This window comes from Platalea leucorodia (assembly GCF_965183815.1).
Source record: "Platalea leucorodia genome assembly, chromosome: 3".
Classification (NCBI taxonomy): Eukaryota; Metazoa; Chordata; class Aves; order Pelecaniformes; family Threskiornithidae; genus Platalea; species Platalea leucorodia.
The window spans coordinates 64,624,340-64,747,177 of record NC_138825.1 but is presented as its reverse complement, the minus strand read 5'-3'; the positions used below and the strand labels follow the sequence as shown (position 1 = coordinate 64,747,177).

The 122,838-nt window shown below is 36.9% G+C and overlaps 1 protein-coding gene across 6 annotated transcripts; it reads right to left on the bottom strand.

The window, feature by feature from the left end:
- Positions 1–3,492: 3,492 nt before the first annotated feature.
- AHI1 (Abelson helper integration site 1) lies at positions 3,493–101,905 on the bottom strand. Of its 6 annotated transcripts, none has more exons than XM_082306415.1 (28): positions 101,641–101,905; positions 99,384–99,440; positions 96,830–96,901; positions 95,826–95,947; positions 88,257–88,867; positions 87,522–87,679; positions 86,882–87,095; positions 85,947–86,139; positions 85,361–85,456; positions 83,702–83,887; positions 81,464–81,616; positions 79,112–79,244; positions 77,966–78,089; positions 75,471–75,700; positions 73,959–74,062; positions 73,236–73,354; positions 70,028–70,158; positions 68,584–68,724; positions 66,350–66,552; positions 51,766–51,883; positions 28,674–28,732; positions 24,066–24,131; positions 23,751–23,810; positions 21,567–21,729; positions 19,998–20,098; positions 8,696–8,775; positions 4,447–4,618; positions 3,493–4,314 (listed from the first exon to the last, which is right to left on the bottom strand). In XM_082306415.1, the coding sequence occupies exons 3-28, from the start codon at positions 96,837–96,839 to the stop codon at positions 4,309–4,311; spliced, it is 3,753 nt and encodes a 1,250-aa protein (XP_082162541.1). In that variant the 5' UTR covers positions 96,840–96,901; positions 99,384–99,440; positions 101,641–101,905; the 3' UTR covers positions 3,493–4,308. The 6 variants fall into 6 exon arrangements, 5 of the variants coding, with proteins under 5 accessions (XP_082162541.1, XP_082162539.1, XP_082162542.1 ...); XR_014227618.1 differs by having other exon boundaries at positions 4,025–4,072; positions 4,165–4,618; XM_082306413.1 differs by having other exon boundaries at positions 3,493–4,618.
- Positions 101,906–122,838: the final 20,933 nt, after the last annotated feature.

Sequence of the window (122,838 nt, the reverse complement as noted above, 5' to 3'; positions counted from 1 at the left end):
AACTCTTGCCAAAACCACTGTGAGTAGAACGCATCTATGTGTAAGAAAAGGATCATGCGATATTTCATGTTCAAAACAGCAGCTCGACGCTTGGTGTGAAATTCTCATCTCTGCTCTAGCTGTTTTGCGCCGGATGAAGAGGCTGGAGCGGACTGAATCAAGGCAGAGGTGCGTATTGCAACAGACAACGACTATAAAGGTGCCCTCTGAAGACCTGTGCCAGAAATTAGGGAACCAAAGCTTCATCTCTCCCAACAGCACTGCAAGCCATAGATGATATGGACCTTTCCGGGCTGTAGCTCAGAGTTAGGACAGTACCGAGGTATGAGTTACTGGAGAGACACAGGAGAATATTCCTCAGGGGTTCTAAGGGTTCATCCAAAAAGCTCCTGTAAATGGCACAAAACTTAAATGTATTAAAAAGTGAAGTGGTTAAATATCTTAATTTCTAAAGTCTAAAAAACATGACCGAAGCCACCAAAGCTCTGCTATAACACGCCTTCTCACTATCTTCTGTTCCTTCTTCTTAAGTTCCAATTTCTAATTGCCACATTCTTGCAAGTCTCCCCCAGACAGCAGTTTTCTTCTCAAGTTTCTTATTTCCCTCTCTCAGACCTCCTCTCGTTTCTATTCCTTACGTGCCTCAGTTTTGTTCCTAATGCACATATTTTGTACTCCAAGCAATAAAACTTCTTGAACTAACACAGTATGTTTTCACAAGTGCAGGCGTGATCCATAAATTAATTTGTCCAAAACATTCTGGATAGTCATCGGACAGAATGCGAAGGGAAAAACCCCACAGTACAAACCTGTAGGTGACTCTTTCTAGCCTCCCTCCACTATTGAGAAAATACTTCTGTCCCCTCCCAGTTTCCACATCCATAAAATAGGTTGCACTGCATACATACTAACTTCATACGTGTTAGTAAAGGATCATTAAAAAACCCCACCACCCTTTGTGTTTACCAAACAAGTGTTTTTGCTTTAGTCTGTTCCCGCCTTAAATGAAGTATTTCCTATTCACCTTAGTAATTAGAGCAGAAGGATGTAGTGAATGAAGTGCCTCATTACCAAGTTTGTATCCACGGTCTCCGCAGAATGGCTACCATGCCGGCTATTTTTCATAGCTGTCTGCTTTTGCTTGCCATGGGCCATTGTTAACCCTAAATGATCCTGACATTCAATTCTCCATCAGACAATCGGGTCCAGCCGGCAGATTTAGTTCACTAGTCAACAGAGACTTTCAGTTGTCATGTTCCTCTGTGTTCTCATTAGCCCTTGTTTGACTGTGATCCATCCCCTACTGCCTTCTGAATTAAGTGATGCTACAAATACACTTATTGTGTTTTACGATGTCTGTTCCTCAAATTATTTTAAGGAAGAAACTAAATGCAATCTGATGGCTATTGGGAAACACAGGAACAATGTGCCATCCATTCTTTTCTATTTCATCAATTTATGCATTGTTCTCGATGTCTCTGCCATATCATAAAAATGTCATAGGAACTGTATGTTGTAACCACACACACAAAATCTAAAAACACCAGAACAATGAAAGACCTACTATGCTGTTATCACCAGGCGGTTATAATATCTAATATTTACCCTTTTTTTAAACAAGGTTTTATCTGCTTTGTTCCAGCAATGAACTTGTATCACCCTCTAAAAACTCTCCAAATAGACTTTTATAACTCTTGTATTTTAATTCATGCCTCGGGGAGCAATTTTGCAGGGCACTCATGTTTTAGGATACTTAATGTAGTTGTTCAACTAAAAAAAAAGACAGAAAATTTTCAGTAGGCAATCAGAATCCTTCTGGAATTCTTTTCTTCCAGTGAAATTTAAGTTCTTTAAATATTTGGACAATTTTCAGCAAATGTACACAATATTAATTTTAAAGTGATTTTAAAAATATGTAGGTTGCATTAACACAGAAACAAGCAGCGTTATATGAAGTTTAATGTAAAAACTTATTCTTTTAAACCATTACCCTAATCCAAACTGTTTAAAAGTTTTATCCTTTCTTGTAAGTTTAAAATCCCAACAGCAATGTCTGAAGAAGAAAGAATCTACTAACAATGAAGAGCAAAGCAGTTTTTCTTGAAATGAATGTATCATCAGCCATGTTTCTGAACAAAAGATAAAAACTGTCTTTGCCATTACGCCATGTTAATAATTTGTTAAGAGATTTTAGTCTGAAGGTTCTAATTTTAATACTGAAGGATCACTTAGACTTTTTTTGTTTTTAATTTCAGATCTTTTTGTTCATTTTCTGTTAAATGAATGCAGAAAACTCTAGTACCACAGTGACACGGTATAAAGCAACAGAAGTCTCTAACCAACCATGTGGTAGGGAGGAAAAAAAATATAAAAACAAAACAAAAGCTATTGCAATTACAAGAAAACATTATGAAAAGTTTATTTTCAACTCCCTGCATTTTCATGTTTGGCTCTTATCTGATTCCTTCTGCTTAATTGTTATTTGGAACCGTGCCTTGGAAGACACTACGGCTGCCTCTCCTCTCAATTTGGAAAGTGTGGCAAAGCAGCTCTATTCAGCTTCAGAGCAGTGAACATAATTGGAGCCCTAGTTCGCAAGCATGAAAGGAGGTGCTGTGCCTTTGATTAGAACTACCATCTCTCTGTGGTGTTTATCTGAAGTGTTATTTCTGTCTTCAGTGTCCACAATGCCAAATTAACATTTTACAATGCTTTCCAATGAGCTCCCAGATCTTGGCTACTGCTCAGCTCTCCCTGACGTGGACCCTGATGTCATGCTCTGCCCTTATTTTAAAGGTGATACAGGACATTTTAAGAAACCTAAGATGTTGAGATTTTTCTCTTTTATAAAATCTTTACATCCCATGTCACACAGAATGATGGGCTGGAGTATCTTACAAAAGCAGAGAGATAAAAGGCTAGGAGCCTTGCTAGAATCCGGCAGTCCCAGGACTAAGATAATTTTACACCACCTCTGACTGGGGAAAGAGACATTAATAAACTTCCAGTACACATACGCAAGTCCCACTTAGGGGAGAACTCCATACACATGCTCTAGGCAAACCAAAGCTAGGACTGTTAGCAAGGAACAATTACCAGTGTGGCCAAAAAAGAGTCTTTGTCACCATGCTTTACTCAGAAGAAACAAGTTTACAGATTTTTCTGGCTTTAAAATATGTGCAGGGAAGATATTACAATATATAGCAACTAGTCCTCTGCATCTGGGTGCATTTCACACATCAGTGCCCAACATTGTTATTCTCACTTCTTTTTTTAATGGAATCAAGTGCCCTGTCTACTAAATAAGGGCTTTCTAATTTTATGTTATTTATTGCTTCAGAGGGGGAGGAGGAAGAATTTCCTAGCAGAGTAAAAATAAACTGGACATCATCAGCCAGAAAAAATACCAACGCTAACTGATAGAAAGTGTTTCCTTTAATATAAAATATAAATTATTTAGCACTGTAGATAATTAGTGAAATCATTAGTAAAAGTTCACAACATAATACTCAAGTAAAACAAATAGATTAATGACACTTACAAGTGAATAAGGACTACAAGTAAAACAAACAGCACAGTTGGATATGAAATATTTCATTGAGACAAAAGAAAGTATATTTGGCAAGACTGCTGCCGAAGCAGCCAGGAACTCTGACAAAACTGCAATGCACCTTTATTATGTGCAGAAAACCTCATTTGAAAAATATAACTGCCTGGAATTTGCAACACTTGTTTACACTGGTAAGCATGAGTAGTCCTGCTGAAGACAGTGTAGTTGCATAGGTAGTTACTCAACAATTCGCTTCAGAGCTGTGAAATGCAGTCTAAGTGAATATTTCATGTCAGGAAAATATTTTTAAAAAGCTTATGTTTTCAGGTACACTGTAATGTCAGCTTTCCTTTGGAATTTTACTGTTCTGAACACTCCTCTATTTTACTTACAACACATTTTAAAATGCTAATTTAATAACTTATGTAGTGGTTGGGCTTGTTTTGCTCTAGATCACACTTCTTCATTTGATTCTCTGTTCCCAATGGATTGATCTACTGTGTATAGAAATGCCTGTTCAGCCTAAATTAAGGTGTAATAAGATATTAAATTGGTTAACATTGTATTTGTCAGTGGGGTTCTCATGAAATATGAAAGTCGGTTTCAGATTTTACCAGTCCAGTGAGGAGCTGAACATTCAAGTTCTGTTGATTTCATGGAACTCAGGGCAAAAGTCTTCCACAACAGGTTTACACCACTGGTAAGTCACAACTAGCGCCATTTTGCATATTTGGATATTTTAACTTCTTTGTTTCTTGTTAATCCTGGAAGTGAGATCGTAGTTGCAGCCTTCAACGTATATACCGAATATCACACCAGTATTTAGAATTAAACTATGACTATACGTCATAGGATTCAGGCTCAAAGGCAATATTTGTCTTTCCATTCGTGCTTACGTTTGAGCCTCTTGCTGCCTTTTTCTTCTTCTTCAATTCCACCCCATGGGCTGTAGGTTCATTTTCAACACCATTAGCTGTAACTGATGATACAGGAGTATCGAGACCCATTAAGTTGTGCTGATTTTCTATCTCGTTCTTCTGTATCCTTTTCTTCTTTTTCTTTGCACCTCTAGAGGAAAGTGGATATAAAAAGAGTAAAAGAAACACAAAGTTAGCCCAAATTTAGAGCTTTTTCCATCCACAGCTGAAGTGTTAGAGCAATTGTGTGCCTGTCCCCCTTGAGTACAATGCTGAAACAGCTATAAAAACTACCATTCCACAGCAGAACAAAGACAGAAAAAACATGAAGACAAAATGAGACCACTCCACTAGCCTATTTTTCAACATATCATAGCATTGCTTTGAAAAGAACTGCTCATGATCTTAAAAATCAGCTAGTCTTGATCAATAGTCAACAGATGTGATTAGAAAATACAAATTACCAGTCGTCTCCTCTCATAAAAGCCATTGCACTTTTTTTTTTGTTTCCTAAGCTCAAACACCAAAATACTCGCAATTAAAGAGAGATTCCTGGTTTATTTCTTCAACAAGAATAAGACAGGCAGGCAAAGTGCATAAGATTAGTTTTTCTATTTTAGTTTACCTGAACTATGACAGATTTATAGAATCAGAAATCACTTTAATGTCTATTTATGCCTATCAGACTTCATACAATGCCAAAAGCATCAGTCAAACTTCTGCATCTTTCCCAGGTAGTGCCTTTAACAAGGGAATTACACTGGTCTTGCAGATGATGCCAGGAATTATGCAGATGTTGCACCACTTCTACCATGAACTCCCACTCCTGACAGAAGTCGTAACTTTATTTAACTATAAATATGTAGTAACACTTTGACTGTAACCTTTCGAGGGCAGGTATTGTCTTTGTTCAAAATTTGTATTGTGCCTAGCACAAAGAGGTCTTGGTTTGTGACCGGAACCGTTAGGTTGAATGCTGCTGAAACACATAAGCGAGTGGATGAATCAAGACTAAAGAATGGAATGAGATGTGTGCAGTTTCCCCAAAAAGGGTGCTGCAAGAGCATTACTGTTGGTGATGCTGTCCTAAGGTAATCATATTTTATAGAGGAAAATGTTAACACATCAGCCTTGTTAATGGACTGATGACTATCTGCCTATAGTTTAAATTTTTTCTAAGTTAAATTATGTATTCATGAATACATGAATTGCTGCAGCTCTTATAGTAGAACAGCCTGAAGGAAAACATTCTGGAGTTTAAGACCCTCTCTGTTAGGATTCCCGGAACAATTTGAGAAGTACTGCTCCACGAGGAAACCAGGGTACCAAGTCATAATTAATCAGGAATATAAGTACCAGTCTGCCAAACTGTTTTCTGCTGGGTCTGATGTGTAATCACTTGTAAATTTATGCAGAGAGCACTACCTAGTGTAGCTCAACAAAACTGTACGATGGGAACGTATCTTAGGAGACAATGTCTGTACTGACAAATAGTTAATTAATCATTAATATTTGAAGGGTGAGGCTACTATGCAGATTTTCAGTATAAAGCTACTCAAATTTTGAGACGTAGTTTTCATCCTTTTATTTGAACATCAAAAGTGATGATGTATCAAATCTTTGAGATACTTAGATAAAAACTTTACTTCACTTAGCATCTATTACGTTGACATTTCTCTGTTTCTTCTAGAGTCTGCAGAAGATAGGTTAACTGCTTGGCTAAGATAAAAATCTACTACCACCTTGAATAAAATTTGTTTTCCTATTGCAAAACCATATTTTCCATCCAGAAATTCTGAAAGACAGACATGTCATAAGGGCTTGCCATTCACTTTCTTTTAGAGCAGGCATTGTGGCCATAATGAATACTGCTCTAACAGGCAAACCAGCAAACATTCATTTGGAGGCTCAAAGAAAGGTATAGCAAGTTGTGCAGGTGCTAACAGTTTCACTTCTCCATAGTGAAAGTGCATACTTGGCAATCACATCTCACTTGATTCTTACAAAGTTTATTTACTGCATAATTCCTATTATATACTAGCATGTGACATGGATATTAAGTGTATTTTCACAGAAAACAGGAAGATAACAATGTTTTAGGTGGAGCAACTATTTAAGTACAGATCGGACTGGACCTCAGGTCATGTTGATACTGCTTTTAGATGCTAAAATAGAAAACTTTTCCAGTTAAGATAGCAACACTTGCATGCGTGTCATTTTTTAAGGTTATTTCAAGACACATCAACTGCAGTGAACAAGAAAACTACAGTTCTGTCACAGCCCCTGCAGGTCATGGTTTCAGGTACAAAGAAGTGAGAGTTTTCATGAAAAATATGCAGCCATGTTTCTGAGATGTTTTATTATCTAATCTGTACTATATAGATAGCCTATAAAGAGAAATATGGAACAGTCTTTCAAACTGCTGGCATCAGAGATGCCAGAAGATCCTTCTTTCTTCTAGCTCTCAAAGTAAGGCAAAAACTTGTAGTCTTTTCTGAAAAAAACGTGATATGTGCAGTCGCTGCTATAACTACAAAGACAAGTGAATCGCATTTCATTATGTTCTAGTTCATGGAAGAGCCTGCAAAGTACATACTTTCAGATTCAAGCTTTACATCAGGAATAGATATTGCTCAGATTTGCATTCTGATCTTAGAACATGCAGTGCAAACTGCCCTCTCCACATCAGGCAAAACACAAGCACTGGGGACAAATGCAGCAAAAACATAATAAACCCTAGAATGTCCTGTACCTGGAAGGAAAATACAGCACTGTGTAGTACTGACATGTCTACCTTCCTCCCTTTCAAATTAGTTCTCCCCTGACAAGGTATAGCACCAAATGCTACTTCATGGCATCTTTCACTAATGATCAGGTATAAATGGCTCAGTACCCTGAAAGCTTGTGAATGAGGATCTGCAACAGTGCTCCTTGCCCAGATGGGACAGCAACGGCATGAAGCATGACTTCAGACTGGCATCTCCATGATGTGCCTGCTCTCTATAGTTCAGGAGGATGGAGTTCCAGTGACTCAGGCACGTAGGTGTCTTCTCTCACCTTTCTAAAATATAACTGAAGCAGTTTTGGGGCTCTGTTTCTTCAGCATGACACTTCAGTGTGATCTCTTCTCAGGACAGCCTTAGTTTCCATTAAAATGAGTATTTCACATTTCATATGACTCAAAATTCTTGAATTTGATTAAATCATTTGTGATTCCACATTTTAATTCCGTGGTCCCACATTCTTCAGTGGATGTCAGTTTCCTGAAGTTCTACTAATGGAGTTGAGTCATACCAAATTTTTGATACTGGCTTCTAACAGACTGTACCAACCGTTAGAGTAACTGTGCTTTTAAGGCATTTCCTTCCTTAATGTACGTCCTATCAGAATAGTTATGCCCAAAATTCAATACCAAATTCTGTCAAGGTGTAGTTATACAGCTCTTTCCTCATCATACATGAGGGCTAAACTTTCCACTCACAATTTATTTTCAAATCTAGATACAGCTGGAGATAGAAAACTAAGATTTAAAGGTAAGTTAAAATTAGATATGTATCTGCATCTACACCATATATGCAGAGATTATTTATATGGGGAGGGGACCAGGCTGGAAAACGATTAGTGAAATAACTCTGTTAGATGACAGATACCTGTAATGGCATACACAGGAAGTATTTTCAGATGTATTTTTTGAAGTATAAATGGTTGCAATACCTAAAGATATGGTGAAAGCTCTTGTTCAAAATTTTGAGATCTTATCTACTTACAGCTTTCACACAACAAATACATACAATTTTTAAAAAACGCAATTGTCACTATCAAAGATGCTAGCTTGCATCTTCTCAGTATGTGACAACCTTATGCAACTTATATAAATTAATTTTTAGAAGGTGCAAAAATAGTTTGCAGTTTGTAGTAATAAAGCCTAATACATAACTAAGGGATGCCACAGGGCAATCCCATACCCCTGAGTTTTGATTCTCATGTACGTTATAGTCCTTGCTCTTTTCAGGGAAGAGAGCGTGTGCATGCATATGTGTGTGTGTACATACATAAACTGTTATTTCCTTCACACTTCAGGTACGAACCACTTTTTGAATGATTATCCTAAAGCTAACTTCTTGTTTTGCTTGCTAAAACAAAATATCCTGGTCGAACATTTCTCACAGTTTTCTAACAGCACTTGTAGAAATAACATTGCAAATTGTTTTAAGTATTTCTTGCTTACTGTGTTGCAGGTGAGCCTCTATCTGTGTCACGCTCCAAGCTAAATTTTAGGTCTCCTGACTTACTGATGACTGGTGACATCTGTAAAAGAAAATAAAAAAAAAAAAGCAGGAAGGTAAAAAGAAGACAGACAATGGGGCCAACACATGTACATAGAAAACCCACCAGCTTCCTGAATAAGGAGAGAATATACCTCGTTTGAAAAAGAATGTCTGTCAGCCATAAAATGTTAACTCCTATGTGGTTACAAACAAGGAAACAGTACCCCGCTTTACAAAAAAAACAAAAAACAAAAAACAAACCCCCAAAAAACAAACCTCCTTGAAAATAAAAGACAGTTTTCAGGTATGTGTAGAAACAAGAGGTTATGAATCTCCTTGAAGTAAGCTTAAAATACACAGTCTGTAAAGAGTTATGTTGGCTACTGCATGAATAAAGAATGCTAAAAAGCCATCTTATTGAATACTTTTAACAAGACAAACCTGTCTATTTTTTAACCCTGCAAGTTTCAGTTCAAAAGCACTTCAAATCACTCCAGGTTACTTTATAATTCAGAGCTAAACCCAACCAACCAACCAAACCTGGAAGAGTTTAAGTAAATTCTCTAATTTCCAATGTAACTAGTGGGTCTCTATGCAACTCGCTCCCTGTATAAACAAACCTCTTCTAATTCTAACAAGTCTCATACTTACTGCAAGAATTCCTGTCAGGAAATGTGAGTGCCCTTCCTGAGTTTACTGTCTTCAGGGACAGATTATTTTCTGTACCTTCTTCCAGGCTGTTCACATGTATCTGGTAGATACCCAAGTAGTTTCATTTTCATGGAGGGCAGAAGCCAACTCAACTGACAGGACTTATGTCTCTCTCAAAATTTGCTCTTCTGGAACCAGGCATACACTAGACATCCAGCCAGGAACTTCAGGCCTCCAGAGCACTACAACCAAGGAGAAAAGCTGTGCAAAGCAGTGCAGCACACTGGAGGTTCAGACCTACTATCACAATGCTGTCAGTGAAAAACTGTTGTGGATCTCTAGTTCAGACTGACAGGACAGCTATGTTCTGTAAGTGTCCGTTTGGTATGGCATGCATGAAAGAAAAATAAAAGTTATATCCAGGCAGGCATTGCGAGAGTGGGGACCGGTTCCTATGAAGACCTTGGAAAACTGGAGAAAAAGTCTCTTTCAGGATACTGGAGGCCTAGGCCAGAGAAGGGAGGGAGAGATTAGATCTCGTACTTTCCAAAAAGTAAGATTCTTTTTCAGGGAGTAAAGGAGAAGAATGGACTTGAAACTAACTCAACCCTCAAAACTTGGTCCACATTTATGATTTTTTTAAGACTGTTAGTTGAATTTCGGATTCATAGCCAGCCTAAAGCAAAACCTACTACATTGTTTCTGAATTTCTCAAATACCTTTAGTGTTAAAAAGATCAGCCCATCCAGTTCTGCCAAGCACAGAGGTACTCATCTGCTTGTAAATAAGATGTTTAATATTCTGCTATCAGCCTGAATTGCTCCAGGAAACAGCCAGTTACTGACATTACTGTCTCTAAAACCCCAGTTAAAATTGAGCAGTATTAGGAAGGGAGTATCATTCAGCAGCTCTGGAGTGCCTAACAACAATATAGTATCTAAAAAAGTAACCACAAAGCCAACAAGAGCTTTCTGGAAGCAACAGAGAAGAAAAAAATTACAGTTCTTGACCCTCTAGCCTGCCAATTATTCATTTCATTTTGTGTGACCTCACAGGCAAGGTGTGCCATGGTTCCTTCATATTTAGCTTAAACAGAGAGAAAATACAGGGTTGCTTCACAGCATTTTTTTTATCACTTAAGCATCAGTTTCAGTATTTTAAAATGGAACAGACATACATACTTTGTTTTCAGACACTAAACTTACCCATCACAGACTTCAAAGCCCTAATGAATAAAACTTAACATTCCCCTGTCAAGTACAATTGTCCAATTTTAATTCGAGGTAAAGTGAGGCACAGATGAAAACTGTCTTGGCACACACAAATGAAGACCGATTTGGAACCAAAACCCGTATCCCCCAAACCTCAGTTTTAGGCCTTGAACAGTTTAACGACATTCTTAAACTCTAAATGGAATTAATTAAAAAAACATCTAGTCAACGTTAGCAGCTGAATGAAATTTGAACTTTTTTGTCTTGGTCCTGCTCCCTAGTATTATTTTATTAGTTTAATATTATTTTTCTGCTGACTTAGAAGAAACAGGATCAAGCTTCCATTGACTTACTGAATTCATATAAACACGCTGCCCACAACAACCATGTTCAAACATTAGTCATTAGAATTAGTCTGCTGAAATAACACAGATTGCTGCATTAGTTTAGACAAAAGCCAGCCTATTAGAATATAATAACGTAGCATTGGTGGGGCTAGGAAGAAAAATCTTCTGCTTCATACCCAAAATCCTTGTTAATACAGTAATAAACTTGAGACTAAGTCAACGGTAAAAGTAAACACAAAAGAAGGAAATATAATGCCACTGATATGAAAATACAAGGAATGCTGTAAAGGGAATGACTCTAAGTAATTAATACTTCCTTCAGCATTCATAACTTTGCGGTTCCTTGCCATACACAATCATGAATTCACTTCACTTGCAGTCAAAACAAAATTTTTTTCTGAAAATCCTATGCGATTGATGTTGAACTAGGTGTTTTATCCTCCTTTTTGAGTAAATATAACAGAATCTTGACACTGTACTAATACTATAATAAAATATGGACCTTTCCAAAGCACAGTTTTGTAGAAATCCTTTAAGTGCCACTACAGAAGACTGACTTCTCTTATAAAAAATAGACTAAGTTTTTTCAAACTTACAGATACCAAAACACAGAAAATTATCTTTGTTTTACAGTTAGAAGATTAAAGTATCCACTAAATTAAGCTGCCTAACTGAAGGTTCTTATGATCTGTTTTAAAGAAACTACCCATTACACAGGCTTTCATATATTCAAGCACAGCATTTCAGTATGGGTACCAAGCACACAATTAGAGTCTTGGAATAGCTGTGTTCACCTGACATGGCGACTAATGAGAATTCCTAGGGTCTGTAGAGACAGACTCCCAATTCTCCAGAGTACAGTTCAAGTATGATACCTTTCTTACCTACAAACTTTCAAGTATGTAATGAGGCAGGAACTAGATACTAGATCTTTTTGAAGTAGAACTCTCTGCCACTACCTTCTCTTCCCTATCCCACATACCTTTGTGTCCCTCAGCCCACACCTTGAACTACTTTTCCCGTCCCAGTGATGTGAGTAAGCAGTAGCAGTACTGAAGGAACAAGTGGGGTCAGCAGCAGATGCAAGAAGGCAGTGCAGGAGCTGGTGCAACAAGGGGATGAAGCCGCAGGAGGAGCACAGTGAATGAGTGAGTGGAGGCTGGGAAAACAGGCAGGAGGTATGTGGCTAGGAAGGTACTGGTAACACTTAGACACTGAGAATGCATCAAGGACACGCTAGTGTAAGGAGCAAGCCATAGAATTCTTGAGTATGGAGGGGCTGAAGAGGCTGTTGATCTGTTCTTTCCCCTTTTCTACACCTCTCGACCTCTTGTTATGCATGGGCAGATCTCACAGGAAGCTCCAAACAGCTCTGCGCTACTGTCACTGCGTCTGTACTAAGATTCAGCAAACCTAGCATTGTAACAGTTAGTTAGCTGTTAAATTGATCCAGATTGAAGAGCTTAAATATTAATACAGAATTATTATGGCTCTGTCTGCTTTAAAGAAAAAAAATTCATGTGTCAGATAATTACTATGAATATCTCGAACTTTTCTGTTCACAAGAACAAATACTGAACACAGTACCAAATATGAGCTCCTTTGTCTAATGCCACTAATGGTGTTCAATTTTGTTGCCATATTCTAATTCTACACCCTTTGAAACATACAGCCCACCAGAAGGAGAGAACATCAGTTCATATCAACTGTAGAAGCTTAGATTTTCTGAAGTTTCTTTTGCTTTGTTTGCTATCATAAAAATTGTAATAAAATATATAATTTCCTCTTCTAGAAGCCTTGCTTGCTTTACAGCTCATTTGGCCTCAATTTTTTGATACTTTATATTATCTCAGTGTTGCCACATAAGAAGCAACCAAGGTGAACAATTAAAGGCTGAATACGCAAAAGCATTTCAGTTCCTGACCCCTGCTGTAGAATCCACAGCAGTAAGTCAAGCACTAAACCATCCCTGTGCAACTTGTGGAAACAATCATAGGTATCAGAATGCACTTCATAGCAAAACCTGAAGCAGAGGGCATCTAAAAGAAATGCCAGGGACAAAGTCTCATCCCAAGTCTACACCTTTGGTAGTGCTTTCCTCTAGGCTGTAGAGAGTTGTCTCTAAGACTGATGGTCTGCAGAGGTACTAGACTACGAGGTAGATGGACAGAATGGAGTGGTGCCGGCAATCTATTTAGGTGATTCAAGCCATGAAAGTAAATGTGCTTGTTCTATAGCCTACTCTGCACAGGAGAACTCTCCCATAGAAGCTGTTTCTACAGAACTTGATCTAAAGTTTTGTCAGATCACACACAGCAATAACAAACGTCTTTTCAGACGAGTCTTTAGGACATTAAACTCAGTATTAAGTTTGGATATTGTTTTCTATTACACAGTCTGTGGATAAAAGATTTATAGCAATGTACTTAACTGCCCACAACCACGTTGATGCCTCCTGTCAAAACTGTTCTAACGAGTCAAGTTTGGGAGAAATGCTGATACCACACCACACTCAATTTTTTTTTTCCTGCTATTCTGTACCCCTCCACACATTTCCCCATTAAATGAACAACTGGCAGGGAGCTTTGCTAGTGGAATTATATATATTTCTTTTGCCATGACCTTCCTATTTAAAATGCAATTAACTTATAATTGCTTTTTTTCCCTCTCTAGTGTTTTTAAAGAACAAGCCTATCTAAATCAGATTCACCATATTGTAAGCCCTATGTCGAACAGTGTTAACTTAGCTGTGAGCTTATCTAGCGGAACTGTGGCTCTGTATACAACAGAGACATTGGCATGAATTTCTATCTTTCTCATAAAAAACAGCTAAACCACTGTTGTGTTTAGGACTAAGCCAATACTCACTAGCTTCTCCATCCATGAATGCTAGAACCACAGGCAGAGAGGACTTTGCCTTGTCTGGTCTTTGAAATTGCAAAATCCTGGGCCTGTTAAGGGCTAGGAGAGACCAGGAGGAAATCTGGTGGGTGAAAACTGTAGTCATGGCTCAACATTGACAAATACTGCATCTCAGAAATAAAATCAACTAGTCGACTATTTGAGGGACAGCAAAAGAAAGAGGAGGAAGAGTAGAGACAAGATACTTCAGACTGAAGTGTTATGGTTTAGAACAGCTGTTTTCAGTCTTGAAGTCTTGGCCTCTGGGAATTTATCTGTGGTTACAGCTTTGCATTAAAATTTGCATGAAAATAGTTCAATCCTCAGAAAGAGGCTATGAGGACCCAAGGAGAAAACAATGGGGACAGAGAAGTTAGCTTGCTCCTGAGAACTCTCTTAATCATATAGATGTCCCTCAATAGTATTTTTGGTTCTGCTTGACCAAGTTCAGGGGCTCAGCCCGATTCTTCCTATCTTTAAACATACCAGTCACTTACAGCAAATGACTATGATTGTCACTTCGTCTTTTCTTTTTTCCCCAATAGATATTAATTTGCTTATAAACCAGATGCCTTTTCTTTCAATGACTCAAACAATACTATAGACACAGGCGCAAACATTTGTTGAGACAGAACACATTAGGACCCACAGAAGTGGTTTTGGAGTTGAAAAAGAAAGAGCTACCAGCTTACAAATAAAGTAGCACCACACATGCTTAAAAGAGTAATCCAACGTGAGCAGTGCAAACTGCATTTTAAAGGGAAAACAGAATATCTAAAAACAGGACACTACAGAACTAAAAAGGTGAAAAATGTTAACATCGGGTAACGTTTAAGGAAAATGGTCTGTTCCTCGTATATGGTACCATAGTAACATTTCTTTCAGAAGGAGGATTTCTTCATGAACAATCAAAGTAATTACTATTTCAAAAGTAGGATTTGCAAAGATGTCTCTATTTTATAATGCCTATTCAACAGTTTATGTGGAAGACCACACAGCAGCTTTGCTGACTGATTCTAGAAAAGCATAGTTTCTTTCAGCCCAGATGTCAATGATTTTAGAGAGATCTGTAATCATATTAGGCATGAATGAAGCCCAGAATGATAAACTTCACTATAATACATTCTAATTCAATTGAATATCACATTTTTGTGTGTCTGCAACCTCTCTGAACCTTAAAAATGAACACACTCATGATGTGTTGAAAGTCTTCAGCTCTACTCGCTGCAAGAGTTCCATCGTATTAATTCTTTAATGTTTCCCTCATTAACATTATCACATCTTCCTAGTCCCTCCGCTTCCTAAAAGATAATCGGTTACTGAAGTGTTCCCCAGTAACCCGAAGAAAGGCACCATTAAAGGAGAAAAGAGAAACAGTACAAACTATAAAATGAAAGTTTTTTATGAAACTAATAGAGAAATTTCTAGCTAGTATTTTTGGAAATATTTTTGAGCAAGTTTTCTGTGCTTTCTAAATTTTTAGATCTAATAAATAAATTTTGAGCCCACAAAAAAACCCACATCAAAAGAGCTCAAGCCCAGGGGAAAAGCATCAATTGCTTGGCAGGTTAGTTTCAGACACGCTAGGCTAACTATTCAGAAAGTCTGACAACAACCTACTCTAGGGGAAAAAGAGTGAGAACATGAATTATTTATGTGAACAGTGATAATCCCAAACTTTGTTTAAATATACATGGAATCAAGTTTTGATGATCCTGGGTAGATTATCCAAATTATAAAATGATAATGTAGTTCTTGAAGGTAACCCTTTTCTTTTCATGCTTATGTTCATTATTTTACACCTTAACATCATTTTTCAAAGATAAATATACTAGAAAGAATATTTTCTTACACTTTTAATGGACATTTTAAATTACTGCTTTGTTTTTGTCTATTACTACTTCCCACTATTCTCACATAATGTAGAACTGAGTAATTAACATTCAGAATCCAATTAGATGCAATTATATAGTGAGTGGTAGGCCATCTTAAATTATAAAACATATTCACAAGATTTTATAGACAGCAGAACATTTCTGGTCAAAAAAAAGAGAGACACTATTGACTTTGAAATGTCTCTGATTTGCCAAAATTTTGCAAAACCCAAATTATGGTTTCTAGTAGAACCCTATCTGAACTCCTATCTTAAGGAACCTGAAAACAGCACATTTACTGGAGCAGCCAGATGACAAGTCCATCTCTATTTCTTGGGATTCTTCATCAGTGCACTGAGAACTTCACTCCATGAAATTTCTATTGGCAGTTTAGATGTATGTTGTAATTAAAGATGATTATGACCTAATTTTGTGGCTCAGGAGTTAAGTAACTCATAAGGCAGGAAAACAAGGTTTGCATAAAATTATTATGTTATGAATGCAAAGCTGATGGTAGAAAGCATTTTGAAAGCAGGTTCTTTGAACTGCAACTTTTTCTTATTATTTGCAAAGATTAATATAGGATCTTGAGTATTACATGCTCTTCTAATGTTAATGATTCCATTTTATTCACTCATCATAAAATTCTGAAGATGAGCTAGATATGCATTTATAATACCTGCAGTTGGAAAACTATTTTTAATTAGACTATCTGGTATTCTCAGTAATTAAATCCATACTATTCTTCTACACTTTAAGTGCCCTATTTAGTCTCATATGGTAGCAAAATCTCACAAGTAACTGCTATGATGATTTTCACAGTGTTTTTGCAGTCTTAACAGAGCTAAATATTTAAGTATTCCTCAAAAAACCCAGAAAGAACAACAGATATAGCAGACCTGGATATAACTAAGTATTTGGAAAGACATGCTTGTGAACAAAAACCAAACACAACCAAAAAATTCAGTTATATTTTCCTGCTTGTGGTAACAACTTAAGCAACAACTTAATTAATTATTTGATAATTATTTTTTGATTAAAAAAAAAAACCCACAACACATGCTTCATTTTCTGTCAAAGAAAAAAAAATCATAGGGTATTATACAGTAAGGATTTTTCCTATTTCCCATGTAAAAGAAATTGGCATTTGCTTTCATCAGCTCTAATACTGAAAAAAAATGAAAGGAATAGGAAGAAAAGTTGCTGTGTCACTGCTGCAACACAGGAACTGCCATAACCGATCAGCCCCCTCAGTGGTCGTCGTAGCAGTTTTGTCTCAGAAGGATCTGGTATTGCCTAAAGCCAAAGTGCTGTACAACTTTCCTTCATTATGACAAACAGCTGAATGACAATTTGTTTCTTCTATGCAGCACTCTGCAGCTTTTGTAAAACCATTACACTTCAAGGCATCGCAAGTCTTACACAGAGATTTGATTCATCATTTGATTCAATTCACTATCTTGGTGATTTATACAGTGCTTATGTAACTTGAAATTAAAAAAAATCAGCCAGATTTGTGTTTCCCAGTCATTTAGACGCTTTTGGAATCTCAGCCATTACCTCAGCCTAAAACATGTTACTAAAAAAACTAATCCCTGAGTGCCTAAGTTTAATAGTGTCTTGTAGTAGCTACATTCACCAGGTTAACTACGCACGTCATAAACATAAATTTCCTTCTACCACTATTGGATGTATTCCATTCCAGCTTAATGTTCGCTGATCTTGTTTAACAGCAGAAGGGGAAAAAAAAGCAGCAAGGGAAAAAGAGTGCATCCAGTTCACCTCTCTACATCATGTACTATTTCATACACACTCTTCACTGCTCATTCTTTGCTAGTTTAATCTTTTAAGTATATCCTCTTATACCATTTTTCCAGGACGTGTAAATGTTTCATTACTTTTCTGTGGACTCTTTATGATTTTGTAGTGCCTTTGGATGCCGTGCGAAACAAAAAGCAACATATTTGCTTGGTTTTGGACTGTTACTGTACACTTTATTCATTATGCCTTTTGAATATCTGTATGTATTACACAGATTACTACAAAATTCCAACTAATAATTAAATATGCAGGCAATTTAATTCAAAGTACCAATAGAATCAAAGTAAAGAATATTTTCATGAAATATTACTAAAACTGAGTGTTACTAAAAAAGTGCTACTAGTAATACAAAAACTATTGTTAGAAAAATATGTCAACCATAAACACTTGAAAAAATGTAAGCGATCAAAACTAACGAAATGTTACTTCTCAAAAAGTTGCATAATAAATACTGGTTGTTAATGTTAGTAACATTAGTTAGTGCACATAAAAGTGTTTTGATCCAGTAAATCAACTAGATTCCTACTACATTAAAACAGAAAAAAATATGTGGATAAAAATGATAAAGTCTTTAATGACAGTAAGTACCTCAGCACTTCTCCCTTTTCTGATCTGGGTATGAGTGAAACTGGGTGAGTATAGCCACATATTCCCTCTGGGATACCTTCCTTGCCTCTAGCAACATAGACAACAGATGAAAGAAATCTTCATGCTTTCCAGTAATGTAATTTTTCCTATATTTGTTCCAGTCTGCGTTTACAGAAGTATGTGGAAGTAATACACCCTTGTCTTTCTTGGACAAAGGTTTGGCTATGAGTTTCTCAGCTACAAAGAAGTAAAAGATACTTCAGATTAATTATTACTGCTTGGTGTAGTGATTAATTCTCTTTTTAAAGTATAGTTAGGAACAAAACACTTAGTAATTCGATTTATAGCAGCTGACTTCAACAGGACAGCTGGCTTCAACAAGACTGCCAAGTGAGTAATCTGTACTCAATAATTTATTAAATGCTACCTATCTCTATTCACCTATTAAAAACAAAAGCTATAGAAAAAAGGTGAATAGAAGTAGCTTTGAGTGTTTTAACCTTGAACATTGCAATATATATTATGCAGCAAAGATTACATAAATCATCTGAAAAAAAGAAAAAATTGTAACTAAGCAACACAGCATATGTTTTGAGCCTTGCAAATCAGACGCAAAATATTAGATTCAATTTTAGAAAAAGTACATGGAAAAGTCAAGTCATTTGAAAGAAATCTAGTTATGTTAGTACCATTTGACTAAAGGAATAGCTGTGGAAAGCACACTTAAGAAGGATATAAACACTTTGGAATAAAAAAATCTTAAATTCTAACAGTTTTGTTTTTTTATTTTTTTTGCTTACAAAGTATCCCATGTTTTAAGACAATCATCAGTCTTACTTCACAGGAAGGGAACATAAGCTCTGCAAATTTTCTACTATCTGTCTGGAGAAGTGAGAATCATTTGTCCTGCTTTGCACATAGCAGTATCTCTAGAGATCTGAAAAAAATAAAATAAAAATCAAACCCCTATTTTTTTTTTCCTTGACAAAAAAATGACTGTTGTTTCTTTGTTCTTCTGTACATACTGTATTCTGACTGCTAACTAAAATCACAAAAACAGGAGTGCTTCTGCATACAATATAGGATGTGATATGTAAACAACAACATAATGCTGTATGCAATTGCAACCTAATGTAAGTATACAGTGGGAGTGGAGAGATATCAGATATAGTCAAGACAAAAGCCTTTCTTTTCCTTTGCTCCTCCAAACTACGAAGTCTCTATAGAGTCGACCCTCTCGAGCAACCTACAGGATGGGTGCAGTCATTCACATCAGAGAACCATCAGCAGCTTTTAAACAGAAACATCCATTGACAAGAAAGCATGTTTAGATGCAGCAATGTCCTGGTCTGGTAATAAGGCTTTATGATCACATTGTATATCTTTAATTAGGATACTATTACATGGACTGAAAAACTCTCAAGAGAAAAACATCACAGCTTCTTCCTAAGCAACGTGATAAATAAGGAAATTTCATGGCAGAAAATGTGAAGAATCTGTGGACAGTGCATATTCCAAGAATGACAGTCAGGTGCCTGAAAGTATGTCAAGTTTTGACAAATCTATGTTGTTTTTTCAACCGTTATTTACATCAGGTAGCTGTGAGAGATAATTCTGTCAACCCTGGAGTCAATGGGAGATTTGCCACTCATTACAATGGGGCAAGAGTAGGCAGAATATTTAATTAACACGTGATGGAACAGCTGGTTCCACACGAGACAAACGTTAGACATCTGCTGAAAATCTACTGCTTGCCTGGAATGAGGTCTACACATAAGAAATTTTTCTAAAAAGGATCAAAAATTAATACGGCACACAAAGAACATAATCCACCACTACTTAGAGAATCCTTCCTTCTCAAATTATTACCTCATGTGGTGCTGGAGAATCTTCCTCTCCTTCTCTTGGTCCTTCAGGTAGGAGACGAGCAGAACCTGGTACTAATCCTGAAGGTTGTTCTTCATATTCTTCTGAAAACAGGATCACCATTATGAGAGCCATGAAAGAATTATGTAAGTATCTATTTTATGCGAACAACCATGACATTATGATCTAGCCAATAATGGGATGTGAACTGAAACAGGTGAAAAATGTTTGAAGCCAAACTTTGTATGAGAATTTATCAAAATTTGCCCATTAACTTTTATTCACATTAGTAAGCTTAGAATTAAATCTAATTTATACATAGGTAATTTATATAGGTAATTACATAAAATAAAAACCAACATTTACATGACTAAGAACAAAGTCCACACTGACAGCAATGCAGCTGATACTTAACGAATGTCTCACATGCATTTCTTTTGATTCAATAATAAGATGGTCACCAACTAAAAAAGCAAACTGTATACCAGCGGTTTTTTTGCATAGTTGGATAACTGCCTCAAATTTATTTTTTTATTTTTTTTAAGAACAACAGGCCATCACTGAAGACTTCCTACAGACTGCTCTCTGGCTTATTTTGCGAGGAAGAAAGGAAGGAGAAAATGCACAGGATGTGCAAAGGGAGGACAAAGAGGAAGGGCAGCAGTTAAGCTAACTTTAATTACCATAATCAAGTTAGCACAGTGTTATGTCTAAGTTTTTTTTTAGGGAAGAGGCATAAATACTAGACTTCACTTGAAAGACAGAGGGAGGAACTAGAAAATGGGGGGAAACATCTTGAGAAATATTGGGTTAAAAGATTTCTAAACACCAGTATAACTGATAGTTTGATAGTTTAGGAAGGCAAATGAATTCCGTGTAGCATGCGACCACACACTATGTCTGTAAGCTGAATACTAACAACTGTCAGGACACTGAGCATCTTTACATCAGTTGACTCAGTAGGGTGCTTCCTATATTATTTGTTCAGATTCATTTAGGTTTGTCTGTATTAGGCTAATCAAAACTGTTTTAATGACAAGGACCTGGTAGCAAGTTCAATGTTTAGATATGAGATTTAACCATTACTGTTCCTTTAAAACATCATAGTGAAATCCACTTATTTGGGAACTGAGCATTTTCTATTAGAGCAGGGGGAAATTAAAAAGTTTTTACAAAAGTAACTGGTTAGATCTCACAGAGACTGCCTAAGAAAAACCTAAGATGTCTGTGAAATGCTTTGATGTGTCCTAAAACATTGCCAAGGTAGGGCATGAACCAGGTGGCTATACGTAAGAAGAGACGAGGAATCAATCCAGTTGACTGATAAGTAAGCCAGTACTATATAAGCTGGAATGTTTAACTAAGTGCCAATACCCTCCGAAGTCAGGTATATCAACTTGCTAAGTGGTTAGCTAACTTTATACAACTTCTGCATCACAATAAGTCACCATTATGCTATTTGCATGCTACATCTATGCATATCTTCAGAACAATAAGCAGTACAGCATGGTAAAATCTTGGACCATCAGTTAGACCCACACCGGTATACCAGGAAGACAGCAGTAAACTTACTTTCACCAGCCACATAATTAGCTGGAAAATAGCCTTGCTGTCCATTTGCTAGGCTGCCAAACCACCAGTTATCATTATCTTTGTATAACACTTGGATAATGTCACTGCGATGGATGGTTAGCTCATCTGATCGATGCGCTGTGTAGTCATAAAGAGCCACTACCTAAAAGAGAGATAAGAGCACCACAGCTTTATCACAACCATGCCACAGAGAAAAAAGCGCAACATTCACTTCCTCTTGCAGAAAAGCAGCTGAAACCAAAGCTGCACTTTGGTAAAAGCTGAGGCTGTCTCAAGTTTTGCTAATGGGATCAGGGGTGGTGGGAAAGCAGCAGGAGAGGCAAGATAAAGGACTGTGGGATTGTAGAAATGGTTAAGAACATTCAATTCACTAAGATTAGCTTCAAAACAGCAGCTGTTAGTTTTATAAGCAATTTACTTGTGAAGCAAAAGGAAAAAAAAAAAAAAAACACTTCATATATTCACTTTCTCAGAATTGTTACACCACCTTCAGATCCCATTCTGTGTGTGCTCATGGAAGCATATGTGTTCAAATAAATACTTCAACAGTATGACAGTTTTACTGAAGGAAAAATTTAGTACAAAAATGTCATTGCAAAGTTTTGATCACTTTTTCTTTTTTTTTTTTTGTTTAGAAATAAGGATTTGCATATACAATTTCATAAATATCTGCCAAAAATATGATTATATTCCATTTCACATAATAAATCCATTTGCTAGTGAAATACAGTGCATCTATACTTTTCTGGAAAATAGTACTAATAGCGGTCAGCACCATACATAGAATACATTACCAGAAGCCTACTTTCTACCCTGAATATGAAAATATCAAGTATAATTTCTCATTTATTTCCTATGCCCTATGAACAAAAATCTGTCTTGATGAATTCAGAGCAGAAAAGACTGAAAACAAGTGAACTGAAAGAACAAGCGAATTGCTCACTTCCCTCATCATAAGTGAAGAACAAAATTATGATCTATTTTACACAAAGAACGCTGCTTCCCTACATATAATCTTGACCTCAGATCCCTCTACGAAATTGTAAATAAAGAGATCAGAAACAGGGATCGTTAGGAGTGATAGGAGGTTACAGGGGATTGAAGGAGACAGCAAAGTTACTATGAAGATAGGGATTTGGAGAAAACACTTCCTTTTTTTATTACTCATGCATGCATTTAAATCCTAAAGCTGCTGAACTGCACCGCACAGTGCTTTTTATATTTGTATTTCTATTTTGAGTAAGATAACCTGCAAGTTATGTGTATAAAAATATAGCCAAGGTCACTTGTATTTTCATACTTCCACGTCATCAATTAAACAGATTAGATCAGTTATGAATGGGAAAAGATGGTAATGATTCTACCATTGCAAATTCTATGTGGTAACTTGTGAGCTGGTCAGCATCAAAAAATTAGTATCAGCATAGTTCTCAGGAGACAGGAAATTTATCTAAATATGCATTCAGTAATCCTGAACTTTTATAAAGAAGCTAAACAATGATATATCATCCTTTATCATAACTCTCCTCCCTGCATTAGGAACGCTTATATAGTAATTGCAGGTGATGTTGACAGTATAGAAATATGAACTTTACAATAAAATAGAACCAAACTAAAACATACTAAAGAGCACCATACATAAACAGTACAGAACTGGAAGCCTGCATGATCATGTCCAGTAAGGGGTGCTCTAACAGTGCCCACTTCAGTTAAGGGGCAACGGTTTCCTTAGTGATAGCACTGTGAAAATCATTAGGTCACTTAAGGTCAAAAAAAAAAAAAAAAAAAGAGGAATGTAACACTAATTACTTGGCAGCATGAAAAACAATGAAAGGCAGAGCAACAAATACTTCTTTTTGCAGTGTCTTTTGTAAGATAGGTCTAGTGCGAATGTTTTGGGTTTTGGAAAATATTACAAAAATTTAGTAACGTGGAAACACTGCCAACAAACAGTTCAAACCAATCAAGCAAGTCCCACTGTCTGTGTCCTAGAAAGAAAAAATTAAAACACCAATGTGTCCTGTAATACAACTGATTGAGCAAGCCTGACAATTTAAAAGAAATGTGGAAATTGCCATTATATTCTCTGGGGAGATCAGAAAATGAGTATAAGGAGATACAGGAAATGCACCTCAGGACCAAAGAAGAATGTAAAACACTCACAATTATGCCCAAAGCAATGGAATTTCTTCTGGTGTGACATTCAGACATGTTAAATTTTGTCTGGGTCCAAGTTCAAGCCAAAAAAAAAAAAAAAATCTATATTCATCAGAATTTTACAAAATTATTTTTCAAGGGTGATATAAAATCAGCAGTAATGTAGTTATGGTGGTTATGAACATGTTTGTAAGAACTACAAAACCTAGGGTAGCAAAAAAAAATCCTTGGGATCATGCTAAAAAAAAGAATGTGCTTTCAAAAGCACAGATACAGTCTAACAGGTATACAAGATACTGCAAAAGATTACATAATACTTACCGTCTCTTGCCCGAGTGGACAACTGCTTCCTCCTCTCACCCCCAGTGCAGTCAGGCAGTCATCATTCTAGAAGAAGAAATTATTTTAAAACTTCAATATGAAGTATTTTGATAAACTATCATTTTGAGTATTTTCATGTCTACTGTAAAACAGTAAGAATTATCTGTAATACAATACTTTTTTAAAAAAAGAAAAAGCAGAAGTGACGTTAAGCAACACTGAGTAATATTGGCTATGTAGATACTTAGAAAAAGATACCAAGTTTTTCAAATATGTACACTCCACTAAAGACAACATAGGGGAAGACAGAGGATTGATGACTATGCGGTCTAAGCTTGTTTGCATTGCAAACACTACAGTACACGTCTAAGAAGCTGGTGCAGTGAACTTCAGCTCTGAACCAGTATGCAAAAGATGCCACTTTCATATAATGCAGAATTTCAGGTTGGTCTTAAGAACCAATACTTTCCATTTAATTCTAATTGTTCTATCTTTACCACTTATTCTTCAGACTTCCAAAAAACTCAAAGGAATAGCAGGTATATAACCCAATAATTAGGATGTGCCTGTACCTACAAAATTTGATTTCTGTCAAACAATAGAATTCTTCAGCTGAAAGAAGATTTAAAACAGAAAAATTATGAAAAGTAGCAGAGGAACAACAAATTAGAACAAAGGAAGAGATGGAAGTCCTTTGCTGGTGTTACTTAATTTTTTTCAATGTCCTATTTTCATAGAGGGAAAACCAGTTTCCCCTAGATTTTGTGTGTGTCAAAGGATACAAACTACAATGCAGAATAGAAATATTACACAGCAATTAAAATAGAAGAATCAAATGCAAGCTTTGTGAAGTAAACAACATTTCCACCCATAACAGATTGTACCACATTATAAACAACATTTAAATTTGATAATTTCTATCCCACGTACTTCACCTTTTTCATATTTTACAGCCCCTCCTTTAACTGTCTTTTGCATGAGCTTCTTTCTCTTCTCTTGCTTTTTTAGAATATATATCTAAAATGTATTGCTCCTTTTATTTTCTGGTTTTTTATTACGGTGATCCAAGGAACATCATTACTGCAATTCTCAGCAGAATAAATGGCATTCTCTAGAACAGAGATTCTTGCCCTCAACGTTGTTTTCCTAACTTAGCTAGGCTTATCCCATATGGGAAAGAAATCACTGATTACCCCCAACACAGAGGTTCCATCCAGTCTCCAGATTGCTTGGGTATTGCCACAGTAGTTACAGACACACACACAGAGTACACAGAGATGAACACAGTATAAAAGCTAACAGTTGCACTCAGTTCTTATCATCTACCAGAACATCTAAGCCTACCACCTAAAGAGTTCTGAATAATTATGTACATGCACAGAGGAGGGGGGGGGAAAAGTAACTGCCTGATTTGATAAACAAATTTTGAACAAAGACTGGTGGAGCTGCAGTTCAGAGTATGTGGCTTGTTCAGTGGTCTACTGGTAGTTAGCACTGCCTTACAGGTTTCAGCTAATTCTCATTTTCCATTCTCAAGGTTAAGAGAATTGTGCAGGCAATGTGCTTAGCCCGTGGGATGGGAGTGCCTCCTGTTGCTCAAAAATGATTCATCAGAATTATTAGCAGTATTATTTAGGTATCTAGTTCAGGTACTCATATTGCCCCATTATTGTGTCTCAATCTCTCTCTCTCTCTTTTTAATAAAGTATTTATGTGCTCTCAAACACTCACCATAAGAAGAGCTTGAAGAGAGCAAGCTGTTTGGAAATAACAAGCTAAAATCCATGAGTCATCCTGAGACTATGTTGAATGTTCTCAGACACTGGGTTAAACTTTTAAGGCAACAACAATCCAAAGAGTTCCCTCTTAAAGAGATACTCCGAGTATGTCATGGGCTGCACACACTCCCTGCCTCCAGCGGGACAGGGGAATCGCCATGGCTGCCTACCACAAACGTCGCTACTGCAAGGCAGCAGAGCTGCCTCCGGCGTGCCGTGCCATTTCTCAAATGGTGCCAGCTACCAGTTACACTGCAAGGAACACACAGTAAAAGCTACTGGCCTTTCAGTTTAGAAACATCATTTCTTCACCATTGTGTCACAAGATTAAGCCACATTTTCAGGATTCCAAAAAAAGCGGCAGACATACTGAAGTGTATGAATGCATCGTTCTTAACACAATATTAATGTCCCCTTTTTTAATGCAAGATGGAAACTAGTTAAGCCTTTTCTTGCATCACAGCAGACATGGGGCTACAGTTATGTTCGGAGGAGTTGGTCTTTTTGGGAGTCAGACCACCTGTGAGAAACAGGATCAAAATGTTTGCTGAAAAAGCCCGCCGTGTCACGCTGATTTGGGTTGAACAAAGCTGTTAGGGGCTTTCAGCATAAGGAACATCCTCAGAAGAAGATAAATAGATCCAGCAGTTGATGCAGAGTTCTAGACCATGGAATATCATGCTGGCTATCCACGACTAACCCACTTAGATAGCCTTGACATTTCTAACACAACAACAAACAAACAAAATGTTTTAAGACACTAATACAAAAGAGAGCATTGCAGGTAAGAGTAAGCTGATAAATAAGTTGCTGTATCAAGTGTCACTGATTCCTGATAACAGCACTAATTAAAATGTTTATGGCTTCTTTTTAATTGGGCAGTTTCAGTGATTGTGGTAATGGAAGTTTTGCTTTTAATTCATGCAGATGTATAGCAGCCAACGGGATTTGGGCATTAGACAGCATTCATTCCCTTAGGAGAAGCAGCACTGAGTAGGAACAAGTGATATGTTATTACTGCATTTTCTGTAAAAATTTCAGCATTTCATTTCTACTACTGAACAAATATATTTCGAATACCACAATATCAAATTTCAAAGAAAAAATATGGAAAAATGTAAAGTCTATCGGTGGTTTCATACGCTTCTTCCTTATATGTAAACACACTCTTCATTGTAACAGAACAAACATACAGATTAAGACTCACTTCTAATTAGTCATTAACTCTTAATAACTACACTTGGAAAATAAGCTTTTCTAAGATTAATCTCAGGCAGACACTACACATACCACAGTGAACCCCAATGTGTGTGCATACAGGGCCAAAGCCACCCTCCCTCCTTTTCCCATTAGAGTGACAGACTCAGTGACGTAAAGGACAAACATCTATTTCTTGGATGCTGCACAGTGCCACTGCTTCTCTCCATTCCACCTCCCTATACCTGCTATCTGCCAGAATGGAAGAGAAATGGGGAGTATTACTTGTGCAAACACTCCAGTAAAGACACAGGGAATGAGTGTTCAAGCTTCTCTTGTCTGTTCAGTAAATCTATGCCTCAGTGTGTAACAGCCTAGGTTCTGAGACTGTTACCTTTCGAGTTTTGTTGTTGTTGTTGTTGTTGTTGTTTTATGCTTTTTTTTTTTTAAAAAAAAAAAAGGAGATAAAATAAGAAATGAACTTATAGTGCTCAAAAAACCCATGACTGGCTTAAAAGTGAGATAATATTTAAAACGTTTAAAAATTTTACAGAATCAATCTGAGCTTTTACAGTTGCTCTATTGTTTTCATTTTTCCTTATGAACTCGAGGGTTAGAAATTTACTTAATCCTCTCCTTCCCTAAGAATGTCATGCAATCTCTTTACCCCAGTAATTGAAGTTTTAACTAAAATGCTAAATAAGCCGAGACATAGCATAAAATAATTGAATATTGTTAGCACTGTTGTATTTCTGTTCTTCTTCTCTGGTCCAATTAATTGTCAACACACTCCTAGCTCAGGACACCTAACTGTACAAATTTAGTCTATGGGAAACAGAAGTACAAGGACAGTATTAATAGCTAAATTAAAATGATTCTAAAAGTATTAATTGCTAAGAATAATGTACTCTTCTTTGGTCTTAATTAATCTGTCTGTAGACACTGTAAAGTTACTTCCTTAGGCTTCAGATGACTACAATCCTTATTTGATTACAGCCTTTCAATATTTAATGAGCATGGGAATCTATAATCTGCCTAGAGGAAAAAAACCAAAACTGTGCCAGGCTGCACTTTATTGAAACCTGCAATGTACAAACAGAAAACAGAAATGCAAACACAGCTGCTGCAGTAAAGCCTACAGGGATAAAAAAAAAGAAAGAAAAAAAGCAGAAAAAAGATCAATTCAGAAGCATGTGAAATACTCCAGCTCCTGAAATTATTCAAAACCTCTTCAACTATTTTGTCATTTGTAAATGTACTACTTTCTTGATATAAATTACTCAGTTTACCTGCACTTATAACATATATATTACTGCATTTATAACAGAAAAAGTAAAAAAAATGTTTAAAAACCTTAATTTAACCCTCTCAAAAAAAAAAAAAATTCAAATTAGCTGCTATTTAGTATTTTCCAAAACAGTTAATCCTGTAAAAATTTTATAGAGCTTGCTGTGATGGAGAACATTAAAATACTGATTGAACAATTTATACTTTTATTTGCTTGAAGATACCTCTTTTGTGAATAAAGACAGGATTTAAAAAAAAACCCTCTCTACAATGAGAACTTGTGAATAACGACATTTTATAGTTAAACATCAATTTAAAAAAAAAATGCAAAGATAGAATTCCTTACCGTCTGTAGTCTACCCAATAGTGTTCGGCTAAGAGGATTTCCTACTGGGCCGAAACACCCTGTGAAAAGAAAAGGCTATGAATTTTCTGCTTGTTATCCTTTTCCATCGAATAAACCATTTTATTTTAAAATCATTATGTTAGCAGGATATGTTTGACAAAATTCTAATGAAAAGCAGTAGCATCTTTCAGTCACAACTATGCATCCTTCAGTCAGGAACAGTTGGAGGGTTTATTTAACTAACAGACCTGACACAAGGTTAACTAATCCAATATTTCCATTCAAATGATTTGGAGAAATAGCTCAAGCTATGTCCACATGCCACCTCGTGCTCAAAGCTGACACTATTATCTAGGCTGTATTGCTTTTCTCTTCATTGAATTTCCGAGTAATGCATACAAAGTTTTCCAACAGAAATGATCACAAAAACTCTCAAAGGAATTACTTCCTTATTTTATCTGAAAGAATAACTATGCCTATTCAGTAGTTCCCTTTGATCATCTGAGTTCCTATCACAACACATCTTGCTGTTTATTTTATTCACTCTCTACATAGTGCATTTGAACAAGTACTTGTAAATTCTTTTCAAACTATTATGTTAACTACTAAGCTCAGGAAAATCCTTTCATCATCTATGGATTTATCTCTTTGTTATTGGTCTCCTCAGCTGTATACTTAAGAAAACATCTTAAAAAGAAAAGATACAAAAATCTGAAAGTTGTTGAACACGACAGTGAAAAATGCTACTGCTTCGTTGGAGAATGGTTTCTCAAGTATAAAGATACTAGACAACACAGAGTTAAGCTCACTGCATTTCCTCTGAGAGACACTAGATTTGAAACAAGTTTTGTTTTCAAAGAGGAGTAAGTTCTGAAAACTCATTTTCATTTGCCACGCCAAAAGCCTACTCTTGAGGAGTCCAGTATGTGAATAAAGAGGACTTTTCAGACTCAGATTCCCCTGTACTGGCACAGCTCCACAAGGAAGCTTGCACAACTCCACCTACAGTATACTTTCTAAAGCCTAGTGGTTTGGACTTTCACAGGAGATTTACTATAAATGTTTAATCATTAAGATATTTAGATATTTGTAAATATAAGAAAAGCTGCAAGCTCAAACAATCATAGTTAAACCATGCTCCTGCAGATCTGCATGTGAATAATTTTGTACTTGTGCGAAGTCCTCAATATGTGCAATAATTGATTTTTCAATTTTCTGTATGAATTAAAATTTTTGTGATGTTCATTATTTCAAAAAAGCTTGTATAAATTCTGAAATGCTTCATTTTGAAAGGCTTACTTTGATTTTTATTACTTTTTTCCATCTCTTTTGAGAAAAGAGATGAGAATAGAAACCATTTTCTGAATTCAAAGACAGTAGACCTGAAGCTTACCTTTTTTAAAAATAAGCTATTTGCTAAAACATTTGTTCAGCACTAACACCAAAAGTCAGTGGGGATATTAATCCTATTAATATTGTTATCTACGCGCTCATACAGTTATAAAACGAGCTGCTACAGATATGATACTACATATGGATATACTATTGCATAAAAGTGTCAGATCAACTCTTTGAATAAAAAAAAAGTCTGCATGATAAAAAAATATTTTTTCTTTAGACAGCTAAGTATTCTACCATAGGATTTTCAATTTGAGCATTGTAGTGTTGCGTCAGTTCACACAAACCCATTCTAAGATAAAAGCTGTATAAAATACATGATGAAAACAATTTCTTCTTTGGCAAAATCTTCAAACTTTAATTAAAAAAAAAAAAATCTGTATTTTTATCAGTAATATCATTGACTTTCTTGTTCTCCTAAGGAAAAGATGTATTACCTGCAAGTACTTATGGAGTGTATGTTTATGTATGTGGGTACTCCTGTGCAGTCTCTATATTTAGCTGCTTGTCAGGTGAAAACTTTATGGTTAGACTGATATCCCAATTAAGCCTGAATAAAGGGCAGTGCAGACCTGTTCTGCTGCAAGCACAGGAAAGAGACAGAGGTGTAACTCAAAGCTATAAGGAGCGCTGTGCTGAATTCTAGCAGCTGGCACCGGTTTTGACTTAGCGTTTTCCGTGACTAGAGCCTTCTTCCACAACAAGCAGGAAATTCTTATTACTTTGCTTGAGGTGTAAACACTAAATAGACCACAGCACACTTGGGTCCAAATATTCTACGCGCCAGAGAGCCAATGCTATTTGTTCATATTGATCATACCTATTGGTTACCCCAAACTAGTCTTTAGTCTTATCCATTAGCTTTTTTCGGTTATCAAGCATTCCTTTAGTAGTGCCTACATTCAGAGCAGTCATACTAAAAACCTAAACAAAACAAAAAAAACAAACCAAACCAAACTGTTCAAGTCTTCGTCACTCACAAAAAAAGGCCCATTCAGCAAGCAAGAGAATATCCATCCTTTCTTTCTCAAACGATGCAGTAGATTTTTAAAGCAATTCTACACAGCTATTGGCTTGACGTGGTTCCATGCTTGATGAAGCATGTAAACGACACCGCGCAGGTGTGACTAACAGCCTCGGCAGTGCTTGCTTTGCTTATCTCTGACCCAGGCTGTGCTAACTCTTCAACTGGTAGAGCGAGCTATTGAAATTGAGGTCAGGATTGCAGAAGGACATTTCCACTTCATCCAAAAATGAAGTTTACAGGACACCGTGACCTGTTGGGACTCTCACTTAGCCTGAGCTTATATAAAGGTCATTAAATCCCTTGTAAGGTCAAACCTGAAAAAAACCAACACCCAGATTACCTAGACTGTCTTATCTTAAGGATGCTTCAGAATCAGTAATGAAGAAACATTTTTATTGATTCAGAGAGTTTTCTTGAACTCTCCAATAATCTTTATTAACAGCATTTGCTGTCTTCACCTTCAAAACCCCGTGTGTCTTGAGAAGCTAATCTTCCCTACGAAAGTATTACCAGTTGAACTACTGTACTCCCTATTACTCTGCACTGATCTTCAGTGGTCTCCTGTACATGGAATTTTACATGAGAAGAAAAAATCAGTTCTAGAAGAACCTACTGCTAATGTCTAAATGTGATGTTAGATGTCTCAAAATGATAGATACTGTTCCTTTTTCTCAAATGATCAGAATTTTCACAGACAAAATTTAACAGCAGGATATATCTTCTTTATGGTCCACGTAATCCTCTCGCCATGATCATTTTATTAGTCTAAGCATGTGCTGATTTAGGTAAACGCCTGCCAAAGAATTGGTATCTTTTGAAAAACAATGTAGCTGTCTGCCTTGAGAGGGAGTCAGAAACTATCAGTTTCCCGTACAATTTGAACAGTGAACTGAAAGTCTATCCTTATTTCCCCTGAGTCGCTTCTGGCAATATATTATAGGCCAGTATAATTGTAACTAAAGAGAAAAGAAGATGACAGAAACCAAGTAGTTGTCCTCCTGTCCAAAACACATGTCCGTACTACCAGGTTCCCAGTTTTATTGCACGCTTTCACCAAAAAACTACCCTCTTCTCTAGACAAGCACATTATTGTAAATTGATCAAATTCTAAATGGGCTGAAATACACAGGAAATTGATGAGTTCACTTCCAAACATATTAGATTTATACAGAGATTTACATGATAACAGCAACAATGCCCCAAAATAGCACTTATAATAATTAAGAACATTCCCTATTAAATAACAGTATCTTTAGCTATTATATTTGTTTTAAATTAATAGCAAAAGAGCCAGAATAGGGAAAAAAGTCCTTCTAGGGAGTCACGTAATTCCACTATTATCCTACTGGAGTGCCTACAATCACCTAATATTAAACGTTTATCTGAAAAATTCCTCTTTTAATAGAGGCTGAGACCATTCATTACAGAATGTATATTTTAATTACCTTTTCAAAAGAAGGCTTTTTCTCCCTTCATGAAATGCTCTTGATAAATTAATTCTGTTTATTAATAAAGGTATTTGTGCATCATAAATCTCGAAGGATTCCAGTCTCATGGAATCTACAGTTAATGAAATAATCCAAAACTTTATCCTGGAAAAACCTCAGAAAATCACAGAACACCAACGAACAAATAAATAACTAAGACGACAGGAACAACGGTTAACATTCAGACATTTCTGTGTTGAACCCCTCTAAAGCATACAGAGAGAAAAAATTCTTACCTATTTCAGTTCCACATTATTGTATTTTTAATTGAGTTTTACTTTAAGTTTATACTAACTATTAATATCTAAAAAACCCACAAACAAATTCTGAAAGAGATGAAAATAAACTATGCCTCTAGGAAATGGTATTTCTCATTGCAGACATTCTTCTTATAATTTATATTGTGGCCTCTTGCAACATGGCATAGTTAAAATACACCCAAATAAACAAAAAACACTGGGGGAAAAAAGTCAACTCAGATGAGAGATGAATATGTGTATATCAGCTCAGTCCTTTTCCTGTTCATCTTCTGTGGCTTTAAAACTGTTCCCAGTAAACAGAACTATGTTTTCAGCACAGTCACCTATTCAAAAGTATGCACTTTGTGACCAAAGGATCTTTTAGTATGCAGTATAATCTCTACTTTAGGCTTCAAGGGAAAGTTTTGAGTTTTTTTTAAAGTATAAGCTTTCAGAGCAGTAATACTCAGTTCTTTCTGTAAATTTGTTTTTCAAGCTAGGTATAATATACGGGAAAGATCATTTTGTAATGATCTAAATATATATTAATCTTCCCCCAAAGGCTTTATCCTCACGACAATTATGCTTTAATAGATCAAACAGAATTCATTAAATAAAAAGATTGTTTATATATTGGATAAGAACCTGTTTTCCTTTACATAAACACAGGATCACAAATACTTTCAAAACCCACTGCAAACATTTTCAGATGCAGTTCACAAAAAAATTAAAGGAATGGATGCACCTACTTAACACATGCGTGCCTTTTTGTTTTACCAGCAAAACAGATGTTTTACTAATAGCCAGTGCTGTAGGTGAAAACCTACTTCAAATTCTGCTCTACATAACTTAGTCTAGCACCTATGATTTTGAACATATTCCAAACTGAACAGGAGAATGGATAGGACCAAAGTGTATTGAAAACTGTTTCAATGAATTTGAATCTGTATTACAGCTTTTAAAACTACTTTGGAACACATTTGGCTGAAGGTAAAGCAAGAAAACTACATTCAAAAGCAGTTCAAAGTGAGACAAGGAACAGAGTGGTTTTAGCATTCTTTCTAAAATAGTGTTCTCGTTGTAACTAATATGATGCCAAAGGAAATGGTTAATTCTCTTGAGAGCCCATATCTTGCAAGCCACTTAAAATGTATATTCTCAAAATAGATGGTTCTCACATGCTACATTTAGGTGTATGTAGAATAGTGCTGTGACGGCATCACTACTGAATGCAAAGGACTTCTACAAACACACATAAGATTCTTGCAATGTATTCTGCACTGGTAGAAGTCTACTCAAGGTTGGGTGAGACCATGCTGTTATTAGACCTCTCTTTGTCTTTTCCCCACTTTTTTCTTCTATCAGAGCATCTGGAAAGACTGAACAATCTCCTCAATGCTGTTCTCATTTTCTAAGTGGGGTTCCAATTTGTTAACCTAAATCTATCCACTTAAAACCAAAATGTAAAATCCCTCTGTTTACTCTCTTACTTTCTGTAAGTTATATAGAGAAACTTCTATTAATTTAGATATTTAGAATATCTCTCGGATAGGAGAGCTGTTTTTATGCTATATACACTTAAAAAATGAGAGAGGGAGAAGCCTTAGCTCTACTGCTGCCAGATGTCACCCTTCCAGTTAGCGGAGAGATTGATCTAGATGGCATTGACATAAACCAAAAACCAACCCCCTCCCCACCCCAATTAAACCAAGAGAGAGCTGTGCTGATAGGTGGAAAAGCATAACTTCTTTTTGTTTCCCTTCCCCATCCCCATTAATACAATGAAAACTTGTAAATTAACAAAATAAAAGAAACCTGGGAACTTATGTCAATAGATCAGGCTGTGGTTGCCATTCAAAACACTATAGAGAAAAGTCTGCACAGAGGGATAAGCTTGCAATAAAAAAGTATGCAATATTTACCAATTGTTTACTAAATGCCGGTAGTAAAAACAGTTACCTAGAAAAGTAACTCCAGGGAGTTATACAATTCAGTACCATGCAGTGCCACACATATTGCTGCAGCTTCTTTCAGACCAGCACGCGATTTTCTAGTAGATGCCCCAACTCCGGGTATTAGAGGAGCTCTGGCTTCTCAAACCACGAGCCAGTCACGGTCTTCCTAAACTGAGAAAGACAACTGGTCTAGTGTGCTTAAACAGAGTAACTTTCTTATCCAAGGACTGGTACAGTTCTCTCTAGCTACTGCATCTGGTTGTCTCTGACTCCCCAGCCCAAATGGCCAAGTACACTCTTGCAGCAGAGCTAAGTGAACACCGGAGCAGTGCATGGAGCAAGGCTTGAATTCACACCTGCAGATCCACAAAGAGATACCTTCACTGTAACATCAACTAATTCTAATCCTTGTATAAGAGACCTCAGAATCAGACAGCACTAACACAAAAAAACCACTGTGCTTCTGGCAGTGCCCTATCCCACAACATAATTATATCTACCATCAGCCGAAAGAATGCACAGAGATATTCATTCAGGGTTAGCCATCATTTTCATTCCTGGTTCAAGGTGTACAAGGGCACAAACATGTATTTGCTCTGAATCTTAGAACAGCCCTCCAGAAGGAACTATGGAGATAGTCTGTCACTGGCTTTGAGGAGAATACTATTTCACACCAACGCATTTATCCTGTACTTAGGCACAACGAACAGGCAGAATTTGGCCCCTATTTACAAAAGGTATAATGAAGTAAAAACTATTGCATCACAAAAACAATTAAAAAATCCAACTTTTTAATTAGAGATTAAAATCAAATACATTTAGCAGCCTACACACCTACCTAATTATTTCTGAGTAATCTTATCAAATCATCATCTTACATTTTTCTTGCAAATGTTAAGTTTCTACAGTACCATATATAAACAATGCAAGTAGTAGCACGTGTCCCAAGCATTCTTTTGAAGTAAAGAACATTTACTGAATTCATGCTAATCAGGAACGTGCTAATTTATGACAACGTCTAACGTTACATCACAATGGCATTAGATACAACTGAAAATGAGCAGGGGTTATAGTATCCAGTTGTTTCTTTCTACAGTGTAGAGAACAGAAAGTGACTCTACAGCAAATGTCAATAAACCTGCACAGATATCATCAGCGTTCTGAAATCAGATTGGCAATATCATTTACAAGTTCTAGATAGCAGATTAAAAAAGATGTAAGGAAAATGCAGACTATGACGCATACTTTGTATTAATATGAGTTATTTTTCTTCTAGTGCTGCAGATATCCTGAGAAAGTCATTATTAGTTTTGCTAAGCTCACCAGGACTATTTAAAAGCAAACAAACTAAACTAAATTTGAAAAGAAACTTATTTTGCATTATATTAAATAAAGCTTGTGGTGTTACCCTATTGACAAATACTTCATGAAATATAGAAACTGCAGTCCCCTCCACTTCTGGGTTTGGTAATATTTTTGCTTCTGCATTAACTTACCCTCCCTGAATCAGAGGAAATGAAGCTCAAGCAGGATTTATGCTTATCTGTTTCCTAAAAATATGTAGTACAGTTAAATTCGATTTATTAATACAGTTAATTTCTATGTAATATAGTTAAATAGAATTCAACTCTATCTGTAACTCTCAAAGTCAAGTATCTACTGACCTCAGGAGGTCTACACATGTCTTTAAAAAACATACTTGACTAGGGATAAAAGACAAAGAATGAAAAATATGCAAGGACGGAAAACAAAGTCATTTACTTTGCATGGTTCCTCCCACAACTGAAGTTCAGCAATGGCTGGTTACCCACAGTTACTTAAATCAAATTAGCCTGTTGCTCTACAAATGGAAAGCTGTAAGGTAATATGCTTAGAATACCACAAATACTTTTCAAAATCAGCCATTAACATTTTTGCAATGCAAAGTCTTCTCAGTTAAGAAAAAATAGCCAGTTACTGCACGAACTACTCAGTTTCTATATTACCCAGTAGCCTCACAATGTCAAATCAAGTCTTGACAAAACAAAACAAAAAAAATCTTGTAACTGCTTGAAGAACATATGTAGCATTTTTCTAACATTTGCATTCAAGGAAAAAGAGTATCAGCATCATATGCAATATGCTGGAAAAAATAAGTCAGCTTGATAGTTCAGGTTTTTATCATGACCAGAATAGCCACCAGTTTGTACCTAGCCTACTTTCTCCATTAAATTAGCACTTTCAGCCAGTACTGAATATTAATTTTGAGAAAATATTACCAGAAAATTCCATGACATTGACAAACAATTCATACATTATTAAACCTGAAAAATGCAGGACCATTGGCAGACACTAGATCAGGAAACCATTATATAAGAATTTTAATATGGTCTAAAAATCAAAAGAGTAAGAAAAAAAAGTTCATAGCAGATACACTTATTATTGTATTTTCAGAAACAGAACGCTATGTCTTTAAAATACATTCCCAAGTTTACTTTCCATTTTGTAGTTCAGAAACTAGATTGGGAAGATATTGTGTGACAACATGTGTGTGGCGAAATCAACCTACCACGTGAGTTTTTGTGCATGCACACTTTCGAGTTTTCAGACAATTTATGAGCAGAGTTTTTCTACCTATCAGTGATTACAACATGCATGAATAAGTCAGTCCTTTCTAATTCATTTCCAACTGTATATGGAAATAAAATAATGGCCTGTAGCAACTTTGGTAACAAAATCTTAATAAGATTCCTTGTAAATTATCTACGACAAAGCGCTTGACACTATCGGTATTATCCATTACAGAGGAAAATACACTGAAAAGTTAAGTCCAACATTAAAGCAACACATTGCAGATCCAGTTGGGCACAGATTTCAACAATGTTGATTTTTGCAGTTTCCTTCACCTACAAGGTCCACAAAGTTTTCTCGAATGCAATAGCAACCTGCTACTACTTTTACAGCAGTGGATTTTTAGAATGCTTTTTAGAAAGTATCACTATTGCTATACTCTCAACCGTCAGCCACCATGCAACTACTCTAGCAGAAGTTACACTGGCTATACAAATATGTGGATGCCAAATATTATGCTACTTTGGAGAAAGTAAAAAAGATGGTGGCCATTAAGGGCCACCTTCTAGTACAGGAGACCCTGGTAGAAAGCTTGAATTATCGCTTGACAAAGAGCTGAAAAGCAATCTGTTCTAGACAGGTTTTTCCTTGGGTCTTAGGTGGAGGATATGCAAAAAAAAAGCATGGAAAGGAAACTTCGCAAAAAAACATCATAAGGAGGCAACACTCCCTTTCATTTACAAAGTGGTACCTGATCTGAGGAGAGGTAAAAGACAGAAAACCAAGAAAGGCAGGTTCATAAAGAGGGACTGTGCCCAGCTTTGGGCTAAGACCACATTTCCAGAACTCTGGATATCCTGGAGAGAACAGACTTCTCTCCAAAGTTCAATCAGCAACCCAAATCGCTGCAACTGGTATTAGAAGATAGTAAGACTTTACACTACCTCAGCGTCAAGCCAGCAAGTAAAAGTTACAGTCCTACCCAGTGAATTTGTATCTTATTTGTATAGGAATTTTACACACAAGACTATTTGCACAGCGAGTCTAAAGATGTAATAAAAAATATTAATGAAAATTAAATTCAGAATGAATACAGAAATACCATTTGACTAAATATCTTCTATAGTATCATGGAATACAATTTGGTAAGTATTTAATACAATAACATGAGCGCTTTTTTTCACATCATCACACAGTAGTGCAAACTGATAAAAACTGCAGTATTTTAAACATATAAGCTTAGTTACATCACCCATCCTCTCTGGTTTGACTAACAGCAGCAACTAAAATCGCTAATGACTGTGCTCATACTGCATCGCCAATAACGCAAAATCCACAAGAAACCAGCAGCTGCAAAGTTTTCATACTCATGAGTAAGAGAAAGGGGATTATTGAGGTCTTAATATTCGAGGACAGGAAATTCTTCTCCATAGCTTATTATGAAAGTAACCCATTTTTATACATTATGCATTGTGAAAGATACCTAGGTTTCTTTAAAACTGACTTAATTGCTAACTGCTACACAAACATTTGTTTCTTCAAAAGGACCAAACAACTATACAAAACACAGAAAACTGTCTAGTAACACTCTAAGTTTGGAACTCTCAAAGCACGTGCCTTAATAGCCTTGTTCACATAAAAGCACACAGTTGTTAAATCTTCCTAGATGTTTTTTGCACATTCGCATGTGCCAAATTATTAACTCAAGAATTGGTGATACAGACAACCCTGGACACACGTTGTTCTCTGCGGGATTCCTGGAACTTACCCTGAAAATGATTTGTTTTGGTAAGAAAAGCTGATTTGCAGGAATATTTTGAGTTCAAACCACAATTTCAATTGCTGAAGATCCTTTACACGTATGAGTAGACAAAAAAAAAAAGATGGAAGAGTCCTATATGTTCTTTAGCACAAGGAAAACAACTTTCCAATAAAGTACTGTTATCAAGGTACACGTGATGTGATGTATTGTAGATGTGCATTAAGTGGGCACTGCACTCCAGATTTTCCAAATAACAGTAGCACAATTATCTGTCTTCTCCTGTTGGTTCTGCTTTTTATACAGAAGCAGCCAAATCTGAAGCAAATATAATTGGGCTGAACATATTGTTAGATTGAACTGCTGGACACAAAAGGTGAGAAGTTACCACTAATTAATCAATATATAGTTCAAAACACAAGTTCTGAATGTATTTTTAAAATGAAAAATTCCAAGAGTGTGACTTGGAGTCCTTAAAGGAGATAAATACCAACTCAGTTTTAGCTTGTACCTGGCTCACAAGAGAAGTTCTTCAACTAGCAACACGGACCATACAGAAGTTATCAAGACCTCTGTTACAACAGATTCATCTGAACAAGTAGAGGAGGTGACAGACTTCACCAATACCTCCTCTGAATTGAAAGAGTCTTAAAAAAAAAAAAAAACCCAACACTTCAAGGACAAGACCACCCTTTTTTGTTAGAGAGGTGAACTCTGCTTAAATGTAGTTACCCATAAATGAAAATTCAAAGATGCAAGGAGTAGGAAAACAGAGCCTATTTATGCTCTTCACCTGAAAATAGTAGAAAATACGACATCTTATAACGTGAATCTTGGCAGTTACGGTCTTTGCTAGGAAAAAAAAAAGCTAGGGGAATCACTTCTTATGCTTTACTGGTGGATAGTGACAACCAGAAGTTTGGTGAAAGAATTCTGAAGAAATTTTCTGCTACTAGGCAATTTATCATATCAAAAGATACACTACATATATTATTAAGTAAGCTTCAATTTTCTATATTTTATTTTTTGGCATATTAGCTGCAGCAGTCTGCTTCCTTTGACCAGTCAGGCTCTGAATGGATTCCAGGAAGACCTGTATCAACATATGTGACTGCAATACCCTTCAGCTAATCTGGCAAAACAACAATCAATGAAGCACCAGAAGCTAGCATAGACAGCTGAAGTAGAGAGAGTGGCCCTCTACTCAAAACAGAAGATATTGACAGGATAGGAAAAGGGGATGTGATATCTAGAAGCATATAGGGATGTGATATGCTGGAATCAATCTTCAGATGAGATACGCAGCTTCAAACACTATCTGTTATACAGTCTGAGTACGAGTCTTCTGCAGAAGGACTGCCCGGCACACCACAGCAAAGCCTGGGGTCAAGTGAGCAGGAAAGACTCCAAAGAGTTTTTTTGAATTTGCCTATGTGTCATTTGGATCTTTTTTCCTCTAGCCGAGGAAGTAAAAACTGAAGAAACTGAGCCCTAATTGTGAGGGCAAAAGATGAGGAAGGAACCTGTGCAATCTGTTCCTTCACTGGAGCGTGCCATAAGGTTGCAGAAAACACCTAAATACAAGTTTTCAGGAGTAGAGTTTTAAGGCAATTCTACCACCTCATTTGAAGCCAATGAGCAATGAGTCACTGTTTCTTACAACCTCCAGTGAGCAAGAAACCAAGCTAACAGCGAGGAGGCGGGCTCCAGTGAAGCTCTCATTTCATCTGGGTCAAAGCAGCACATTGAGGCCAGCTCTGTAAATAATACCGAGTCACTAGGTTGTGTGACAATAGCAACGTGTAATTTACATACCCATAGAGGCCTTCACTTCTCTGTCTGTGCCTTCTGCTTTCTTAATGCTTTCCCAAGCCACCACCCTCTATCATTAGTTTCTATAGGACCAACATGATCAGTATCAAGCTACATTGGTACCAGTCTATTGCATAGCATAATATGGACCACAGGTACCCAAAATTAATTTAAAAGGTGTTATATTAATAGAATGAATCATGTAATGGAAGCTTGCTCTCACTGAACTTTGTGCTTCAGCAATGAGGGTAACAACAGTTGCATATGAATCCATGAAAGTTTAGTTGTTTCACACTGATAAAAATCTATCTACAAAATTAGCAAAGGGTTTTTAAAATAGTTGAAAAAGTATGTATTTATACCAAAAAATGATGGACAATGTATGTTAAAAATATGGATTTTTTTTTTTTTTTAATGTACTTGGTTTTTGCTCACTTGTCAAAACCAGGAATGAAGTCAAAGGACCTAGGTCTCCTCTTGGGAGAGGGAGATGCCTCCACCTCCTGTGCACCATGGCTGCTGCTGGGTCTTTCGCATAGTCTTCCCAGCTCCTCTGGAAATGATAGGAACAGAAGTATTGGAGCAATACAAGGAGGGATCAATTTCCTCATCTTATTCACTCATGCTTATTGCTGTACAGACAGCATCCTTGCTGACCTGAACTTTCTGCTGGACAGGGAATTGATACTTTGCTGCACGGCCCTTGGGCAGAAGAACTGTTTCCAACTCTGAAACCAGGCAGAATTCCATTTAAGCATGCACTTTGTCAATACTTGCTGTCTTGTGGCTCAATAGCTCAAAAATTACAGTCAAGCTCTATTTGAAAGTACAGACAAGCTCAGACTGAAAACAGTTAACAGGACCTCTCTACTTAGGAATTAATTAGATTTGGTTGGTTTAGGATTCACATAATTGAGAAAGTAAGGGCACACTCAGGCCAAATCACTTTTGGCAGAGTCTTTCCACAGTACTACGTCATACCCTGATTTTGCAATCTATATCCACTGCTGCCAAACAGAGAGTAATGCTTCATTTAATCCACACCCTTGTATAATTTGGCTGAGAGTACTTCCTTTAGCCTGAAGGCACAGCAGTAATTACCCTGACATACACCAATTTCAAGTAAATATAAATGGTGTTCTTTTGATAAAGTTTTTGGAATCTTCAAAGATTGCTGTTATTGTGCTCTGTATTTAGTGTAATTTTTAGTGAAATATTTTAATTAACTTGCCTAGAAGAGACATGAAAAAGAACATATAATAAAGGAACATGTGTATCTTTGATCTCAGGATAAACAATTCTCGCAAGTTTAACTAGAAAATACAAACTCTTCTGACATTTATAACATCTTATCAATCAGATAGAGGAAACTGGATAACCAACCTTTTAAAACAGAAGAACTAGATTGTCATTAATGTTAATGGTTTTGTCTCTATGTCTTTACTACTCTGTTGGAACATTTTTCTGGTTAGATGAGTCTATTTAAACACTTTTTGTTTTCAAATTAAAAATCATTTTTACTATTCATTTCATAAATGTAAACACTCAGCTATTCTACCTTAAAACAAGGTCCTATATTTGTGCCTTGAGCCGAAACTCTGACATTGGCAACTGATGTTGGTGGCACAGTAAGGCCACAGAGCTCTGAGGAAGTGCCCTCCCCTGCAGAATCGCCTGAGCTGCCTGTAAGCCATGGTGAGGGCGCAGCTGTGCCCTGGTACTCTTAATTTTTATTTACTGCCAAAGTCAGCTGCAAGGTGGAGCATCCCAGAGATGGCTCTAGCGACTGAGCAGACGGAATAAGATCAGGGAAGTACATGCAAAGGTTTGCTGTGTGTGACAACCAAGCTTTTGTAATCTATTTGCACTGAAGAAACTGAGACACAGTTTCTTCAAAATGTAAACGGTACAGCAAAATAGCTTATAAAAGAACCAGAAAGGCATTAAAAAAAAAAAATCTTGCGATTCATGTTTCTATTGTTTTAAAAGAAAATTAACTTTGAAAAAAAATATTTTTAAGTTGAATTTTTCAGTTCTTTGATTCTGCTATGAGCAAATAATAGTAATAAAAGAGTTTTATTTTCTTTCTCCCTTCTTATACTTTTCCCCTAAGTAAAAGTGAGAGATACGAATATCTTAAAATGAATGATCATTTTCCCCAGGGGAGTTCCCATTCAAATTAGCACACAGACATATATAAAAAACATTTTAGATCTAATGTTCTGCTTTTGGTAAAAATATTTTTACCTAACTTCAGTGTAGTTAAGTCAGTTCACACTTGCTAAAGATCTGATCTGCAGTGTTTAGCTCATACTTTGTCTCTATGCAGTTCTCTTTCCCGCTTTTGAAAAATGAAAACAAAATCTGGTAATTGGATCTAAATCTTAATCTGTTATCATAATTGCTCTGTGACTATGCAGTGCTTTATAGTTAAAATAAAGCCTTCTAATGAATGTAAAAGGTATTATCTTTGGTTAACAGGAGAAAATAAAAAACCAGAACAATACACCCAAAAAACTGGGGACTAAAAATAAGCCAAGTTTATTCACTTAAAAAGTGCTAGTTTTCTGCACTTTCTCATAACAGTTTCCAAACGTTATTGTTATCCAGACTGGGAGGTGGTGAGGGTGTTTAAGTAATTCAGTTTCCAAAAGAAGGAAAAGACATATACTTGATCCAATCAAAGAGTTAGAAGCAACTGAGTTCTACAAATTACAGCAAAATGCAAGAATTCTGCAAAGTTGCAATTAGATACTTGTAATAACAAAAAAACCCCAACAATTCATATTTCTACATTTAGAAACGCAAAAGAAAATTATAGGCAAAATTTTCAATTTTTTAGAACCACTGCTCCATTAGAATAATTAAATGAAAAGGCCACATTTCAAAAAAATTCCATCCCCACAAAAATGTTAGAAGAATTCTCTTGAAAATTTTTAAAAGGTTAAATTTCTGAAAAATGTGTCGGGCAGGATCAGTTCTTCAAATATATCACAGAGCAGGAAAACAGCAAATTGCATAAAAACACTGAAACATAACTGAGAAGTGAGAGACAAGTATTGGGCACATATTTGTTTCATCTTAATGCACATTTACCCTTTTCAAACACATGACAATCTACTACAAGCAGATTGTAGCTTGCAGGAAGCTAACCATTCTGCAAGCATTTCTTCTCGTGTATTCTTAGACCACTTTCTATTTTGGCAGCACCTCTACAGGACATACTAATAGTGTTCTGTATTTCTATATAGTTTAAGATTTAAAGACAACTGGCAGCAGACTAGTAATCAAAGATATTTCCCCCACTGGACTGCCTGATCACATTGAGGCCATTACAACTATCCCATAGTGAAGAGGAAGCTTGCATTTCTCCCTCTGTAGTAGTAAGGATAAATAGGAAAAGATAAACATATCAGGCCACCAGGGAAAAAACTACTAAAACCCTTTTGCGCAGGCCTCAATGTCACTTCATTATTTTCTTAATCAACATCGCAAAAAAAAGCCCAGCAGACTCAGCAATACTAATGAAATTGAGGACTGCCTTTGTTAGATTATTAAACATTACCTACTTCCCTTTTGTAAGCATTTTCACATATAGAAGCAATGAAAATTAGTTTGCATCATCACCTATTCCTCCTAGCAGCTTGTATTACACTGAAACCAGTTTCATCTAATAGCGTGGGTACTGAACCACTTTTAGGTATGTATTTGGTACTCTTCACCAAAATATGCTCCTGCCCCAATTTTAGGAAGATGTGGGGCTAAAACGAAATATCTCAAAGTGACTTAGACATTATGGCAAATTGCTACACCATTTCCATAGCTCTGATCTGTGCAGCCCTGCAGGCTTAATTGCTTTCCCCATCACAGCAAATCTAAATGAAGCTGTTGGGTGAGCTAATGAGGCAACACACATTACAATTTAACAGGGAAACAGATATACCCAGATTCGTTCAAGACAAAATTGAGAGTTCTTTTCTGATGTTTATATTCTCCGCAAGTAGTCTTTTACACACACTCAAGCTATTTCTCTTTAAAAATTAATAGGAAGAGATTCCACTCCTACTTTAGAATTTGATAAAATACAGTATTTACAGTAATATGTTAGGATCAAAAAAAAAAAAAAAAGGTACATATTCAGTGATCTGCATGGCATTCAATTCGCCTGCATGGATTGGATCCCAGTAAACAGATTTCTCCAACTGGTGCTCCTACCGGCACTCCCACTAAACAGAAGTGGTTCCCCAAGGTCAGCATTATCTAACTTCAGCACAGTCGTGTGGGAAAGCCAGCAATGCTGCTGGCTGTACCGCGTGTTTTCTCTTAGTCATCTATCTGTCAATCAGTTCTTTCAGTCCTCTTCAAAAAATGCCACCAACCTGGATCCAAACATAGCCAGAGATATACTACAAATATTGTATTTCATGTTATACTTGGACTATATAGCACACATACAGGCAACCTTCAATTAATATATACTCTGTCATCTTTTTTTAACATCTCTTCAGGATATTTTATTACTGTTTATTCTCAAATTAGAAAACTAAACTATTCTAATAGTAAAACTGAATTCAATTGTTCATTTGATGCATTTTCAATTATAGTTTGCACGAGTCTTTTTTCCCCTAACAGTTTCCTAATAAGAGACGCAAAGAATAAAGCCACACTGAACTAGCTTTCTACACACATTCTTCCTTGAGTGGCACAAAATTATGTCAGAAGCAAGATAAATACCCCCAAAATAAACAAACAAAAACATTAAAGTCCTCCAGGACAGTGGTAGTACTGAAGATAGATGTTATAGAGTTGGGGAGAAAGTATGAAGTATTGAAAAAAAAGTAATCAATGATATCAACATACATATGAGGATGTAACTTTTGACAGTTTCTGTAGTATCCTTGCAAAAATGTGAATTTTGCTACTTGATGTACCTCCTTTTTCTGCTTCTAAAAGAACCAGAATCGGAAGTGTTTTAAGAGCATTTAGTTGATGCATAAATATTTTTGATATCTTTGATGTAGAAACTTATTTCACTGTTTGCTTGAGATTGAAAAAAGAAGTTTTAAATAGTCTATCAAATATAACAGAGGACTTAAACGCAAAGCCAGTTTTGTTAATATCTACAGAGAGCAAGACAGAGTGCTTTGAAGCTTTCACTTTATATAGGTGGAAAACACCTTTGACTGTCAGTTGTGTTAATGGAGAGAAAATTTCTAATTGTTCTCAACCCTGCCAAAGCGTTGTGTTTTTTGTTTTTGAGATTTTTTTAAAGATACAAGAACCATCACGTTTCTAGCACATACGTAATTAATTTTTAGGAGCAAGTTTAATTAACTGGTTTTATTGAAGTCAAAATTTTAGTGAAAAGATCTGTGCAGTATTTATAGTCAAGCTTCAATCTCCCACATAGTTTAACAATTAGGGTCGCTGCTAATTACAATTACTTGAAACCTAAAACTTATTTTAGAAAACATGCCCTGAACACAGTGGGAGTTACTGAAGAGTCACTGTTGAATAAAGCCTAAAATTGCAGGCCATTTCTTTCATGGCATGCCACGGATCTGCAAAACAGTGTCTGAGAGCATAGGAGTGATTTCACTGTCCAAAGATGCGCACAACCTTAAGGAGGGAAGGGAAACCAAACCAGCGGGGATTTTAATGTCTCTCAGAGAATGGGTAATTGAAAGCTCGAGCTTTTGCTACTTCCTTATTTGTTTAAAAAAATAACAACTAGGAAATGGGTTATCCTGGAAGAAGGTACAAAGATGAGAACATGACAAGGAAAAGATCAGAATGTCTAAGACAAAGTCCTGGATAATGCTACAGTGCAGTGCTGCAGAGTAGCAGCACAGGATGGGTATGATAAAATTAGCACTGAAGCATGAGCAGAGCTACACAGCACAAAGGTAAAGCCTCAATTCTGACTATCAAAGACAAGTCTTAGACAAATTTTCTCATTACTAAAAAAAGAAAGAAGAAAAGAAGTTCAGCAAGCTTAAACATTACATACTTTTAGGGACAGATTCCCTAAAGCATACTAAACAATAATCAAGTAAGAATAAAGTAATCTGCTATATATACAACATGGAAAAAATTGAGTAGAATGAAAAATAGAACCATCCATAAGACATTATGAATCCAAATTACAAAGGTAAAACTCAAAGGGGATAACTTTCTCCAAAGATGCACATCTAGCAAACTTTTCAAACGATTGAAATGGCTATCAGCACAGCTGCAGCTTTACTGAGGCAGACACACAAAAACCCTGATATGGCAAAATGAGTTACATTCTCGATGAAAAAGTCCAACTGACAGGCTATCAGGATGGACAGCAAAAAAACCTAAGTTCTGTGCCTTCCTCTCAAATTTAACATGATATTTGTGAGAGGAAGGCACACAACACATGTTTTCTAAATTTAAATTAATTCTCTTAAATTTTAAGAAATCTCTCTAATGAAGTGCTTTATACATAACACATAAGAAACAAGTTCATCCATGTCTTGGATCTGTTTTGTGGTACCTACTTTCTTAATTACTATTTGTCAAAATTCATTACTTTTTTCTAGTAATTCTAACCATACTCTTAACAAACCTTTAAATATATCTCTTGCACAGCGCTCTATAGCATTGATGGGAAAGCAGTAGACGATGTTAACCTTGTATTTAGCAAAACTTTCAACAGTCTCCCATACCATTCCCATAGACAAACTGATGAAGTATGGACTGTGCAAGCAGATAGCGCAGCAGACCGAAAATTGGCTGAGCTGCAGGGATCAGAGGTTTGTAACCACCTGCACAAAATCTAAATGGAGACCAGTCACTAGTTGTGCACTCCAGTGGTCGATACTGGGGCTCACACTGTTTAATATCTCCATTAATGGCCTAGATGGTGGGACTGAGTGTACCCTCAACAAGTTTGCAGATGATGAAAAACCTGGGAGGAGTGGCTGATACACCAGAGGGATGTGCTGCCGTTCAGAGGGACCTTGACAGGCTGCAGAAATGGACCAACAAGAACCTCACGAAGTTCAACAAAGGGAAATGCAAAGTCCTGTGTTCGGGGAGAAATAATCTCATGCACCAATGCAGACTGAAATACACAAAACACCATTTAAACCTAAGAAAAAAACCCTTTACTGTGAGAACAGTCAAACATTGTAATATGTTGTCCAGAGATGTTGTGGAGTCTTGATCCTAAGAGATATTCAAAACCCAACTGGACATGGTCCTGAGCACCCTGCTCTACGTGAACCTGCTTTGAGCAGGAGGGTTGGGCTACATGGTTTCCAGAAGTGCATTCCCACCTTGCTGATGCCGTGATCTTGTCTTTACTCATCTCACATAAAGAACATTCTGTGCTTGAGAAAAGTGCTGAAGCTCTCTATTTGATGATTACAAAATGAATTATTTAATTTATAACAAAGTAAATTAGGATATCTGAGCATCGCATGTAAAACTCAAGATCAGGGATAAAAAAAAACCCAAACCAAAACATAACTGAAGAAACTCTTTAAGGAGACGAGGAAGGATCCGATATGGAAATATATTAGTTTACAATTAGAAGTTACAGCAGCTGAGCATGCAGAAAACAAATCACTAGCAGATCGTTTCACTCTATATGGAGTCACTTCATAAAGATAACAGTTCACCTTTTTTTAAAATTAATTAATCAGAAAGGGGTGTTCAACCTAAGTCTCTAAAACATTACAGAACACAGGGAAGACTGAAATAAGAAGAGGCATCTTTGCTGTCGCACTATGAAATATTCAAGGACGCATGAACCCAAGTGGTTTCCAAGTAACTCAAGTTTGCTTTCACAAAACAGTGCTGCTGAGGGAAGGGGCTATATTAGAATGACAAACGGCATTGAATCATATTTTGAGTGTTTCATGAATTTTTCCTTCACATAAAATATTTATAAATTTATATTTATTAGTGTCTGACTGGAGTGTTGCAAGAGCCTGTGGACACAGGCTCTTTAGGAAGGACCAACAGGGAAGACAAGAATGGAGATTGCTGTAAGGAAGGGAGGAGAGGCTCAAATGCGCAGAGCTATGGAGCAGGTGACAGGTTTGTCAAGAGCGTATGGGTCAGAATTGGAAGAGAGGCCAAAAATATGGACATTGTGGGGGGCACCTGCTACAGACTGCCTGATCAAGAGGAAGTAGATAAAGCCTTCTTTAAACAGAGCAAGAAGTCTCAGAATCACAGGCCCTGACTCTCATGGAGGTTTTTAACCACCTCAATATCTGCTCGAGAGACAAAAACACAGGCTACAAGCAATTCAGACTTCTGGAATGCACTGGGGACAACTTTTTGATGCAGATGCTGGACAGGCTGACTAAGAGGGCTGCATCCCTGAGCATGCTAATAATGAATAAGGCAGAACTGGTTGGAGACAAAGGCAGTCCTGCCTCAGTGACCATGAGATAACTGATCTTGAGGGAAGTGAGGAAGGTAAATAGCAGAACATGGACTGGGGCTTCATGAAAGCCTATACACATGTGAAAGTATGCACTTGAAGAAAAGCCAAAACATAGTATGTATTTGAGAGTATGCAGAACCCATCTGTTAAAATGAACAGGCATGTTTAAAAGGCATAGTAGTGTATATTACTTTTATTTGAAGCATTACAAAATCACTTACAGCTATTTCTGCAAATATATCTGGATACAAAAAGATTTAAAAGTTAGGAAAGATCTGCAGTATTACTGCTACTGCCCATAAATCACAAAGGTGGTTACCCCATTTTTCACTGTTTCTACCTAACACAAGACCTAGATAATTAAATTGTCTTGTAAAAGGAACAAAGTGCTGCATGTATTCAGGCTGCTACATTGTCCATATCACAAGACATCATCTACAACCTCACCAAGTTAATATAGCACGCACATACACCAGTTACATGGTTAAAAAGATTGCGAACAGAGCTTTATTCGTGCTGCCTGTAGAGACTTCACTATTATGGGAATTCTGCATTTTCCTTTAAGAAGCACTAAATACACAGCAAAAGGTGACAGGAAAGTGTGAGAATGAGAAGACTGAATAACTGCCAACATAACCTTCAGGAATACGTAACCATCTGCTGGGCAAAAATGAAGGATCTCTGTATTATAGGCAGTTGTTAACAATGCAACGTCCCCATAACGTAAGTACAGAAAACCATATATATAGTGTATATGAAACCAACACAGAAAAAAAAAAGGTTTTGTGCTTCCAGCACAATCCACAAATGAATAGATCTTTTTAAGTACAGATTTTCTATTATTCAAATGTAAAATTAAGCTGTCAGTTAGGAGCTATGAACATGAGCACCTATCTTTTTCCTTTATAATCAACGGGGAAAGATGAAATAGATGAGTAAATCTTTCTCATATGTTTCACTGAAAACAACTGTATCTCAGTAGAAGAACTCGGAGGCCTCCAAAATGACAGAGAAGTAATTTAGGATTTTAGAAGATTTTTTTACAGGAAAATCTCTTTCAGTTGTGGTCCACTAGCATTCTTATGGTCTTTTTCCCCCTAAAAATCTTCATTTTGTCATTGCTTTCATTGACTGTTGAAAGACCATTAAAATGTACCTCTTTTTTACTGTACTTCCCCTGCATAAATAATATCCTTGAGGGTCGTCTTGAAGTATGAGTCAGTTTTGGAAACAATTACATTGGGAACACACATGAACAGCTATAACATATATCTATGTTTGTTCATGCTATTTAAGAAGTCTTCAGCAACACATTTATCTGTACTTCTGCATAAAGTAAAATTCAAGACCATAAAATGCACTGGTTTGAGCAATATTAGGTACAGTCACTTAAAACAATTTAAAGTATATCTTAATGTTCTTTAAAGGGTTAGTCCACTTATTTTAAATATTCACAATATGTAAGATAGCATATGCATTCTACTTTTTCTGTAACATTTACACACTCCGGAAACAATAAGCATCTGCTGTGCAATAGATGAATATAATTATGGCTCTAAGCTCTTTTGTTAAGGTAGAAAAATGGAAATACAGAAGTTAATTGGTGTATAGCCATTTGCATTGTGAGTTAGTGACTGAGAGCGATTCTGAGACTAGTGGTCAATCTTTTAGACCATGCTAAGGACTCTTTCCCTGCTGCTCAGAAAAAATAATCATAATTTGATTTGCAAAGAAAATTGCCTTTAGGAGATAATTCTATGTAATTATAGAGATTATTCCTACCTTTATTATCTACATTTTAAATCTCTACTACATGTTTTTAGTTCATTATATATTCCACCCTCCCTCTGGACTTCTTTTTACTCTTCTCAAGGATACAAACAAAAACACTTGGAAACTAGGGTTCCAATTTTCTGTCTTATTTTATAGGTGCCCAAAAAAGACAAAAAGGTATGAAATTATCAATTTTATTATTAAATATTATGATTAGTAATGCAACAGATATTATTAGCAAAGTATCATAAAAATGCATAATTTCATTCCTTACCTTTTTCTGCTTTTCTTATTACTGCTTTCTTATATGAATACATATGCATTTAAAAATATGATTTGATTGTTTTTCAGGGTCTGTGTTTAAGATACTAAAGTATTAGAATATTATTAAAATATTAAATTAAGAAAAGCTGGCAATCTCATTCTGTTCTAGGAACTTACAGTACCAATAAATAAGTGTACAGCTTAAAGAAAAAAAGCATTACAAAGGAATATATATCAGCATTGGACTGTATCACACTGCACTTTATAAACAATATCACACATAACAACCAGGACACTCCCTGAAAGAGCTGCATAGCAAAATCTATCAAGGCAGAAAAAAATCCTCATGGAAGTTATTACCCATTCCCTACAGAGAGTGAAGAAATAAAAAAAAGAAACTTACCACTTTTAGTAGTGAAAGAATACAGAGGATTCAGTGGAGTGCTCAGAGTGCTTGGCAGTCTTAGCTTGGAGTGTGGTGACAGCGATGATGGCGCAGGAAGCAAGAGATTTGAGCTCGCCTGTAATAGGAAAGACAAATCAGAAAGTGAAGTGTAATTTCCTGGGTTACTTACTGATGCAACAGCTAGAAGAGACATATTTGCTTAGTGTAAATAACTCCAGGAAAAAAATTAAGACTTAAGTCCATGATAAAAATTTCAATGGATGGGTTTCTTGTTGTTGTTGTTTTGTTTTTTTTTTTAAGAATATTTCGAGACATAGACTTGGAAAAATTGTGGACATAGCTATAAATTGAATTGCATGTTTAGATATGGACACAAACTTTCAAACAGTGCAAACAACGAACAGAACTGTTTGAACTGGCATCTCATTGCATCTTCGTGTATAAAAATAAAATGACATTCACATATGGTTATAAACTGATAAATGTAAAATAACTTCTCATTTTTGAGTACTCAACCTACACTACATCTGTGAAGAGATTACTCAATATTAGAATGAGAGGAAAAAAAAAAGCTTAAACCAGTCCTAACACAAAACTGATTTCTGCAAATCAATAAAGCATACTTAGACCAAATCACCATACTTAGACCAAATCACCTTTATGTAAGGTACACAAAAAATATCTGTAGTCCCAATTTCCATGGCAACCAAGATAATGTAGTTAAAATTTGGTTTGCTATGGAGTTTCTTGATATACATGCAGCTATCACAAAGCAAAAACCTTTCCCAAACTTTACTCTTGACATATTATCCCACAGAGCTTACATAAAAAAATCTAGTATGACAATCTTAGGTTTTTACATGATGCAATTGAGAATTTTACTGTTTGTTAAACATATTTTCACTGGCTGCCTTGATAATACAGCCAAGAGGGAGGGAAAATAGGCCTTAAATAAAATATTTGTAACTTTCTTCAAACAAAGTAGATTCATATGCTAAAATTTTTGAGACTTACTTACCTAAACCAACACTCTTTTGAAAATCAAGCCTATTCCACAATCTAGAATAGATGCATATGGTCACTTAATCCAACTAAAAGCCCACCATCAGTGAAGCACTTCCTTTGGCCTAAATAAACTCTAGATCAGACCCTTAAACTTCAGCTGAACAATGACATTTTGCAAATTTTCAACCTACTGGCTTCTAAACGCTGTTTAAAGAAAGGCGACAGCTAAAACAAAGTGAATCAGTGGCTTATTTCCAGAAGTGATATAATTTATATAACTACTATTTTTGTCATTTAATACATATTAAACAATTCACCAGGTTTCAATAATGCAGAATATTTGGGCATTAGCAGGTGTACTGGGATGCAGGTAACATAGCACTAAAAGCGTGTGCTGAGTGACTTGACTGGGCCATAGAGGATACCTGCTATCATCTCCTCTGACACTAAACCTTCATCTTAATGTATCTGGTTTTTGTGTAGCAATATGGATTTAATTCTACTGAAAGAAGTTTATTACAAAAAACTTTCTTTACGAGTCAAGTACTCTCTCAGCAACTGCACGCAATCATAATGATTGTAGTCCAAGACTGACCAGAAAGAAAAGCAAGACAGAAAAATCAGATCAACCATTGAACATGATAGAAAAAAACATTAAACCAGCTAAATTCTACTGCAGTGTACAAATTTAACAGAATGTTAGTAAATAGTGGTTGTGAAATGTAAGCAGAATGGAGAGACCTGTTTTTCTGAACAACAAAACCAATCTGCTTTTCTTACATTTACATATGCAAGTGACTAAGTTTCGCTAACACAAAGTTTTCTCTGATAGACACAAACATGGTGGAAAGCCAGTAGCTTATGTGTTTACTCAAGTACAGAAAAATAATCTGTTCTGCAAATGTGTCGAGCTCAGCTTCCCAGTGTTTCATCTTCTTTGACCCACTGTTAGCTCTAGTGAGAGCCTTTTTGCAGTAAGACAAATGAGAAGATCTCCTCCCTGCGTGAATTTCTTGCAGAGTGGCCACTACACCATCAGTGATACAAATGTATGTTTTCCAGTCAAGCATTCTCATGAAACCTTTTTGGAATTCTCTTTCAAATTTGCTATCAAAAAGTTGGTTTCAGACACTACCAAGGAATGAAGACAGGTTGAATATTGCAGCCTTTGGAAATCAAACTAAACACAGAAGAGCAAACTATTCAAAACCAGCACTTAACAGACACTTTCCTGGTTCATCCTGGAGGGGAAAAAATATCAGGAGAAACTTGCATCGATTGTGGTGCTTGAATGAATTATAGAAGAGATATGGAACTCTATGTAAATTATTCCTGTAGAGCATTTAATTCCCTTCTCTTTATTTTCCTGCTGTATTACCCAAATATTCTCATTATACATGCCAAATAGCATGCTTTGAAATCAAATGCAATCAACACATACAATAGAAGATTGAACATAAGCTCCTGAAGATTTAAGAAAATTGGGCTTTTAAAAATGCAAAATAAGTTCTATCTTACAACTCTTCCTTCCTCTCCAAGTCCTTAAAAACAAGATAAGACATTTTTACAAAAGACATATTCAAAAGAAAGTTTTAAATTTAAGCAGTCTTACAGGAGTGATTCATTCCTCCCCTTAATAGCAGTGAAGCTCAGCACAGGTGAGCTATAAAAGACTGCCCATCCAAAGTAAACACAAAATCAGAGTTTTTATGACCTTTCTGCCACTAGCTGTTAAATATTATTTAAATTTCTAAAAGGCCCAAAGAGGGAAAAAACCCACAACATTATAACAGAAGAAGGAACCACTCAGCTAATAAGTGAGGACTAATGATTCAGCAGAACTGTTTCCAGGTGAACTGTTTCCACTGTCCTATGAAGGATAATTAATTCTCCTACAGCAGACAGACATAGACTACCTACAGAACAGAGTGAAGCAATCATTTTTTTTGAAATGCATGCTGCGGGAAGGCATTGCTAAATACTTTTACAACAACGAGCAAAGTTGGCTAAGATAGCCAACCATCAATCTACTTATTTTTCACAACAGGCTCTGCTTGCTTCATGCACAAACCACAGCTTTATCAAAGACACAGTTTACTACTATCCTGAATTGAGTAAAACCAAGAGTTATAACATTCACATAGTTTTTGTAGTGAAAAAATGTACCTACATAATTTTTGCCAAGTTTAAACAAAGCTGATTTGCATTTTCTTTTTTGTGTTCGGGCAGCTCTATGCAAATTATGCAAATATACATTTTCAGTGGAACTAGTTTTCACATTAAAAGTAAATTATATGAGACAAAAAACAGAATAATGCAAGACTTGACAAGCTGACAATAACAATTTCTTTTTTTTTCCTGAGAACGCAATTTTATGACCTTTGCAATCAATATAATTGACATTTCCATATATGCTTGCAAGTCAAATCAAGTTGGCCAGCTCTATACTACCTCTTATTCTTTTACTTTTAAGCTTCCCTTTTGAAACTTTAGGCCTCTAGGACACTGTTTTTAAAGACAGTTTAAAAACATTATTAAACCATGACTCTGAAGAATTTAAAAGCTGACAATTGAATTTGAAATAAAAACAAAACACAAATTCTGCTATTTTTTTCTCAATGCTAGAAGAAAATACATAGGCAATAATGCTGAAAGTAGGAGTACAATACTACAGCTTTTAAATTTGCAATATAAGGTTGAATCAAGTTTACATCTATGTAAAAATGCAATCATTTCTATGACAGTAGTGTTAGGAGGACTCCAACGAAGGCTGGGATTCTATTGCAGTAGGTGTACTTCAATCACTTAGGGACTAATCTATTCTGCCCTTAAGTAACTTCTAGACTAAATGGGAAAGCCAAAGACAGCTAAAATAAGGTATCAGCCCAATACACGTAGACAAAAATGAAATAGATATACTTTGCTTGTCTGAAGCGAGCATGTTCCCCTGATGCTCCCTCCAGTCCTCTTACTCTGATTATCCAGATCAGGAACATGTCTAGATGGCAATATAGCTCCCTCGTAACTTGGATGCTCCATTGTTTTTCCCCATAGAAGCCCAGAAGTGACCAGGGCACGCATATGAAAATTGAAGCTAGAAGGTGCTTGATCCTACAGTTTAGATATAGCCATTGTCTACAGATGATATGTCTCATCACACACTAATTATATATATTCAATTGCTTAGTTCTGCCAGAGAGTTCCGGCATTTCAATTACAGGCTTACCACAAAACCTTTCTTCCCTTTTTTTTTTTTTTAAAGAAACATTGTTAAGAAGAAACTAAGATTACTAGCAACATTTGGAATAGTAAGCTTCTTTCTTTCAGTCACAAGGAAAACCAAATTCTTTGTACAAGACACAAAACAGTTAAATACAGGCTCAGCTATACATAGGCTATGTAGACTCATTCAGCCATAACGCTCAGAGAGTATCACCTTTCCTGAATTGGATGAAACTGGCATTTCAGCTTAAGAACATGCCTGGATATACACATTTTAGCAGAATGGGCCAATGTCATCATGAACAACAGTAAAAAGTAGATTTGTCTTGCTGAGTAAGAGCGAAGTAGATTACTCTGTGACCTATTCTGAGGCTGGTTACGATTCTTGCTATCAAAGAACATATGACCAGAAATAAAAAAAATAATAAATAAAAAAAAAAAAAATCCATGACTTGACTTTAGTAGTTAAATTTTAAAAATGTCTTTTTTTGTGCAAATGAAAAATGGATGTAACCTGTGTCACCTACAAAACACACCCAAAGATACTTGTTTTACAATTTTATTTCTCTTCCTACTACGGAAAATAGACACCAGAAATTCTTCTGACTCACAGCTTGTCAAATACATATAGAAACCTATTCCTCTGTTCCTGCTGGTGAAGGACATTAGGACATACCTCTAAATACAGTATACAGTTTCAGGTAATCATGTAACCACTCAGACATTTGTAACCTCTCTCCCTCCCCCCATCCCTCCCCCAGTATTTGTTTAGACTCTAGGTTTTTCCCATCATATATAAAATCCTTTTTTAGTAGATTTTTTAATTTCTTTTTTCCCCACAAAGATGTTAAAAAAGATATATTTCTGTAAAAACTTCATTATCATTCCTATTTTTCTTAAAAAAAAAAAAAAAAAAAAAAAAAAGTATAACCAGGCTTGCACTTCACTAAATTGTTTTTAAAATTATGCACTTAAACAAAAAGTGTAATCTAATTTCTTATGCCGACAAGACCTCATTTGGTTATTCCAGAGATTAACCATTATGTAACCATAAAGAGAGAAAGGTAAAGAAAAACCTGACCCGATTTCCCCAGAATAAGCACCACTTCTGGATGCAAAGATAAAAAGTTATTTTCTATATCTTTTATTTGAATGAAAAACAAATTGCCTTCCTCAGCTAACAAAAAATAAAATGAATCTGTGAAACTTTATTTAAAAATTCTTAGAGGTTTAATCTTGTATATCCTTCTTTAACTCTCAATTTACAGTATCTCAGTATTTGAGCCATAATCAATGTTCCTTTCTGCACTCAACGTTGCAAGAAACCCTATCACAGCCCCAAAAAACATTAATAAAAAAAGTTGTCAACAGTGTTAGTAAATTAATTGACTCAGTGCACATTTGCGGGATTTTCTTTCATAAAAGTTCTTAATCAAGTTGCTTTCTCCACACCTTGGTGACAATAAGCCAGCTAGCACAAGGAGATATAAGTTGCTGTCTTTTACCAGCACAACTGAATCTAGCTTTCTCTGCTCTAAAATATGATTTGAATAAACATAGTATTACTCAGATGTCCCTGTTTACTTTGTTGAGCAGGGAGAACACAAACAGTGAGTTAACTTTTCCTCAACACTGTACGAATGTTTATGGCAAGAAAACTAAGATGGCAAAACTAGAAATAAAATTAAAGGACCTATCAGTAAAATCCATGCACGTTAAAAATGCTTAACACCAACTTATTTTACCCTCTGATGAAATTATTATAATGGATATAGTTTTATGCTAAAAAATGAATGCAATTAATTCCTCATGTCTAACATACCTTTTACATAAAACATAAGCCATTGGGAGAAATATAATGCTGAAAAAGGTCAGTAGTGGAACAAAATCTTCTATCACAGCTGACTGCAGCTTATTATTGCTACTTTAGACCTCTATTCAAATAGTAACATCAGCAAATACTAAGCAAGAATTAAAGACAGATATCCTGTGCTTACAGCACAGATGAAAGACCATTGCTTTGTAAGTATTACTGCCCTGATACTCTCAACTAGATTCACACAGGTCACTTACTTCACTTGAGTAAAAGGCTGAGAGCATGCAGAGATTTAAATTCCATATTCACAGTAAAATTTGTAATGACTCCCTAAGATAATAGCAATCTGTGTATCCAAGACTCGCGTAATTCCTCGTTAACTTTCATAATTAAAAGTATAAAGAAATAGTAGAGAAATAGTTTGAAATAGAAATTCCTTACATCTATTGCTAACGCTAAATAGAAGCTTGGAGAGAGGAAAAAGTCCTTAATATAACTAAATCACATATTCAGGGAATTCAATAAGTATTTCCATGACCAGACATTTGAAAGTACAGCCTTACCATAAAGAGCCATTTCAGTCTCTTTGTGCTCCACGCTAGCTACCACTCTAGTGAAGAATTTCAGAGTTCTGGTACCAGATCTTACTCTGGAGGCAGCTCAGGCTGCACTGCTGCCAAGCTGGAAGGCGTATTTATAATGCTCTACGTATTTCTAAGGTAACTATCCAGACAATGACCTTTACTTAATAGTAAAAGCAAGATATTTTACCTATTTTCTTTTATTCACTGGGTAAGTGTGGGAAGATTAGCTATTACTGCAGAGTAACTAATTGCAGTAAATCCATACAGATCAGTATGAGAATAGAGTTTGTGAAACTACTCCCATCACATCTGTGCCAAAGTTCCTTCATCTACAAAATACAGACAATAGCTTCCTTTCTTTTACATCTATTTGGACTGCGTTGTTTTAAAATTAATCTGATTGCTAAAGATGAGGAATGCCTAGAAAAAAACTTCTTACTAAGCAAAGAATATTCTAATGTCGGAAAAATACTACAGATTTTAAGGATCTGACCTGCTTTGTAAGATTTTCACGGGGGTGGGGGGGGGGTGGGGGGGGGGGTGGGGCAGGGACAGACATGGACAACAAAACCAAAAAAAATAACAAACCAGGAAACCACAGAAAAAAATAGTTATTTGTTCAACTTGTAACACAGGCAACATAATTAAAATCAGCAAATTTAATGACTTGATAAGGAAAATTCATTACGATTTCCGAAACTTTACTTTATAACAAACTATACAAAGTAAAATTCTGGCAAAACCTTTATGTGCTATTAAGTATTTTAGCTATTGCCCTGGTTTCAGCTGTGACAGAGTTAATTTTTGTTCTTAGTAGCTGGTAGAGCGCTGTGCTTTGGATTTAGCATGAGAATAACGTTGATAACACACTGATGTTTTAGTTGTTGCTGAGTACAGTTTACACCAGTCAAGGACTTTTTCGGCTTCCCATGCTCTGCCCAGTGCACAAGAAGCTGGGAGGGGGCACAGCCGGGGGGGTGCTGACCCAGACTGGCCCAAGGGCTGTGCCATACCATATGGCGTCATGCTCAGTGTATAAGCTGGGGGAAGAAGGAGGAAAGGGGTACGATGGCGTTTGTCTTCCCAAGTAACCGTTATGCGTGATGGAGCCCTGCTTTCCTGGGGATGGCTGAACACCTGCCTGCCCATGGGAAGTAGTGAATGAATTCCTTGTTTTGCTTTGGTTGCATGTGCAGCTTTTGCTTTACCTATTAAACTGTCTTTGTATCAACCCATGAGTTTTCTCACTTTTACTCTTCCGATTCTCTCCCCCATCCCAGCAGGGTGGAATGAGCAAGTGGCTGTGTGGTGCTTAATTGCCAGCTGGGGTTAAACCACGACACCTATATAAAGCTTCTAGTAATACTTCAGCCATTTCATATCACCGATCACTTTATGCAATCACAATGATTCAACAGTATCTGCTTGGCAAATGGGAAAAAGGTTTATAAGAAAATTTTGTATCCAGTAAATGAAATGCACAGGGTTATAGGATATCAGATCCAAAAGTGGTTCCACCATGGCTTATAAAACACATCCTTGTAAGTCTGCAGCTGGGAGTAGCTATGTTTAAAGTAATATTGCAACAGGATTTCCTAGAGTAAGAAAAGTATTTCCTGGCATTCTGAAGAGGAATATTGGAAGAGGAATAGGAAAAAGCATAAAGCACTATTCAAAAGCACCTATTTAAAAGTTCTTACTCTAGTGGGATGTATTGCATAGGTTATCAGAAAAATAATTGTCTACATTACAGGATCATGTTCTCCACTAATATGATAATGAATAAACTAAAACCCAAACCTATTATGCAGTGGGCCATATGTATCTGACTTGAAATTGCTATAAAAGCAAAACTGGAAGAAAAGTAACCTTAATAAACATTTTAAAATTCAACTGAACTTTAATAGATTTTAAAAATTATTTACTAATTTGATGTAATGAAAAGAATATTAGTAACTCTTATGGAGCATTACCACACAACCCACTCACAAATAACGCGATAATGCCACACACTTGTCAGTATAACTTCTATATATGTATAGTATATATACTCCAGAACATAATTGCACTGTGTTAGAGCAAAGATCCATCTTCACATTTTTCAATGGTTACCTGTAGCAGATAAGGTGCATAAGTTCAGAGCAATCTTTTTCCTATGGGCCCTTCCACTTTCATCACCCAAGTGTTTATGAACTTCTTGAGCATCAGCTGGCAGTAACGCCAGTTCATTGGGCCAATAGCATTTGCTGAATCTCTCCTTTACGAATTTGCTCAAAATCTCTGTGAACCCATCTACACTTCTGGCCTTCACAGCACCCTGTGTATGTAACTTCAGTGCATGTCCCCTCTTCAGATGTGAGAAACAATTGTTTTTTCCAATACTGTTCATGATTTCATGTATTTCTGTCACAACTTCCCTCTTACTCATCTCCACCTGCACAACCTGCAAAGCTGAGGAGCTCTAGTCAATTTAATGGTGTTATATGCAAGCTCTTCAATAGCTCTTGGCATTTGTGTTACTCTTGTTTGAACTTCTTCTCATTTTACTATATTCTTTTTCAGAAGGGGTGTCCAGAACTAATTACAGTGTTGAATATATGGGCTCATCCTGGATTTGCTAAGTAGAAGAGCACACAAGCATCCTCCTCATATTCCATTTGGAATGGATCTTACTTATGGTTTCTTAAAAACTATTCAGCTACAGTGTTGTTTTTAATAAGAAATAAAATTAAGTGCTTTTTTTGCCTTTTTAATTTTTTTTCCCAACTATGGTATACACAGTACAAAAAAAATGGCTTCCTATTCATTTGCAAGTTTTCTTTGGGAAAAACTTAAGAGAAACTTAACACAATTCTAAGAACTTACTCAGCAAAAAAGAGGCTTTAAAAATACTGCAAATTTCTTATTCATATGATAGATAAGATTACAGAATATCAGTACCTCCTCTGACAGTTTGTAGATAAAAATTTTGTATTGCAGGCATGATCAAGTGAAAAAGCTATTTCAGCCTGCAGAGACATTGCTGCATCACCTTGTACTTGGCCAAAAACATCCCCAGAATTGGCAATGTTTTAACAAGAGTCCTCAGCACTTAATATATTACAACCCTCCGGTTTTCCATCTTCACATAGAAGTTGTCGTAAGTTACTACAGAACTCTTCTCTTCCCAATCTGCACTAAAATCCAGCCAAGCATGGTATTTCAGAATCTACCAAAACCAAGATGACTTGGAGGACAGATTCTTACAAGACTGACAATGGTAGCATACAAAATACACACCACTTTGGCACCCAGCTCTGCCTCTAGGTCTTTGTTGCAGACAGAAGGACAAGTTTCCAGCTTCTTCCACTTGATGGCTTAGAAAGCATCAGTATCATGTTTATGTGTTCACTAAAAAGGTTGCATGTTTTTTCTGAAAAGCAGTGGCTTTAAATTCTGTTCTGCTTTCATACAACAAGATATATTTTGCATCTCAACTAAATTCTAAAAGGAGACCATCTGGAAGGTCTACACAGTATAGTATTTGATGTATACTACACCAAAGCATCATATATGACCATACTTTATAGTCATACACATAGTCATTCATAATGATGAAAGTTCAGTACATTTGGTGCAATCCGAGGTATAAGCTCCCGGATTCTCTCACAGTACCTATTTCCTTAATGAATTCTGGCATAGTAATAAATACACTCAAAGGACAAAAAAAATTGAAACAGCTTTAAGTAGTTCTGTACATAGAGAAGAATACTTTTACATTGTACTTGTCTAATATTGCACTTAAAACCCTCCAAGTATCAGAATTTTGGTAACCACTTTGATAAACTTTTAATAACATTTTTCAAAAATACATTGTGAAATAAAGACTGGGAAAGCCAAACATAATTTTAATGACTTTAGAAGTATTCACATATTAAGAGATGAGGCAGCCAACACATAATTGATTCCAGTATGAGTACTACAGAGTATATATAGATGCTGTCCTTAAGCACTACAAAGGGTTTTTTCTCCTTCAAATTATAGCATGAAAGTTTTGACATCTAAAAACCACAATTTCAGAGCTAGGATATTATACCTTTAAAAGAAGCCCTTCTTCCCATATCGCCATAACATATATCACCCCCTTGTTATGCAAAATTATAAACAGGTAATTGAATTCCTAGATGGAAGTAAAATTTTAAATACATAAATAGTAACACTGAATGAAAAAGCACTTATGAGTTCTTTCAGTGACTAGACATGGATTAAGTGTTTTCCTATCAAAAACTTCTGTGAATAGAAATATACATTATCTTCAGTTCCTTGAGGCAGAGATAAATAATAATTACTGCCAACATTCACTATACTGTAATTTCTCTGTGTGGTAAAGAACCCAATTCTTCATTCTGGTTTCATAAAGAAATTCATATTTACCTTTTGTAACAAAATGCCCTAGCTTTTGTGAATTACTAAAGCTTTAGCCCAATATTCAACTCTTCATTCTAATTACACATTCTCTGGGCGAACAAGAATAGTAATGTTTCAGAGAAGAAGAACAGAAATTTCCTCTATCATCCAATAGGGTTCCTGTTTAGGTAGCAAATCAAAACAAAAAAAAAAAAAAAAAACATTGGTTCTAAAGGGACCTGGAAAGGAGGTACTGGTGACAACACAAAAAACCCAAGCTAATACAGGATCAGAATATTCTCTATTTATATCTAGCTTAAACCAAATTTTCATGTATTCACATTACATTTGCAAATCATATATCTAAGTTGCAAACCTCCAAACTTTGCAGTTACAAGTTAATTTTATATCCATTAGTTATTGCTGTTAAGTTCACACACATTGAACTCAGAGACCCCTGTGTTGGCAGATCCGCTGTTCGGAGGTTCCAGCTTTTTTGTGTCATAAAACACAACCCCAGGCATGACCTCAGGCCAGGTTTACTGTCTACAAGGTATGCTGCCAACATGCTTGGCCCAACATAGTAATCCTTACGTGTCTGTGAGAAGGCACTGGCATGCAAACATGGCCAAAAGACCAGTAAAAAGCCTACACAGTTTCCAATTCCCTTTTATTTTTCCCGTCAAATACATACAAGATAACACCTGCATTCTCATTTGGATTTTCATAATCCAACCCTATCACAGGGCAGCCTGCCACCCTACGTGTGGCTTAATAAAGACTCCTTTCTCTATTTTCACTTGTCTGTACCCAGACATATTAGCACATTCTCACATATGTGGCTGAGTGGCAACTTTTATGAGGCCTACTTTGACAAGCACTTTAGAAAAGCATTTATGTGAGTATGCATTCTAACAAGCCTTCCAGCAAAGCGCTGCACTTACGTACAAGCATCATTTTTCACATGAAAGAGGGAGTTGCAGACATGTAAATGCATATGCATCCAAAACTAATTCCCAATTACAAATTCATAGAAATTTTAAGTTTTAGTGTTGATATATTATATTCTGGGGCTGTCCAGAATCTGATAATGCAGGCAGGCAAAACTGCACCCACATGCAAGAAATGGTCCTATCCCTGCTTGGAACGGACGTGTCTCTGTCCCCTGAGTCTCCTGCTGGATCGTTAAAAAGATGAGTATCAAATGTCCTTTGAATGGAAAGATATCTCCTCCCAAGATCTCAGGGGTTCATAAAGCCCTGCAAGGAAGCGCTCTCAGCGTTTATAATCATCACTGCTCTGTGACAGACATTAGACTGGATGTGGGCTCTTTCAACAGCCATCCTGTACTGTTTGGAAACCCACACGGTGAGAAGTCTCAGATGACCCTTCTGACATCTCCCATATATATGGTCCACGGGTAGCGGGTTTGGAGGATGCTGCCCAAAACGTTGATCATGACTCTGCTTACAGTGGACTTACCCCAAACTAGTCATTGAGTAATGGGAGCCTAGGGTTACAAAACACCAGTAGCTGAAAGTTATTCTCTCAAGCACAGTTGTAGGCATATCTATTTCACGTAGCTACATGGTTCCATGGAACCACTACATGGTTCTGCTAAACCAGATTTGCCGGCCACAGCCCAGAATCCCTGGCTAATCAGGGACTAAACAGTTGCAATGATAAAGACTCCCAGAAATTCATTATCCCTGTCTTCTTTCTCAGATGACAAGACATCCAGAAGAGCAAAAATAATTTCTCCTGGAATGTCTTCCCAGACACAAGGTTACAGGCTCCGTTCTCTCCATATTGTGCCTCTCTCTGACTGATAAACAACTTGAAGGAACCAGGGCTCACTTGTAGATGAAAATAGAAAAGGCTTTCTTCCTTATGTGAGGCCACATGTAATTGCAGAGGCAGCAGCAACAAGCTACCATTATCCATGCGAGTTACAGTGTGGTATTTCATAAAGAGGTCCACTGGGAACTCACAGTCCAGAAAGCAAAGGACTGTGGGATAGCTTTCTTTTGGATAGTTTCAAAGCACAGGCCTAATGGGAATGTCCAGGCCAGGGAACCTGACTAGATCTAATCCAAAGCAAAACCCCTAAAGCATGATGAGAGTAGCTACAGCGTCCTCAGCAACAACTGCTTTCACCTACTCATCTGCTTCTTTTGTGCTTCACTACTTACTAATGCAGACAAAGCCTAAAACTACATTAAAAAAAAAAATCTATATACACCTAAAACTACTTAAAAATGAAAAATAATAAGCGCAACCCCAAATGCAGTTCATGTCATTACGAACAGTAATTATAACTGCACAGCGCTATTCAGAAATATTCTGCATTCTTGTTGCATGTCTCAAGTTGGGGAATTTCACCTAATTAAATTTATTGCCAATTATAAAAGCTTTAATTACTGATTCAGGTATTGAGAAACAAGACGAATAGTCAAACAAATTCCCAAAGAAAACACTTTTCCTCCCTCTTTGTTTGTCTCTGCTTCACTTCAGACACCCCTCTCTCCTCCTTCCTAGTCCCCAGTCTCCTCGCTTTTGCCATTATGTTACACTCAGTCCCTTTGGTAAGGCAATGGGTGGTACAAGAGAGCGGGGTTAGTGCATAGTGGCTTGCTCTTGTTGCCTTTCCTTGTTTCTTACTCTTTTCCACTGCTATAGCGTGTGTCCTCCACCAGCTGAAATCCCCTCGGGGATCGTACCTGTCCAGCGTGGACTCCTCTATGGGTTGCAGTCACTTCAGAGGTGTACCTCCTCCTGTGTTCTCTTTTGTGTGTCCTCATACATCTCCTCCTGCCTTTCCCTTCATGCCTACTCTGTTATCTCCCCCTGTATCTCCATTTGTGCATTGTTTTGTGTCTCCTGCATCACCTTTGTGCCTCTTTCTGTGTCTTCTTTTGTGCCTCCTCACGTTCCTCCTCCTGTATCTCCACATGTGCCTCCTGACATGTTTTCTTTTGTGTTTCCTCCTCTGCTCTGGTGTTTCCTGTCCCTAGTAGCTACTAACCTTCCTTAAATATGTTTTCAGAGGTGCCATATGCTCTTCTGCTTGGTTCCAATTTCAGTTTTGCAGTGGGTCTGTATTGTCCTTCACGGAGCTGGCTGGAAACGGCTGTGCCCAGCACAGGGCAGCCCATGATCTCCTCCCACACAGGTCAGCCCTGCAGCCCCCCCACTATGAAACCTCTTCCATTTATGCCACATACAATTCTAAAGGTGAATAGAAAGAAAGAAAAAAAAAAAAAAGAGAGAATTTTCTAAAGCTCAGTCATAATGATGTATGGAGTAAATCATATGAATGGCAATGGGCGTTGACAGAAAACATCCCTTGTCATTAATACTTGATAAACAAAAATAACTTAGTTTTATGCGATTAATCTCTTCTGAAGAGCTACTTACAGGTACATTAATATTAGCGAGAGATGTATTCATTTCTGAAGAACAGATCCCAAGACTACACATATATGTTTTGTTACATATACCAGTCCCAGAATATGAACTTTGGCTGAGAAGACTATATACTTCTGGAAATTAATTAAATTTGGCTTACCATAACAGAATCAAGTTTTTGTTTCACCTTCTGCATTCTCACTGATGCTCTTGCAACACTGACAAACTGATCTGCCGGAGACATCATTGAACTTTTTTGTATAGGAATTTCAGAAAAACTGCTAAAGAACTGTGGACCTCTTGGTGCAGTTGTGGTAACTGATGAACTGAGATCTTTTACAAGTTCAGCTTCCTGCTGTGCAACTGTAGAAATAACCAATATTAATGTGTCAGGTGAAGCCTTACATTGCCATGAGGAAAAAAAAATAATTGAATGATCACTGTCATTTTGCCAGCCATGTCTTCAGTGAAACACCATCAGAATCTGTACTCAGTGCCATAGGGAAAACCTGAAAATGACATGAAATTTTCCCCATACTACCCCATTTCCCCCAACTCTTCCTGATCACAATGTCTCCATTCTGTCATCTGTGTTCAATGACCTCTCACACAGAACTGATATTCTTGTATTGCTTATAAACAATAGTGTTCTTCATGCAGAAATATCGGGGGAGGGGAGAAAGGAATGTTTTCAAAGGCAAGAAAGTTATATAGCTTGCACTGAGTTCCAGTCAGCTATTTTACTAGGTACATTTCACACTTTTTCCAGCCTAGTTCAAGTGAGCTTATTATACTTGAGTAAAATTTCAGAAGTTGCTAGACATTACACAGGCACAGGAGGCATTCTTAGGAGGTAGCCTGCTCTAGAATAGGATACTTTTGATGAAAGTTGTGCTCACTGTCATTTAAACAAATTGTTTGACTTTTGCAATTTTTTGCACTGTGGTCTCAAGCCAACAAAGGTTAAAAGGATTCTTTGTGAAAGTTTTGTCCAGGATATTAATAAAACTGTTGGTGTATGTAAAACACATACTGTTGGAGTCTTAAAAACTGTGTCAGTGACTAAAATTAGTATTACTATATGATTAACTCTTTCAACACTAAGGCAGTAAGACTATCTTCTGAAAGCAAAGTGTGTGCTTTTAACCAAAAAAGGAACAACAAGTTAGTAACAGACAATGTAGAAAAGACCACAACTATGCAAAATCTTACTGTCACCAGCGACTTAGTTAAGCAGTCAGATGATACAAATAACTACCAGTGTGATATCTGTGTGATCTCTAAATATACACACACACATATATATCTTAACCTACCCTATTAGCTTTTTAAAGACTCTCTCTATCTGCTGAATAGTCAAAAAATTTTAAAGAAAACCTTCACCCAAAAAATTTTCCATTGCTCTCTAGAATGCAGGTATCTTACTGGGTTGAAGTTTAGCACTGCATATTGATTGTAAAGTCATTCCACTTTATTTTCCTGTAAAAGTCAACCAGTTCAACAGACAAATAACCTAAACTGCGAGATTTGATATGAGTAATCTTGTTAGTACATGTTATTTAAAAAGCAAATCTATAAAGACAGGATTAGCTTTATGAATCTAATGTTCACTGCAAATACAATTCAAACAAAAATCTTACAGATATGCAAAATTTATTGCATCATTCGTATTAACTTTATCTACTGTCTAGATGCAACATGACATCTGGAACTACGTCCTTAATTGAAACAATGCCACTGCTAAAGCTAACCACAAAACCAAAACATCAGAAAAGCCTGCAAAGGACAGTCTGAATTTTATTTTGTATATCAAAAATTCAAAGCTAGCATTTATCACTTTCTCTTTAATATAACATGGGGAATAAATGTCTCTCTCACATAATCACACCACAGACATAACACCTGTTTATTAAAACAATCTATACTCATATTAATTCATTTCTACACAGCTTTTAAACATTACTTTGTAACACAGCCAGCACAAAATAATGAGATTTCTACTAAGCTATTCATTAATTTTCAGAACGATAGTATTTTCTGGCTCTGTAATCCACCTTGATACTTGAAAAGAGGCTTTTAAATATTTATATGACACTGCCTATATATGATAAAGTGTAAGAATCACAGAGGATGACATACAATAACACATTTAAACTTGAGGTCGCAAGGGACCTCTGGTGACTGGCTAGGCCAAAGCCCCTGCTCAAAGCAGGATCACCTACAGCAGGTTGCTCAGGGTCATGTCCAGTTGGGTTTTGATATCTCCCAGGATAAAGATATGTATTAACATCAAATGACTGTTTTCTTTTTCCTTCAAAAGAAGTACAAATACTAGCAAAGCACTTCTAAAAATAAAATATTTACAGGTGCGTATCAAGAAAATTTGTACTGTACCTTTATAATCATAAATATATACAAGTATTGGCTGGTTTTGACCAAAGGCACAAAATGACACCATGTGTTCATGTGGATGAAAGGCAACATCACGAAGTGGAGATGTGAAGGAGAGTTCAGAATATATGGCCACCTGATCTCCTACAGAAATGAAATACGTTTATTAATACCATGGAAACATATTTGATACAGCAAAATATCACTTGGTTAAAGCTTGTGTGACTACAGTGCAGCGCATGCCACTGTAAATAAATACTTTTCAGTCCATTTCCTTATTGAAAAGTAATATTTGGCATAAGACAAAATATACTGCATGCTTTTAAGTTGCTGAATAAGTCAGAAAAGGCAGTGCTATTGCAACAGCTGCAGGAAACCCCAGAGGATGCATCAGGTTAGCTGAGTTCTCTTGTTCTGATACGCAAGTTCTGGAAAGGTGGCTTTCCACAGTGTTTGTGCTTGCATTTTGCCAGAGATAGCTATCTTAGTTGTGGATTTCAATTATATAATACTGACAAGAGGAGCGAAAGTTGAGTACAAAATTATTAAAAAAATAAAATTAGCTCTGCAGGTGATGGCATTATGAATGCAAGTACAGAGCGTAAGCGAGAGTCAAAGCCCAGTGAAAACATACTACTAACAAAATTTCTCCCTTCTTTTACTTTTATTCTTTTTTCAGTTTTCAGACAAATTATGTAGTAGCATAGCTGTAAGCTAATATAGTTGGAAATGTGGAAAGAAATTAAAAACAGAACTGTTGGTTAGCTGCCAGTTTTAAAATATTTACCTTTTCCTTTTTAAAAATTATTTAGATCATAATTGGAGCCAGAACATAATGTCATCAAAACCAAAAAGTGTATTCTGCTACCTTCTGCTGTTATTTTTGTCCCTTTTACCTCACTGTATAAGGAAGATGACAAACTCTATTTTACATTTGCTTAACACCTTTCCAGAAAGATTTTGGTAGCTATTTTCAAACTACTCAGTTTGGGAAATAATTCACAAAGAAACCTTACATTCCAAAGGCCAAAAATATTGAGTCTCCAATCACTCTTGGGAAACAGATGAAATGGTTCTCAATAAAAGCCTAATTCCAAAATCCAAAAAAATGCAATAGAAAGACAGATTTGACTTAATACATTTTTATGCATTCTGTTTTAAGACTCTCATCCACATATGAAAAATTGCAATACACAAAAAGCTGAGTTGAAGGTGGTCCATTCCTGCTGGATATTACAAATGCTACCTCTGCCTATTAATTTCCTCTATAGAGAATTAAATCTTAGAGATTAATAACAGCTATTTAAAAGGTGGAGTGAAGGCTTCAGGATTTAAGAACATCTTACTGAAGTTTTATTCCGTATCAAAAATGTCTCAATAAAGCTTACAAAATCCTTTCCCCCTCAGTCTTGACAACCTGGCTTAAGACCATAAAATAATTAGTTACCTGTTTCTGGATTCCAAACATAAGCTTTTCCATCTTCACTTCCAGAAAACAGGAATGTACCACATGGTGTTAAGGTGCTGTGAATCTTTTCTCTGTAATTTGTGGCACCTATGTATTTCTTTGTAGCCAAGCTAAAGATAAAGAATAGTTTGCAGATGTAGCAGATACTTTCAGAACAGACAATCTAACTTTTTATGTGTCAGTCCCCCTCTCTATTCCTCGGAAAAATCAATACACCTTGCATCCCAAATAGATATGCAAGCACCCTCCTTTTGCAAAGTGCAGTGTTTACCCTTTCTTTTCCTTGGCTTTCATAATGCACCTGAAATTATAGATGAAAGTGTACATCTTTGTCTTTTAGTAGAAAAAGGAAATACTCAGATCTAGAGAATTGATATAGATGTAGTAATTTGCATTTTCTTGATCCCGGGCTTTGCAGAAAATGGGGAAATTGGCACTATTACTCCAAGCTCTGCCAAAAAAGTTTTCATTACACTTCCTGAGCTTGATTACATCCCAGAAGTGCTTAAATTTATCCAGCAGCTCTCTTTAGCTCTTCAGACTAATGTCTCCTTGGTTGGAAAACCAGCAGTAGAATCAACAAATTTTAGATATCAATGTTGATTTACTATTAACATTAACATCTTTAATATTATTGTCCTACTTAGGTATCCTAATCTTTTTTCAGTGAAACACTACTGGTCAGCATAGTAATAATGACCTACTAATGAACTACTGTCAAACAGTTTGTAGGCATCAAGTAAGAGAGAATCTGCAAAAAGATTTAAAGAAGCATAAACCAGCTTGTAAGAGGCTATCTCAAACATGAGGTACAGCTTGGAAAGAGTCATAAAAGTTCAAAATGGAGACTAATACAGCAGTGATACTACGATGCAGAATTCGAGGCAAGAAGAATGGCAATAGGCCATGACAGCCCTCAAAGACAATAGACAGTAATTTTTAAAATCTGTTACTGCACAAACAATGGAGGTATGCTGGGAGAAGTGCAATGCAGTTAATATGACATGAAAATTATTTTTAACAATATCCTGAATAAACATACCTTAGATACAATTCTATTTGGCAAGCAAGAGAAAAGGATGCTTTAACTGTCACAGTGCAAGACCATATTAGCCCAAATAAGAGTTTTAGCTATGCGAATAAGAAAGATAGTATCTCTGAGACATCATGCAGAAGAGCTCTGCAAGATGTAAAACTAACCTGCATATGAAACCCTAAGGAGAGGTCTGAACCAAAAGCAAATCCCTGATCACATACCTGAGTGACAGGACAACAGCGTTATCCAAAAAGATCAAAAAAGCAAGTCGAAAGAGGAAAGTTAAGAACAACTAGCTGTCAATCAAAGTGAATTGTGTTGATCTGTGACCTCCACCCCCTCTTTTCTCATGCAGGGAATGAACAGTTAATGCTGACGTGTAAAATTATCGCTGCTGGGTATCTGACCCTGTGGTTTATTGATAGACTTAAGCCAATGTAACTGTGGGCTGCAGTCAAAGCAGCAGTCCTGCTGCTGTCCTCTCCACCCTTATTTTCCCAGGCTCTCCCTCATTTCTTCTCTAGTGTTTGGGCAGCTATCAGATGAGTTAGATCAGATGGTTGATTAAAATGAAAATTAATCATTTGTACTTGTAGGCTGATTTTTAGTCGGATCAGTGCACTGATCTGACTTACCTTGCATCAAAAGATCTCTACATCTGATAAAAAGGAAATGCTACGAATACATGGCCAAAGGTATGGGAGACAGGAGGAGATGGTGTGTCCTATGGATAAACTAGCTTAATAATTGTGAAATTGCATGCCATATTAACTCTTTCTTAGAGATTAATATGCATGCCCATTTTTCTCTCTCAAACTAAAACTCTGCACTTTTTAGGAATGGCAGTGATAGAAGAACACTATCTGCTTCAAAAACCACAGGTTCCCTCTGTTAATCCAGTGATTTCATGCTTTGATTGAGTGGATAGTTCAGCCTTCTACTATGGTCACTATAATTTATCATTTATAGTAAAAGATAAAGAGTGCACTATTAAACTAGAACGTCTTCAGCTATTTCAAACACCCGACCCAATATATTATTTAAGAGTGAGATTTCCTGAGAGAGTCAAAAGTATGCACAAAACAATGTTCTAAAAGAACATAGTTTCTCATGCTATGAAAGCATAAAGAGGTATTTCCCCCAGGTAATTTCATGTAGACCACCAGGGACCTTTGATTTTCTGCATGGTGAGGCGAGGAAGGGAACCCATGAAATTAAGGATGAAGCATTTGGAAAGAGCTTTCATAACTTTAACGTGACTTCCCAGAAGAGAATGTTCAGGTGCATCTTATCAATGTGTAACTGATAGGAGTAAGACTCTTCTCAGTTCCACCCAGTGAAAGGACAAGAGGGAATGGACACAAATTGAAATACAGGAAATTCCATTTAAAATTAAGAAAAAACTTCTTTTGCTTTGAGGGTGAATGAACACTAGAACATGTTGCTTACATGTAGACTCTCCATCCTTCGAGATACTCAAAACCCAACTGGACAAAGCCCTGAGCCCCAAAGCCCCCCAGATCTCGTGCTTTGATTATTGGGGTTGGACTGGACACTCTCCAACCTCAATAACTCAAGTGATTCTGTAATCCCCTCATTTTTTATTGTAGCTTATTATTAAAGAATCATGTTCACAAATATTAAAAATGAGAAAATCATCAAAAACTAAGTTAAAAATATCTCACTGCCTGCTTAATATACCATAACATGTACATCATTGTATATTTTAGTATTTATGATGACAATCCTTGTTCCAGTTTATCATCAAAATACTCTTCCCAGAGTCTTAGCAATGAGAAAATAACGCACAAATAAATGTTATAATTTCAAAGTTATTTTCACACACAGGTTGCATTTTTAAAAGTTAATTCAATCTTTAGACTAGTGTCTTCTTCATGCCACCTTAAGCTCCCACGTAATCTAGTAATTTTTGGATATTCTATTCTAAAAGACTTACCCAATATCACACAAAAGGTCTGTAATATAGCAGTGTTTTGAAACCGTTTCCTAACCCTAATATTGCTATCCTTGATTATTAGGACATCTTTCTTCTCCACAACTATACATTTAATAGTTTTATGGTGCTTTATTTCCCCAAGTAAATTTTAAAACAAAAAGGAAATACGCACTTGTCACCAAAAAACTACTTACATTCTGAGATCCATGATTCTCAGGGTACTGTCTTTGGCGTGGATTAATAAACGCCTTCCATTTGGATGCACCTCCAAATGATTTATTGGTGTTCCTTTAATATCATTTTCTTTTATTTCCTACAGAAAGAAGGAAAATAACATAAAATAATATAACTTTGTGTTTTAAAAATCATGTTTCTACACATTATTATTCATTTTTCTCTTGCATTACTCTTTTTCTGCCCACTTCATTCTATTTGGTTACAGAAAAAGTTTATTCCTGTATTAACGCATTACATCCTAGGCAATCAACTTTTTACATCCACAAGGCAGATTCTACTGTGACTCTGAACTTCTGAAACACAGTTGATGACAGAGATGCTGAACATTAGGCCTCTAAGCCATGAACAAAGGTGATTGGTAAAGCTTGTGGTCTATTTTATTGTTGTCTCTAGAAAACAAACCTAATGCATTAGCATTTATCTGTTAATGCAATGCTATTAAACCTCAAGCATTTTCACGTTTTATGTACAAAAAATTGAAGTTGCGAAACAACTCAAAAATTTTAAGTGAGTGAATCACAGCATGTTCTATCAGCTCTTTTGTACTGTTATTTAAAGAAAATACATCTTTTCAGGTAAACAAATGTTAATGTATAAAAAAATTTTGAATTCAAATCAAATGACTAGATTTGGAACAGTTCACATAAAAATTACAATGCTAGTTTAAGAAATCTGTATACCTTATTAATCCTCCAGTGTTGAAACAGGCGTTGAGAATTGCCTTTGACAGATGTATCCCAAACTATTATCAGTCCTGAACTATCTCCTGAGAACATGTGGAGCCCTGTGAAATAACGTCTTATAAGTAAAAGAATACCACACAAAAACAAATACAGAAAAGGATGTACGAACAAGAAACAATTTTTTTCTATTACTTTTGGGAATAGGTGAACACCAATTATTTCCTCTCTTCTGCTATGATATACTCGTTGCAAATTCATTGTGCTCATGCTGCATGACATAAGTTGATACCATAAATCTGGTTTCAGCACATAAGTCAGATACTGGGGTGCTGAATATTCTTTTAAGTTTTTTCATTTTTACTCATATTCTAGAACCAGCAAAAAAATGAACATTTATAGCTCAATAAGCTTCACACGATAGCCTAATGCTTACTTATACATTCACTGAGAACATCTTGAACAAGAACAAATACTGGTTTCCAACAGCTATGCTTAAATTAAGCACAAACACTTTTTCTTTCTAAAAATGCAACTCTCTCCTCTATGTAGTACCTATTCCAGCGAATACCTCTGGAAATAGACAACCTAATTACTAATGACGTCACTAATACCAGAAACAGTCAAACACTTCCAAGTGTCTTATTCATTCACCTATCTTCAACTCTTCCCGCCCTCCACTAGTACATGTCAGTACATCTCTCTCACTAGCTGTTAATCTACCAGTTGAAATTATTCACAATGGTCAAATCTCTGTCCTTTTCTCTCAGTTTTTCACATTCTCTGTCAACGTTGAAAAGTTCATCACCTCCCCACTTCTTCAGTCTAGCATCAAAATTCTCACAATCTAACTACTGCTACCTCATGTTCTTTATCTTTGTATTGAGTTGATAACTTTGAATGACAACATGGTGGAGCTGTCTTTGCTACTGTTCTGATCATGCAGTCTCCTGTTCTGAAGCTGGTTTCAGATTTCCTGCTTCTGCTTTTAAGTTAGTACATAATTCTTCCACCTGCTTCTTTAACGAAATCTGCTTTTTTTCCAACTTACCTCTCTACACTAACTGCTAGGCTTTTCACCTGCATCCTGATCCATTTGTCTCCTCTGAACAGTAGCATCTGTGCTTTATGTTCTGGTAATTTTTGCTGCAATATGTACAAAACATCAGCTAACTAACAACAGGTAGTTATAGGGACAATGAAAACTAAATTATGACCAAAATTTGTCCAGTCATCATTGCCTGATCACTACACATTTGTTTGCTTGTCCTTTCTACACCTACCTTTTCTGATTACTCTCTGATTACTCTCAGTTTATATCAGGGACTGTGTCCCTTTGTGTTTGTCCAAATAAGGCATCACACTAACATATTAATTGCAAACACAGCTAAAACTATTCTATTCTGTTATAGCATTTCACATTGCCTCTATGAAATAAAGCGAACTAGTAACACTCAAGTTGGTCTTCAACTGAAAAGATGATCATTTGAAAAAGTAATACTAAGTACATACCTTCTGCATCAAAACAAAGTGTGTTGATGAAACTTTTGTGACCATCAAGCTCCTGTAGCAGTTGCCCATGGATTTCTTTCACATTTGCATTCCAGATTCTAATTACTGAGTCGTAACATCCTGTCACGACCAATGAGTCAGCAATTGGGTGGTACTTTGCAGTGTAAACAAATGAAGGATGAGGGAAAACTCTCACTGCAGATGCTGCTTGCATTTCTATTTTCCACATTCTAAAAGGAAAGGATGTTAGGTTATCTACTGTATAAAGCAATGCCATACACAGGTATAACTGATGCCATATTTTGTGCTAGTGGTTCTAGAGGCAAAAGCTTGCAAACACTTAACACCACCTGTTTATCCTACGAATTTGTTCCACCTATATTTAATCCTTTAATATGGTACTTTCTAACAAGAATTAAGATACATTTACTACTTTACATAGTAGTCTGTCTTCAAAGTAAATTCATGACTACTTACTCATTTAATGGATATTTTGCACATTTTAAAATACAAAAAGAATTCCATGGAACGGATTGGTTTCTTTCTTTCAGGTGTTATAAACAAATTAAGACCTTCTGGTGTATCACTCTTTTAAAAACAAACAAACAAACCCCCACAAAGGAACATTTAGGACCACTAAATATAAATAAAAACCCAGAAAGTTTTAAAAGAACAATTACCTACCACACAGTGATTGTGATCTCAAAGAGGTTTTCTTCACATAAATTCAGTTCTTACTATTCATCTATTTCCTATCCTTCACCACCCATAGCTGTAAGATCAGATTTCTCTTAGGAAGTGTTTTTTGTTTGATGCTATACATTTTATTATTGAGCCTTCCCCAAAGATGAGTCCGTAAAGAATGGAATGGTACCTGGATCATGAAATACGGGTGGGCAGCACATTTCAGAGAGCGCTCAGTTACAATATGGAATTTAATTGTTTGAGTGCCACCCTTCCAAGCAGGGTGACTACTTCTGGTGGCTGCTGAAGAATTCTAAGCTTACTCTGAGGTGAATTCATTACAAAATTGCAATCCCTTAGAGTATAGCAATTAACTTGCAACTTAATGTGCAAAGGTCACAAGGAGTCTACCTATCTTTTAGAATGGTTTTGCTCTAACAACATAAAAGTTAATTTATTGCTCACAAATAATGTGGGACTAAAGCTTGGGAAGGCTCAAAGGTAACATACAAAACACTATGTAAAGAAGGATTCACGTAAGTTCCCAAACTTCCCTTCAAGTTGCCTTAGAACTCAGTCCAAGAGATGATCCAGGTAATAAACTGATAACGACTTTCAAGAAATAGGGTGCCTTTTGGTCCTCATCCTTCAATTCTACCATGTTTCAATGGCAAAATGCTCCCAATATGAAAGGAAAAAAGAAGAAACTCCTTGCCTAAACAGACTTTTTAAGGAGCTTAATGCAACGGACAATAAATACAGGAACTAACAACTCGTACAGTGACTATGCGTAGTACACAGAAAAGGAGGCAGACCACTAGAGTTTCAACTTGCTGCCACAAATTCAAGAATTGAGGAACAGCTGGGTCTTCTTATAGGTGACATAAATGACCAAAATTGATATTTACTTCAATATAAAAAATTATTATTTAATCTGCTTCCAAATAAAAAATAAAAACATGGGCTAAGCTCTCAAAATGTTCTTTTTATTCCTACACACAAGCAGCAAAAAAAGGAAAACAGTTCCACCCATACAATATATCATTTAACAATTCTTCTGGCATTTTAATTATGCAACTGCCTGTAGCATTACTGAGTTGCATAACAGAAACAAGAGATAGGGATCTGAAGTTGCTCGTAATAAAATTATGCAGTGTCACAGCCATACTTTCATGTTTTTCTACAGTTTTGAGGGTTTTGCTTTTAAACTTTTAACAGATTAGTATTTTAACATTAACACTGAGTTGAAGTACACTTTTAAATTGTAGAGGAAAATGTGCACACATTCGGCCTCAGAAATAATACTATCAAATTACATTTACAGCAATTTAAGTTGAATTATTTAACCATATGTCCAAAAAAAACAAAAGTTACATATATGAAGTACAGTGTGGCCAATTTCTACATGTAACTTGAATCTTAAATTTTCAATTTCCTTCCTCATGTTCAAATTTGCAAACTTAATACTGCATTCATATTATGGCAATTTCTCCAAGGATAGAATATTCCAGCTGTCTCAGTGACTTCTGGAAATATAAAATCCTTTGATTTTTTTTGCTGCAGTGTAGATTTAGACACTACAGCTTCTGGAGAAACTTTGGTTTCAAATACATACACGTCATAAACTAACACAGCAAATACAGTGTAAGTGATTAACTCCATCATAATTTTTGTAATATTATAGAGTAAGTCACACTGCAATCAAATCTTTAATTAAAACATTATAGCACAGTTTTTAGTAAGAAATGAAACTGGACCATTTTCTTTTGTGCTTCTGATGCTACCTGCCAGAACATCTTCATCATACTGACCTGACAGTGCCATCAGAGGATGCAGTAAGAAGGTACTGATTGTCTTTTGACCAACAAAGATCATACACTATGTTAAGGTGACCATAAAATTCTCTCAGGAACTGTCCAGAAGGAATTTCATACACTAGTGAAGTTTAAATAGAAAAATAAAAATTTTGTAAGTATTTACAATCAATTATATGCAATTATTAGTGCAAAGTTTAGTCTAATCTTAGGCTGAGTTTCCACTAGCATAAGTCAACTCATTTTCTTATCTTCTAATTTTCAGAGAACAAGATCAAATAGTTGCGAGATATGCATGGACAGCAAGCATATACTTCCATCTAGTGGTTCACGGATGTCACGAATGTCTTAACCATTAAGAAACAGTCTACTTGCTTTAAATTATTAGAACCAGATTAGGATTTTTTTTTTTTTTTTTTTTTTTTTTTGAAATTTTGACAGCTACCCAACCAATCTTCGAAATAGATTAACATAGAGATCATTTTCTGGGGCCATGTAATAAAGGATTCTAGACTTAGTGTTCCTTGCATTTAAACGTTCACTTTTTGTACACTTAAAATACTGTTCTCTCAATCTCAAAATTCTTATGCAGGGCTTAAGAACAATGCAGTTGAGGCTACTGTGAAGAAGCAGCCCCAAGTTTGAGTAATAAGGAATATTTGTAGTTCCAACTGAACTGGACCATGGAAGACAGCAGCCTCCAGTAGTCTGTCCAGAGATGACAGTATTCCAGGTATCTAACTTTCATGACTGGTTAGGAGAAAAACTTACACAAAAAGCATGTGGTGGGGGCTGGAAAAGCTCTTTCACTTAAAACCTTATTGTCGGAAAATATATGTTCCTTATGCAAACTGATTTAGTATTTCTGTTAGACCTCTGCACAGAAATAGTGTGACTTCATCCGTTAAACTGTACATACATTACCATGTATGAAAAGCCAGTTCCAGTCCTATTAACACAGAAAGGGCGTTTTCCTCAATGCTCTTCAATGCATAGAACAATTTAAAAAACACAATTATAAAACAAAACCTTTAAAACCCCCACAATTTAAAAGTACATCTTTTGCCCTTTAACTTCAAACTACGAGTTATAAGAAAAAAACAAAACAAACCAAAACCAAAACAAAACTTATTTTAAACTTACAAACAATGGGATAGCCATTCCTTCCTGCACATGCTGCTGCCAGTGTTCTCCCATCATGAGAGAAACGAATACAGAAACAGCCCATATCTCCACCTCGCAGTGAAAACAGATGTTTGTTCGGTATGCGGCAAACCTAGCTTTTCAGGTAAGAATTGGGATTACACAGTCATGAATATTAACTACCCAATGCTTAAAACACATTCTAAGTTTTAAAAAGCTACTAACATCTTAAGGGAATGTAAAAGAAAAATTCAACCTTATAAACAGAGACAGTTCTCCTGCATAACTTAGGCCACATCTAGTTTGCATATTCGTTTCTGCCCCTTTGTTACAGAAAACTAGCAAGCTTTAAAATCCTAAGAAAATTTAAAATTGAAATAATTTCCTTAAGATTAAGAAGTGCTTAATGAGGACTATCATCAATAATATAAACTGTAGAGTTAGACTGCAAGTCAAGCTTGTTTAAGGAGTCTAAACACAACTTTTTGTAGCTTAATGATTGCAGTGTGAACTCAGAAGACTAACTACAGGCACTCAAACCTTTGGTCTACCAAATCTCCTTTAGCATTCCTCATCTGTATTTCAATTCCTGATTTTTTTAAACATAACTGGAGATGAAACATTTCAAAAAATTGCACAGGTATTATAGTCCCCCTTCCTCTCTCCCAAAATATTTCCTCTTTTTCACCCAAGGGCTTTATCTCCAGAACTAAATTCAAAGTTTAAGGGTAATTAAAATATCCAGAGTAGTTATGTGATTATTTAACCTAAACCTGATTTACCTTTATGAATGAAAAATGAGTATGAACAGATTCATATGCATTTAAAAGTACACGAATAGATCTACTTATGACATAACTGAATATACACTGTTCACTTCAGAATGAAGGTAAACACACCTTGTTAGAAACTATACAAGCAGTTAAGCCTTCCTATGCTTTTTAACCTCTCTAAAATAAAGCATTACAATGTTGAGTCAATAATTCTAGTCAGAACAAACTTCTTTTATTTACAGGTCATGTAGCTACAATTCACATATAAAATGAATTTCATATTTAATTCATATGTCAAATAATTCATAATTCTATAGAACATTTTGCAAAAATAACATCATCCATCTATCTGTGGAGACACACAAATATATTGTGGTTCTTTAAAAAGGTAATTTAGCTTTAAAGGTAAAACAATAATTTAAATGTATAAAAAGGAAATAATAATTTTGAGCAATTATTAATTTTTAAACAAGTACATCTGCTTTAATATTCTTTGGCGAACAGACATGCCACATCACGCTAACCTTACTGAAACTTTTTCGCAACACAGCACATCACAAAATACATCATCGTTGCTACTAAAGTCCTTCAATCTGGACATGGACTAGTCTAAGAATAAATGAGCTGCCAAATTTTATTTGTATTATAGCAGGCAAATATTCTTCGGATCATATTTCTCTTCGTTTTGATTACACACTTATTTTCAGAATGGCAACTTTCTGAAAAGTAACAAACATTAACATAAATACACCTTTTAGGTATCCTGCCATTTTTGGTAAAAAAATTTCCATGGTAAAAACAGACTTGTCTATTCTTTACTATTTTATTATTATTAGCAAACTTTACTGGGAAATAAAATTAAGACCATGTATATTTAAGTGTTCTTTTTGAAAGGATCTGAATAAGGCCTACAGTATGGAATCAAAATAAAAATCTACATTCTTTGTTAACAAATCTTTTATTATTCAAATTTTTATAGAACCATGAACTCATGCTAATGACATTCTACAGAAAAATATGAAATCATTGCATGGACATTCTACATAGTTGCAAAAATATTCCTTTGATGATTGCTAATTTCCATTAGCTACAGTCATCTAGGAGCCAGGATGAAGTCAGCAAGAACATTCTTAATAAGGTTCTTCAATGAAAGTTCCTTCATAATTCTGTCATACTGTAAAAATAACTGTAACTGATGGAATAAAAAAAAAAAAAAAAGGAGGGGAAAAAACCCCAAAGAATATATATTTCCAGTCAAGCTGAAATCTGGGAACTGGTTTCCTGTCTTACTTCCACTACCTGAACAGCCCTACTCTTTCAAATTCCTAGAGAATTCTGGAGATAAAAATAACTGACTGTTCTGGAAAAAATGGTTAAATCAACTGTATCTGGTAAGCAGCTAAGCATTCTCTACTATTTCTGAGAGTTCCTTATGTTTTGGTTTTTGTTTAGTATTTTTTTTTTAATTTGCTTTAATGAATTACTTGCTTCATAATACTTATATCATAAAAACAAAGTTATAAAAAGATAGTAGATCTTTAAAGTATTTTCCTTTAAAAAGCAAATAAAAACACTTCACCTGTCCAGGCAATCTTGTCCATTTAAATGGCTCCTTTTTCTCCTCTGGAAAACGTTCACCTGATTTTTTAGATCCCTCTCTCTGGAGCTCACACAGTGTTGCACTACTTTGTTCCTGCTGAACAGCTATCATAGAGCGGAAAGAAGGAGCAACCTTAAGGCAAGCAAAACTAAGTTTCAGGAAAAAACATTTTTAAAATGAACAGCATAATATCTGAAAAGATTAGAAGATTTTTTCAAATACATTGCATTCTTACATCTGAAAAATAGAGATTGCAAAAAGCTTAATATATGAAAACTGCGTAGCAGAAATTTCATTTAAGTAACCAGCATGTCAGAAAGTAATCTGAGCTTCCAAAGTTGTGTCAATCAGATGGTATCAAAGATTTTTCAAATAATCGATACTTTTCTATTTTTATTAACTTACCAGGTCAGTGAAAATTAGTCTACCTGGTGAAGGTGTTGTATTAAAAAAAAAAATAGAATTTCAGCAAGTAAATAGTTCCAGTGACATTAACCTACCACCTTCAAATCAAAACACTGCTTCGGCAACAAAATCAATGCATGATACCAAAAGGTATTACCAGTGTTGTGTATTGAACAAACTATGTTCAAGTGTTGCAAAGAAAAAAAGGAGGACTGACCACATTTGTGATTTTAATTGTAGGTAAAGCATATATACATTCCAAACTTCTATAAGTACACTTACTGAACCTTACCTACAAGTTACACTAAGCTTGAACACACAGGAAGCCTTAACGCTGTGAAGCAGCCTAGCAGTCCCATGGCTGAGGGGCACAGAGGCCGTTAAGTGGCAGCTGCAGTTCTGATCGACTTCGCTAACACAAGTCTTTCCAGAAACACATCTGAATACCAGCCAAAATTACCATTTTCTTCCAGGCTGATAGTTGGTAGGTATCCACTTCAGGGTGAACTGTCTAGGTTCTTGTGACTAAAGAGGGAGGTTGCACACCTACTATGCAAGTAGAAACCAATTTAGGAGCTTAAATGAGTTGTCCACACATAGATGTCTACTTCCATGCAAGATGTCCTGTTTTATCTGAGACATCTATTTTCTTATCTACCAGCCCATGCAAGAGGTATGGGAGATCTGCGCCCTTCTGGAGAAGCAGGAGACTAGGCAGGATCTGTAAGAGATCTTAAATGGAAGCAGAAATCTATGCATAGAAAACTGTATCATCCCATGGCTCTTATCTGGCGCTCAATCCTAGCCTTGGCAAATCTGGCATTTATCAGAACAAGAATGAAATAATATCAGTAGCCAACAGATCCAAGTCAAGCACAGCTCAGAAAGCCTATGCAAATTCATCACATCACTTGAGCTTCATAGAGTACTGTAAAGTATGGACAGCTGTAAAACAGCGATAGCACCTAAACATACCAGGAGAACATTCAGACCACGGAGGAGACAGGCTCAGAACACTTCCAGAAAGATGAAGAACAGCTGCTCAAGCAAAGCACACAGAATTCCTAACAACCTCCGCAGCTGACTGAGCAAGAGATCTGCAGATGTCATTCCAGTAAAGAGATTAGAAATATGTCCCAAGAACATATGAACTAACCCCACAGATTATCTCACCAGGCTTTCACAGATCATCCTTGATTGTATGAACAGTGAGCAGAACAAAGACTTATGAAAACTGTAAATACATATGGAAAATTATGTAATACAACAATATTGTACTTGTAGAACAATAAATGTTGTATTTATCTTGAACGCACATCTCAGCACATACCAATGTAAGCCTGTCTTTAAAGCAGTTTTCATTTGAGAAAAAAATACGACTCATTATAGATTGAGGATGCAGGGAGTCAGTTAAGTGATTTACATCATCTCTCACTTATAGAATTTACACATCTGCATAAGTCCAGTGACTTAAAATGGCATTTCTCCTCATGAGAAGGAACATCAATCTTCAAGAAAGTACCCTGAAAGTTTTCTGACTGTCAATGGCAAAATATTCAAAGTTGCTGATGGGAAAGTACTCCTGTTTTTCAAAGATAGCTATGAAGGCCCGAGTTTGGAACATGTATCTTAAGATGCAAAGTTCTAATTACAGCTGGTTATATACTAGCTATTTTATATACTGCATGTAAGTACAGCTTTTATATACATTCATAAAAAAACCACACACTCACACGCTTTAGCTAGTTACTAGTTCCTACAGAAAAGTCTGTATATTTGTAAATCTATTTATATATTATATATTTAACTTACATGATCTGGCAGTTTTATGCCTCTCACGGTTACATACAAAGTTGATGGGTAACGATTTCTAGGACATTTTGCCCACCAGTCATAAACCTCAATAACATTCGAATGTGACTTGGTCTTTGGAGGTGGGTAATACAACTGCAGACGAAGTTTTCCATCAATGTTTCGAACTCCATTTGCACCTACAAGCTGAAAGGGTGATTAAAAAGAGGAAAAAATGTGTTACATTAACATAAAAGTAATAAAAGTCATTGATTATTTCTAATATCTTAAACAACTACAGGATAAACTCTGAAATCCACTTCCCATTGGGGAAATATACTATCCCTAAAAATGGTAATGAAGTAAGCATGTATTAAAAACCCCCAGGATCAAATCACTAAGATTAAAGCTTAGATGGCGGCCTAGTTTTGAAACATCCTTCATATGCAGAACAGTAATATCCTGTGTGTGGGAAGACCTCTGCAGTAACTTTTTTTTTTTTTTTTTTTTTTTTTTTTTAATTACTACTTGCTGGAATCACCCAAATCTCAAAGGACTGTCAATCCACAAAGAGCCTGTTCCAAATCTGTCCCCTTTGAACGCTACAGCAAAGGGCACTGGTAAGGCTTTGACTCTGAGCAGAAGATACCGCAAAGTAGTAAGCTTTCCAACTTCAGAGGAAATAGAGTTCTCTCCATTGAACTAAAGAACAAGCGTACCTACTGCAATTAACACTGACCACTGTTTATCAGGACATTTCTACTTTGACTGATACAAATGAAAGGATAATGCAGACAGATGCAGTAGGAATGAACAACAGGCCACAATTTTATTTGTATTTATGAGCTGGAAATTCATCCTTCCCTTTGTTCAGGACTGGGCTGTACTGAATTCCTGGATGCAGGTTCCACCAGCTATACACCCAGACACGGGATACCAGACTCCTGATTCCTGTAGATTCATCTTGGGCAGCGCTGAGAAGAGACTCTGTATGGAATGATATGGAGGTCCCTCTCCCTTCCCCTAAACTTGCAGTCCATTATCTCCTGCATTTCTCATTTTGTGGACTGGTCAATGGCTGTCAAGATCTACCATCCACAGGGGTAGGTGTAAATGAACAATCCTCAGGCAAATTAAAGCTTGTCAGCTCTCAAAGGCCAAAGTGGAACATTCAAAGGTACATGACGTGCTGGCTAAATGACCTGTATTTCATTGCTGCAGCATTTCAATCTCTGCAACTAAAAACAACAGTCATTTTGTAATTAGGCTAGGGAGTCTTTTCAAAGACTGGCCAACTGAAAATGCCACTAGAATACTGAATAGCTGAGGTACAGAAATCAGTGGATTAGTCATTTTCTTTACAGAGACAATCTCATGAACACACAGAAAAACCTCAAAGAAAACCTCCTTCTGTACTTTACGAACAAAAAAAAAAAAATTCTTACACATTCTATACTTTCTTGAAAAATACATATTCTTTACTGTCAAGCTTGCTACTGTGAATTTTATGGGGCGAAGGAAGAGGGAAAGGAGAGAACAGCCAAGCAAGCAAGGATTTGTTTTTCCATCTCTGTTGCCTGGAAATATTAAAAAATGTACACTTAGTGCAGTTAGTGTCTTTTAGATAATTGAATAAAAAGATTTATAAATTTTGTTTCTTCATTTAAATGTTTACAATACCTTTAGAAACGCCCAACAAATTTTTCGGAAACCACTTTCCTGAATTTGTACATCAGAGTTGGCTCTCACTTCATCCATACTTAGAAAATCGAGGATCTGAAAGTATTGGTAGGAATATAAATATATTTCTAATGAATATAAACTTCATGGTAATTAAAAAATACTGCTGAAAATACGCTAGATGAAATTCACTAAATTAAGCAGATTTCAATTTTAAGCAATTACAAAAACCATACTTCTTCCACACAAGTATACAATTAGAAATAACAGATCCTTATGCATTTACCTGATGACTATTTATGACCTGCTTTGAAAAAAGAACGTAAGGCTGGTCTTAAAAAACTATTCTTGCTTCCTCTTCTATTGAGACAGAAGGGAAAATGTTCACGTGTCATTTTCATAAATCCTATATAGTTCACAAATCATATAGACCACTTTTTGGTATCTCCACTTAATTCTGTATCTTAAGGCTATGGTATTAACCCAATATAACTGAAATAAAACACCTGAATCAGTCAAATATATATTGTTGAGCAAACAGAAAACCATAACATGCAGAAATTTGATGTAAAATACTTAACCTTACCTCAAAAAACAGGATTACCCGAGGGCTTTCTTCAGTATTTTGAATAAAATAACTAAAACGCTCATTAAATATGACTTGCTCCTCCCACTCTGGAACTGTTGATTTAGACTGTCTGAAGTCATATGGTTGTGTCATAATAGGAAGAATGTGCTCTATTTGTTCTTGTTCATAATAAGATGAAACTTTCCGCTTGCTGTTTGAAAATTTTCAAACAGTTACAATTGTTATGGTGCCTTAAAAAAAACAGCTCAAACAAAACAGTATTTTCAATTCCTGAAAGCAAAGAAACTTAGAAGATACCATTTGTTTGATTTTAGAAAAAAAAATAATTTCTAAAACCACCCAAAATTTAAGACAATTTGCAATGTATATAGAAATGCTACAGCCTGAAGTTCAAAATCCTAACAATCAAGTTACTGTTACCAAATTTATGCATAATGATTATGGTAGAGTCTACTGCTTAAACAGTGTTAAAATTTGGTTTCCAGGAAAATTATGCATAATGACAGCAGAAATAAGTAACTGAAGCGACTAGAAATACGAAGAGCCAGACTTAATTCCAGGATTTTAGAAGTTATTTTATAAAAAAGAAAAGGCAGGCACTATTTATGCTACATGAGTTTTGTTTACTTATTCTAATCTTGGATTCTACATATTTTTGAGATTTAGGAAATTTTCTGTCTGGAAAGAATACAGAATGAACTGTGCTGTAAATATGGGCACCTTGAGAGTAATACAGCAGTGCAGAGCTTTTAAAAGTGCCAAGAAGAATACCACTCTAATTTACTGTAGGTATATATATGCATTATCATAGATGTAGAAACTAATGAATGACCTTGCAAGCTTAAAATTCAGCATTATTTTCATATTTAATTTTCTAGGGAAGAATCTATGTATTTAATCACTGATAACAGAAACAGTTTATCAAAACTCACCTATGATCCTTCTTGACATATAAGCCACTTCTCAGATCAACAACATGGATTTTAACCATGGGATGAGATACCAGGAGATCAGTTTTAAGTCGATCAGATCGATGGATATAAACTCCCAACACAAGATCATCATCAAAACCAAATTTAGACTGAGTTGAAATTTCTGAATTCTTCATTTCCTCATCATTTTCTGCAGCAACTTCTGTGTTTTCTTCTAGAAATAGGAACCAAGTAAAGAGGTTATTATGTTCCACTAGTGACAGTTTAAAGGAATAAAAATGCTCTGTATTGTCTTAGCAATCAATAGTAATGATATTTAATGTGTTCTTTATGTAATAGGTTAAAAAAAAATTATCAAATTTGCAGCATTTTAAACATGTATGAACATACACATGAATATATATTAATTAATATAATCTATTCCTATTAACAAACATTTTTATTTAAATCAGCCCCAGGATTGGAAGAACAAAAATACAATTAAGTAACTAAAGAAACATAAGTAACTTCAACAGCTCAATCACTTCTATGTTACTACTATGGACAAATATTTCTGTAGCAGCACAAAAAAAAAAAAAAAGAAAAAAGACTTGGATAAAGCAGCAAAGCAGTACACCATTCTAACATTTTGTTGGCAGACCTTTTCTGGTTTTCTTTTTAACCTTCTTTGCTTTAGGTTTCTGTTTTTCCACGCTTTCCTCCAGTTTCTGTCCTTCTGATGTAAATAGTCTTTCTAATGACTGATTTTCATTGCCATCTTCTACTGGATGATGCTGTAGCTCAGAAAGGGACATTGCACTGCAATGTAATGGATTACTGTCAGCAATTGCATTTTACTGCATATATGGATACAATTGCTCATTACCATTATTAATCCACCTGAAGCTTCCTCTTTAGTTCTGCAACTCATCATCTGTGTATCTTGAAAATGCAACACACACCCCCAACATCAGTGTCTTGCCTTTTTCATTTGTCTCCCCCCTTCATTTTCCCCTAATTTCCAGATCATTGCAGAACCATTCATGTGAACAGAGCTAAGCTAATACTCTTCTGCTGGATCAGGACCATCACTCATCACTAAAAAAACTATGCACAAAATTATCTTAAGTTACTTAAGAGTGACTTCCACAGAAAACAAACATCAGATAGTAATGGAGGATATTTTTTTTAAAGGTTAAACAGAATCTGTGAGTTAAATATTAATCTTGACAGCATTTTGAAAAAGTATTTGGTAATATTTTTTCATAACAGAATCATCCAGTTTATCACGTAGAAAACATGTACAGTTTATCAGAAAGCTTCTGCCTATCTTAAAACAAAATGAAACATTTCGCTTAAGATTTACAGACACATGGTATACAGTTTATCATGATACCTTGTTTCAGCTTCACTTAAAACTGCTATTTCTTTCTTCTTTTTCTTCTTTTTGCCCACTTCATTGTTCAATACAACTTCATGGCTTTGAACACTGGAGGTAAATTCAGACATCTGTTCTTTAAGTTTCATTCTTATTTTCTTTTTAATTGCATTCGCCTCATCCTCAGCCACATGCAGCTGATAGGCTCGAATTAGCTCTTCTTCCTCATCTAATTCAGTTACATTTCTCGCTTCAGTCAAGGAATTTTTAATCTTTCTATCACCTTCTTGATGAGATACATCTGTTTGTGATTTACTTTTTGTTTTCTTCTTTGGAAAACCATTAGTCTTTTTCTCAAAACTCTCCAATTTAGCTTCATATAAATCTTCCTCCTCATTAAATTGTTCTTGTAACAGTGATTTCTTTTTCTTCTTGTCAGACTTTGGTTGCTTGCTCTCCTCTCCACTAACAATATCATTGTTTATTTTCTCTGCAATTGAGGCTTTCTCTCTCAGTTTATTTTTTGTAAATCGGGGACTCTCTTCTTCAGGATTATATGTGTTGTTTATAATTGCTTCATCATTCACACTTTCCTTAGCTAGATCAATATTACTTCTAAAGGTGTCAAGCTATAAATGAAAAGAACATAAAACATACTTGTACTAAAAATTATGTTCTAAGAATATACACAGTACTTTATGTTATTTCTTTAGCAACATTACACAAAGTAAAAGGATATCAAAGATCTAGTTATTTTCTTGTTTAAATTTAAGAAGTCAGAGACTGAAATGCAACAGAAAATTCACACTGAAAAAAAACATTTTGCATTTGGGCATTTCATCCTCAATTTTGTTTCACTATGTTTTTAAATGACTTTTATGTATATCCACTAAAAAAAGACATCAACAAGTCTACTCCATAAACAGATGCCAATGCTTTAGACTATGGAAGACTTGAAGATTACATGCAGCACGAAATCAAGTATTTTCATCTATTTAAAATACATGTTAGAGACAGGCTTCAGGCTCAGTTGTTTGTAGTCTCTTTTACTGAAAGTTGCTTGCCAAAGTTTGACAATGAAATTATATTAAAAAGTGCTAAAACTGAAAAACAGATTTCCATTAAGACTTTTTTTTTAAAAAGTATAGAGTTGAATAAACCCCCCTCCATTATTCTTAGTAGAATAACAAAGAGCTGATCTAAAAACCAAGTCTAGTAAAACCAGCTAAGATAAATTTCAGGTAATGCATTTGTCTGTGCACTCCTTCTGCCAACTTTTGGTGTTTTTTAGAAAACACATTGTAAACTTTCCTCCCTCCTTCAGGTTTCTATTCCTGGTTACTAGAAGTTTTAACGCCCCATCCCTGGAAACATTCAAGGTCAGGTTGGAGGGGGCTTTGAGAAACCTGATCTAGTTGAAGATGTGCCTGCTCATTGCAGGGGAGATGGACTAGAGGATCTTTAAAGGTCCCTTCCAATCCAACTCATGCTATGATAACTCCAAACAACACAGCAAGTAACTAAGGCTTAATTCTGTAAGGAGCTTGACATACACATCTCTGTTCCTTGACGGAACTTCTATAAAGTCACTGAGGTTCATTTACTCTGTTGTCTTACATAAAACTCTCTGGAGTCTCCACATGAAACACTAGAAAGGACTTTAAAACATAAAGAAAGCAAATAAAAAACAGTTGGAGAAAAGATAAGTATCTGCATACAATCTTTTCTTTGCCAAGACCATCTTCCTCCCTCAGTAAACACAGGCATCTTCCCCTTCTAGCTGGGATACTTCTCCCAGTTACAGAATCATGTGTGCCTCAAACATTTTTAAAAAAAGGACAATATGTGTAATAAGTGATCACCAAAATGTACAAGCTTATAAGAAGAAAAAACAGAGAATGAAGTTGCAACAGCAACCATGCTTCGGAGGATGGATCTTGACTTAAAAATGCCCACCTGCGAGAATAATATTCCATGACTAGAAAGAAGAGAACACTCAACGTACAAGTCATCTGCCTCCATACTGTATGCCCTTAATTACATGAGCCTGATAGCCTTCATCACTATCATGTTTTATTCACATCTGACATTTGAAGAGAGAATATGGAGAGCAAGGAAAGTATTGTAAGTACTGAAGAAGGAGAAGGGAGGAAAAAGAAAGGAAAGTTTGAAGTACATAAGTAAAAACACGGAAGAGAAAAACAAATCAAGGAATTTTATTATTTGTACAGGAAAATTGTCAAATAAAAGCAGTGTGACAAGAAATATACACCAAGACAAAATTTAACACAGAAATAGAAGCTGATGTCTGAAACTAGAGACAAAGCTTAAAAATGCACTAACTAGACTTACTAATGCTACATATTAAACAACACTGTCCTATTAAAGTATGAGTTAAAAACGAAATCGTCTAGAATTTCATGCAAGTATGTTTATCTAATACATCAGAAAAAATCTGAAGCCATTCATATATCTTTTCAGTAGGTACCTTTATTTTTAGCATCCCATGTCTAAAAATAGTTTAAATTATCTCAATATCAAATCATGAAAAAACCTGTCTTTGTACCTTCATCTTTTACTTGCTTAAATAGACCAGTAACATCCTCTTTATTCATAAGTCAATGATTTAAGAGGATGTGGAAGATTTCATATAAATAACTTGAAATACAGAATAGAGGAAGGGAAATAAAAAAATTAAAGCAACAAGCTTTATATAAAACTAAAAAAAAAAAAAAAAACAAAACAAAAAAACAACAAATAATGCTTTCTAATAGATTGTCCACTTCCTTATCTGTGTTTGTACAAATAGCTTTAACTGCAGAGTGTAAGGAATGAAGGTTAAAACATACTGGCAATTAAGACCCAACTGCGACCAATAGCTAAGGTCATGCTGATTTTTGCCTTTGATAGAACATTAATCCATTAAGCCTGAGAAGTAGAATTTCTTAACAAATCCTAAACAAAAAGCCCTCATCTTTGACCTGTTCAAGAGTTTCTAAAATAATTCTGATATTCAAAAATCATTTTCTCAAAGAAACCTAGTTGTTGCAAAAACTTGCTTGAAATATTTACTAGAACTTGTTATTTATTATGTCTACAAACAAAAAGATACATCCGCAAGTGTGTGTCATGAATAGTAGCAGCACACACTCACTTAATTTTAGCAAATTTACTCATAGAAAAAAAATACAGAATATCCTCATAATGAAATAAACCACAATCTCAAACTACAGCAAATTCCAGGAACATTAATAGATACTGCAGGCAGCACAAAGCTGCTTCAGCAGTTCAAACACAAACTCCTCAGATACATAGCCTGTATGGTTTTAACTCAGGCCACTTTTTCCACATGTTGTAATTACATGATGTAATTAAACAGAGACGAAAGATGGGAGGGAGTCACAAAACAATCAAGTAAAAGCCAAGCAGTTCATAAAAACCATCAGATTAGGTCTCAGGCAGAAGCAGGGATACTGGTATAGATTCTCTCTCTGAAATGCAGGACAGAGAGAGCTCAACTAAGAGCAATTGTCTATATATAAATACACTTGAACTGAGTTAGAAAAAGCGGTTAGGCTGGAAAAGCAGCTCAGAGGATAGCCCTGTCTCTGGAGTAATTCCAGAGGGTTGCTGACCTGAATCTGACCTCCTCAGCTTAAAGCATGGAACAAATGAGAAGGCTTTTTTCCAAAACAGCTCCGCAGCCACATTACGCCACCAGGGCTGAGGAAGCACTCTTCCCTGAGAACAGACCTGCTTGCACTCCTGGCTTGATAGGAGTGAGAGATGGGCACCAGCCAAGATGCACACAGGTGGGCTAACACACAAGGTTCGTCCCACAATGAGCCAACCCCAGGTCACGTCACTTGCCATTCGTGTTCCAGAGCTGACAGCAGGGACAACGCCTAATGATCTTACTCCTTTTTAAAAAGGCTTCTCAAATATGCATGTGTGGAACCTGGAAACACATGAAGTGATTTTGCCCAGGGTATCTGGAAACTCAGATAACCAGATTTATAGAGGTACCTGAACTTCTTCCCATAATACAGGCACACCTTGAAAAATTAGGAATGGACATTGCCAGCCCACTGAGGGGCTAATATGTACTGGTTGTAAAAGACCATTTACTGACAAGTGAATTGGTAATGAATGGACTTGTCATGATGGCTAGTTGGGTGGGATGTGTAAGAAAATTTGAAAATACTAGGGAACCAATTTTACTGCCATTGCTCATATAAAACCACAAAACGTAGATGCTCAAAGCTAGAAGACCTTTAATTTACAGATAGGATGGGCTTGGAAAAGTTTCACCGGATTTTAACAGAAAACATTGAGAAAATGTGTGGGTCAAGCATATAGTCAACTATTAGCAGTTCTCCTATTTTAAATATAAGAAACAAAGGGGAAAAAAAACAGTGGAAATCTCAACAATTACTCAGCTTATGGAAAAAAATGGGCTATGAAACAGACCTTGGGAAAATTCTACAACCTCGAAGCTCTGCAGGCTATGTTTTACATCTAAGACAGAAGCTAAAGTAGTGAATTACAAGAAACCTGTTACTCAAAAGAATACAAGAATTTTCAAGCCTGGAGATAGACTCCTATTACCTGTACCCTCATGAAACTCCAGACTCCAACCCATCATCCAGGGCCTTACGAAGAATAGGAAGGAGCAGACTCAGTGAGGTAGGAAGTAAAAAGCTTCAAATGGATAAATCTGTTGCAGTCCTGCCTTGAATACAAAACCTTAGTTATCAATGTGTGCCCATCCCAATGTTGTAAGCTGGTCAGACTACAGTTTAGGGAAGAAATTCTTGCCTTCATAAAGGGATCTTGCTTTTCACCTGGTAGAAAACTTCACTGACATTTTCCGAGTTAAACACCCCCTTTTCCACCATGAAATTTAGATTGAACCAAACAAACTCAATCATTTTCACACTGACTTTAGACAGATGAATCTATCTGGGCATTGCTCAGTCTGAGGCTTGTCTCATTCTAACAACTTGTAATAGGAGGTACAACTGGTAAAAATAAATATGGTGACTGTTAACCCTGGAAGGGATACTAGCAAATTCACTTTCTGACTATGTCCCAATTGCTTGTTTTTTCAAGCCATGCCTTCAGGCCTCATACCCACTGCACCTGTGGCTACTGAACAACAAAGCAGACCTTTCACTGGCCACAGCTGACGTCTATCTCCATCTCCATTACAAGCTCCTCATTCCTATCAGTTGTCACTTCAAACTCATTCTGCCCTACTGACATCACCCCTTTCTCTTCCTGCTTCCCTTCTCTCCAGGCAGGCTCTCCAGGCAACAGGCACATAAAGCAGAACAGGCAAATGGGCAGGCAACCTCCTTACCCTCACTTCTGTTGTTTAAGATCACAGCAACCTCCTGCAGCTCCAGAACTCAGGTTTCAAGGAAACAGTAGACTATGACGGAAAAGGTTTTATTAATCTAAGAAAGTCTATGTTCAGTAAAGACAAAAGAAAGAAGCAGACTGGAACATTTCCAGTGGAAGTATGCTCTCAACCATGACCTGTTTCTGATCAAACCTGGGAGACCATTTACGGCAAGTGCGTGACACAAAGACAACCATCACTGATAAATTTCACATTATTTCAAGACATGTGAAACTCCATACAGTTAAATAATATAAAGTGAAGAAAACTGGAACAAAACCAGCCAGCATCCTCCATCTACCTCCTCTTCCCCTCCCATACACATTTATTTCTTACACAGAAATGACTGGTTATTTGCTGAAGCTTTTACAGAAATTTCTACTTGAATGCAACCAGCATGGAAAATACCAACCTGAGCTCTTGCAACTTTGCCACACTAAGGAAATATTCAAAAGGTCAGTATTAGGTTTCAACACACGTTCTCCTCAAGTTCTTAGGTTTTTTGTGCTTTGATTGGTAAAAATCTATGGCTTTGACAAAACCATAAAGTTAGGCTTCCACACTGATCCTAAAAACGCTTCTTAATTTGTGTGTATACCATTAACTTTTGATTGAGTTCACTGTGATTTTTAAGTGTTTCGAGGTAACTCCAAATCACTAGTGTTTTATATCAGAGACTTCTGGAATGGAAATCAGTTTTAAAACCAAAGTTTAAAATATTTATGAGTAATATGTAGTTGCATATGAACATACAATTATGTCCTCAACAATACTTATACTTAAAAAGTACAGATTTAAAAACTCATGTTTCCTCAAAAAAGTAAACCTAACCAAGGAAGAATTTAGTCTTGTATTTACACATATGTCAGAAAAAAAAAAGGGAAAAAAAACACCCTCTAACTCTTCTATGCTATATTTTAGACATGACATTGATTCTTTGTATAGACTATTGACTAAATACCATATACTTCAAGGAATGCAAAATAAAAAAAATCCACACAAATATCAACTTCAAATCTTCAATCTAAAGACAAAATTATGTTTCAGCATAACACTACTAAGTTTAATAGAACTATTCCAAATATATATAAAAAATACATGTAATGTTCTGATATCATATAAAATACCACTCCTTTGTCTTAAATGAGTATTAAAGAGTGGACACTCACTTCCAGCATCTGGTATGGATGCAATTGTAAGAGAAAAGACTGAAAATATAAAACCTAACAGGAGGAAAATAAAAAACCAGAACATTTGTCTTTTAAGCGAATTGCTTTCTTTTGAAATTCCAAACATTGTAAGTCAATAATTGTTATATATAGGACTCATTAAACATTTATTCTTCTGTTCAGGAAAAAAGCTACAATATGAACCATAACTCAGAGGAATCTCTGAGGCTCTTTTAATGAGAGATATGCCACAAACAAAAATGTCATCTAACCATAAGGTCAGGGTGATAGAATCATTCCTAATCTGCAAGTCACATGCTAAGGCCAAAATCTTCAAAGCCAATCTTTATACACGTGTACTGCCTAAGTAAACATGTAAACACGGGACCAGTCAGACACCAAGCTCAGCACATGCAGAAATATGCTGATTACTGAGATCAAATTGAAAAAAAAAGTTTCAAATGTTGTTTAATATTGTTTGTAAATTCTTATACCAGTAATTTTTAGGAAATGGAATAAAGTTAATGATTATCTCTGATACTACTATAAATTCTCATCAGTTCTCAATTCACAGATGTATTACATAGATGTACCTATATTACACAAATGGAGTACTCTCAAAATTAAATACTTTTACAGCCGTAATTCTACTAGTCCATCACTCAAACTCCCACTAAAGTCAATAGTGAATTTGAAAATCTTAAAACTTTTCTGAAAAATGTGAATGGAAAAAAAGTACTTGCAGACTTTAAATGAGTGCCTGCCTGCACGTGCCGCTTTCTTTTTACCAGTATTATATTCTATGTAATTTTGGCATACCTCTAAATTACAAGGATGCATTGCTGGTACACAAACAACAAATAAAAGCCACATCAAAAACAAAGGATATGTGCAGAAATACACTTTATACTTTATTTTTTAAAATGCTTACATCTTCTTTCTAAAATGCATTTTCCTGATCTTTTTTCTATTAAGGAAGACAACCAAACAAAGCTTGCATGTGTTCAAACTCACCACAATATTCTCTTGAGACTCAAACTTCTTTTTCTTTGATTTCTTTGTGTCTGTTAGGCCAGCATGACGTCTGAAGATTTCCTCAAAGCGTACTTTGGTTTTTGCCTTTGCCTCACTTTCAACTGCGAAGAGAAATCTAGAGTATGATTCACTAGCTCAATAATCACCATTGTTTAAAAAGTGCGCAATCACGCTTTAAAATTGCAAAGGACTAGAATTATTTTATCAGGGGAAGTTTACCAAGAGATTAACTTAGTATTCAGTTTAGAAATTCCACTGACAACATAAACCACACAAGGATAACTCAGCAACATTGTACAAACACGCCAGGCTACTACTTGCTGCTGAAGTCGGCGCCGTCTACTCTGTTTCCTGAAGAAAGCGCATTTTGAAGGGCATGCACATCAGGACCAGCAGAAAACTCGGGCTAGCCAAAGCAGAGCGCAGATTATTGCCCTCGCTGTTTATGAACAGTAGCACACTGATAACAGAGGTGATACGCTGTCTCCAGGAGAAGCAGCAGCTCTGGGTTCTTACTGAGTCTGGAACCCAGAGGAGCACCACCCTGACACAGATCTGCAAGAGGCAGGAGCATGCACAGATCCGAAATCAGCTGGAGCTGAGAGCCCCTGCCTTTCTGTGAATCATGACACTGCGATCAGCAGCATTTCAACCCTTGAAGCAGTAGGTGTTCTAGCCCCCATGAGGTACTGCTTAATTTGTAGCTAAAGAATTAAAAATGCAGCCTGGCACACCACTGAAAAAGGCTGTGGAATCCTCAGCTACGACATATTTACCATTGTAATTACAATTTTTACAAAAGCCCCCAAATTTAAAATAAAAAAATAAAAAACCCCCCAACACTTTGAAAATCAGCTATAAACATGGACTCAAAATGGAGCCAATGCAGCATTAAAAATTTATAGACAGAAGTAACTCCTATCATTTGCATCTAGTTCTGAATATAAAATATGTATTGGAAATCAAACACAAAGTATTCTTACCTGCTGGCATTTTCAGTCCTCAGTTAGAAGTGGCTCAACACACCAGCTGCTTCTTCCTCAGAATTCACCATTCTGTTTGAAGTAATTAACAACTTTCAGTAACATAACTGGTCCATAGAGTTTAGCCTAACAATTGAGTGCATGCTAATTAACATCAAGGATGACTACAGGTCTTTTAAGGAAATATCTATTTCTAGACTATTTGTCTAAATTATTAGAAGTTCTCTGCCATCAAATCTCAGCTCAGGATTCTCAGCATCTATCTGATACTTGTTATTTGAGAGTAAATAAAAGCCAACAGTACAGCAGTTTAATTAGCTATATATTTCTGGGCCATAGCCAAATACTTCAGTACTGTAGTCCTCCAGTCTTCTAAAAAAACCTACAGTTTATTTAAATAATAATGACCCATGAAGCCATTTATATTGAAGCCTTTCTAATCAGGTTCCTATCCTGACAGCATGATCAAAAAAGTCACATTGCAGCAAGCTGACAGCTTTCAATGCAAAGATTAATATCTGCCAGCAAATCTAACTTTATTACAAATCTCTAAATATTTATGTTTACATAAAGCAGTTGTATTTTACATAAAGCAGACAAGCAATTACATGAAACTCATTTCTCTAAAGAAAAAAATGTTAGGCCCTCCTGGTTGTGGAGAAAAGCCTACAAATGCAATCCAAACAAAGCCTGAAGGCAAATAAAAATATTACACAGCTTTATCTTTTCATCAAGAAAATTCAGAATGTTTTACAAAAAACTTTAATACAAAAAGCTGTTTTGTAAACAGTGGAACTAATGAAACCTAGCTTTCTATGAATGTGCTATGTTCCCCTTAGCCTTCCATGCAATGAACTATCATACCTATCTCCCTGATAGCCCATCGGGCAATAGCTCCAAGTTCTCCCTAGGTAACACCTTCTGTTAGACACCACTAGCTCATGTTCACTGGACATGAGACTGGACACCCAGACTACATCTATCCCAATAAATTAAGACATAGCAGTAAATACTGCCAGGCTATATGGCTGCATTATCTTCGGCACCGTTTTGGTCCAAACCACCTAACACTCACCCAAGGAATTCCTCGGTACAGTTTAGGAGTTAGTATGGACCGTTATTAATTGGCAGTTTGCATACAGCCACTCTGATTTGGGGCTAAGAGAGTTTAATAGTGGGCCTCAACACTAAAAATCACTCCTGGGCACACATATCTTACCAGTATAGGAAACAGCCGAAGCTACACTTACATCCCCAAGCACCTGTACTCCTGTACCCTCAGATGCCTCTCATCTCTCTTTCACAGTTACTGGCTTCTTCCCTGTCCGCCACAGGCTACATACTTTCAGGTCATTTCACATTTGTTACTTAGAGTAGTTTGGTCTGCTGGCTAGCCAAACCAAACCAAATTCAGAATAAAAAAAGGCAAAGTGTCAGAGTTGGTTTGGGATTACAGAGGTTCTGAGTAGTCAGTTGCCAAGTGTCATTAGTTTATTTCATGTATTAAGCAAAGCATCTATACTAAGTATCCAACAATCTAAGGTTGTTTGAAACGAGCAAGGATGACCAGAAGGGACTTCATAGGAAGGAAAAAAAAAAATGTTTTGTTCTATAATATGCTTCATCATGTCACTGACAAGGTAGCTATATTTTCACTAACTAAAATATGTTTTGACTCATAAAGCAAAGCTTTACTGTCACAACTAAAACAATAACAGTTAAAAATAACACTTCTTACAAGAAATGTAAACAGAAAATATTATTGAAAAATAAACCTGCTTTTGCAATTTGTACTTAGTTATATCAAAAGGCCATTTTAAAAGTACTATAGTTATTAAGTGCTGCTTTTCAAGCAGTCGGATTCACAATTGGCTAGAAAATACTTATAATTTGAGAGAACAGAAAATTAAATATAGTTATAAAATACAGCAGATTCTATCACTTCAATCATTCACTAAGGACTGCAGGAGCATGGAAAAGTCTCTTATGATTAGTTGAGTGATTTCAACCACCCGTCAGAAAAAATAACTACAAACAAGAAATGAAATGCTGAAGTGCTCTTAAATTTAAGACAAAAAATATGAGAGACAATATAGAACACAACAGCAAAATAAGTAAAGCGCATACCTGTTCCAATTTCCAATTATGGAAATAATTTTATAGTCAAAGGTTAAATAAATCACACCAGAAAAAAAAACTAGGTAAATTAATTTTGCAGATACTTTTGCTTATAATGGAACAAACACCTTTCCAAAGGCTAGGCTCACCTCATGTCTACCAGCACTCTCTGTAAAATGCATAGATTTGCCAAATTCACCAGTGAGTGCATCATTTTCTATTTACCCCTATTTATTCAGCAAAAGTCTATCCTCTTGTGGCAATAACATTAAAAGATAAAGCCCTCTAATCATAGTGCTATTATTTTATAAACATTTCCAATTTAGAATTACATGACCTTTGACGTGGTGCATTAAAGCAACTATTAGACTCCTGTAAATATAGATCATTAATCAACAAGGGTAAGAACAAGGCTGTTTACTCAGTATAATCTCACCTTAAAATAGGAGGGATTTAATCTTACATCAAAGTTCAGCAACCACAGCGCCTCAATCTGAATAAAAGAAGTTATTATTAAGATTAATCTTGTAAAATGCATTTTTGCCTGATCAGATTTGATCTCTTCCATGCTAGTTAATATAAAGCAATCCAGGAGCGACAAAAATACATACTTGGAACAGTGGCATATTCCAGCCATCAGGAATAACCAGGAAAACAAAATCATGAAGCCCAAACTTCCAAGAATTACTATGTATCTTCCTGAAACTCATCTGATTTCCTCTCCTCTAATATTCCATCTGTATTTATAGATGCGATTCTACATTAAATTGTTGCTCTTTTCACAATATTTTACAATACCGAGTTGCTATATTCTGCATCCGTAATGTAGGAATTCTCTATGCAAAACATGCCACAAAGCCCACTATTTACGAAAAACACTTTCGTTGATCACTAAAAAAAAAAAAAAAAATTAAAAAAATAAACCTATACTATAATGGAGCAAAACATATAGAAAGAGTACTACACAATGGGAAGTGACAAATTTCCTACTAATTAGGACCATTTAGGAAACCAAGCTGACAAAAAATAATTGCACAGTTCGGGATTTTCACAAACTAAACCCCTCATTTTTCTTTTATTGCAAAAAGTGAATGTAATCTTCAGTGGCTGAAAACAAGTAGAACATCGGGCCTTGCTGACTTCTCATCTTTTAGATGAGATCAGTCATCATAGTGGGAAATCTTGGGGTTTACTAGCAGGTTTCTAATTCAGCCATCTATAGGTATCACTACTTCGAGACTTGGAAAAGCTTTAACCCAGAATTATACAGCAAAAAAACACTGAGTTGAATGTACCTCTTCGCTAATGATAAATGCAACATCAAAAAGCAACCTGGTTTTGTTCATGAAAATTCAGTATTTAAGTCCAGAAAACTGACAGACAGCTTTATTATTACCATGTAAATACCTATATACCTGCATATCAAATAAACACTACTAAAAGCGCAGTAGCTTTCTACCAGTTTACATGTGCCTGTAAAAACCTTGTGTTTGCACTCATTTAAAAGGATGTTTAAGAAAGCTGGTGCCACCCATCTGAATTTTCTAATAGTAACTTATCAGAAAGCTTCAGCTTCAGAGTAACTGCTGTTTTTTCCCCAGATTTGGCACCTTTTGTTCGTCAGAAGGTTGAAAACAGTCTCTGTCTGCGCCGATGGCAAAACTACGGACTTGAGTTCTGTATAAGGAAATACAGCTGACTTCCATTGCTTACTACATTTTAAGTCTCTGCCTTATCTTAGATCATAATTGTGAAAATGAGTTCTCATTAAGAGAGCACCCTAAGTATTTTTATTTCCAAAGTGGCATTTTGCTTTGTGTAGAGGAATAATGGTAAACAACAAAGATACAAAGGAACGCTCCCAGCACGAGCCATAACCAGACTAACCCACGGGATTAATTGCATTTAACGTGCAGATGCACGTTCCTCGCGCGAGGGAGACATCACCGCTTTGGGGCTTAACACGTCAGGCATGGCGATGTGCTGTATTTTCACGTGCCGTGGGTATAAGCTGACCACGCAATCCCACCTGAGTAAACTACAAAGCTTGTAGCAAGAGGGGGAAAAAAATAAATAATCAAGGGATTAGGGCTCCGCGCGGCATTGCTTCATGCCACCACGCCGCACCGAGGCCAGAAGACGACAGCCGCGTTGGCCTCTCCAGGCCGCCAGTTCTGCCTGCCCCGGCAGCCAGCCCCGCCGCCAGGCTGAGCAACCACGCGAGGTGCGGGGCCCAGCTCCCGCTACTCCCCGCGCCGCCCGGGCCCGGGGCAGGGCTGCGGGGCAGGGCTGCGGGGCACGGCTGCCCGCCCGCCGCCCCCCGGCCCCGCCACCGGCCGGTGCCTGGGCGCCTCACACCGCCCGCGCGCGCCGCCGCCGCTGCCGCGCGCGCCAACGGCCGCGCCAGAACGCGTTCCGTAGCGGCTGCCAAGGCCCGGGCTGAGCCCCCCGCCCCGGGCGGGGGAAGGGGGCGGCGGCGGGAGAGGGGAGTGCCGGCACAAGGGAAGGGGAGCCGGGGGAGGGAGCAGCGGCGGGGAGGCGTGCCCCAGCCTACCCGCCTCTAGAGCCGCGCACTAGGGCGAGCGGCGGCAGCGCCCGGCGGGACCCCGTACCGCCGCCCGCGGCCTCCCCGCCCGCGGCGCGGGCCCTGCCTGAGCGGCCCCGCTCCCCGGCCCCGCGAGGGGATCACTCACGTCCGCGTCCGTGGGAGTGCAGGGGAAGCGGCTGGCCGCGGCGCTGCCCTGCCTCCCGGCGGCAGTGGTCTCTCCCGCGCCCCCCCCTCGCAGCACCGCGCAGGTGGTTTTGCCGAAAACAATCACAGCTGCCAAGGAAACAGCGCACGTTGGGCATGCGCGGAGGAGAGCGGGGGTGAGGAGGGGCAGGAACGAAGCAGCCGCCAGGCCCGCGCTTCACGCCGGGGCGGTTTAGGCGGCGCACCCCCCTGGGTTTTCCCGCCGGGAAGCGGCGGCGGCGGCGAGGAGTATGCGCGATGGGGCGGCGCGGCCTGAGGGAGGGCGCCCGCGCACCGGGGCGGGCTCGTAGGGAGGCGGGTGTGGGCCGTCCTTGTGCGCATGCCCGGCCCCCGTCCCCCTCAGGTCGCTTTCCTGCGCTAGCGGGGGCGGGCAGCGGTTCTTTTCGGCCTTGGCGCCCTGAGGCGGCGGGAGCGGGGTTGGACCTGGCGATAAAAGGAGGGAAGCCGGCTGCCAGCCTCCCGGGCCGCTTGCGCGGGAGCTCCTGCCGCCCGTCTGCCGGCCTGGTGGCGCCGCTTACCGGCGGTGCCGCCCTCCCCTCGCGGGGGCCTGCGAGGGGGGCCGGAGGCGCGGCGGTGCTGCCCGCCGCCAGGCCCGCCACAGGGTGGGGGCCGGCCGTGTCTGGCGGAGCTGGGGGGGCGGGAGCCAAGAAAAGACACCTCGGAGTCGCCATCCCCGCAGAAAGGGGTTTGCTGGCGCAGAAAGGGGCCCGCTGCGCCCGCCTTCTCCCGCCGCCCCTACGTGACTGCGCGTGGGAAATGGCAGAGACCTGATCTAAAAGCCGTGCACGTTGGAAAGAAGTCTTTGCAAAGACTCGGGCAAGGTGTTCTACAAAACAAGAATGTCAGTAATTAGCTCAGCAGTACCTTGGCCTGTGTTCCAGGTCTGTTTGTACCGTTGCTTTCTTCTCATGGATGATGAGCTGATTACAAAAAAGCTTAACTGAAAATATGAAATTGGAATTTAGAAAAAAGACACTGAAAAGCTTTAAAACCGGGAGCCCTTCACGGATACTTAAGGGATCATCTGTTTAAAAAACTGTTAAAAGTATGGAATAGCTGTCAAGTTCAGACTAACAGAGTTGCTTGCAGAAGAATAAAGTCTCTGGGAAATGGCCTCGGTTAGAGATGGGAGGGTGTCCATCAAATGTTTGGAGTAGGCACAGCTTTTTGCAAATGGCAGCACAAATGGAAGTCCGGAAGCTATGCAGATACTCCAGAAATTTCTTTCCTGTCTGATTTAGTAGCTAATTTAAGCAGTGTTTTGATTTTTTTTCTCTAGGAATAATAACTCATCGTTACTGTCGTGGAAGAACTATTTGTTCATTTCTTCTGTGTGAAAACTAATAAATAAAAATTGCAGATGTCAAAGTTCCTTCAAACACTAGAGGGCTCAAGAAATTCGTGCAGGTTTTGGATGAACATGGCCATATCTTCTCAGAGTAGAGTTGGTTAAAATTAGTCTTCATTTGACAGTATGCTGTTTGTACAACCTAGAGGTGAGCTAATGCTTGTGATACTGTGATCATGACATTCACGTTCCCAAGCATAGTGTCCCTCGAATTCTGTCAAGAGTTACACTAGCTGCCAGAAGAATACACATTCTGAAACCTTGCTTCCTTGTTTCTCAAGTATTATTAGTGACATGCGATTATCTCTTTCTGGTACTTACCTGTCCTCTGCTTTCTCAAATGCTTACACTCACTCACCTGATTGATATGTAGGGGTATTTCTTTTTTCATAAGGCAGGTGTCCTGGATTGCCCTGGCATAACACAATTAAACAAAAGAAGGTAGCCCTTCAGCATTTCTTGAGCTGCTTTCTATCCCTAGTATATCTCTGTTCTTGCGTATCTCCGTCCTCGGTAGTACCCCAAACTCAATTAAATAATGGCCTTGAACGACCTGATCTCACTTTGAAGTTGGCCTTGCATTGAACAGGAGATTGGACCAGATGATAAGCAGAAATCCAGATGTCCCTTCCTGACTAAGCTGTATGGTTATGACAATATTTGTTATGTTTATAATTAACATATAATTATATGACAGTTCTAGTGCTAGCTTTTACAGTAGCCAAGACACTTAAAATGGTCTCAGGGCTAGTCATAAGGTAGACGTCCTAGTCAAAGGCCAGCTTTATTTTAGTGTTGTGGTCCCAGCAAGTTGCAGCAAAGGATTAAAGCTTTATTCAAATTTTCAGTATAGGTAGGACAACTATGATGGATTCTGATCTAACTGTTAACAGGGACACCATTCCCGATTATAGCACACTCTATGTAGCCTAGCAGGATTCAGAAAAAAAAACCATAGTTTTTTTTGTACACTGTGACTCTAATCCAAATTCTAGCCCCAACTTTCAATGTAGAGAAAACGACAAGATGGTTCCCCAAGAGGCTACTGGTTTATGATAATTGTGATATGTTATCTCTGTTTGACTAGCCCTATGTTATCATCTCCATGAGTTGTTCAGCATGCAGCAGAAAAGCTACCTCTTCAATACCTTCCTTTCTAAATGTCAATACCAATCCTAAGAACTTCAGTACGGTCAAGAGTCTAATAGGTCCCTACCTAGCTCGTCAGCCGTGATCCGACAAATGGTACTGAAATCTAGCCATTTTCTTAAGAGTCCATTACAGGACTGGTGAAGACAGACTCCCAGAAGCTTTCCATGCACCATTTTGTACAGTCGTAACCTGAGGGCTCCCTTGCACAGTTTCACAGTTGCCTGGTATCATGCCGCATAAACACCGTCCTCCCTTAGAAGGATGAGCCTACACGTTGTGCACGTGCACGGATATTCTAGCGCAGCCTGCGGTGTCATCTCAACGGAGTCTTCATCCTGGCTGTTTGATATGTCTGTCTCTAGGGGACATTTTTATGGATCAGCATGTTTAGTCCTCTAACAGACTCATTGTCATATCAGCAAGAAAAAAATAAAAGAATTATGCTGCCGGGCCCTCCCATGGCCACACTGTTAGGGAGAGGGCTGTAGGGACAGGGTTTGAGGGTGTATGGTAGTACATCTACCATACAACAGAATCTCTTGCTTAGAGATGAGGGAAGAGCGTGCAATTAGAGTTACGCTTTTCAAGAGTAAGGGCTGAAGAGGGAGTCCTGCATCCTCAGAGGCTAGTGCAGATAACCTAACAACCGAAGCAAGGGGAATTTGAGGCAGGATTTTTGGAAGTTGAGAGTCGCTTGTTTTTGTTAATGTTGTGGTTAGTGTATGGTTGAGATGGAAGGGACTGTAAAGCTAATGGTATTGCTCGACCCTGTGTGCCAGTAATTTAGGAAGACGGCTTTCTGGAGCAGACTCATAGCTAATGAAATGGGAGATGGAGTTCCCTTCGCTGTAGCGAAGCTTTTAGGTTATGAATAAAGCTCTTCTAATAGTTGGGACAGCAGGAACTGTAGAATATATTGTTGGGTATGGCAAACAAGCTTCTGGAAAGTAAGGCAGGTTGAAATGAAAAGTGCTTAATCTTTTATGGTAAATTCTGAAGAGCGCTGTCAGTCTTGAAGTTATGCTTCCTGTGAGGATTAGGATTGGGGTTAAATGAGAATCTTCTGTGGTTCGCAGTACTAAGATGGGGGTTGGTGCCCACCCTGTAAAATCCCAGGGTATGGACGGTTGTAATTCCTAGAAGGGTGAGTGTTGGGGCTATCGTCAGATAGCTCTTCTGACAGCAAGACTGAAGAAAGATCTTACTTGTCAAATCTGTTAAAAGGTAAGATCATGCAAGTCCCCCAAGGCTTGGATGAAAGCTGAGCCTGGCAGAGTGGCATACAGCAGCTGGGAGGCTCAGTTATGGTTAATTCAAAACCAGTCATTTTTAATTATTGACATAGAAAGCGGATTTGATATTGTCTAAGATTTGACCTGTCAGCAGCAGTAATGGGCTACAAGGCCTTCTAAATAAACCTGGCACTAGACATCAACAACTTTTCCTATTACTAGTACAAACTTGTGTCAAGTTTCCAGGAATACTTGTTTCATGAGAACGTCTTAAAGAGTTCTGTGGCCATTACACCTATGAGAGACCCGAGGTATTTTTGCAGTCTGAGTTCTATAAGCAAGTAGTGGTCAGGCCCATTTTCCGTGTCGGAGGAGAATTCCATCTCACCTCTTCAGCTGACTTGTTTAGTTAGATTTTTGGGGGTAATAGGCAGAAGGAAACACTGCAGCTCTTAGTCATGAACAACAGATTCTGTGATAAAACCAAGAATATAAGTTATGTTAAATTTGGTACCTTCAGCTCGGGATAGTTAAAAATCACTGTTCTGGAGTTAAGAATATTCTGGATACAAAGCTACTGTAAGCCAAGATTTGACATGCTGATCTAAAGACTTTTTTGCCCCATGTTTCTTCCTATGAGGTCCTATGTCTTAGAGTTCTTCCTATGTACTTTGTATAATGCGTAACATGATCTGCTGATATTAAGCGGTTCTGAGGTTACTAATCACACTTTCACTACAGCTAAAAATGTTGCAATATGTATTCCAACATCAGTGTCACGAACATCCTTTGTTTCGTTTCCTGGCAGTAAAATTTTTTTTTAAAGATTTAGACTTTGCTCATTATTGCAAAGGCAATGGAAGTCAGGAGTAGCATCTAAGAAATCCAGCCGGGGAACTTTGACAGCCCCAAAAATAATAGGATGAGTTTTTTCTGTACTTTGATGGCCTGTGGAACAGACCAAAGAAAAGAAAATATTCCAAACACAACACATCCTGCCCAAAAGCATACACAAGTGCGCAAATCCTGTTCTGATGGAAAAATAAGACTTTTTCAAAAGATAGAGCAGTTATATGGATGTGTGGAGTTTTTCAGTGGATAGAAAAGCTTGTGCTCACTGTGTTCATCTGATTTTCAGTTGCAGGGGCTTGTATATAGAAGGCTTCCCATTACTTAGATTTGCTATGTGTGGGAAGTAGAAAGGGACATGCACAGTGATGACATATTGTTGTGTACAGGTAGAAAGTTTGTAGATATCAGATGTATTCTGAAAATCTCGCAGGAATTCCAGAATGATGAAGAATGGATTCTTGTCAGAGCCTAACTTTCAACAGAAGGGTAAAATCTATCACATGCAGGGGACAACCTCTAGGTGTCACTTGAGTGTACAAAATAGAAACAGGATTTGGGGTTGGGCAACTCAGCTCTAAAGGTGCAGTGGTATTTTGGCAGAAGTTAATTGTTTAACTGATGAGTGGGTTCTTTTCTCTTGATAGTCAATATAATTCAGCTTCTGTTATTGGGTATTCTGAGCAAACGATCTGACTGTTTGACAAAAGTTGAAGCTTGAGTAATTTATGGGGCAACTCGCAGAAGAATTTTAATGATACTGATAAGAAAAAGAAATGTCACGAAAATGACTTTAAAGTCAGTCACCAACTTCTTTAATAAATTTAGAGACCAATTGTGCAAGATGCTCTGCATCCTGAGATTATTGTATCTTGCATGCCAAATTTCTAGTGCTTTGAAAGCAAGTCATAAGGTCTAACTATTTTGCAAAGCTGGTGTTCTCTAAATATGCAGATATTGGCAGTATAAATGTCTGTACGTGCTTATTTGGCAGCGTACATTTCTGTGGCCTTTTCTCAGACAGCTTCAGCTCTTTGAGATTTAAAGGTTTCCATGTTAGTTCAATCCTTGACTCACCCCCTGTTCCTAAAGTTAGTGCCTTTAGTTCAGGGGGATACATAAGCATGTAATATACTCAGTCCTTTCTCAGAAGAGAACTGTTGCATATGTTTAAGAATGTCCTTTACCCTCGTTGACTTTGTTAAGCCATAGTTATTGTCTTAAATTGAAGTGTTTTCCTGAGTAGAGAAACAGTTATTGCCATGGAATTTTTTCTTCTGTTTATCACCTTATTGTGGGTGACAGTTTTCCCAAAGCTAAAATTCTGTCACGCAGAAGACTCATTTCACAGTTTTCTACATTTTTTACTTGTAGGCCAGGAGCAAAAAATTCTTGTGTTAAAATTCAACAAAGCATCTAAAGAAATCTACTTTTTTCCTATTTGAAGATGTTTCTAACATAGGACTTTGAAATGTTTTAAGAAGCTCAAGCCTTAGTTGTCATATTAATGCAGAGACTTGGAGCAAGGCTAGAACTATGAAGTAGCACAATCCTAGGGTCTGGTATTAATAGGAAATGTAAGATTCCTAGATTTTTAATGAGTAATTCTATTTGTCATTTTACATGGGCTGACGTTAATAGGAGGATTGCATCAACACTCCCTCATATTTCAGATTATGTACCAATATGTTCAACATACTAGATTATCTATTTATAATAGATAATAATAGTTGTATTTTTATAACATGAGGAAAAGAATAAGATAGATAAACTCATTTTGTTTAACTGCCAGATAACTAGGTTTCAGAAGCAATAGGTTCAAATTGTCTTTCCAGACAATAAGGTCATGAGCCCTCTGAAGCAAAATTTTGATTGTGATTTCAGTAGGGTTAGTGTTTTTTCAGCAACATCCCCTGAGGTATAGCTAAATCCCTACTGATGTCTTCATGTCTTCAGAACAAGAATGCTCTCTTGCCTTTTTGAAAGCAGGTTATCATCAGGAAAACTGTATGATGGTCACAGAAAGCTGCAGGTACCTTGCCACAGGATGGCAGTGTAACAGCACGTCATTAACTCTGATTTTTCTGAAATATTCTGGAAACATTGGATATCGGAGCTAGAATTTGCCTGTAACTAAGTGCAGCATTATTGCTTTTTAACTTTTAAAAATACCATTTTCCCCTTGTATAGTTAGTGCATCTTTGCATGCATTTTAATTACATTGTTTTCCTTTTGTGCTGTTTATTAGCTATACAATATGCTTTAATAAAGAATGATGATGAGAGGTTGGCTCTCCTGAATATCCCTATTGTGTCCTATGATTAATAGTCTTCTATTTTTAGACTACTTGCCACAATCTTTTTTTAGAAAAGTAATTTATTCTTTAAAATGTAATTGTTGATTTGTTTCATCTGGTATCCTTCCTTTCTTTTAAAGGGTTTTATTTTTTTAGGAGGTCTATTTGGAGATTTTAGTTCATAGTCCGTTGGTAGGTTTTCATAAATCTATTTTTAAAGCCTTCAAGCCTACCTTGTTAATCATTATTGTTTATCTCACTGGGATATTTTATCCTTCAGTATTTTATTAAGATTCATCTCTTTCCGTGTTTCCAGTGTTTTCCTGAGTAAGAATCACGATTCTTGTCAGCAAAAGAGTTGCTGGTTTTTAACTTAGGAAATACTTTAATAGTTCCATTGCAAATATGCTGTTGTGCATCCTCGTTATTTGTTTCTAATCAATCTGTTGTGGAGTCTTGCTAGAGCTTCCCTGAAGGTATCTGAGTGGTAAATGAAACAATGTGAATTTGTTTGCCTTCATTGCAATTTTGCAAGCCATATTTATAAAAACATTACTGTTTTCTGAACTTTATATTTTTATATCAAAGCCATTAATTTTTTTTTCATACTTTTCTTATTAGCAAAGGGATAATGGAACTTTGGACTGGTACTGAAGTACAAGAGTCTGCCTTTCTAGGTGGACTATAGATGATCCAGTTGACTGTGTTGCACTTGGCCAATGCATATGAAGGAGCTTTTTTTTGTAGAGAGCAGTTTGGGCTTAAGCATGTCTAAATAGCAGTCAAAAGTGAGATATCTTACAGTGACTTTTGAAATTTATTCAAACTCCAAAAGATGAGGTAAGTTTTGACTGGGTTTCACTTTGTTGTGAAACAATCCAGGACCAAATAACATGAGAAGTCTCATCGTAGTTTTGTACTGAAATTCTGCATTCAACCTAACATGCAGTTTATTTCTACAGTGATGGGCACTGACTTATTAGGTCATTCTGCCTTTATTAGGGTGATGTGCTGGTACTGTTGTATAGTCAGATTCTGGTATCTGTCCAGCAAAAATAAAAACTTCAGCTTTAATTTGTCTTACTTAAAAGCACTGTTCTGTCAAAGTTACATATGAGGTTTATAAAGGAGCTTTAAAAGTCAGTGTAAGTTGACATTTCAGATTCATTTCTGAGTAAAATGAACTCAAAATGAAAATTAGAGAAGAAAATGACTAATTAAACATCCAAATGGTTTGATGATTAAGAGCAAAATGGATAGAACATATTATTTTTCATAAAATGTTCCTCCTTAAGTAATGTGCAAAGCAAGAACACAGATTACTTGTAAAGATGCTTGTAGTTTAAAAAGAAAAATCATGCAATTCAGATACTCGACACAGACCTAAGATCGAAGTCTCTGTTCTGCCTGTTCTGTTGAGCAAGAAACCAGGAATTGACTGAAGATACTTTTCTACCTGTTCAATTTGCAGTGTTGGCTAGCTCTACAACCTTCTCTGCCCATCTCCAGACATCTTTAAGAATCGCCTCTTGGCAGGTTTTTTATATATCTTTACCCTGTCACAATGCATATTTTAGCTATTGTTTCTATGTACATTTTATCAATACTGCATTTTCTAACTCCTACTTACATGCCTGTCTTGATTCTGTTAGCTCCTGAGTGCAAGCGTGACTTCATTTAGAAAGAAGTTATTGGCAAACAGTTTTTCTTTTCCCAGTTTCTGATTTCAGTAGACAGTTATTAACGCAGTTCTTAACTTTGTTTCTCAGACCAGAAATCTAGGAATTGTCCTTGATCCTCCCTCTTTTCCTTCTACGCTCTGGTTTTCTCTCAGGCTTTCGCTGTCTACTCTTGGAATGCAGTCAGAATTTGTACTTAACGTGGTATTGCCTCCTTTTCCTGTGCTTGTACCATTTTTTTCTTGCCTGATACAGCTTCTTTTTATGGTCTTTCTGTATCATCTTTCTGTTAAGCTAGGTAATCTAAAGGCAGCTACTCTTTCTTGTTGCTGCAAGAGAATAGAACTAAATCTTTTGCTTCAGGACATAGAACTTAATACTCATGTGTTTTGCCACTGGTTTCCTGTCACTGCAAAAAAGCCTTGTAAAACAAGGACATAGCAACCTGACCACATCAGGCGCAGAGATACCAGACGCATGTACATAAATCAGTCAAATGGAAAACCTGCTTTGCATAATACCAATGTACTGGAAAATAACAGTATCAATGTCAATTGATTTACTCCTAAAATACTTACTAGATACTTTTACTACTCTCATCTCTTTAGTATTTTGATGGGCAAGGTTTCTTGCTACGTGTTCTTATGATTTTGCAAACTGTTTCTTGCCTATGACCATTATATTATTAGCAGTCTTTTCCTAAGATCGTATGTAGTCAGGTTCTACCTACCAGATACAGTAATTGTCCATCATTCTCTGTTTCAGCATTATACCTTCTGGTTCAATTATTCTGCTTTTATATGTCTCCGGTCTCTTGATCATTTCTCTGACTCGGGCCTGCAGATCCGTGCAGGATTAAAAATTTTTTGTATTATCCCAACTCACTGAAGCTTTCTTATACTGCTTATTGAATCACCTTCTCTTGTCTAAATGCTTGTTTTTCCATTTCCACACTGCAGCCCACTTCTTCTCTGTGTTATTGGATAAAGCTGGAGAACACTTGAATCCTCGCTCCTGTATAACATACATAAGTTCTGTTACTAGTGAAAGGATATTAAATTACTTTCATTTCTCACTATGCTTTTTAGTGTGCTGTGCATCATGTCCTTTGTATTACTATGTAATTTTGATGTTTCGTAGCTCTCACCTTTTGTTTGCACTGCCTGAACTTAAATTTTTCTATGACCTGATAGAGCCTGCCTATCTCAGGCTAGCTCATTGAATTAATTCTGCTTACCACTTTTAGTAGTTACAGAAACTGGTACTAATCAAATGAGCTGTGGAGAGAAAATTGTATTTGACATACTTGCCCTAGAATCATAAAATACAGGACTCTGATGTGGCTTGCAGTCTATTTGTCCTTTTTAAGGCAAGGTAAACTATACCCATATCATTGCAGACTGTTCTTAAAAATATTCCAGAGCTGGAGTTTCCACAGCCTCTTCACCAGCTGTGTCCTGATGTGTCGTTACCCTTGGTCTTAGAAAGTTCATAGAACCACCCATGTCAGAAAAGACCTCAGAAGGTCACCTGGTCCAAATTTTCATGTGAAAGGGAACCTAGATAAGCTTACCTAGCACCCTGTCCAGTCACATCTTGAAAACCTCCAGTGATGGGGACTTTACCGTGTCCCTGGGGAGGTTGTTCCAGTGATTGATTGTTTTCACAATTTCTTTCTTTTATTGAGATGAAACCTCTCCCAGTGCAACCTATACCCATTGCACCTTGTCTTCTCCACATGGCTCCTTGTGAAGAGAGAGCCTCTGTCCTCTTCGTAGCCACCCTTTAATTACTGGAATATTGTGATGAGGTCCCCCTAAGCTTTCTTTTTTCCAAGGAGAAAAGACCTAACTCCTTCAGTCTTTCCTCATGGGGCAATTTCTCCTGCCCTTTGATGATCTTTGTGGCCCTTCTTGGGACCCTCTCTAGGCTGTCCGTCCGCATCTTTCTTGAATTGTGGCAACCAGAACTGTACCCAGCACTGCAGGTGCAGCCTGGCGAGCGCCGAGTAGATTGGGACAATCACATCTCTATCACTAATAATGCCCCTTTTGCTGCCATTTAGGCCTAATACTCCTGTTCCCTACAAAGAGAGCAGATTATTGCTGCCTTCTTTGCATCAGTCAAGAGGGGTATTCTTCAGAATTTGAACAGTTAACAATTTTTCCCCTCAGTCTTCTCTCCAGCCTGAACAATCTCAGTGCCTTCAGTCTTTCCTCATAGATGATGTTTTAGAGACCTTCAGCCATGCCTGTTGCTCTTTGTTAGACTCTGGAATTGGTCCAAATATCTTTTAAAATGTGCCTAAATTAAACAGAATATTACAGGTAAGGACTTAGCAGTGTTGAAAAGGATAAAATAACTACTTCAGCAATCTTCTGGATGATAGTCATGTATGCTTTTTCCAAGGGCACTGATGTTGTTACTCACATACAGCTTGTGAACCCTGTAGTTTCAGATCCTTTTCAGCAGAGCTGCCAGCTAAACATTCCCCAGCCTGTGTGCATGCGTATTGCTGTGCACCTAAGTCTTGCACATGTCCTTACTGAATTGCAGTCTCCTTTTTCAGATTTCTTTCCTGTTTGTCAAGATCACTTTGAATTATAGCCCTCTTGTCCGAAACGCTTCCAGTTCCTCACAGACTGGTGTAACTGCCAGTTTAAAAAGCTTCCTCTTTATTGTACCACCCAGTTCAATAACTAATGCATCAGATAGTATCAGACCCAGGGCAGAGTCCTGCAAATGTCACATTGATACAGCCTTCCATATTGATAGTGAATTAACGACAGCTACTTCTAAATAGGTTTTCCACCAGTTTTATACCATTTATGTGCTTGTTTCCTCTAGTCTAGAGGTAGTTGTAGCTTGCTTATGCAAGTGTTACGTGAGACAGTGTCAAAAAACTTTGCAAAAGATGGATGTATGACATCTGTTGCCTCTTCGTTATGCACAAAGCTTGCTACCCTCTCACAGAAAGAAACTCTATGATCTGACACAATTTATTTTCAACACAACTATGATGTTACTTCAGTCATGTAGTGGTTTGATTATTCATTCCATGATTTTTTTTTTTTTTAAATAGGAACTGCTGCTGATTGTTACATAGTTTCCATCTAATACTTTTAATCCTTCCCCTACTTTTATATTTGCCCTTGGCCAGCTTTGTAAGTTTCTAGAGATGGTCAAAGAAGGATTACAAAAATAACTGTAGAAGAGTTACAATGTAGGACTAATACCATTTATTAGAAAGGAAGTTGAGGTGACATAAGTGCCTGTGCTGAGGTACTTACAAGGTTGAAGTATTTACTAGGCTCATACTAATCCTTACCTTTGGAACTGTAAAGGAGTTTCTCTGTCTTAGTTGGCAAGAACTTTTGCAAACTTTTGCTTCCTTCAGCAGTTACCGTATGGTTTGCCTGCTGATATCATTCATCTTGGCTTAGCCAGCATCTGCCACTGCACAGAGCCAAACCCTTGTCTTTGCTTGGGACATATAGCTTAATCTTCTGAGAAGGAAACATTTTACTGAAGTCTTTAAGATTTATGTACAGGTACCTGGATAAAATCTAATGGCCTCTTACCTCCATAGATTGATTAGATGATCGAATAGTCCTTTCAGTTCTTAGATTATTCTTAAATTTCATAATATTTATCAAAGAAAAATTGTTCAGACTTTCTGTTTCGTTTTATTTTCTGGCACTAACAAGTATGCCCCTTTTGATTACTTTACTCCAAGTTTATATTAACATGCAGTTCTGTGTTTGGTGGAAGAAGTCTATATTTCATGGAATAAAAACAAACACTTCATCACAGCCTCTGATGTGAACCCATATATTGGCAAATAATAATTGTGAGTTGCTGATTTGGAAATTCTTTTCATACAATTCAGCTACACAAGATCCCTGTTAGAGGCAAATAATTTGGATCAATTTCTGCTGGTTCAAGTCAACTGAGAGGCTTTCTTGCTTGTTTTACAAAATTTGTCTTTTATATGTTCACTTAAAAAGCATCAATTTTTACATATAGCTGAATCACAATTACAGACTTAATTGTAATATTAAATACGCATTTTTCTTACACAAAAAAAGTCCAAATGCTGCAATATTTTCAAGGTAGCTGAATACCATTCTCATTTTTACTATTTGATAGACAGTCTGATAAGAATTGCTGGAAAAAGAACTCCAAAGGCATACTTCTTCATCTTGTAACTACTGCATTGCGATTACACAAAGCCCTGTTTGTGCAGTAAGAGAGTTAGCCTCATCTCTTTTAAAGGCATCCTGAAAAGGAAAATTTGTCAGATCACTTACATAAAAATAGAAAAATGTATTGAATTTTGTATCTTTTTTAGTGAATTAGCCGTCAACCCTAAATGGCTAAAGACAAGACACTTCAATTTCACAGTCCTCTTTGCACTTCAAAGAAAATGATTGGTGCATACTCAAACTATCACCATGTTTCTCAGCCATAGAAGAGGACTAGATTGTCCCCTAGTACGTACCATTGTTCCGGTGACCCACACATGCTGTGGAACTTAATCATCTCTCCAGTGGTTTGCAGCTGACAGCATTTGCTTGCTTCAGACTTAGGTTTCTCGCTCTGATTAAAACAAAAAAGTCAGACTTCTTTTTGAATAAATGCACTGCTTATTTTTTTAGTAACAAATTTAAAAATATATTAGAAATAAGGTTTTTAGTTCACTGAAAAACACCTTGTTCTTTTAAACTTTGCTTTGGTTGTATCTTTACATATTAATCTCTTTTCAGTTAGAAGACTTTAAGATGCTTTTTTTCTCCTGTTTTACTCAGCCACGATATAAGGCAACTTGGATGACAGAGGCATTGATGCCTTGTGCCCTTTTGTCAGACTGATTTCATTGGTAATATTCTCACATTTAGTCAGGCATTTCATAGGCTTTGTGCTTGATCGTACAAACCTTACGGTGGTCCAAGGCCAGAGAGGAATCATAGTTTAACCTGCTGTTATCTGCACTGCCAACTGTTGTGACGCTTTCGTGAGTCAGTGGGTTTCAGCTAAAACTGTGGTGCCTGTTCCACTGTCTCCTTGAGCTGCTTGAAAGAGCATCCTTAGCTCTGTGGTGGCAGCGCTGCTTCAGGAGACAGGCCATGCCTTCTCCTTACCACTTCAGGAGCCTGGACTGGTCTCAAAGCCAGAAAGGGAGAAGTAGAAAGTCCATCTGCTTGAGGGAGTTCTGCTTTTTTCTTAACCTGTGCCTGATAGAATAATTTTCTTCAGCTTTCTTTTTCCTCTTGCTGCAATAGTTGGAAGTGCTCTAAGTTAATAGCTTAGAGAAAGCAGAGGTGAGAGAGAAGAGCAGAACGAACTTGGGGGCAAATTTGGTTTGGGGCCCAGGGTTTTTACCTATACAGAATCGTGAACTCTTGTAGCAGAAGTTGAGATTTTCTTCTTTGCTTCTTTTGTGTCATGTTTGAAGTAAGACTAGTTGCGATTCAGATGCACCTAACACAAGCACACCATTGCCTCCATCATTTTCTCATTCATGATTGTTTGTAGCTGTTACAAAAAGAGCTGATTAGAAAAGTGCGTTCTTAATTATGCAATTATTATACAATAACTAGTCTTCAAATGTATATGTTATAGCAAAATTATGGAATGAAATGAGCTTGTGTGCACAAGTCCTAAAAAATTACCTGTCATGCTCAGTTTACATAGAAAAGCCAGTAAAAGGATGTGTTTCTTTGTTGATAAATGAAGTATTACATCTCTCTAGAACTATCCAGCAACAGGCTGCTTTTTAGGCAACAAACTGCATTTCATTAGCAGAGAAGTTGAAATTTGTTATCTCTATTAAAATAACTACCAAGATTAAAGATTACAGGAAATATGCAAGGGTATATTTACACTCAAGGGGGTTTCCTTACTCCTACTCCAAATATTAGTTCTTAGTCAGGAAGGCTGTGCCTGGGGGTGCAGCTCTTCCAAGAACTGGGTCACAATTTTAACCACTGCAAAAATTTTCCACTAGTTTCGAGTCTTAGTTTTGCCAGCTAGGCAGAGACACTCCAAACAGAGCATCCAAAGGACACTGTGTATTTTTGTCATTTCTCTTTCTATTTTTCTCCAAATGTAGTAATGTATTCTTTGTAAAGTAATCTTTGTAATATATGAAATAAACCTATTTTTACTGTTCTCCCACGTCTTTTCTGATCCTAAGTCTGATTTCACAGTGGCAAATAGTAGATGTTCCATTCCCCCGTGGGTGGGAACGTTAGCATGTCCTGACTCCTCTTGGAGCATCATGCCATGGTACAGGTTGGGAAGTCCTGAAGAATCTGGTGGGGACATCAAGTGAGCTGAAATGGCTTGATTGCTGGCTGGCAACTTGGGTGCCAGATTTGAGGAAAGAAGCCTCTTAATGAGTATGAGTAAAACTCTATCACTAGGCAGGGAGGGTCCAATATTAACGGTTTGGCTTAGACTGTCCTGTTCATACTCTGCAAAGCTGGCCAGTTAATGAACTGTTACTGACATACGTTCTTCAGGGACAAGGGGACTGACGGAAAAAAAAAACTAATCAAGACAGATCCCCCAAATCAGAACACAGTGAGTGTTCTTTATAAAAAAAAAAATTCTCTTGTAATATTGGACCACTTCTACTGTCCATAAGCTTTTGAAAATGTTCTCGGTGAAAAGAACGATTATGGTGAAATGATCAAGTTAAGGACCATTTATGTATCTGGACAGCATATACAAAAGAGCTCGAGATGGCTTACTTGATAGAAAGAATATGCTCATTTTTCCTTGGGAAGGATGGCATTGTACAGACTGGAGAACACAAACTTTCTTCAGCAAACAGGCAAGGAGAGGTTTCTTTCTGAAAGGAAAAGTCAGCGTATTCATTCATTTCTCCGAGGCTAGGAAAGGTCTAGAAATTAGCTCAGTGGGTGTTGTTGCTGTATGAAGACTGTTTATGAGACCCTCAGGACATCCCTGAGGAATGGAAAGATCTAAGAATGGACTAACAGAAGGAAGAATAGTTTTCATATTGTCCTAGTTTCAACATCCACCTGGTGTTGGGGAGATGAAGGGAGTTTTCACCTGAACCTTTATAACATCCCCTTAGTTAAGATATCCTTCAGAGTAGAGAGAGAATGTTTTGCTGGTAGTTCACTGTCCCTCCATAGGCGGGGATCGCACAAAGGCTTTTAACTCCGTCCCTTTGAGTTGTTTTGCAGAAGCCTCGCCTTTCAGATTTGGCACGTAATGCAAACACGGGGATGTAAACTGAGCTACATGTTCACAAAAATATTAAACCATAAAGATACCAAGTTTCCCCTTGGGCAAGGAGAATGCAAAACCAGTATTTCTTATGTGGTTTCTGTTCAGAACTGCTACAGTTTGAACAGAAACTGAGTAAGATGTGCTTAAATTTACTGGTTTTAGAGCTTCGTTTTCATCTTGGATCTTCTGCACATTCCTTTTCTCAAGCAAATGAGCCTAAGAGTTTTATTTTGACTTTATGACAACTTTATACAGATCTATCCAGTACTGAAATGCATGATGCACTGGTAAAAAAGCCAATCTTTATTTTAAAGCAAACAGATTCTATCTGAATGTTATACTCTGAATGGAAGCTAAAAAAATCTTAAAAGTAATGCTCCTTTTCAAAAGGAGCAGGCAACAGTCTAAGTTAAGAAAACAACATTGCTTCTCTTGTATACCTGAAGTTCTGTATGAGCAATAATTAACAATATAATGTCTTTTTGTAAAAAAAAAAAAAAAAAAAACACAAACAAAATTTCTAACTTCCATGTCTGGCAATCAAACAAAAAGGATTACCACCTTCTTACAAATTTAAACTACTGCTTCATATTCATCCAGCTTTTGTTTTAATGCCAACCCTTCTCATCAAGTGCTACATTATTATTTTCTGAACAAGTGTGTCGATCAGTTTAGTAAGTTTCTGAATAAATGTTTCCTGTTTTCTCATTATTATATTAGTTTCCACTTACTATTTTCCAAATGCACTACATAGAAAAGATGAATAAAAGTTTAAGTGAAACTTTGTTCTTACTTTTGAAGTGTCTTATAATGGACTTCTACACTATACTGTACAGAAAAAGGGAAAACAGAAAATACTCTAGAGAAGCTAGCAGAGATTTTACAAGGTGATGAAAGGTGGCTGGTTTTCTATGTTTTTTTTCTGGGGTTTAGGTCTGGTTTGGGTTGTGTGTTTTGTTTTTTTTGTCGTCCGTCCCCCCCCCCCTTCTTTCTGGGGCAAGCCAAGGAAACCTAGCAACTTGGGAAAAGCATTGCACATTTAATACACAGATCAAATATTTTCAGCTTAAGAACAGTCATAATGACTTTTTTTGTTTGCACACTTTGAATATGAGGTGGGACTGTCTCTTAATTGATACTGAAGACTAATGTGCAATGGTGAATCAATCCAATACTATCTTGTCTGCTGCAATTGCTCATTAAATTTATCATACCAGTTTTGTCACTTAGCACTTTTTTTTTTTAAAGAGGTTACATGCAAGGTCATGACTTCCGAGAAACTGCTGAGGTTTTTTTAACTTTTTGTAGACTTAATTATTTCACACTAAAGTAATTGACTATATTACAACTAATATTTGAAATTTGCAATCCCTTTTGGGTACTTTGTAGAGTTTTATTCTAAAAGTTTTAATCTCATGCTGAAATTCTCACTTTACATTGTGGAACACTCTGACTCTTGGCACACTTTCCTAAATTCCCTATTAGTACTCTTGCTATATAACTAGATGTTCAAGTTAAATATGTGGTGGATCATTAAAAAGGAATATTCTACCTTTGAGGCCTTTGTTTACTTAAACAGGGCAAAAAAAATTTCATTTATTTTCTGGTTTTCTTTTTAATACTAGAAACTATTTCTGAGCTACCAGTTTGCAACAAATTGAAATGCAGAGGACTTTATTACCATGCTCATGTAATGAAATCATGTACCTATTTGAATATCAAGAAATTACCTGGTTTTAAGTATTTCAGTAGACTTCCTTGCCCGAGACACTTGTAGGCATAGTACTTATTAGCTGACAATATTATTATTACTGTCTAATTACCAATCATAAAACTGTTCGGCTGCTTACATCTGAGTTCCACTATACATCTTGAATAGTAAATTAAGCAGGTGCAAGTTCATCTATTGTTTGATTTTAGAAAAACTTCATAAACAGGTTCTCTGTCTTCTGAGATGCATTCTTTGTATTTGGACAACTTTGTAGTCCTACTGGCTGAAAGACAAAGACCAATTCTCAAGTTTTGTGTTAAAAGAAAATGGGAAAACTGCTACAGAGACTTAAAATCCTTTTTGCCTAAGATGCAAAAATATTTAGCATTTGCACAGACACATGTGGATAGATGTAGTGTTATTCAAACAGAAACATATCCTCTGAAGTATCCTCATGCAATGAGCACAGTCAGATGTTCTGAAATTACAAAAATTGGGAGAAGCTGCTATAATAGTTGTCTGGCTTCATCCAGCACCTTTTTTAAGGTGCTGCTAGGTACTACAAGAACAAAGTCATTATTAAATAGATGGAGTTGGATGGACACTGATTAGAGAAATGAAACAATCTACATACAAGTAACATGTATCATACTATTTTGCCACTCGGAGTTCCCTAGCATAGAAAAATTTTGTCTTCTGTATTCCCTTAAAGATGTTAATATACTGACTTAATTAATCCCTTCAGTTTTTCTAGGATAAAGGTAGGAAGATTATTATGACAGTGATGGTAAAGCTGTTGAGTGTTTTGTACCAAATTTAAGTTACAGACTTGTAACTCACTGCCAGTCCCAGCATTTGTGTCAAACATGACTCCTATGCAAGTCATTTAATGTATTTCTTCCTAGATTTACTAATAGCCAATAAGTCCATAATTGCCCTGTTACAAGCCACTGTTGCTCCCAGCATTAGCTATTTTCTACTGCTGTAGGTCTCACAGAATTAGCACTAAACTTAAGCACTGTTCATACTGTAAGACCCACTAATACTTCCCAACCCAAGGGCAGGCAGATGCCATCTCCCAGCGAGACAGGGATGAGATCCCTGTACACAAGGCTGTTTACCCTTTAACTCCAATATTAGAATTGACCATAACTGTGAGATCCATGCTCCTCTAGAAACTTCCATAAGCAAGTCAGCATTTCCAACATTCCCAGCATCAGATCTTACCCTAGACCACAAAAAGGATTCATTGTTAAAACTAACTTCCAGCCTGTACTCTATCAAACCGTAACCTTAAACCTGGTTCAAACTAGTTATAATCATTGCCAAGTGACTCTGATGCAATGCTAAATTGGCCCCACTCACCCTTGCCACTGTTAGCTCTTACACTACTTCTCTTAGCCTCCCCCAGTGCAGCAGCAAAGCAAGCTCTTGCAGCTCTGCTGTCTTAAATCCTAAGCATAACACTCAGCTAACTACAGCCTGGTGACCACCATAATCTGCCATAAATCTTCCATTGCTGCTGCTTGCGTCAACACCAGGGCCCTTGCAATTTCCAGAATAAACATAGGTCTTCAGTCCCTACTGTCCTTAATTCAAAACCTGACACAATCAGACCCAAACCCCGGCCTTAACCGCAGGCCCACAACCCATACATCATGCCAGATGAACTGTGAGCCAAAGCCCACTTGCCAGCTCCAGCCTCCTGCCTAGCCTTCCAGGATCTAGCAGTAAGCCTTGCTTCTCAGTCCTGAGTTTCACTAGGAAGAATGTATTCAGCTATGTCCTAAATCTGACTTTTAGAGGAAATTTCATGTAGTGTTTGGGATTTGTTGTTCTCAAGAAACTCTTTACCGATTTTGGTGTGCAAAGTGAGACCAACTTAGCATTTCCAAAACACAATAGAACTCTCATTTCAAATACTGCCAATAAAACAAAATTATTTCATACCACCATAGGTTAGCTGGAGTACATTTTTGTTAACCGAACTATAGTACTGCCCGTTTAAAGTAAACAGAAGCAGCAAAGGATGCATGCTGTTAATACTTACCCCATATTTTATTGTCATGATAAGTTACTAAGATGCTTTTCTGCAAAATTTCATTCTCAAATTTGACAAGCAGGTGCTAAATTTTAGCTATGTACACACAGAACTAGATTTTATAGCTTGAAGCTATATAACTTACTCTAAGTTGCTAATGGGAAAAATAACTGGTGCAAAAGAAAAATTGAAGGTCATCTTTTGTACCAACTGATACTTGTGAGTAGAGCTTCAGGAGCACAAGATGAGTCATGACTTCCTATCCATAGCAATTATACAACAGTAACTTAGGAATTGAAAAAGAAACAGATACACTGCTACTTGAGTTGGGATTTTTATGTATTAGTACTACTTATTTCCAATGATTTTTTGGGGGAAATCAACAGCATGAAGTATTTTGCCTCATATTTGGTCTCCTGCAGATAAGCTGTTCTACTACATTCTCAGGATCCCGAATAGATCAAATCACTTTAAAACCAGTTACTAAGGTTGCTTTTTTTTTTCTTAATAAGTTACTGTTATCTTCTAAGTAGTGCTATATGCAGAAACAGTTTCACAAAAAGCTGATCGTTAATATTTTGTAACATGCCTTTAATAACGAGACATAGTAGCAGTATCAAATGACCTCTTATAGTACTAATACCAATATGCTGACTTAATAAGAAACTCTACAGGTCACAGACTAGGAAAATTTGGTGGATTGCACTGAAATCTCATGGTACTGTGTTACTCAATTTATGTCTCTGTTAACATACTGACCTTTAGCAGCACAAATGTATCATTACGCACATAACTTGTTTCTTGACAAAATCATCCTAAAAGGCTGATAGAGCGTGACGCATTACAAGGCTGCCATTTTCTAGTTTTATAGTGAATTCTTGCAGGTTGACTTAATAAGCAACTATAACAGCAAATACGCAAAACATAAGGGGATTCTACAGCTAAAAACACTTACCATCTGACAACTTCAGGGAAGAAAGAAAGGAGGGAGTTAACCAGAGACGGGCCAGGTCACCTGGCGCAGCCTGAGCTTAAATGGGGCTCCTGAGGGGATGGGCAGAGAGCGCGGGCGGAGCCCCCAGGTGAGGCTGATCAAGGCCATTAAGTCCTGTCAGGGCACTCGGGGTCCTGACGAAGGCATTGGCTCATTCCTCTGAGCCAAAGCTGTGTGTTAGCGTGTGAGCTAGCTTGGTCCACTGCAGAAGACAGAAAGTATATAGCTGCCGCAGTGCTGACAGGCTAACAGTGTCCAAAAGAGCTGATGCTGCTGGTAAGTACAAACGTTTCCAACAGTTGCGTGCAGCATTGCCCCAAAAATCTCCTTAAACTTAACAAGTAGCTCAACTTCCATATAAAACCAAGATTTTTTTTCACCCATTCATTCAGGTTTTTCAGAAACTTCTTGTAAGCTGTGGGGTAAAGGTTTTCGTTTTGCATGATAGTGACTTTGGAGATGTAAGACATCAGGGGCCTTCACAGAGCTCCTTTACTTCCTTCCCTGGCGCAATGAACCCGCAAGCGGGAGCAATTCCGAGCACTGTATCCCGGTGTGCTTCTGAGCTCAGTAC

Coding starts and splice junctions, on each gene's coding strand:
- AHI1 (XM_082306413.1), bottom strand. Junction 23,811..24,065: donor GTCCACTCGGGCAAGAGACG/GTAAGTATTATG, acceptor ACTTGGACCCAG/ACAAAATTTAACATGTCTGA. Junction 4,619..8,695: donor AGAGGCTCACCTGCAACACA/GTAAGCAAGAAA, acceptor ACTTTCCTCTAG/AGGTGCAAAGAAAAAGAAGA.